The sequence below is a fragment of the Spea bombifrons genome, chromosome 4 (assembly GCF_027358695.1).
Source record: "Spea bombifrons isolate aSpeBom1 chromosome 4, aSpeBom1.2.pri, whole genome shotgun sequence".
Classification (NCBI taxonomy): Eukaryota; Metazoa; Chordata; class Amphibia; order Anura; family Pelobatidae; genus Spea; species Spea bombifrons.
In genome coordinates, this window is record NC_071090.1 from 33,495,454 (window position 1) to 33,614,344 (window position 118,891).

Sequence of the window (118,891 nt, forward strand, 5' to 3'; positions counted from 1 at the left end):
TGGTGTTTTTGCTATGTCTTTCTTCAACTGTAAATTCCCTCTTCTGAAGTATTGCACCCACACAAATCATATATTGTTTTTTTTTTTCAGCACAAGTAGGGCTTTCTTTTGAAATAATAATTATATACATATATAAACCATCATTAAGTATGAAAAATATCTAGAAATGTGGGGGAAATTAGGAAAAAAAAGGAAATATTTTCACAGTTTCACCTATAAAAAAACTATATATAACCAGTGCAAACCAGTGCAAAAAAAAAAAAAAAAAAAAAAGTATATTTAGGTATTTGTCCTGTTTTGGGAAACACCTCATATGCCTGGCATTTTCATTTATGTTGGCACTTACAGGGTTAAATATGAATGACGCGCATTGCTATTTGTAAACAAGATTTTTTTTAAATGTGGTATGCTGAGAGTTGCGCCCCAAAAGCGGGTAGAAAAAGAAAAACTGCGCAACAAAAGTATATATTTTTTGATAGATGACATTCCAAAGTATTTTACTTGGGGCATTTTAACACTTTTTATTTAACCATTTTATTGCCAGTCTGTCCTAAACATTGCAGTAAAAAATGTTTTTTTTTTCATTTTTAACAAAGCCATTCTATCCAAACACAGTATTTCAGTATTTTTCCCCGAGGTACATGAAATTATTGAAAAACACTTGTGATTTGTGTTCAGTAACAGCCCCTGAGTACAGCGATACCCCACAAGCATTGATAAGTCATGTTTCTCAGATATTGTGGAACCCAAACTGGAAAGTACGCATTTCAATTGGAAAGTTTTTTCAAATATTCTTTTATCAGATCACTTGTAAGTGACAAGTTTAGGCGACTGACATCGATCAGGAAGACCGATCAATAATCAGTGACTTCAAATGTCACTGACAAGTGATCAGGTAATAATTATGTATTTTTCATTAATAATATGCGGGTTTTTCATACTTACCCTAGATGACCTCTCTCTCTTTCTAGGGCAGGGTTATCCAGGGGCTGCTATAATTATCAGATCATTCCTATTGGCCAGGAGTGATCTGATCATCTTCAGCCCACCTTTGATTGGTTCTACAGCAGTTTTTAACTGCTGCAGTTACCAGACTTACAGCATTTGACCTGGAAGCACCCTGGACTTTCAGGTCAGTGCTGTTAGCTTTTAAATGATTATTTTTTTAATTATATTTTTAAACTCTTTCAATGCTGATGCTCCATTGGAGCACAGCATTGACTGATATTTAGTCCCCACTGTACTTTTAACAGAGCAACCGGGCAGCAGGGGAGGCTGGGGGCTCCTCCCTGTCCCTGCCTCTGGCAGCTGGGACACAATTGCCGGTAGATCAGCGATTGCAGGGAGGAGTCTCTTTGATCACTCCTGTAATCCCCAAAAATGCAGACGCTGCACTGTAGCTCTTATGGAGCGATCAGGCAGGGGGGAATGTTGTGACAGGTCCCCACACTTGTCCCGGTCCACAGGCACCATGTGACCATGAAGTACCAGGTACGTCCCAGTCGCGAAGGGGTTAATGTCTACCTATCTATGATATATATGTCCTGGAGCTCCCTGCATTACATATAAGCCTATCTGAGCACTTGAGAAAGGGCTGACATTTTTCATGCTGAACAAAGAGAGAAGGGTTTTTCTGTGGCCCTTCTAACTCCTACCATAATATACCATTTTTGAATTCGTGGCAACTATTATAAAGATTGTCATACCATGTATTTCTTATGTGTTGTTTCTTTTCAATGACTTTACCGTATCTCCCAAGTGCCTGTCTTTATGAAGAGTAGTCCCTCTTTAAGACCCTCTGCCCCTTTTTCTGTACCTCTTTTCTAGTTGTTCAGAATGCTTAGCTGGTACTAGTGTATCACAACAGTCCTGGACACTCCAATAATGTGTAAAGAAATAGCAAAAACTTGGATTGTGAATAAAATTATGAAAATAAATCTGCTGTCAACAAAGTGTCACAGTAAAGCCTCATCCCTAAACGTGCCTCTAACTACATCCTCTAAAACTAAAATATCTCTTTAGCCATTTAAAATGTTGGGAAGTATGGTCTGGGGTAAATGGGCACCAGTGGTTTTTGTGCTATCTTGTGACGCACTGCGTAGGTGGAGACACTGATATCAGACAGGACCATAAATAAGGGTTCAAGGTCAGACAAGCCGAGGTCAGGGTGCCAGAGAGCAGGAATGTCGTAGAGCTAGCAGAGGTCAGGGTACCAGAAAACAGGAATAACGAATAAACAAGCGGATGCTGCTTTGACAGAGGAGCCAGACCCGCCTCTTGTCTGCAGTGGCTGCTGCACGGTGGCGGAAGGTCTCCCCCTTCATCGCAGCGGCTGAAGCTGCTGTGGTTTATAGAGGGGGATCTCCCCTTCTTCCCAGCGGCTGAGGCTGCTGTGGTTTAGAGGCGGGGGGGGTCTCCCCCTTCTTCGAAGGTAAGTGATCACACTTAAGTCCTACAAAGTAAAACTTTGAATCCCTGCCCAATCCTACTTAAATGGTTCATTGTGTTCATTTTGCGGTTTAGGATATAACTAGCATTGCTATTATTTTTATTATTTTTTCCAAGATGCATAACTTTTGCCCAATTGTATTATCCAAATGCTCTTCTACATTAAATTTCTGTCACGAAAAAGAGTAATTTATTTCAATGTTCTCTTCAATACCATTAATAACCAACTTAAATAAATGCGTCTAAGACGGCACCATGAATAACTCCAATTAAACATTGTGCCAAGCTCCATTTATAATGAACTGTATAATCTCTTCCTCATTTAGTAGTTTCTTTGAGGTTTCTTCCAGTTGTACATACTAAACTGTTCTGCAGTGGCACCTTGAAAGCTTTAGCAAATTAGAACAATACCACATCCTATGAATCTTCCTCCTGTGAGTTTTTCTATAACTTTTTAAGGATGATAAATATTTGTTGAACACAATAAATTAATATAATGCTAACTTCTGTAATTAATATTTTGGGCCAAAATGTATTCTCCTGATAAAACATCATTGTTTCTATTTACGTATAAAAGATTACTGGTTTGCTGGCAAAAATGACTTTGCTGGCAAACCTTGATGCTTGTTGTGATGCAACAACAACAAGAGCATTTTCATAGTAAATGGAATAAAAATAGAAAATAAATGGGGTCATCAGTGGTTTTTGCGAGAACCAGAGCTAAGCCAGAGCCGAAACTCACTGGTGGTAAGTATATCACATGCAACAAGAAGGTCAGTGCTTTGATGTGAAAAAAAGGGTGAAGAGTTGCAAAAAACAATATGTCCCTCGTAGGAGAGACAGATTTTCTTTGCAGGGCTGGCCCAAGCCATTGTGCTGTCTGAGTCTAAGGATGAAATGCTGCTTCAACACCAAAACCAAGCTCACATCCATTATGTTATACCATGATTAATAAACTCACTCTCTCACCCTCTCTTACATTGTCGCTTAAACTCTCTTACACTCTCATTCACGCTTTCTCTCAATCTCTTGTAACCTCCTCTGCTTACTGTGGGTTTCTGTCTCCTTTCCTGCAGCTCTGTTTCTTCTTTTGCCTCTTCTTGTTCATCTGGCTTCTTTCTTTGTTCACTTCTCTACGTGTCTTCTTTCTTTGTCTGGTTCTCCGGTTCTCCTGGTGCACTTCTGCAAAAAGGTGGAACTTCTGGGCACACCCTCTCCCTTATTGAAGGAAAGCATAGAGACCAGAATAATGCAGATTCGCTGAGAAAGAGAGATGTAGAAATGCTTTTCTTCCTCCATGAATCTGTCCTAAAAGAATAGGCCTGGTCAAAGTGCCTCCTAGGTCCTACAGACCCACCAGGACCCAAAAGGCCAAGAAATGATAGCCATGATTATACTGAAACAAATTGGATTCAAAATCCTATTCAAAATCAGATATAGAAATCTGATTGGTTAATATAATAATATAAGTAGCTTGTATTACTATTCTAAACAACATCCCCTATGGATCATTTTAAGGGTTTAGGCACAAATGTTATTATATAGATGTGTTTGTTCTCCATTTAATACAAAGGGCAGTGCTTACTTAAAAGGTATGATAGACATACAACTAGGTATTACCTAGTTTTCTTTTCAATTTTCTATTAATGTTTTTTCAAATGGCTAATACTGTTAATATAGGGGCTTTCAATATGGTATAACCATTTGATTCAAAGGGTTTCGGGATTGACATTTTACCTTGTAAAGGATTGGCAAAAAGACAGAAACGAACACACAAATAGATGATTTACTTTTTATTAATTAAGTCATATCATATGTGTACAGTCCTATATTGTATTTGTATTAATTCGCAATTGCCTTTGTATTGTTCATTCAGGCAGCTGACATATTTGCAAATTTGCATATAATTATCCAGTTACTGATCACTGCTTTTAATTAATGAAGCATTCTTATTGTTAAGAGTAGTGAAGTGATTACAAGGAACGCTGTAGCTATTTAACCCCTTCATGACCAATGATATCTAATAACCTAAAGATGGGATATATGGGGGGGCAGTTTGCTGCAAAATCTGAGGGTGACACCTCACATTGTTCAAGTAAAAAGACACCCTAGAAGAAAAAAAAAAGTTGTAATTGTGGCTTTGCTTCTCATGTAAAAAGCGAGTTCAGATATCTTTCTAAATACCATACAGATTCAGAGGGGAAAAAATAGACAACAGAAACACCTAATGTTTTTCATAAATAACCCACTATAAGCGATTGACAAGTGTGCCAACAAATCTTAGTAAACGCTTCAAAAGGTATCAACACAACATGTCAAAGGAACTGATTGCCCTTCCTTGAGGATTGAGAGACAAGACAGGTGGTCAGATTAAGTAGTTAAAAGGTCACAGAAAAAAAAGAGAAGTAAAATAACTAAGACATGTCTTGGAAATGCCTGGATATTGGATGCAACAAACACTAAATGTTTTCAGTTGGAAACGCCTAACCCCAACCTGCTTTTCTGCACCAGTTAGTGAACTTATCATATAACCTGTTCTTGTGATACTTCTCTGTAATCATTACTCAAGACACAACACAAGCAATGGTTCAGAATGTCTGTGGGCCTTTGAACAAGTTACCCCCTGCTGTGTTAAACGGTTACTAAAGCTGTGTGTTGTTGCCTTTGTCATGCTGTCAAGCAGAACAGGTTCTACCATATCTACTGCCAGAAACACCCAATAGATGGTGACCGGTAAATGTAACGGTCACATATTACAGACAACACAGCCATTATCATACCGACCAACTGTGCTAACGGAATAAAGTTCGAGGAAGAAGCCAGCGTCTAAATGTTTGTTAGGATTCTTTTTGTAGAGATTGTAGCATATATAGCCCTGTTGTGTATATTAGAAGGTTTCAATTATTTCCATTGTGTGCAATCCAAGAAACCTCTGAAACAGACCGAACAAAAGAAAATATTAGCGTGATGATTACTTAATCCTGCCGTCCATTAGGGTATCCTTTAATAGTAGCATTATTTCTAGTAGGCAAGTGATAAAACATACATAAAAATAGATCATATACATTATGCATACCTGGATGCGTAATAAAGGTTTTATATGAGAGATACAGCAAAAGAGACATTTAATGAAAGAGAACGTTTAGTGATATCTCTCCCCAGCCAGCAATGGCCCCAATACCCGACACTCTTCTGCAATACTGGGGTGCACCCATGCTTAAAAAATTCCTTATGCATCCTACGACTTCATTAGTGGAATGGTGTGCTTGTGGGTTAAACATTTTCTTGAACCTTGATTGCTGTAATGTAATAAGATATTGACCTGTTTAATTTATGTACCAATTTAATGCAAGTTGAGAGTGCTATACAGTACTCAGATAAAACAAGCATTTATGAGTCCAAATCAATGTGTTTTATGAACATTAGCATTATGTCATTAAGTGAAATAATATATCAAATTATTATATGCAATATTTAACATGATAAAAACAATAAATAAAACTCCCCCCTCCAGGGCACATATGTACACATCTTTTATTGTAGCTTGCTGTCTGCAAGTTACTTAAAGACTCTGTCTTGAAGGTGCATTATCAGGAAACCTTTCATTATTCTGCTTAGCTTTAAGCATGTGGTTCAGCCTCACAATAGGCGCCAGGATTGTATATAGTGGAAGTTCTTCACTGTTTGCTTTTGTTTGAAATTACCTATTTTGTTTTGCTAAGAGAACCGTTTTCAAATTGTATTATACCCCTCTACTACAAAAAACAGATTATCAGGACAAATCATTTATAGAAACAGACCTAAACCCATACAAGAATACTGAGGACTAAGAAGAATGCCATCCATGAAGTTAAACCATGCTACGTTTCTAAATAAGGAGGAAGCTGATGTGCCGAAATATCTAATATTACTGCGGCCACCATTGGCTGAAACCATGTAACATAAATCACAGTAAATTGTATATATTCTTGTAAAAAGGCGTTTTCCTGGTTTGGGGGTAAACAAATCAGAATCCAGAATAAGGCCAACAATTACTATGTTATGATGTCACATTGAAGACATGGAAACGCCTAAAAATACATATGCACCTGTATTTACCTATTTTAATATGAGACTTCTATTTTTGATATTCGGTCTTATATTAGGCAGCTTTCCGTATTACAGAAAATATGGTACATACTGTTTTCTTTAGAGATTGTATAATGGCCAATGATCATCTCTATGTTTTTGTGCTATATCTGAGACATAAGGCATTTGACTGGACGGCTTACATTCTCCTTCACACTAATACGCACATGACACTGGCACATTGTAATTCCAGTGATAGCTTCTGGGCTGTCTATGTCTTTGGGGGTTTCCTCTGACAACAAATATATAAATATAAAACACATATATATCCTTATTTTCTCCTTAGTTTTAGAATAAACGTTATTGGCTCTCCTGGGAGAGAAGATTATGCATCCTGTGAAAGAATTAAATCCATCAAATTGTATACCCCAAGACAAACTACCAGTTAATGCTTGAATAGGTGGACATGCTGTGGAAAAGCCAAAAACTATGATGGTCAACATCGTGATGTGAAAAATAACTCCTACAAGGGCTGAGATATCTTTTATATTCTGTAAAACATACAAAATACAGCTTATGTGACCTTGTTCTAACATGGAATTATTTACAATAGCTGTGTTCTTATCAAAATACTGATACTTGTCTCTGAAGTACCTCTTCAGGAAGAAGGAATTCCTGATTTACCGGTGCAATGACCTTACCATATAGAACAAGAAGCAACAAATATTTTCCTGTTCATCCACTTTAGCCGGTTCTTTTCTATAGTATATCGATATACTGATAGATTTCATCCTTTAACCCCTTAATGACAAAGCCCGTACATGTACGGGCTCAAAATGCATTGTTTTCAATGGGTTAAGGGACCGCCCATTGTCATTAAGGGGTTAAGATAATGGGTAACTGTATCTGCTGCATTATTAACCATTATCGCATGGCTCAGTGAAGTTGGACCCCTAACTTTCCACAGCAGCTGGGTTCTTCTCAGCATCATGGTTCACTTCTCGTTCCTCAAATCCCTTGGGTGAGTGGGTTAATGGGCCTTTCTAACACACGAAGTGCGAACGTGAGCTGGCTGTGGTCACGGCCTAGTATCTATACCACTAAAAATCTTACCCTCCAGTTAAAAATGTGTCACTACCAGGTCTGCTCTGTATTCTGTTACAGGACTTGGCAGACATGGACTCCATTGGTTTATAATACAACCAGGCCAGAAAGTCATAGGGGGTGTTGGACTCTGTCCCAATGGCTTATAAGGAACAATTTTATAGGGTTTAGACAACATTCTTAAATATATAAAATTAAGTCAGCAGACTGGCAGCTGCCCACATTTTGTAATGTGCTCACTATAAGATACGTCCATAATAAATGTATGGGTTGTGAAGATTTTATAACCCGTCTCTGGAAGGCGAGGTATGCATTTCAGGAGGTTCTCAGCAAGATTTCCTGAGTGAGATCATGCGCTCTGCATGGGAGCCCACAGGACACACTTGCTCCTCTTAAATTCTGCTCGACAGAGGCATAAATAGCTTCCTTTCTGCATGTGCCCAAGTCAATTTTACCTGTTACGCCCATAACGCATTATGTGTAGGGGTAAGGGTGAATAGGTGGTGGTCTCCTGTAATATTTGTCCAACAAATATCTCAATCTCACACACCGGCCTAATCTTACATGACTCTACATCACCTTGAAACATTTTTATGTTATGCCCTCATCTGAAGCGTTATGGCTATTTTGTAATTCCACATAAAGCCACTAGGGCCATAAGGAATATACTCATTGACTCAATCCTTTCTGTCTTATTATGCACTCCCTTTCACTTAGTATGTCTGGAACTTGACTGGACATTGAGCATGTTGTCTCTCATATTTCCTTTTGAGTATTACCCGGCCACCTTTCAGGAATTGCCCCTTTGTTGAATGTTGCCAGTCCTCCACTGTTGCCCAGTCAGGCTTTGGCTATTTTTGCCACTCCAGCCACCCTGAACTGCAGCTTCCAGCATGCACAGATGGTCTTGGATAAGCCTACTGGCAGGTGCTGTCCTCAACACCCTTAATGCTAGAGGTAGCATGTTCCTGGTCAAAGCGCCGTTAAGCATGCGGCTACTGTCAGGGCTGATTTCCAGCACATTCGTGCCGGGTTGAGTCTCTTACAAGAGTCTCTCTTGTCAAGTGTCGCAGTTGTAGGACATCAGAGTATTTTTCCAGGCAACTCAGAAATTGACTTGCGCTCCTCAGCACATACTTTACGGAGCAAAGGAGAGACCTGGGCTGAGGAAATGCTGGCTGATGCCCCAAATATCTTAATTTTAGAGCCCTGATGTATTCCATCCTGAATGGGAACCCAAGCGCAGGTACAGTTGCTACTTGCTAGGTGTCCAGTACTTGAAACATGATTGCAGATCACTGCCCTGAACTGGGCGTTCTGCACTCACTCTTATAACCCCAAGAAACAGGTGGCAAGCTGTTGTTTTTAGTCAAAGCCATTTGGTAGCCCTAGGAGCACAGAGCGCGCCTCTCTACACCCGGAGCACGACTGGGCTTCCTTGCAGTGCTGTCAGTGAGTCCCCGCCTCTCCTGAGCCGGCTGCTCTGCCCTCCTCCCCTTTGCCGGCTCTCCTCCTTCTCCACCTCCTCACTGTGCTCACTGCCTCTCGGGCTCTGAGCTGCACTAGCTGGAAGATGGCGGACTGCAGCACACTGCTGGATGAAGATCTTGAGTCTTTCGTCTTTAACTACCTGACCGACAGCCCGGTAAGGATCAGCCTTCCCAGGATTTGGGGCGGGAGGGATGTTTTGGATAGTTGGCGATCACCTGGCAGTGGGCGCTGCACCGGTTTGGATTGACAGCTTGTGCATCTGCAGTGACAGACCGGCTGCACCCCCTTTTCTTGTACACCCCCCTTTTTTATGTGCACCCTATTTCTATGCCTGAGACTTGAAAGTAAATGCACTCGTAAGTGCTTGCTGTTCTTCACGAGGTACCCGGATCCCCCTATTCCCTCTGTACTACCCCCTGCACCCCTGATTACACACGTGCTGCCCACTCTGCAGACCTAGCCATATGGGGTACACCCCAGATCTCATGCTTTTACCCCCCCCGAGTGCTCCCATGGTAATAAACTCCCCGTGATCTCCACTGCAGGGTCACATCCTCATCACTCACGTGCCTTACATCCGATTTGGGGCTTCGAATGCTCAAGCTTTGCAGTGCACCCCCACAACCCCCATTTTACGCTAGTGGCTATATGGTCTATAGGTGACAATAGGTGTGATGATGAGGCGCCACTTTGCTCCCGGACACTCTTCTTCACCGGTGTATCGCCCATAACTTTCCCGGTTGCGTCTTCTGCCACTTTCAGCACCATTTCACGTGGACTTGATACGCCGCTCGCTAGATCCGTTCACTTGTGGACCTCGTGGGTCTTGGCCCTCTTATTCTCATGCCCTGATCCCCGTTCACCCTGCAGCAGTGTGCGAGTTCCATTCATTTCTACCCTTTGCACCCTTACCCCGCGCTTCCTATCTGACACGTGGAGACATCAAGAGGGGTGGGCAGCCGGGATCTGCTCTTGAACTTGATCACCAGGGACTACGGAAGATCCTTATGTAGAGCAGGATTGGGGGTTGGGGGGTCCCTGTGTATATCGGTGTGTGTGTGTGGGGGGGTGATCTAATGTAGGGGTGGTGGCAGTGGGTGATCAAGTGATGCCCACTGATCCCTGCTGTGCCCGGCACTCTGCACAGGATGTTACACGCTGTTCTCGGTTAAGGGGCGTGGAGCTGCCTATTCTATCTCTACCTATGGGAGAGAGGAATTACTGGAACGGATTTCGCTTTAAAAACTGTGATCAGCAAATGCAGCTGCTTTACACCCTCCAGCCACAGTGCAACTCCCATCACCTCCAGCCAGCTGGATGAGGGTGATTATTGCTTTTATCCCAACAACAGCTGCTGGTCCCCAGACTACCCCCTTCCCCTACAGTGAGTGCTGGGGGGGGGGCGTTTGTTACACAACTGAATTAACCCATTCTATTCCTGATCACATGTTTTCTGGTAGCCAAAGGATTGTGATTCCTTTTGTGAGATCTAAATGTGTGTTTTTTGTGTGTGTGATGGAAATTCTGTATGTGTTATTTATTATTCCGTATGTGAATTATTTAGGTAGGGTTTGTGACCTGACATAGTAGGGTAAGAAACTTGAGTGGATCAGAAGGCGGAGGAGTGGATTGTTATTCCTGTACACAAGGCAGATCCCTATGATCAAAAATTTGTATGCAAGATGCATGTGTCGGTCACCATCGTGGTGCTATACAAATATGTGTAAATATTGTTTACATACGGTGCTTCGGTCTAAGCATCATGTTCCCGGAAACCTTGTTAATCTATTCCCAGCACCCCCATTTATCATTCCTCTAGATTCTGTTATATTCCTTACAGGCGCTTGTATACGTAACTTTGAACCTAGACCGTGGGTCCACACAATTGTCCTCCTTGTAGAAGACATGTAGATATACAGGTGTGCAGTAGAGAGGAACCGTGCGTGATTCCAAAGGAGCTCAGCTATCTCTGGATCTGCAGTAAGACACCTTTGACTGTGATGATGTCGCATACCGAGCCATTCATATACTCGTGGATGCCTTGCTGTCAGTTTCATAACTACACACTAGTGGTTACAAAACAGGAGTATTCTGGGCTTGTGTAACACGCAGGATTGTTGAGGACAAAACATGGGAGAAAACCTTGTGTTTATGGATGTTTTGTTTTGTTCTTTCTGCATGAAATGCCACCATCAAGTTCTTAAGGGCAGCATCCGGATAAAATCCAGTGCTGGATTGTTCTGATCTGTACATTTTATGAAAGCTATCCAAATACATAACAGGCGTTGTGTAAGAACTCTTACACAAGCGTAGCTTAAGCTGGTTATTCTTGATCTCATGGGATAGGTGTCCAGCGAAGCCAACACAAATGGAAGATGAAAGGTTTCCCCTATTATTAAATCGAATCTCTCAGTTTAGAAACGGTCAATAATATCTCCTACTTCTGGATCATCACTGATCATCACTGCATGCGAACATTCTATCTCCATGGTCTTCCAACAGCCTTCCCCATGCATATACAAAGAGAGCCATTTGGCATCAGCGTGGTTAATATAGTTCTATATTAAGCCGGATCGTTACACAGTAAAAAAGTCAGCTGCTATGCCATTGTAGAACTATCACTGCGTGACTGCTGAACAGCCATTTGGTTTGTTATAGGCTTGTCTCCATGGATTTAGCCAACACACGTTTTCCTCCCCTGGGTCTCTTGGCACACAGAGGGACTTACAGCAATAATTAACAAAGATCATTTAATAATGTCGTGCCAACAGATTTGTGAACGAGAAGGTTTAATACCTCTTAATATGGTCCAGATTTATACCCCGTAGTTTATATGCTATTAGCCTGCTAGGTGCCTGGTAGGGTATAGACCACTTGTGACGCTGAATGCGTGACAGCTTTTGGAGTTTTTGGGGCTCCTTGACATTCCTTTAAACCTTGACCAGTGTGCGCTGTGTTACAGGTACGAGTTGTTTGCTATAGATTAACTACAGCAGCCTCGTGTGGTTTGTGTAGGATATCCAAAAGCAGTAGTAGCATGGCTTCTAGGCTGGACAGTGTTTGGAGGAACTGTTGCCCCAGGAACCAGGGCACGGGTGAACATAACTTATTTTTGACTTGAATACATTGTTGGAAGGCTGCCTTGTGTTGCTTGGGGAGATGCTGACGAGGAACTGGTTAGGAACGATGCATTGTCTTGCTGAGATCTTGCTGTATAAATGGCATTGTAGCCTCCAAAAAGTTAATGTTGATTTGTTAATCCAGACAAGCAAAATACTGTAGTCGTCCACTATGCCTATGCTAGGGTGACTTGGTGGTCTGTTTAGGGGAGATGCTTATTTTGGTAACTTTTGTCATGGCATCAATGGACATCTTGTTAAGGTCCACTATGCTTGGAAGTCTGCATTTGTCAATAGGGATTAGTGCGTTAAACAGCTGTCCCTTACAAGTAGTGTAGGTTAAAGGTCACATTAACAGTTTGATTACCAGGGGATCCTCTCTTTACACATCCCCTGGGACTCTGCTATTCCACCTGTTTGCAAGAAAAACGACAAACACCTTCAGTTATTCTATGAGAAATGCGTTTACCATACTTAAGTAATAATGTCAGGAATACTGTATGCATTACATACACATGCACTTGCCTAGTAACTGGGCTCAGAAAGTGAACCCAGTGGGCACCCTAGACTGTTACTACAGGAAAGAGTATGTCGAGGACAGGACCTCAGCTTCCATTTGGCATAATAACATGCCACAGCAATTATCCAAGAATTGTTACTCGAGGTTCTATATGTAAAGTTGCTTGTTTTTTTTTCAAAGAGAAGAAATCCAGTTTATTCACCCAACACCAGCCTAGGTCCTTAGAGATAATATTAAATGAAGGTCATAGAGCACACTGTGAAGTGATAAATTCCAGGCTGGTAACTCATAAACATCAATGTCATGAAGAAATGGATTAGATTACTCCAGGGTTGTGATCACGATTGTGTAAAGGAGAGTTATTCAACTTATGTTGAAGGCTTACAGAACCTCTTGTACAGTACGTGAGAATGCAAGGGAAAGGGCCCTCCCTTTGGAGAACCCCGGTAGTTATTTACCAATATTTTTTTTGTGATAAATAATTACAATTATCCAGTTTGCTTTTGATTGACAGTACCGGAGGATACTTTTTCTAAATACTTTTGAAATACTGTCCAACATGCGAACAGTTGACATCTCCCTTTATTAAAGGTTTCTTTAGTTTGTTTCATTGTTGGTCTCACGGCCAAGTTTAGAACAGAGTGTAGACTATATGTTACTGATTTAATCCCTTCCGTGTGGTGTATGGAGGTTAGGAGGTGATTAGAGAGTTTAAGCCCCCTCATAAAATGTTATCTGGGATTTGCGTTTGATTAGGACCCCTGTTTGAGAACATTTAGATGAGGGCAGTTGTAAGAGAGCATGCTTGCCGGCATTGCATGTGGCCATATGGACTTTAAGCCCTGATGCAACTGCGTGAAAGGCTTCCAAGTGCAGTCACATGCTTTGCTGTTGTAAATTCTAAATGGGAGGCGTATCTCATGACTGCTGCTGACGTCTTCAGTTACTACATAACCAGCCCACTTCACTCCCCCTGCCGCTTACAACCGGCTCTGATATCTGAATGGAGACACCAGGCTGTTGGAGCAAAGTCTGCTTGGCTCATATGATCACTCAGAGACTTGAAGGACATAATGCGGCTCTGAGCAGCCACTTTCTGCAATCTAATCCCTGAAGTCTCTTCCTCTCCCACCCACTTCCTCCACCTCACACTTTTCTTCTTGCAGGCAGCATTGCAGGAGATTTACAGAATGAAATAACTGCTTCACAATATGATTTATTGCTAGGTTGGCCCTAGATTAGCCATCTGAACGCTAATTCACTCATCATTATATGGATCAGTACAGTTTTTATACTGATATCTTGAGTTACCATACCATTAACGTCATGGTGGCTGTTGCTTGCATTCAGAAGCTGGTCCCATCTTATACCAAGATTCACTCTCGAGTTGGATTAGTTTTACTGACTGGACATATAACTTATTGTATGTAAAACTACCCATAAATATTCAAAATCATATAAGGGAACATTATTAGGTTATGGAAGTTGCCTAAAATAGATTTACAGTCATAGATGGGAACTGCTGCGCCTTTAAACTTTATGCATGGGGCTATATCTTGATTAAATTGATACAGTCCGTTTCATTATAAATGCACTTACAAAAAACGCCCCGTGCGGTATTACATTTCGTGCCTGGCTTTGTATTGTACTACAGATCTTTAGCTTGCTGGTTCAAATTTATTTGCTTTCAGTAAATTACCTTGACTGTTGCTATGAGTTGCAGAAATCAACATTTTCTTTATTGAACCGTCTACTGCATGTTTTGTTTGTGAAAAAGAAAATTGGTTGTGATTCCTCTCATCTATACTTTTCAATATTTGTCATGTACCTACACAGCCTGGTGCCTGGGTGGTCAATGTGTACCCCCTCTACCCGTTTTTTGACTGCAATTAGGAATTTGAGTCTCGTAAGTGGTATGCTGTCAACCAAGTGGGCTGCTGAATTTGTCACTCCAGGGACAATTTTGGTTGGGTTGTAGGAGCCAGCCAAAGAATGTAGGAGCCATTTTTGTTCCAACACGCATACCAACATACTTAACACACACATTAACACAAACAGACATACTAACACATAGTAACACAGTAAGACACACACACTTTTTGTAACCTCTACGTTAGTTGGCTCAGGACAGCTTAATGGTGGTCCTCACACGCCTATTGTGTTTGAGTGGTGGGAAATTACATCATATCCCCGCGCTCAGACTCAGGGAGCTAGGACTAATGGAGCGTGGCCCACCAGCCCAGTGGTGTATCAGACTCAGGGGTGGGGTGAGAGGGCTGGCGGTGCTGCCCCGGGGGCCCCCACTTGATAGGAATTACAAGGCGCACCTTAGCTTTGTACTTTTATAGTGTTAACCCACTGCTCCTTTGGAAAACGCTATGCACCAGGAAGTAATTTCCTGTTGCCATGGAGACCTGGCACAAAGGCTTTGTTGAGCCCTCAAAAAGAAAAAAAGTTTTGTTGAGCCAGAAAATTTTTAAAAAAAAATGGATAGCACTGCTTTTGAGTAACAGAGTTCATTAAGAACTGATTAACTAGTGCTAATAAAGCAATACAGATAGCAAAAAGAAAGACTTATCTATAGAATGATAGCATGGCGCTGGACATTATCTCAAGCCTTAACATTGCTTGTCTAAGTTAACACGAGTGCTAAGGGTTATAACTCTAATCTGTTAGCTCAAGTTATCCAGAGATGGATATAATTGATATTTTATAAGAAACACAAATTTGAAAAAAAATCTGTATAAGACCGTAACAATCTTTAGTATATTACATATTTGGCACTTACGTTTACTGTACTGCTCTTAAACTTACACAGAACACAGAAGTGATGGGAACAAGGAAGATTTATAGGTAAAAAAAAGTTATTTTGGTGCAAATTTTGGTTGCTAAAGTGACAAGATCATGTCGGACTTCTATACCTTTCCCACAGGATGTCTGTGTATATCCTCATTTTAGGAAAAGTCATTTTTCGTTTGAGGTACATCTTAACATCTGAACTTGAATTGTTCTGTTAATGTATATAAGAGTGCTCTGACTCTTATGCGTCTGTTATTCTTCCGTGTTCTTCTTTTAAGAATCGCACAGTGCTACGCCCTTCAGTAATATCGAGCTGTCTTCTAGCCTGCAGGCTTTCAGGCAGTGAACACCCACGTCTTTGCGGAAGGTGGGTTACCGCGCTGACACCTGTATCCATTAAGGAAATAAGGGAGGGCTCCATTATGTCTTTGGAGAAAAACAATAATGCAATGGATACATCTGCTAATGTGGGCAAAGTTCTTCCCGTAAGATAAACCTTCCCAGTTAGTGTGCTATTCCATGCAGCTAGAGACTAGAGAGGGCCTCTATTAAGAGCGGAGACTAAGTTAAGCAAAAACATCCGGCTTCCCTTGGCCAACTCTTTGATGTCTTTGTTTTTTTGCTGTAACTCTGTTCAACAGAACGGTTTGGTGTTTTATTGGTGAATAATAATGTGATTGATGATGTACATTCTGGCCTTTATTCAACTGATTTTTTGCATCCAGCATTATCTTAACCTAGACCGGAGAAGAACTGATTGCTTCCTAAATGATAGCACTGTTGTCTCAGCATGATAAATGTCTAGATGAACCACTACTTTTGGCATTTGAACCTATGCATATCTGCTATTCCATATCTGCCATGCAGAACATATTTGCCCACGCGTCTTAAATAAAGGCATGGAAGGCACTTTTACTGTAATTCTAGGTGGACAAGAAGAAATGTTAGCATTTAGCAATACCCATTCAAGAGGAACAAAAGATGATATATTATAGGGTGTTACAATTGCACGTGTTTCCCAGCCCTTTTTTGGTATGTATCTGCATGTATGTGCCGTGAAAAGACTTAAAGGGACACTTCAGCCATCTTATGCACTTTAATGCATGTGATAGCTGCGTGGGGCCTTTATATTCTCATTTGGTATGTTTTGCAACTGCATTGATGGATTCTACTGAGTTCCCCCTAATGTATTTGTTGCCCCTTTCTACCCCGCCCAGTTCTGCCTTGGAGAATGCTTGGAGTAGTGTTCTGTTCAGACCCCTATCTGTAGAAAGTGCTGTCTTTGATTTGCATGGAAGCACTTTGATATCGCACAACGGAGTGAGGTGCTTTTGTTTTATTTTTGTGTTGTGCATATTAAATATACATTCTTCAACAGTGGGTGCCAGGAACACTGCTCAATCAGCATCTGCACAGCAGATCTTCCCTGTAATCGTCCCGTGGTGCTGCTGGAAATCTGCTCCCCCGTTTGGCAGCAGGGAGACTGTGGTCCCAGCCCTAGTCATGGTTGTCCTTTGGGAAATGTTTTTGAATGAAGATCTAGAGTAAAGATCTTAAAGGACAAATAAAGTCTGGATCGGAGCCTTGCCCCCAATAAAATTGACTTTTGTAAGGTTGTAAGAACCATAATATATGAACTCTGCTCTGTATTCCAAACCAGGAACTACAAGATCAAAAAATATTTTAACTACAGCAATTAGACGTGTACTACAGACATAAACATGTTTGGTTTCATTTTATATTTAATCGTATTGCCTTGATTATGTTCATGCATATGTCTTATCTTATCATATTGGTAGGAATGAGTCCGTTGATCTAAGATGTAGGACCATTTTATAGCATTATGGGGAGACTCGGTGTACATCTTGTAATCAAGCATCATCAAAAAAGAGACATTGTTAGATATTTTTGTTGAGGATAGTGGAACGTTTCCCCCAGGTTTTTAGACCAAATGCATAAAAAATAAAAGTGGCCTTCAATATTTAAATACCATGTGTGCTCTCTCTTTCATTGGGTTATAGGTGATAGCAGATTTCCAATGTACTCACGTTTAAGCGGCCACATTACGAAGGAGTGGAACACTACAAGTGGTATGGGTACCAACGGGGTGTTGTTATGCTTCAGCCGAAGTTCAGCACCTACTTGCTAACCTAGAACTTGGCGGGGTATCCACCACGTGCTCAGGTGCTGAGGCTGGTGCCCAGGTCACCTATATAGTAACACAGTGGGATTCCTGCAACATCTGGCCTTTTTTAAAATACAGAACTCATTGCTCTTAAAGGGGGACCCCCAAACGATGAATTACTTTGTAGGTACGTCCATAGGCATTCATTGAACCTGTAAAAAGTGAAGCAGCTGCAGTAGAATGCCTCCTCCTTGGTTTGTTGATTCGCTCAAGTGATTGGCTGCTTAATGCAGCCAATCAGTATCAGGAACGTGCTTTGATATAAACCGGAGTCTTTTCTGCACATGTGCAGGTGGGTCTTGATAGAGCCCCTATCCGCATCAATTGCCAAGCCGTTGCTGAACTCACAGGCGGTGATGAAGCAAGGAGATGTGTTTGGCCAATCACTTCTCCTGCATGGAAAATAATTGGAGGGCAGCAAATGCCTATGGGGGATTGCTTACCACACATGCACATGGGGGGTGACCCTCATGCAAGTCACTGCATGAGCTGACTGGCAATAAGTTTATGACATTTCAGAAGACATTTTTGGGTGAACACACCTAGTGCACAGCATATAGCCAGGGAAAGGGAGAAGGTCAAATTTATATTGGGAAATTCTGTAGAATCCCCCCATAATTTGCAAGGAGGCACCTCAAAAATCTAAAGGGGCCTCTCCACAATTGTATGTATTAAAGTGGGACATGATGGCTTGAGTGTCCCTTTAAGGATCATTTTGATGTCATTTTCAGGATAGAAAAATGTACTGTATATAAAATGTTTCCGCTAATTGCCCAAAAGATACCTTCCCGGCAGTTGCATGCGATTGCCGAGTATGATGACCCCTTTTAAGATTTTAGCTGAACAAAAGGACTAGTTCTCACAAGTCTTTAAACTAACATAAATTCTTAAGAGAAAATTGCAGGATTTGCACACCAACGATGACTGCACGCTTAGGATCTGTACTGTTGCAAAACGTTCTCCACCCGTAAAGCATTGCCGGGGGGAAGTTCCACCTGTGACAATGAATATGATTCTTTCACCAAGGGCCAAAATGTTTTTTTTTCTTTAGTGAGGGGGCGGTTGATAAGCGGAACAGAAGTAGTAGAGACTAATACAATGACGGAATATGGCTATCCTGAATGCAGCACGAGACCAGGAAATTATTAGTTGTGAGTTGTGAGATTTGTGTTCATGACAATTTCGATATTGTATTTGATGACTGAGATGATTGTATATTTCCAACTTCAGCCCTTGTGCGTGTTTCTGCCTTGTAATTAATTGTGTATTCTTTTGGGAACTGCTGCTTATCCGTATAGTTTAGTCTTGCCCCTCAATAGTCTCTGGCATGTCACGGAGGAAATATACCACAGGATGAAGCCATTTCTGCAGAATGTTACTTTATAAACACTGTGGAATGGAGAGACAGCAGGAGGCTGCCGTTCTAAATGTTGCTATAGCAGATAGCGCAGAAACACTAACATGTCTGAGATTCTTCCCGGAGAATTACTTTTTTTTTTTTTTAATACTTTATGGAAACATCATGCAAAACAGCAGTATATTTTTTTAATTCATATTTTATAGGCTTTCCTGTGCTGTCCAACATAAGTCATTGTAATGGCACTGCAGAATCTGACCATGCTCTACAAATAAACATTATTGTTATTATTAAATAATAATAATATTTTCAGCCTTTTGTTATAACTGAAAATGAGAAATTAGTTATTGAATTTTAATTCGTTGTTATCTAATGGTGGAAATCTTATGGAAATCCTAATGGTACTGGCAGCCATATTGGAACTAAGTCATAGTTTGGGTTTCTGTTTAAGCAGAAAAGCTGTGGCCTATTTTAATATAAAGTATATGTTATATATATATATATATTTTGTAATCAAAGACTTGCTCAGGGCTAGATCTCACCCATGTGAATGAATCATTCATGTTTATAAAAGTGTCTTCTCACATAGAGCAATAAAAACTCTAAGGTGCCTCCAAACTCAGAACTTCTCTTGGGTTTGGTTAAACATTTATTTTGGGTGGCTGAGCAAGAGAAGGAGGTCAGAACTTCTCTTGGGTTGGGTTGAACCATTTCTTTTGTGTGGCTGGGCAAGAGAAGGAGGTCAGAACTTCTTTTAAGTTGGATTGAATGTTTCTTTTGGGCGGCTGGGCAAGAGAATGAGGTCAGAACTTCTCTTGAGTTGGGTTGAACCATTTCTTTTGGGTGGCTGGGCAAGAGAAGGAGGTCAGAACTTCTCTTACGTTGGGTTGAACCATTTCTTTTGGGTGGCTGGGCAAGAGAAGGAGGTCAGAACTTCTCTTAAGTTGGGTTGAATGTTTCTTTTGGGTGGCTGGGCAAGAGAAGGAGGTCAGGACTGCTCTTGAGTTGGGTTGAATGTTTCTTTTGGGTGGCTGAGCAAGAAACGGAGGTTTGTTTGCTCATTTATTCAGTTGGTATATACTGTAGAAAGGAAGACTATCTGAAAACCTTTAAGTAGTCTGCATTGCAAGGTTCCTAGGTAGCTGAATTTCGAAATCATTTTTTAACATTTTGATTAGGATGTGTTTTGACTCCACCATGGGTGACGAGGCCACGTAACAACACTATCATTGGGAAATAGTAAAAAACAGGCAAGTATTAATGGAACTTTTGAGAACAGCATGTGCTGCAGGCTTGAGATAACTAGATAACGTGGAGTGATGGGAATCACTGAGTTACAACAATAGAAAATGATATTTAAAGAAACATATGTTCTGACGGGAATGTTAATTCCACATACATGAGATTTATAGCTGCTGTGGTGTCTGTTCTGTTTGATAATGTATCCAATTTGACTAACGGAGAACAAAGTGCAAAATAATATTTATACGCCATTTTTCTTTGTTTATGTTTCATGGTTTAGTTAGGAGGGCTATTGTATTCTGCAAAGCTGTGTGTTATGCATCATAAACCGCTGCCAGATATCAACGCATGCATTTGTTACATTTTGATTTCAATTGGTGTAGGCTGCACGTGAGATGGCTGGCTAAGAGTGGTGGGAGCTGCTGAGCACATCAACTGGAATATTAGAGGTTATAGGTGTTATCCCTAAATCGCAATTAAACCAGCTTTATCACCTTCCAGTGTTATTGTTCTGGGAACTGGTTGAAATAGCAGGCATGAGAAATGAAAGGGGTCTTCTTAGCGCTAAGGGATACAAGGTGAAACTCTTGTAACATACCAGTTATCTATAACTAGATCTCATAAAAGCCAGGCCCAACTTGTTTCTCTGGCATATAAATCTCATATCAGTCTTCTATATGATGTGAACAAGGTCGCAGGCCACCAGAGCTAATAATCTATTGCTTTTCATCCCTTAACTCCTACCCCCTAAATGGCTATCGGCAATGGAAACAACCTTGCTTAAATAAAATGTAGGTTATTCATTGAAAGCACAAGGGCGGCCATGCGATTAACCCGCCTGGTTCCCTTACCTCCCCCCTGAGACCCTGTTCTTCTTTAATTTCCTGGAGATCATTAACACTGAGAAGGCAGGACTTCATAGGTGAACACACAGGCATTAATTGACTATGTGCACAGAGTTAGGCAGGTAGCTTCGCCTGCAGGGAGGATTTACTAAAATATAAAGGAATAGACTGTATGCAAAGCAGACTTCCTCATAGACTGCGGATTTCATCAGTGCTCATGAGGAAGTTCTTCAGCACGTATAAGGCTTTCTTTTCTTTTAAGTGTAACATATACTTCATAATGAAACCACACAGAGTTTCTACAGTACACTTTAAAGATCAGTTCAGTCTTGTTCTTGTGCGAGTATGTTTGGCTCTTCAGATTTCTTCCTTCCTACACACAGTCTGAGAATGGCAGCTTATGATCAAAACAGAGATTTTTTTTAAAGATTTTCTGCTTAATGTATTATTTTCAATCAGGCTCTTTTTGGAAGACCAGAGTGGGCCTGATCTCTTTCTGTAACCTGTTATATGCTGTTTTAAGGGCCGCCATTGGAAATATGTTGGCCTGGTATTGACTAAGAGCCCCCCACCACTTCAATGTGCATCGAAGGGTGCCATGTAAGATCTCATGCCCTCTTACCCCAGTTTCCCAGTGTTTAAAAAGGCCAACCAAACATCACCTGGAGACACAAGGGCCTCATAGTTGGAAAAACTCACCTCCCAAGAAGATCTCCCATGCTAACTAGTATAGCTTCTCTGAGCCCCAATGAAGCAATGCATTACAGTATTTTGTAGGACCCTGGGGGATCCAGCCCCCTCCGGAGGCTGAGCTGTACCCCATGACGGTGTCACAAGGAGAGCCTCTAACGCCTTCTTTATCGTATGTACTGTTAGGCCATTTCTATATAGGATCATTCCCCTTGTGCATGATTTTGTAGACTTGTAGGATTAGCCACCAGGTTGAACTGTCCCTACATCAAATAGCAACTCAAATAATTCTCACTATGGTCAAAAAATAACAGAGAATCACGCGAGTTGTCCAGCAACCGTAGCGAGCTTCTCCTTTATGAAGACTTTATGACATGAAAAGTAATGTTTTTAAGCGATCCTCTGATTTAGAGAAGAAACAAAAAGTCTTGCAAGATTAACTGAAGCATAACTTGTACGTTTTGGCTCCATGTACATGTTGTTGATCTCTGCAGCTTAAATCGGATCTTGTAAAAGCTGGTCGGTGCAAGTTGTACTAACTGTGTGTGTATGAGGCATTAGTAAAGTTTAACGCCTGGTGAATCCCTGGAATGAAAATAGAATTACTATAGGCCTTGAATTTCAATTGGCTTTACTGCATTTGGCACCAAATCAGGTGTTTGCAGGTTTAGCGCTTTGTTCCTCTGTGACCACGTGGTCTTTCTGATTGCACATCCGAATGAATCATGTTTTATTCAGAAGAAGGAACAGATCGCTGGAAAATATTTTTAATACCCGTACAAGTAAAGAAAGAAAAAAAAACGAGCAGGAATCTCCGTAAATTGAGGGGTGTGAGCGATTGTTTCCTTGTATGTGGTTTCCAAGAGAGCAGAGCCTGGGTTCCAGAATTAGCTTGCGTTCCATCGCTGGTTAAAGTGCTGTGTGACAAGTCTTGTGACTCGGTATCAGACTGGAATGCATGAGAGGGCTGAGAGGCAGTGCCTTGATTTTCCTCTCTGCAGCTCTGTTCTGCTGGGAGACTCATCTTTTCTCTTTTATTTCCTTTTAAAGTCATGATTCCAAACAAAACCTCCTGATGTTCCCAAGGGGGGGGGGGATAAGGGACACCACTTGCAGCTCCGTTAGTTCTTTTTACAATGTGACTGCGATTTAACCTCTTCAGATCTCCAAAGCATGCTTCGGATGTGATGTGAAATAGTGCTTTGGAGGTGCAGTCAGTTGACTCCAGAGGCTGGAAGGTGCAGTCGACTGCAGAAGCATGACATGTGAGCTATGCGGGGCTGCATTGACGTCACCAAGAGCCTGTAACGTGCAGCAGTGTGGTGCATGGTAATAGACACATCGGCGTCACGCTTGCAGCATTATGCAGTCGAGTGATTTCATGCGTATTGGAAGATCATAATGCCTAACCATCTATATGGTTGAAATCCAGTCTGCCTTTGGATTATAGTAAAAAAAAGCTCGTCTAGAAGCACAACCAAGTTTGTTGCAGAACGGTACCTCGTTGGTTTCCTCCAAGCAACGTAAACCTTTTCATGTATTAAAATATTGATTCTTGGCCCATCGTAGTGCAATATATTGCTTGAAAATGTTTTCTTGTGAAGATACATGTTGCAAATGAGATTGGATCCTACGCAGCGTAGTACGATGAGATGGTTTGTAAACATTCCTGTGAAAATGGGATTGTGACCTACGTCAGCAAACCTTCCGGACTTTTTCTTTGAAGTCCCCCATTAGATTTAGTTATGTCCAGGAAAGTGTATAATTACCTGGAAGTTAACTGGTTAAATCTGTTAAAACGTTAAAAGGTGTGTATTGTCCTATGCCCTCTCCTGTTCCAAGAGGGTGCAGATTCTGAAAGTCTGTGAGGGCAAATGTGACTTTAAGATAATTATTAACATGGCCTGTCTCCTTAGTGGTATATATATATATATATAGAGAGAGAAAGGTAGGGAAAAGTCCAAGGGTCCTAAAATTATCAGCATGATTTTGTTTTCCTCCACTGTATGATAATGGCGAGAATGGATGATTATTAGCATTGATCATGGGCTTAAACAAATTCATATAACCCTGGGTATTGCTTTTTATATGGCCAGACAGATAAGTGAATGTCTTGGGGTTAGTTAATCCTGCTGAAAAGGGGTAAAGGTAGGTAAGTCACAAAGTCTGTTGGCCATTGGCATGTTGGTTATTGCTCTACTTGAGTCACCCGTTTATACCAGAACTGGTCTTTATACATCTTTTAGACATAGACAACTCATCCCACCTTACATCGGTCAGTTTATGTTCCATCCAGCTGATGTGATCATCCCTCCAGCCCTGTATATGGGTATTCATTACTGTAGATTTGCACAGGATCTTGATAGCTCCGGCACTTCAATATGCAAAATTGAAAAGTATGTTTCCTGGAAAGAATTCTGTATATAGGTATATATATTTTTAACTTTATTGATTATCACTTTCACACCAACTGAATCCTGACAGTTTTATTACTAATGCGAACGCTGACTTCCTTTAATGTGGAAAGCTATGGGTGAATCAAAGCCTCTGCTTCACCGGTCTGTAAAATGGATTGGGAATTCAATTCCATGAGGAAGTGCATCAGCTCCAGGAAGCCTTATTTTCAGCTTCCGTGGATGTTAGTGTGCAGGATGCTTTTTCCTGATCTCGCTGCAGCATGACGGTGACAAACTTTGGAAGGCAGTAAGAGATTCATGATGTAATTGGACAAGAAGAAGCAAAATAAACAGGGTTTTTCAAGTAGTTTGGATTGTTTGAGGATGTCATCAGTGGAGCTGGATGGATTAGTGAGTCATTTAGTCATCTTCAGAAATGTCAGATGTCTGCCTTGAGGACATTGTATATCTCCACAAGCCACCCCGTTGCTTTTGGACCAACCTAGTTAAAAACATAAATCCCTGTAGGTTCATAATGTCTTATATAGTTAAGGGCACAATAAAATACTAAGTTATAAAAACACACAAACTGATATTTTTCCATGATTACAGGGCAGGATTTTAAAAAGTACCACTCTAAACATGGCGCACAGTGAAGCACTTCATTATTCCAGTTTCCATCTTGTCCCATGGTGTGTGTGTCAAACGGCAGGTGTTTTAGTGAAGGTGGAACTCTACATCGGATGAGTTTGGAAATGCAGTGTTACTATATGTAGGTAACATCCGTATAAACAGCTCATGAACCTTAATGTCAGATGCACCAGTCGTTGAATAAGCGAATGCTGGCCAGAAGTCTTTTGTGAGTATCACTTTTTGATGGCTTAGTTCCCACCAGTCCTTTCACAGCACTGCAGAGAAGTTCTCCCCCTTGAGGTGGACACCTAGAACTGCTCGCTCGGTTACAAAACCATTTTGTGTTGTATAACCGGAGCAGTTTGCGTTAAAAAATTGGTGTTGTATGTTTATTTTTATATCAGCGGTTGGCGACTGAGTACAAAGCTAAGCTATTAAGCAAGGCTGTTAACATATCCCGAATTCTGAAGGGAGCAGAGGAACGTTTTCTGCCGGACTAATGACTTGCTTGGAATCTTTGTCATTCTAACCCAATCACGGCAAGTCCTTCCAGGGTTTGGTATAAAGAAAGTCACATTCCGTTACCCAACCCGCTGAAGAAGTTTCCATTGAATTTTTGTGATATTATTTTCTCCATTCTCCTTCTTTTTTTATTCCTGAATGTGTGGAACCGATACGTCAGAGGTGACTTTCCTAATGTCAAGGTGACACGCATCCATGGTCTCTTGCGCCCATGGTGCCGTGCATTAACCGCTAAAGTGTCGAAATCAGCATTTTCGAGGCAAGAATTTATTAATAATGGACCTTGGTACAAAGCAGTAGGGAAGCCAAGAATTAATGTTACTTCCAATTCAATGACTTTGTGAAACTCTGAATCAGCCAGTATATCTTAACGTGTTCCCTGTGAGGTGTGTAACTCAGTGTGAAAAGAAATGAATGTGCAGATATACATTATTACTGCACAATGCATTTTTTAGAAACCGTTCCCTTTTAACACTTTCCATGCTGGGTTGCTCACTTTCAATACAACGCTGGATATATAACACAGGAACGCTTTTCTGACTTTGCGTTTATGCTTAGGATATGGGCTTCTAGTCTCTCTTGGATCTCTTGCGAATCTTTGTTTTGTTGTGTAATCTGCCCTTGGGCATTGTTATCTATATACAATCTGCATTTCTAATAACCAGGAAGTACACCTACCTTTATAATTCAGTAAGTATTCTGGGTCCAAGAAAAGGAATGAGTACATTATTATGAAACCTAATGTCTAGAAGTCCATGGTTTTAGAATAATAACAAGGAGTTGTAGGACTACAACCCTTAAGTAACACTTAGATTGGGAGCAGCTAGAGGGTTGAAATGATTCATGGTACCACTAGTAAGACCCACTGATGGAATAGACTCTTGGCTAGTACCCAACCACTGTTTCCTTCTTGGTGTGATCCATAATACCATGCAGGGCTTCAAGGTGCACATGACTTTCAAAAAATATGATAATCCACATGTGAAACATGCAGACCCTTTTCCCTTAGTAGGCTACATAGATTATGAGGTTGCTGTTTTCAATCAGATTATCCATCATAGACATCTCTGTTCTCATGGTGGTTGTTTATTTCGAACCTCAGCCAAACTGCATGTTTAAAGCTCTGTGGGAAGGCTCCAGGCTGGTAGGGTCAGGACAGTGTTTTATTGGGATTGCCTGTACCTTTTAAGTGGTTATGGGTGATTAGATTACAGTATGATCTATTTGTCATTGGAACAACTGTCCTTGAATGTCGCTAATGTGATATAATCTTAGCCTTTCATCATTTGGATATGCAGCAAAGTCTGGTACTTTTCTGATGTTCCTCACTGTCACATGGTAAGAATGATTTTCACAAGGCAGGTGACAGAGCCTCTCTGGGGTGTTTTTAGAAGTGGCACAGAACAAGGCTAGTAGGCTTTGTACTCGCATTTCATTTGTATTACAGCTATAATCAGTGGGATATTATAAAGCATAGGCTGTACTATATACATTGTTAATATATTGATAATTGCAATGACCACATATTAAACAGTAAAGTGTTAGGGCAGCATTTTTATATTTTTGTTTCGTGGAACCATTAAACCAGTGTTTGGGATAGCGATCCTTAAGGAACCATCTACAAGTAGACTTATGAAATGGTACCTCTTGTTTGCCAGCCTAGAGATAATAAACATCATTACTTACTCACTTGCATTGTTATGCAAATTTTGCTTCCGTTGAGATTTATGTACAGCGCCCCCTGCTGTTGAGTTGGTGCATTGTGAGCCTAATAATACAGCATCATTAATCAGACTTATAGATTACTATGAAGCCGTTCAGGTGTGCTTTTTGCTACAAACCAGTGAGATAGAGCTAATTTATCCTCGTAACTATACAATTGATTGGAGTCATTATATATTATGTAGGCTGAAGCCAAAACTGTACTATATTGGTTATAAACCAATAAAGATAGAAATACTGCATACTGGTGCATGGATTTAATCAGCAGCTACAGCATGATAGGTTGACTAACCCCAAGCCTATACCCAACTGATGGATCTTATACCATATATTAAAATATATAATTTTTTCCGTTGGAATTTTCCAGTATGTATATGTCTTTCACATTTTCTCATCATAGGTCACACAATATTATATTATAAGTAGCTAGTAGCATAATACTGCTCATTACAACTATAATTATTGTTACTCAAATACCAGCCGGCAATCTGTGTCACGTGTATAGGAAAGTGGTGTGCCAAGAATACAGGGGAGACATTGGCAATGAAGCTGGCTGCATATTGGCAGAGAAGTTAGTCTATTCTTCTTTACTTCTAAGATATCTTGGCATTATCCTTGCATTTATCCACCTGTCTGTCCTATATCTGCTGCCAACAGAAGTAGATACAAGATGGCACTGGAGTGGGATGAAATATAGGTAGATCACAAAAAAGACTTAAGCGTAGTGCAGTATATGTAGAGCTTTTGCTACACACAATCTCTGAAGAAGAATCTCTTTCCACCAATACCAAGTCCAAGTCAGGACGACAAATTATCCCTGTGGTGCAAACAGGCTACATTCTACTATATGTTCATAGTGAAGGTATAAAAATGAATAAAATTGTTGGCATGAGAAGTGCCTATGAAGTCTTGTTAAACAATAAACACACATCCACACATACACACACATACACCCCCAAAAATAAGGCTTAAAGTATATGGGAAAAAATCACATTTATATTTTTTATGCAAAGCAGATCTGTCACTGGAGGACAGACTGGTTGCATGATTTTTATATTCTGTGTGCTTAAACATGTGTTGCCAAGGTGGCACACATAAACTTTTTGTAGTAGTTTCGTAGTTCTCAGATTGATGAAACAGGATGAATCTGGAACGCTAACCCAGGCTCTCCTGCCAAACACAAACGTGATTTCGGCAACCTTTGCCTAGAAGCACGCACTCAGCAGACCTGTGATACAGGTTCTGCCAGAGAAGCAGAACAAACCTTCCATGGGTGGATCCTTTCTCTGTGCCGTTGGTATCTTGGCTCCAAGAGATACAAAGAAAGGCATGGCTTGAATTGGCGCAGATGATATTTCATATGTTCTTGAAGCATGTAGAAACTTGTTTTTTTTTTTTTCTTCCAACTTGTGTATAGTGCGCACAATAGTATATTTTGGTATACCCTATTCATGGATACCATGGATATATATAATATATGATTCTTATTTAATTGATGAGACTGGCATCCCTTAAACCCCTGCAGGTTACATATTTTGTCATCATGGTCAGGGATCCCCTTTTTAACACCAACCATTTAATATTTGCTGTATTCATTTTTATAAATATTCCTATTAAAAGTGGGAATCTGACCTCTATTTAAGCAATAATTCACCTAAACATTATTTAACCCTACACTATACCTGATTGTTTTTTTGGAATTCACAGAAACTCCTCTGTGCCGTTTTCATTATCAATTAGAAGTCCTTAAAAAATGACACATATGAAAACCTGAATTTCAGCCCCGTTTAGTGTGTTTTGAGGACAAAGCCAATAATTCTAATTTTGCAGTGCTTTTGATTTACCCAGCATGTGACTTGGCCGCAGCCAAAAACTTTTGACCTCGGCAGTCAAAAGGTACAACTGACTCAGCCAAATCTAAGCATGCAGTACTGAGAGCTATTTCGGAACAGCACATGTGAGGTTCACAGAATACTTTGAAAACAGGCCATGGTCTGCACCTTTCTATCTGCCCTTTCTGGAGAAACATCTTTCGCCGGATCTCTAAATAGATTTAAACAATACAGGAAAGTAAACAAGTCCATAATTCAGGCCACTTCAGGTTCCTTTTCCCCTTAATCTTTTACTTCTGTATTTGTTATCCTTAGATTAGTTCTAAAAGTCACCACTGAAAATGGTTACGTTAGGACATGGAGTACGCATGCAGAAGCACTTAGTTCTTGATTTCTTTTTATTTTCTCAGAAATATGGTAGTTTTTATGCAACACTGTAAATTCCTTTCTCAGATGAGGCAATGCATGTACACGTCAGAATGTCGGGATACGTTCCTTATTTATTTAATAGGGAAGGAATGGGTGAAAGGGTAACTAAGTTGGAGACTTGGTATGTGTTCTGTATTGCCTAACGTGCAAAATGTTAATAGATTTGTTAAAATCCACATTAATAGGTTACTGACAGAGGTCAGAGTGTAGATAGTTGCAGATGAATGGGATCTCTTTAGACATTTCCATTGGTTGCTTTGGTGGTAAGACCTCACATTTCGTTTTTTTTTCTGCCGGAATCATTTTAATTTATAACCCCCCCCATTGTCCACATTAGGATTCTTTATAGAATATAGGTACACAGACGCATAATGTGACATATGTACATTGTTTATACAATTTAATATATCCTTATGAACGGTACTTATGTGATTTATATGCCTATATATAAACAGTGGCAAGAAAAAGTAAATGAAGCCTTTGGCTGTACCAGCATTTATCTATAAAATTGGTCTTAAAAATTGATATGATCGTCATCTGACTTACAATAATGAACAAACACTAAAATCTGTTTTAACTAATAACACACAATTTATTGTATTGTATACCCACAAATGTGCTATAGGCATCATACAAAATTCTATGTTGCCCATCCATATCTACTGGATTTGAGGAGAACAGACACATTTTCTTTTTTTTGCCCAATGCCTGCCTTTTAATCGGCTGCTTGTTTGCTTTGAACATTGTTGCTATATTTAGCTCTCATCGCCTCCCTTTTTTCTTTGTGTGTGTTTACTGGATTGAGTAGAAAAAAAACTATGAATAATTTGTGTCGTGTTAGAGTATACTATGATCTACTAGGGCTCATTCGCAGAAATTAATTATATAATAATAAAAAAAAGATGATTAGGTGGAAAAAATACTAAAAAAAAAAAAAAGATTTGTTGACACATTTTAGCTTTTAATGAATTCTTTGCTTATTCAAAGGCAAAACTGACTGGCATTTCACATAATATCATTTGCATTGCAACATAAAAAGTGTCATTTTTATTTACTCTGAATTCTCTGAAGATCATTCGAAGACTTTCTGCTATTCCCAAGCCCAAAGGATGCTGGGAGCTACTAGTTGGCTCATCGCTGGGTTAATCTGCTTTTGCTCCATCTGCCCTCGCAGTCGTTTTACTACTGATAATAGGCAACGTTATTCCTCGTTTCCTTTTACAGTATGGATTGGTTGCTGTTGGCTAGGGGAGCAGAGAGATCTTTGCATTCCTTCTCTTTCCCTTGTTTGGTTCTCTTCCTTCATTCAAACTGCTTACACGTTCTCGATTTGCTTCATCTTGCTAGAGCCTACCTAAGGGATTAAAGGCAATTTTTTGGTGTGAAAATTCACACTTGTATATGTGAGAGAACCGGCAATATACGTTGTTTACTTTCTCTTGTATTGTACGGATGATAAGAGCTTTAGCTTCTCAGTTCCAAAAAAGAAAAATGAATCTACACTCCCCACGCTCACGTGTAACTGTGATGGTCTGCTCCTATTGTGTTTCATTACAGTTCTTTATAATGTGAAGGTCAGAACAACTTGCTTATTTGAAGAATAGGCTATTAAACAGGTACCCAGTTTGGCCAGAATCTAATGATAAGACATTTCCGAAGAACATAACTTGGTTATGGTATAGGAGGTAGGATAAGAAAAACAGGTCAAGTGACCCAGTGTGGCATGATTTCCATTTTGGTATTTTGGGCTGCCATTTCATCTAGAAATGGCACTTCAAAATTCCACAGCTCCAGAATTATTTTAAATTGTGCAGGATAATCAGTCTACTTTTCTAATGCCACCCCGTGGGGCGCATGTAGCATATACCATTTATGCTTACCAGTGGTCTTCTGAATTAAACTGAAATCTTATTTTTGATTAGGTGCAAAGTCAAAGAAGACGGGTTGATTAACCACAACTTATTTATATAAACACACAATCTGATAATCAATATCTCATCTCAGCTAAATATGAAGTCATGTTCTCTTTCCATATATGTGATCTCTTATGGGGTTCCCAATTACATACAGGACCAGAGGCTACTTTACTCTTGTGTCTTCTTCAATGTAGCCCAGTTCTGTTATCATTTGGGGATTATCAGCAATACAGTAAATGTAGTTAGTGAGAAAATGTGACCTGTTACCTAAATACCAGAGACAGTACACGAAGTACTTGCAATACCATGAAACAGTTCTAGGTTAAACGTCTCTCTCCAGGTTGTTCATACAAATCTTACCCCTTACAAGTAAATCAGGCTGAGACAGACACAGCAGCTGACTTGTAGAAAGTGATGTGTCATTGTGTGTCAGTAGATCCATGTGCCTTTAAATCGCCACAATCTAACACTATATGTCTGCAGCTTTGTGAACCTTACAAAATTATTAAGTAGTGGTTGTATCTAAATGTCCGCCTCTACCATATTCAATTTTGGGAAGACTCTTCGTATTCATTTTCCATTTCAATGCTTACAAAAGTCATTTTATTGGCTGTATGACTTAATTCTGAGTTCTTCTGCTATTTCATTATTATATATATTATTTTTTAATTGGAATAGGGAGGAGGAGGAGTTAGTAGGAAAACACAGTATTAAATACAAAAGACAATTCCTAAGACAAATAGATTTACAATATCAATGTAAATCAGGATAACACAATTTCAAAATGTGTTAAAGGTACAAATAGTAACTTTGCTGGCTTAGCTACCACAGGTTGAGTATCCCTTATCTGAAATGCTTGGGACCAAAAGTATTTCGATAAGGGATAATATCAGATAAGAGATATGTCTTCTTAGTTGTGCCCGCACCGTTGTTCAGGCTTCTCCCTGCGATCACAGAGAACTTTCAGTTTGTAGTCCAGGCTTCCCCAGAGCACTTCTGGTTCGGAAAAAAAGGAGAAGTGCTGGGACCGCCAGGAGAAGCCTGAACAATGGAGCGGACAGCAGGGAGAAGCCATAAAGGAGGCAAGAGAAATCTACTGATTACAGGAGTCATGCACCTCTTTCCAGTCCATCTCAGTTGTGAGTATCCCTTATCTAAACTTACATTATTTGTGAAATACCAAATTGGATTTTGGATGATTTTGGATTTTGGATAAGGGATACTCTTAGCCGCACCAAAGCCTACAACTAACCAACCAAAACCAAAAAGCTTCCAAACTCTAGATCCAGAACAGTATTCTGGATTCTAGTGTGGACACAAGCTATGTTCTTATGCCCATCCTTGTGTCTACATTTCATTGTGTCCACATTTCCTTTCTCCCAAGTGTAGGCACATATTTCTCCATACATAAGTACACATTCTATTCCTCACATACGTAGATAAGTACACATTCTAGTCTTATACATCAAATGCTCAAGTTTTCTATCATATGTCTACTAGAATGTCTTGGCTGGTGGCCCAATGGAGCCTCTCTGGCCACACTTGAGAAACACTGATCTAAGAATATGATAATCAGGGTCAGAATGCTGAAGGTTTGCTCTTAAGACACTGGAATAATTTCTGTTATTAAAACGTACCCTGATCGACCGGCTCAAACTGAATATTACCAGCTTTGTGTAGTGCGTAAACAGTACTATGTGTGTATAGTAAACAGACCTTGTGTGTTCGGCATGTGTTACTTTGTATATAATATACACAAATACCTGTATGTGCAGGTACGGTGTCCGTTTGTTGTAGATACTGTCTACAGGCAAGCCATTCATTACTTAAAAATAAATACACAAACAGCAATCAGACAGACCAAGTTCAATAAACGTACAATAAGTTACAGTAAAGGTTATAAAGCAAGATGTATATGTGGTAGAGGCAGTTGGAAGTGGCTACATAATGAGTTAACCCTCGGTGGTGAGTACCTATATAGCCTGCTTTAAGCGTTTGCATTTTTGTTTTCATGTAAAATACAACTGCTTTTCATTGTAATTATATAAAATCTCCCCACAGACATTGTACAGCACTGTAGAATATGATGGCGCTATATAAAACAATAAACGATACTAATAATCACCTTTCCTAGTCCCTGTTCTGCAATACTTATACTGGCGTGGCTGATCAATCCCTCTAGATTGTAAACTCTTTTGAGCAGGTGCCTCCTCACCTGTTGTTTCTTTATGTCACGGATTAGGTCTCATATAATAATACGTTTGATACCCATTGATTTGAGTGGGGGGCTGATCTTACGCTTGAATTTCAGAGCTTTGGTAACACTGCTTTTCCTCATAGGCCTTGAAGAAAAGCAGTCTACAGCAATGCAGGTTTTCTTGGAGGAGGTGGCAGAAGCATTCTCCGTGGCAGGGATAATAAATGAGGAGCCTATATTTAGACACTCACTCTGTAGTATTGTCACGTGGCTGTCAGCACATTTTACTACGGAATACATAGAGTCACCTCTGTGCACTGTCCTGGCCCTCGCTCTTCTGGAAGGCATTTAGTACTCTGTCCGTAGGAAGTAATGCCAGAGACAATGGTCTGCAAGAAAGTAAATGAATGACAAACATTTCTCTCCTCAGCAAGCTCGGCCCTATTGGAGTATAACAGAGCAAAGCTATAACCCATCGAGCACCAAAAGGCTTTAGGCAGGGACAGTAATAGACTGATCTTTATATATATATATATATATATATATATATATATATATATATACACACATACATATAAATATATATTCTAATTAGTATAATATTCTAGATGCATTGAAAAATTCCGTAGTAGTTGAAATGCTTATGCTGCAGTTCAAAAACCATCCCCCTTTATTGCTACGTCGGGGTTAATCAGAAATGCCTTCCTCCATTAATCATGCTGTCATGGAGAGGTGTTTTATGTTTAAAGATACCGCAGCTGCACACGGTGATTGGATTGGGGGTTCACATGCACACTGTTGTGCTAGGCAGTATTTAGTGGGCTACCCACAGGACAGTTTTATCTCACAAACATTTAAATGTTACATCTGGTATCCTGTGATTAACACATTGTTTCACAGAACGACTCCTTATTGTCTCGGTGGTTATATTTTTCTTCCCAAGCCTTTGAATGTGACCATCATGTGTTCCATCAACTGGACTAAGGTTACCATTTATTGGAAGCCGCATCAGGTATCGAAATATCAGCAGTAATCTGAAACCTAAGATCTGTTACAGTGACCCATTTGTTCAATGAGATGTCCCATCTAGGCGCTTAAATGTGGGTTTCCATGGAAGCACTCAGTATATATATATATATATATATACATACAGAAGAATAGAGCTAGTTGGACTACAATGCTCAACATGAACGGATTGCGTTTGCCTGGCTAAGTGTACTTGGAGTTGTAGTTAAACAACAGATGGAGGATATGTTTTTAGTGCCTTTCTCTTTGTCCATTTACAGCTGGTTTATGCTGTACTCACCAAATTGAATGGTGATGCAAGTTAAGGGTTAATTAGACCAGAAGGCTCATTGCAAAAACACTTGCAAAATAAATGCAAAACCATAAAATAAAAAATGGAAAAGTAATTAGAACTTCGTACCGGAACACAGAAATGGCGGTCAGATGTTTCAGTTAAAACACGAGATGCACTAAGATCTGGGAAGAAAGGACTTATAGGGTCGGAAAATGCACCGTAGTACTGCGGTAACTTAGTGCCTCCTTGTATCGTTTTTTATGTGTTTTTATGTTAGATACCGCTGTTGGGCTGGACTTGCAGTAACCCATATTGCTTGAAGGTTTACGCACCTTAGACATATGAGACAGTTATAGGAACAGACGTATGTACTCACTAGGTTGGCATTTTTCCTTTACAAATCCTTTTTATGTAGCCTGACATCCCGCAAGCACGGAGTCCTGCGAATATATACTAACCAACCAAAGTGCTCTCATTGGCGGCAATTCTTTTATTGCTATAGTAAGCTTTCTATCAATATACAGACATAAGCACCGCCAGAGACCCAAGCTGGAAGATTTTGCAAGATGTGCTGATTTTCCTGACACGTCTTTTTCCCTTAGGGATAACTGACTGGTGTACATAGAGGAGACCTCTCTTTCCACAATTCAAATTTTTTTGATAAATAGGCAGCATGTATTTTACTATAGACACGTTCTTAAAGGGGAAATAATATGGGGGGAGTATTTTGGCTTTTAATACAGTGTGGTGTAGCATAGTCTAGTATTACAATGTTACGTTCATTTATCTGTATATCCTTGGGCCGCCATTGGACGGGGACCCCAGTTTTGGATAAAGTTGGATCAGTGAGTTTGGGAGCTGCCAGTTCTCTCCAGATATCTACAAGTTAGACACTTTAAACAAAGTACATATTGCGCTCATCTGAAATGATGGCAGGGCATGGAATCTTTCGTCAGAACTCTTTAAATTGCCACATGGATATTCAGTAATCCTTCAGTAATTCTGGAAATTTCTGGAAAGTATTATCTGTTTCTCTCAAAAACGAACCTTAAAGTGCTCACTGATCTAAAGACGGCTATATTGAATGACCCAGGAAACGGTGCTTAATGTTCAGCATTCCGTGGAAATGTAAATTTGAGAATACAAAAATACTTATGAGGTCAAGTGATTTCAAAGGATAACATTTCCCGAACTACAGAGGTTGCTTACTAGTCGTAGAAATATATTTTTAACCCTTTCTCTTTGGTAAAGCAGACATTCTCTCGATTCATTGTGTTAATGTATGTTATTGTCTATCAAGAAAGGGCATTCAGCCAGTTGCCCTGTGACCTCCATAGAACCTAAGGCCAACACAATCCTGGATTTGCTTCAAGGACCAAGGATCAGCCTCCCTTTAGGGTCCCATCAAAACAAATTGTTTCTAAGGAAGACTCAGGGGAGAATGATGATGTGAATTTACTGTGACTTACTATCGTGTCCAGCAGGCATCGACTATATAAAGAAATCCTCCATTCTGCATGCTTCCTATCCTCTCGTTTGGTTTTGATGTAAGTGATTGTGAAATGTTTTGCAGCCTCCAATTCATTGGGTTTATGGGAATCTCTGGGGAAAAGGAAAGGAGGCAGCCATTCCTGGCCTAATGCAATTATTATCTAATAACTTTTACCACTGAGGGGAACGCAGAAATCTAATTTCTGTAGCTGGTAGAGCAGTTAATTTATGTGAGTACTAATACATAGATGGAGGTAGCATGAACACTTTGAGATGCCGTTTCCGCAGATATGACAAGGTCTGTGAATAAGAAAAAAGAGAACTTAAAAGATCATTTTCATCAGCATATAAATACGTTTTTTTTTTAATCTCAAATACTTTGATTTTTCGAGTATTACAGCGTAAAACAATTTTCAAGTTTAGTATATTGGACACCAGATATTCAAGCTTCTAAATCATTTTACCTGTTATTATTCTATATTAGGCCTATAATCTTTTTTTTTATATCACCCTGTCATTCTGAAATATTCTCAACTTCCACGTTATGAATTGCAGTAATGGTACCCATTAAGGGTTAATAATTGTTATCTGCAACCACCATAACAAGGTGATATTTTTACCGGAAAAGATGAAGAGCATAAAAAAATGTCATCCCTTTCAGGCTGCTCTTTTAATGTATATTCTGGCGTTTATTTTAAAGTAATTACAAAACTAAATAACGAAATAATGATATTTTTTTATATGTTCAATAGTTCTATGTATGCTTTTTTTGAGTCGGGCCAGATTACATTATCACGTCACATGCACACAGCTCTTTTTTATGAAGTGAACCGTTGTATTAATAAACCGAGCTAATAAACTAACACCATAAACTAAAAATACAAACTGTTCCACAATCCTGTCCTTACACATCGATAAAATAAAAATACATATCGATCCCCCGAGGGAACAATTTGCCACTATTATATTACTATTATATATTTTTTTACCAATCTTTAATAAGAACTAGACAGCGATGAAATTTCAACATAGCTAAAACTATTCTGATTTTGAAACGGTCGTAACCTTTCCATGCAAGTAACGTTCACATAAGCATAGCTTACAAAACTAGTGTTGTGCGGTGGGATGAGGCCATAGCGTCTACTATGACATACTAAATCTCACGTCCCATGTGTGTTGTGTGATATTGAGTTATTCGACCAGCACGGCTAAGGTCATCGTATTGATTTTCCTTGACGGTGAATGTGCATTGCAATCTAAAGTTCTGAGATGTCATCTTCTTTTGGGAAAACAGTAGCTAAGCAATAATGTGTCTTTTCAGTGTTTCCCAAAACACACAAATTACTTTTTTTGTGGGTTTTCAAACAATGTTTGCCCAATAAAAGAAGAAATCTATTCATGTAAATCCTAGTTATCCATTAAGGTAAAAGCATTTCTTTTTAGTTACTGGCAATAAACATGCTTTCTGGACTCAACATGAATAGTAGTTGTCCAGCAACCTTAAGGCACCCATTGATCAGAAAAAAAAATTGTGCTGTCACTTAGAGGGGAAACTGGCATATTTTGATGTTTCAACCCTGCTGTGAATGCATGGGACGCCAACAAGCAATTATCACTGCGCTGTACAAACACACTCGCTCACCCGCATTTGTGTGACAGGTCAGTGCTGCGTTTCTTCTCATGCTGGCCCCGACATCAAAAGAGAAGGAGCAGGTTCGGTGAATTTCAAACTTGGTTTACCCCCCCCAAAAAAAGCAAAAACTAAATTTACAGCGCGTCAGTAAAATACTCAAGTCAGCTAGTTCTTCCCAGTTGCTGTTGGTTCATAAACCAGGAGACTGGTTTAGCAGGGAGGATCTAGAACGAACTGGTTGGCCATACATAATATGATTAGTATAAAGTGCAGCATTGCTATGGTGCGGCATATCTCAAAACCAGCAACAATCAAAGGTTTTAACCCCTTAAGGACAATGGGCGGTCCCAAAACCCATTGAAAACAATGCATTTTGAGCCCATGCACGGGCTTTGTCATTAAGGGGTTAAAGGGAATATCACTTAATCATAGAGTAATCCTGGAGTGATATTTCTCTAATATTACTCCATCCTTTTCTAAATGTATCTAAGTGGAACACAACCAAGACACATTTAAGGTGTAGGAGAGATGCATAATGACAATGCTCCCCTTTACAGCAAAGTACACATGGGTTGGACCCTAAAATGAGATGAAAAGGCTGATTTCTGTATTTTGTTCTGCTAGACAACATGTAGCAACAAGAACACAGCAGTAGATGGTTTTAATTGGCTTTGGCAGTTTCAGACCCATGATTTGTTTCTGTGGGTTTTCATGTTGCAATGTACCTCTCTCTCTCTAGGTGATCTAACCCTTTAAGTTCCACGTTGTTGTGTTTTTCACGTTGTTAAAGCAATCAAGACTTTCCTGCCTTACCATTGCTGTGATCAGAAGCGTTGCGTCCAACCGAACAGATTTCTGCTTATAACCTTTCCCCTGCATCCATAGGGAAAATGGAATTCTGGTTTACTAAAGACGTTGTCGCAGTTTTATAATTCTTCCTGCACGTATTTGCCTCCTGGGAACGGGAGGGGATCTCAGCTGCGTAAACCAGCAATTTAGCATTTCTGCAATCCCTGAGAAAAAGGTGGCGCTTAATATAAAGCACACCCACAACTTCAGGGACATTGGACATTTTGGGATACTTGGAGGAGGTAGACTGATTCGCTAACTGTTACGTTTCTAAGCATTCCCTACGTCTAGATTCCTTTTTTCACATTATTCTAATCAGTGCATCCTTATTGGGTCCTTGTTATGATTTAATGCAAAGGTCCTGTTTGATTTGAAGGTTTTAAACAAAAAAAAAAACATTCCATACACAACCATTCCAACTTTCTATATGGATAGGAATTTTATCGCTAGCAAGTACTACTTTCTCCTCTTAGCAGCCTTAGACACATGGATGGAATATCTGCATGCCATGCTATTTACAGAAGTAGACAAATTTAGCCTTCTTCTGCTGACCACATTTGACTAACCGTGGTCTAGAGCAGTATATCCAAATATATTATTGGTCCTTGTATGGACTATGAAGATAAATTATTGGGCAGATCCCGTAGAAAAATGGCGCCATGTCTGTTAGAATAAAATTCTAAAACCGTTGAATGAAAAAAAAATCACTTCTGACTCTGGGCTAATGTATGCGAAATATATATTTAAAAGAAAAAATAAATCGGAAAAGTTGTGTTTTGCACAGTTTAGCATGTCCACAAAGCTAACCTTTAGGGACTGAACATATAATGATACTGTCAATGACACGGTGTTCCGTTCAAGGACTCTTTCACTGCATTAAGAGGTGGGCCTAGAGCTGCAGACAATAAAATAGGTTTCTCCTCCTTACCATGCCATTGACGGCTATAAACCAAGAGTATATATGATAATCAAAAATTGATCAGTTAGTCACAGGTTTTTAGGATTTGCGGCATTTAATTAAAACAATAATAATAATAATAATACTCAGCGTTAACCAGGTCCTTTTGTTTTTTTATACACCAATACGTTATTTGACCCAGATTTGTGAATCACATTGGAGAATGAAGTAATTGATTCAGAATCGCCGTTATCTTCAATAATGGACCTTTCCTATTAAGTGGTTTATAAGACATTAGGAGGAGAGTGGAATTTAATACAATGCCAAAAGCTCTGTTTATATGAAATAGCAGGGTACAGTGATGTATAATATTTACTGGGATAGTGTTTCATGCACACACACCAGCCTCACCCACACTCTCTTGGTCTGAATCTCTTTTTTTACAACCAAACATAATGAGAGATATGGTTGTTATATATATAAGCGTTTTCCAACTTTGTGTTAAATGATTTCGTTAGAAAGCCGCTCCTGTTTCCCCGTGCTCTGTGGGAGAAGGGCTTACTGTTTCCTACTAAACATTAAATATTTAGATATTGGAGCACTCCCTCCTCTGTCTCCCCTAGAGAAAGCCTCTGTCTCTGTTCATAATTATAATTCAAAGGTTCATGGCATTCAGACAAAGGACCCAAAATATTCCTATTCACTGTGACATTTTATCCAATACCATAGTAGGAGGTCCCTTTGCATTCTGCCGGTGTTTGCATTTGACATTAAAAGCTGACAAATGCCATTCTTCCGCTCTGAATGTATTTTTTTCCTGGGGCTCCATTAACAATTATTTGCAATAAGTGTTAACTAGACAGGTAAACCCGGCTGAAAAACCCGGCCTGTACAGTATAAAGAAGGGGCAGATAGGGACTGTCACCCAAGTGCAAATGATATAGGCATAGCCTGGCCAGCATTTACACCCTGACTGGATTCTTTCTGTGTATCTTTTATGGGCTTTCCATTGTTCAGTGTGAGTTTGCTAATCTTTAATGTCATGTCTGCTAAATGTGATTATTATAACTATTATATTTAATTTTTTGAAGTTTATTTCATTCATTTGTGTAACCTGTTACTCATTTGCCTTTAGTGTTTGCCAATGATTGTCAGACCCGATCTGTGATTAGATCAGCCTGGTTGATAACGGAAGAACTGTTTTTTTTTTTTTTATTTATATATTTTTATTATTTACACTATAAACCTTAAGACTACAAACCACACAGCAGTCTATTCTGGATGACCGGTGTAGGTATTTTCATATATAGTTATTGTTGTGTTTTGGCCTCTCCTAAGTTCAGAGTCCAACAAATTCAAGCTGAATTTCTTAAGAAACGGCGGAGGCCAAGTGCAGAATGATGTGTCATACCAATTGGATTATACGTTGGCCGATCCCAATGGCAGAATGGGCTTTGTCTACAATGATTCAATGATTGTTTTCTTACTATGTATGAGGCTAAAGTGTAGAAGTTCTAACCACGCACACATGAAATGTTTTAAGCCTATGTTTGTTTGGGTGGATTTAGATGAAAGAGATGCCTATAATGGTAATTTTTATATGACATAGGGGTGAAGGGGAGCACTTCCACCTCAGCCATGCTTTGACCAGACATCTGCCATTTTTCGCTCATGCTCTATACATCTTTTTAATGTATTCTTCACCAGAGAAAGCCTTTATTCACTTTTTGTGTACTAGGGGCACCTGCAATGTAAATCTGGCCCTAAATTTTATTTGCTGCTGGTAAACTCGTCTGCTTCTCAATTACATTTACGAGATGGCATACAGGGTCGCCTTAAAAGTATAATCAGCAGAGTGACTACAACCATCTAAAGCAGAAAAATGTTTCTCTCTACTGTTCTTGACCCTGTTCATATACTGAAGGGCTGCACCGCAGCCATAACTGTCCTTAAGATCATCTTTTAAGATTAAATCTGGTTATGCCATTTCATAATAATAATAATGCTTTGATCATTCCATAGAAAAATGATCTGATCATAGACCATGGTCTGCAGTGTGAAACATCAGTCTCAGACTGCAGGGGGTTCCATCTTGGGGGTAGGGTGCCAACACTTGCTCTACAGAAGATAGAGCCAATACAACCAAAATTTGATGTCGCTGGTTAAAGGGGTAGTTAGCTGTCTTCACTGCGCAACCAAATATATGTTTTCTTCCATTTCCTATGTGTTTATCAATTCTAAACCCTGAAAGAACTGCGCCTCCTTGCCCTGATTCTGAGGACTATCATCATTTACGATATGTTTGGAGAGTGGTCTTTACAATGTCAGATGTTGTATGGATGCTTTCTTCCTTCTGAAATGGAGCTTGTTTATAATCATTTGGAGACTGCAGCATTGCAATTTCTTTAAAAGCCCCATGCTTTATGGAAATTATTTCGGGGATTGAGACGTTTGCATTGAACCCGTTCAATGCTGGAAAGGGTTATTTCTCGACATGCCAAAGGAGGCGAGTGCATTTCCCTTGTTCACTGGATCTTAAGGGGTTAAATGCATTACAGCCTTACTAATAGTTGAGCTGCTATAGCAAAAGCTTGTATATAGACTGCTAGCCAGCAAGAAACTGCTAATAATGTGGCAGACCAAATGGTTGCATTAGGAATCACTATAATACTGTTCGCATCCCTCATTCTTTTAATGAGAGCCCTGGCTGGGTAATATGGGCATTTGATAAGCTTTAAAACCAAGCAGATGGTTTGTAGGCAGCATTAACAAAGCTTTTCTGAAAGCCTTCCCTGAGACATCTCTGCACAGCTATAGATCATACTTATACTGATGAGCTGACCTTTTTTATTTTACTCTTTAACAAGCGTTGTCTCCAAACTATGCATACAACGAAAGGCTACTTAAGAATAACGCCCCTTGCCATGAATACGTCCACTGTAGTCAAGCACCAATTACACTGACACTTGATAAGCTGATTTGGATCAACTACTTTTGACCTAGACCGGGTCACATTATCTCGTTGTGCCTTATAGAAGAGGTGCTTAAAAGTAAGGAGGCGTTTAAATAATTGAGTGGAAGAAGGATACAGCCATCTGCTTTACACTCATAAAGAAGTAACACACCTATTTTTTTATTTATTTAAAGTATCTCACCCAATGGAGACTCCTTAACTATGTTAATGTTGGTTTGTCATCCCTTACACCCTGAGGTTTGTATATCCACCTATGACGACTCTTATCCTTATATCTGTACATCCACCTTGGACATTGTCTAAATACTATGTACACTTTACTTCTAAGGGATCTTCCATCTTTCCATCTTCAGGAGCTGGTGGCGTGGTTCCATAGCAAATTCTAAGAAGTTATTAAGAATTATATCTTAACTTTACAAAGAGAACCCATTTTTTTAGTACATTAACCTGAGCGGGATGTCCAGGTAGATGTTATTTAACTAGTTTTACAAGCATTCGACTATGTATTATAACATATATTGATCAGATCTTGGGCTTAGGAGACTTCCTAGGTCTGAAAAAGCCATTTCCACCCCAACACTGTTATTTATCATAAGGTCGTTGTTTTCGTTCATCTTAATAGATTGTTTCAGCTTAACCTTCATCCAGCTTTGTTTTACAGGAAGGGATGCGATATTGCAATCGATGCCTTATTGGCAAACATTGTTAGATCAGAGGATTATGAGATATTGGAGGAACAAGACGTGAGCGTCACTCGTGTTTTTGCTGGTTACAGTTGTTATCTGTTTCTTCATAGCAAACTTTAAAAAGACTTATAATGGACTCGGGCATTAAATATTTATTGAAATGAGAAGACGTAAAAAGTGATGACTTGTGCGTTAAAAAAAAATAGATACGTATTTGCTTATGAAGTGGGGTCATGGTAGATGCTTAAGTAAGTTAATATGCGTTTTGTTAATGCTGCATTTTTATATTTATGTTTTGTGATGCATGATTTAAATTGGACTTATTAGTGTTAATATCGAAAGAGCAAATGTGGTGCAAACTGGTGAATGTAAAGCAATCAGCTGGAACATTTGGTTGGTTTCTATAGTGGTTACTTCACTTCAACCACTTGCACCAGAACTACACTTTGTACATAACCTCTATTATATATTACCGTATTTGCTCGATTATAAGACGACCCTGATTATAAGACGACCCCCCAAAATCAAAATATTAATTTAGGAAAAAAACAAAAAGCCTGAATATAAGACTACCCTATAAGAAAAAAGTTTTACTAGTAAATATTAATTCATGTAAACTAATTTTCATATTTAATAAAAGCTATGATTGAGAAAAATATATATTTTTATTTCCTTTTATTTGCCAACATGCCCCCCCCAGTTATGCACATCTGCCCCCAGGCTTGCCACTCTGCCCCCAGAAATGCCTTATACCCCCTATTTGCCACTCTGCCCCATGATGTGCCTTTTAACCCTCTATATGCCACTCTGCCTCCAGAAATGTCTTATACCCTCCTATATGCCACTGTGCCCCATGATATGCCTTTTAACCCCCTATATGCCCCTCTGCCCTATGATATGCCTTATACCCCTATATGCCACTCTGGCATATAGGGGGTTAAAAGGCATATCATGGGGCAGAGGGGCATATAGGGGTTAAAAGGCATATCATGGGGCACAGTGGCATATAGGGGGTTAAAATGCATTTCTGGAGATATATATATATATATATACTGCTAACAGCAATCACACTCCTATCAAGCCAAGGCAGCCAGTACATGCTGGAACCTGGGGATGTTAGAAGTGTGATTACAGCCTCCCTATGCCATGCTACCACCCCTTACACACCCATGCTATCACACACACTCATTCACAAACATTTAAATACTCATTCATTCCATTAATCACACATACACACACACACACACGCTCAAACCCTCCACCCCCCCACCCCCTTACCCCCTTACCTGAACTGCAGATCTCCCACTCGCAGACTTCTGCAGGGGTCCGGCTGTGCGAGCAACTTCTCTGGGCCCCGCCCCCAGAGGAAGGAGGGGGGAGGTAGATTATGTGAGGACTGTGCTAGCTTCCTGTTTCCTGCTGCTAATAGCAGAGACGCTGCTCGCGATCAAAGCCCGGTAAGCAGCACGGACGAAGCAGAATGAGGTCTGATTAGAAGACGACCTCGATTATAAGACGAGGGGTATTTTTCAGAGCATTTGCTCTGGAAAAAACCTTGTCTTATAATCGAGCAAATACGGTACATTAAACGTATGCATTAGCTCAAGACTTTTTTGAGCTTTCAAAACAAAAACTAATCAATAGATCAATTTTCCACGTGCTATGTTGAAATCCCTTTGTATTTCTGGCCCTCAATGACCTGAGTTGTTCACCCACCTTTTTGAGGAGGGTAGCCAAATAGTTTTAGGTCTCCTTTTTGTACCAGTTTGTTCTTGTAAATCTATAAATCTGTCTGGTGTTACCCCCTTTAAGGAAGATGAGTATGCCACAGAAATAACCAAAAAGAATGTTAGGAAGGGTTGTCGGAGATATAATAATTGGCAGATCTACATCTAAAAGTAGACACTTGGCTAAGTGTAATTAGAGTCTTAGTGGACACCATCTGGGGAGGGTAATGGGAACTCTCGCACCGTTGGCTTAGCCTGTTCCTAATCAGTATTGCTTCATACCCTTATTTAAATGGTGTCTGAAGAAACTGGGACAAAGTTCAGCTGCACTGTAAGAGACCGACTTTCCAAAGGGTTGCAAAGGAGAATGAAAATGTCTGCCTTAAAGAATACAGGATTTCTTGAATTTATGTCCTGAAGGTATCGGTGGAAATGTACTGTGGTTGGATTGCTTCGATGAGAAGAATCTTCTCCAGCTCCTGTGTTATTATTTTCAGGGTGTTCTCTAACAAGGATAAAGTTATGTACACAGTGGCTTTATTTAAAATCAGGACAGCTGGCCATCGAGACTGTCTTTACTGTATCTGGGCTTTTAGTTATGAGTTTAGTATAAAAGATAGTGTGGCTGGCATTTGTTTAACTTTAGTATACACTAGTGAGAATGTACTTCAAACTCCTTTGATGTACTAGGCTTGCTTTAATGGCTTATCTTGACTTGTAATATCCCACTGGGCTTTCTGAATTTATACCTGTAGAGTATAACTAAGCTACAAAGCAGACCTTCACGTACATGGCTAAGTGAAACAGTGGTAGATTTAGCTAATCAATTTATTAGGGCCTCACAGTGTCTGCTGGTATGTTAAATTAAATGCGTAATTTAATTCAGTCGAATCAAGTACACCACTTACGAGTTAAAAATGTGCAAAGCAACGCTCTTTCGTGTTCTCTTGGTATTCAAAGTCCAAGGAGACGGCTAAATGTTCAACCGTCGGGTTTCGGCTAAGAATTAACTCTTTTGTGATGACAACGCACTCAGCAACCCAGTATTTATGTACATGCAGAATGAATGACTGTCTGCACCCATGTATTTGCAGTTGGTGAATAGCCATGTATTTCTCGGATTCATACATAAGCTTAATAAACAGAATACGCATGTTTGGTGATTCTATTATGGCTTCTATAAGCAAGACACAAAAAGTGGTGTTGGCAAACTCCAATCATTGTTCAAAAAGTAGGTAACCATAGATCAACAGATCCATGAACAAAGTAGTCTTCTTCATCCAGAAGTAACTCTAGTTGGTGTTCTACAGTATATATCATATTCCCACTACCACTCCTAGAGGTGCTTTTAAATGAGACAGGTTTACTGTCTGGTCGGCTTCTTTAGTCTACCCTAGGATTGCCAGCTACTTTGGAAAAAAATACCAGCTGTGTTGTTGGTTCTGTAGAGTAACAATTAAGCCTACCAGTTTAATACCGGCTAGAAGAAGACCTCAATGGTGTTCCGTGAATTTATACATATGTTTTTTAAGCCTTAGCATTAACGTTAATAGCATAAATTACGCAATAATAGGGCCTAAGTGCTGGTTCCCTTTAAATTGTAAGTGAATGCTTTTAAGTCACGTTTTTCATAAGACCGGAAACAATGCTATGTTTTTAAAACTATTTCTGGGGCATAATTGATCTGAGTGGGTGAAGAATGTTTTAAAAAGAGAAAACGTATGCTATTTCTCTGGTACAAGATGGATATTTCCGTATGCCGTGTATTTGCAAAATAAATGCTTGCATGTGAATGTAACTAGGAACATACTTGACATTGAGTGAACGAGTAAAGTTCACCATTGAATAGTTAATGTCTGGTGGTCAGGTTACAGCACCTGTGCTTTCTGCATGTGACATGGTTAGTTGCCTATTTTTGCTTTAACTGTAAATGTCAAATTCTGTAAGAGTAAAAATTATTCCCAAAACGGCACATATCATGTCAGCTACCAGAAAGCCTTTAGCTTTTTTTTTTTTTTTTTTTTTCTTCCTTTTTAACTGAAGCTATCACATTTTTAAAGTCCACTCACGTTGGTGGAAGAATAAGAAGCAATTACTTGAATTGTTTGTCAATAAAGATTTGTCTTTGGCGTCTGCGATGTATAGTAAAACAATCACATCAGCGAACAAATGAAAATCAAAGTGAGGAGGAAAGGACTAATAGACTCATACACATGGACACTGAGCATTGACACTGATACACACCTGATCGCACACAAACACATAATCCAATACTGGAGTTCCAGGATGCCTCTATCAATCACTTTGTTGTGTTCTTCTCTCCTCTTACATCAAAGGGTTACACAACATTAAAATGTCAGTGGAATAAAGAATAAACCACAAAGTAATTTACCCTTACTTTCATGATAATACTCCAGAGACTACGAGAGAATAATCCCTGCTCAAATATTATAAGCATGTACAATTTTGCTTTTTGTTCCATTATTGGAACAATAATTATGTTACGTTATAATAATGTTACAATTATAACAATTTAGAAATGTGTTGTATTATCCTGTACTGTCCATCCTTGTATATAAGAAAAAAGTGCACCAGTAGCAATGTTTGTTACACTTGTCGGTAGCTTCTTCATGGCTGGTCAGCCAATCAATGGCCGTGTTACATTTTAGCTCAATCTAAAAAAAATAATAATTTTGAAATTAAATTCCTCACAGGTTTCATTACTATAGAGATGCATGAGTAGATAATTACCATCTGTTGAACCGAAACATTCCTTTGTGTGAGTCACAAATACAACTTGATACACACACATATTCTGTAATCATAATACCAAGGATGCAGCACGGTGTGGAATTTTCACTCATGTCTCTCAAGCAACACATGCCTCAAAGAATATGTAAATTTTTCTTGTGATGTTAACCCGGTTATAGTTAACTCAAATTCTATGACCGAATAAAAAATAGCATTATAAAGAGGGTTACTTTTCAGTAGGGTCATGCCAGATCGACTGGTCTGGCCCTGTAATGGACAGCACAGCAAGGGTTGTGTTTGAAGTACGTCACTGTCACTGACAAAGCCAGAGGTTCATGAGTTCTCCTCAACACACATGAGACCTTAGTGTACATAGGACCTCATTGAGCCCGCACGGAACCTAGTTCTAGACAATGCCAGGGTGACAACCAAAATCTGAGTGGCCTTAGAAGGTCACATTGCTTTTCTAAATTTGATACATGGTGGGTTTTTTTGGCAGGATGGCAAACAAAAAGCAATTTTTTGTTTTGTTTCTCACATTTCTTTTTTTTGTCTATTGGTAGACATCACCTCACTGCCCTAGGTCATGTACTCCCGAAAGTGTGAAGCATCAACCATTTCAGTTTTACACATGTATCTCCTTTACGTAATGCAAACAGTTAGTGACAGTGAAGAGGAAGCAGCCACTGTAGGTACCAGCTGCTTTCGGTAATTAGAGAGATATATTTAGCCGTGTTCCCAGAGCAGAGAGCTGAGTCCTACGCACTCCATCCATCTCCTCAGCAAATCTCAAACAGGGAGGGAGGAGGGATGTGGTACACAAAACACAGCACAAACATCATCCTAGTTCTGTGAATGGTCGAACTCTGTGTAACCCATTATCTTCTAGTTCATTACGCACAACACTACTTACTACCAAGATCTTTTCTTGGGCTCCATCAACCCTGGGTACCTAGAGGTCTAGCTTTGTATCTCATAATTGTATTGCAACTTACAATTAAAAACATTTTAGCCTTTTTATTAGTTTCCTCATGTAAAAAAGGCTACATTTGCCTTTATACATTTTAGCACACTTTCGTAAGACACCCACGTTCCCCTCTGTTAATATATGTAAAGTGTCAAAATCTACATATAATTATCATGTCATTTTGTATCAAAACCAGACAGTTGACCAGTTAAATCTTAGAGGGAGCCACTTTTGTTCTCCTAATGTGTTTTACATAGGTAACAAAATTATTAATACTATTTAGCTACCTCTCGTTGATGCCAAAGGAGAGGACACACTGCATAATCCAGTTTTTAGTACGCAGATTGTGATTTAATTTTAGATTAAAAAAAGAATTATTCCATTTCATTTTATTCATTACGATATGGCTTAAAGTAGTAACCGTAATTCTCCCTCGTGTATGGTTTTGAATATAGGCTTTTGTCGCTTTAAGTGTGTGTGGAGCATGGCCTGTTCATTAAGTCTTTGGGTTCAGATCAGAGGACTTAATTGGACTTCTTTGTGTATTCTCACGGGTAGGTATAGTATTAACCTTTTCCATGAGAACATAGTGGGTTCCATTCAGTTCCCTTCCAGGGTTAAGTATCCCCGAGCCTTAAAGAGGATTAAGAAGGTGCAGTTTGGTTGATTGTTATACTGTAACTGTTGGTTCGCTGGAAGAATTGGTTCACCAATCTTGTAATTGGTCATACCATCCAACATTTCAAATGGCCAAAAACGGGCACACCACACATTTGTCTTATGGGTTATGGTTAGAAGTGTAACCTCATATAACAAATAGAGACATGTTATATGACTTTGTGACCTATTTACAGCTAAGGATATAGAAAAATCTATACTCATACCTAGCAAATATTCTGAGGGACGACAACAAAAAGGGGAGAAGGGATTGAGGGCCCAAAAAAAGAACTGCCCCTTATAAGTAGGCACACTTTCCATGGATGAGCAGTGGAAAGTTTTCCCTGTTAGGGTGTAGTTTAGTTGACTCCAGGGAAAACAGTCATGGTTACCGCCAGCTGACTCAGAGGAAGGTATGGCAGGCTCTTACATGTCGTACATTAATGTATACAAACTGTATGGTTGGGTACATTACAAAAGTGTACTTGATCACATCATCACCTTACTCTAATTAAAGCTTTTATCTGTCAGTTAACCGGCTCATGTATATTTAAAACCTTGGGTTTTGTCATAATATATATATCTTAATTACTTGAGATTTACTTAACTGTAAAGAAAAAAAAACAGTTCAGAAACATGCATATCTCTGTTTAACCTGCTATAAGGTCCTGCATTTATCTGTAATGTTTTAGTCACTAGGTATAGGTTCAATATACAGTAGAAACACATATGTGTTTGGTTAAATGTGTGACTGATGTCAAACTTATTTCAGCTAATGTACTTGAGATTATGTATTTTCTGGTAGGGTAAGTGAGATGATAAAATGTCTTACCAAAGCTTATAGGTCCAGCAATCAAAACGATTTTCTAAAACTAAGTAGACCACCACCTGCTCCCTTGTTTGGCATTGCAAGCAAACATAGCACTTCAAAAAAGGCTCTTCCGGGATGACTTCAGTTGGGGTCTTTGGGTTTTTATTGTGAGAAGCTGTGTAGTTTCCTTCCAATGGTGCACATCATGCCTAAGCCTATATATTGTCTATTCCTCTCCTTTCATTTTCAAGTGGTTTAGTTTATTTATATTTACATAACTCTGATCATAAGACCTCTGTTGGTTTCTAAGCACAACGCAGGACTTCATTCTTTCCTGAAACATATGTAACACACTTAAATAGATGATAGAGTTAAATACTTGGTCCAAAATCTCATAGATGATGTTAACTTTATTGAGGATTGAAACTGCAACACAGAGATACAGAGGAAGTCATATTTTCCCCATTAAACATTCTTCGTGGGACATTTTATTTATTTACTTTTGTATTTTTCTGTTTTCCAGGAGCCTGGAGAGGAGCCTCTTTCACTGGATTTCCCCGAGATCGATTTGTCCCAGTTGGACGCAAGTGATTTTGACTCTAACAGCTGTTTTAATGAGTTGCAATGGTGTAATAATCACTCAGAGAACGATTCCAGCCAGTACAGCACTGATGACTCCGAGCTGCTTCAGGTATCACCAAGCTTCTTTACCGCTTTTTTACCACTTCCAAAGTTTTTCTGACTGGCTCATTTTGCGTCTCATGCTCAGACAGCCCTAAATCAGCCAGAGACTGATAAGTAATTTTTCTGAATTAAGTTCAACAAATAAGGAAGACTTACCACTTTATTCTTTAATTCCACTGATGACGCAAGTGCTTCAGTGACATTCCCAGCTTTCATCCTCAATGTATTCAATCATTAGAGCAGTGTTTCTCAACATCTTTTAACCCAAATGTCAATGACAAGAGTTATATCCCCTTGCCAACCTTTCTGTAATACACAAATCTGACTTTTAGGCTGTAACATGCCACCCAACTGTCACTGGACAAATCTGGAAGAGAAAACCCAACATTTGTAGGAGAAATATTTATATGTTGACATAGTTCTTAAGTGCTTACATTGCCCGTTTCAGCTACAAACATATTTTTCCCCACTGATACCACTTTCGATTACCTCAGGTGACCCAGAGTCATAAAGCTACTCATAATAGAGCCAAAGGAGCGGGCACCCATATTGATATCAGGCAATAAAACTGTAGCAGTTGCTTTTTATTTTCTATAATAAGAACAATACTATACTACGCAACATTTAAACATTTACTATTTTATGAACTCAATTTTTTATGAATATCACTAAAGCATTTCTTTTGACACCAGCATAATACTTGTCTACTCCAATGGCTTATTGTGTATTTTTTATTTTATAAACATGAAGTTAGTTTTGAAGCATAGATACTCTACCACACCTTTGTAATTTTCTATCACAGGTCCACATTAACCACAAGCCGCTATTCTGTATTTGATTTTCATATTGCAAAGAATTGTCCTTTCTCTGTAGCTTTCTTTGTGCAGCTGAATATTTTCGGTGTGATGGTATTATAGATTGGCCACTGAGCCATTTATTACACCACATGCTCTGGGGATCTACAGAAAGTAGATGACAGCATTTTGAGCGTCTTTTATTTAACACCTCCGATATCTGGAAGACTCTAGCAAATGTCTGTGATAAGTCTACAGGGAGTTTGGAGCCCGGTTACCCCTAGGTTACACCAGAGATTGGCAGTAACTCAGCTCTCGAATGAAATTGCACCAGAGGCCGACTGAAGGCCTTTCCTTTTCATGTAATAATCAATCAATTACACTTTGATGGTCTCCTAACCCCAGAGTCAACTTTCACCGTTTAGTCCAGTTGAGGATTGGGGAAACATAAACATGAAGGATTTGGGAAGTAAATGTAAAAGATTGTCTCGCAGTTTATGTGTCTTGCAGTTTTAAGTGATAATATTTCATGATCGGATACAGTGTTGTACAAAATGTCTTCTGTCAGCAGCTAATAAACCTGTCATTGACCTTACCCAAGTTCTCCCTATGAATAATTTTATACCACCCTGTATGAAGTTATTTGCACAGAGCTGCAATTGCTTTGATTGCATGTATGTGCCTATTATTTTTGGGTTTCTCAGTTTTTTGTATAAATCAGTACTTAAGTACGATATTTAAAAAAACAGGGATACATTATATCTCAAACCCTGGTTACTAGGGGCAGCAATGATATAAAATTTATTTAAGAAACTACTATACTTTTTGTGTGCCCATATCATTTACATAATTTACATGTGTTGACTGTACAGCAAAAATGACATCACACACACATCTTTTTTCATTGGCTAATTAAACCACATTAGCATTAAGAGGCAGTTTAAAGTTCCACCTATTCAGCTACATGTAACGCCTTAACAGCTAATACTGGATTGGAAACATATTCCCTAGTACTGCCGAATGCCTTCCCAGAAATTATTTTATCGGTAATAATTTATCAGGGAATGGTAAATTGCAATGTAATGTAAAATATTTTTGCCTTGGAAACTGAAAAATGCTCCGTAAAAGTTCATCATGTTTTCCTGTTAATAAACTTTAGAATAAATGAATACGTTGATTTGATTTCGGTAAGGTTTATCCGCTTCGTCTGCTGCAGAGGTAAGCGAGGTTGCGGTAAGTGAAGTACACAGGTCATCTTTTTAAGTGTTGATGGATAACTTCTTGAGGGATGCATTCATTGCTTCACAATGGTAACAACATGTTGTTTCTCTTCAGATTATAGACAGTGAAAATGAGGCGTTACTGGCAGCCCTCACACAGACACTGGATGATATACAGGAGGATGACATCAGCCTGTCTGCCTTCATATCCTCGGGAGACGGGGACTTCTGCCCCTTACCTGCCCTCTTGGCCAAACCCAGCTTCCCATGTGATTCCCCTAAGAGCCCAGAAACTGAAGATGAGCTGTCTATAGTAAGAACCACTTCCTACTGTTTAAAGTGGAAATGGATGAGACCCTGAATAGACGCCTGCATGGGTATGATAGGCAACAAAGGTCTGAATTTTTTCATTTAAGGCTTTAAACAAATAATACGAAACTCATCCATGTTATTTGTGTAAATGTGTATGTATATTTATCCCACACACAGCATTTATTTAATGAGGCTTTTTCCTCAGCTGCTGCGCGTGCCCAAGAGGCTTCACGCTTTATGTGGCTGGTGGTCGAGGTTCCAACTCTTACAGAAATAATGAACCCTTAAGCACTTTGCTAATATATGGAGGATGTACCTGTCATGTCTCTGGCTACCTTCAGGCTACCAGTGGTGTTGCATTTAAGTCCGCCATTTTGTTTTTAACACGCCTCCATTTCCTAGCACTTTGCTTTCACTTTATGGAAAAAAGCACTCTGTTGTGGGATTGCATGCAGGTGTGAGATCAATAGAAGCCTTTACAGTTATGGATCCCAAAATAGAGGCACACTTTATTATAGAAATCTTTCCTAGAAATCAGGGTCTGAAACACATTTATTCGATTTTATGTTTGCAATTTCTTACTGTACTACATATCTTGACAGTCTCTATGGTGATATGGTCATTGTCGTATATTTTTTGGAAAATTTTGTATTACATACAGAATTGCTTTATCACCATAATTTACATGATTCATTATGTCACGGGTTACCATATCATATCATTCATGTGAATGTACTGTAAACATTCACATGGACAACTAAATACAAGATCTTTTTTTGTCAAAACATAAGAGATTGAAACGCTTATTTCATGCATTTCACTTATTAGAGATGTTAACTTTCTGTTACTATTCACGTGATAAATCTAGTAAAGATTTGGTAAACAGTAGACCAATTGCTGTGAATAGACTACAACTTCTATAATTTAGGCAAATTGTGTTGGCTAAAGGTCACCAAACCGTGCAGGTGTATGGGAGAACATGGGACATATTGATCTTTATTCAGATTATTTGAAGACAGAAAAGAATAGGAGAATTATATTTTTTGTATTTCTATTACTTCGGATTCTTAATTTGGAATTGTAATAGATCATTCGGCAAACATCATTAATTGTGTGCTTAATAATCAAGTCATTTGGCCACATTATGTTTGCTAAATATAATTATACGCAAGTGATATATTTTGCCTGTTTCTGCAACTCTACTGAAAAACACTTTGCTGATGGGATCCTTTGCATGACTGAGTAATTCTATGACCCTTAAATAATTTATATGACAAGATGAGCTAAGCGGTAACTTATTATAGCACTTCACAGAGTTGTACCTTCAATAACTACTGGTTTTAATAATGCACTCTGTTTAAAATGGTTCAATAAAAAAATATAAAGCGGAAAACTCCCTCTCTTCCTCCAAGGTTGCTACTTAAAATATAACATGATCGTTACTTTAATGATGAAATGTTACAAATACATTTCTGAAAGTTATGAGGATGGTTGGGAAGACACATTTCATGGCTTGAATGTATACCATTCATAATGTCAGTCATAAGATATTTAGTACTTGTAACCTTAGTAGATGGAAGCGTGGAAAAAGACTTACTGATTGTATCTATACAATTATTGGGCAATTAGCTTTTAAATAATTTCCAGCACCAAACTAAACTATGAAGATACATGAGATGTTAGACCTTATTTAATAAATAGCATAAGTGGATTTACGCCTTTGTATGTAAATAGACGTGCTTTGTTTACTGTCTATCTTATATGGACTCTGATGTGTCTTCACCGTGTGTTTTTACAGCTGAAGAAGTTGCTGCTTTCTCCAGCTCAGACGCCATTGAACAGTGATATTCCCAATGATGGCAATATACGGCGTCAGGGAACAACTAAATTCCGTCCTCTTCGAGTATGTTCAAAGGTAATCTTTTTCAACGCTAAATATAGTAAAGGTTCTTGAAATAGGTCCAGTTCTCCTTAAATCCTACTCTGTCAAGAGTCATTGATCAATTTGATTAAAAATAGTTTTTAGTGGGCAACTTTTACTTTCACCATATCCACTTAGTATAGGTAGATGAGGTTGATAGGCTGTGAATATGTTTAGCTCACTGACTATGTGTTATAAAGGGCTAAGCCCAGCAAATTTCCCTTCATGTAAGGCCAGGTTGGCCCCGCATAATCTGCAGTTAATAATCTGTCAATTAAGTATTTGCTCAACATTCTGTACAAAAACAACTGGGGTGTTTTGTTTTAACCAATGTTATTGAGTTTATCTTTACTTCGTAACTAATTAAATTCTGGGGAAAAAAACTGAAAATTGTTTGTTTATCAAAATAAATGTACTCATTGTCCAGGTGGAAGTGAATTGGCCATATGTAAGATTGGTCTGGACAATTTCAGTCCCCAAGGGCCATAATCAGGCCACAGTTTTTAGATATCGCATCCTGAGTGCCGTTTAAACATTGTTTTTTAGGGACTGATACTCAACATTCCTGGCCTTTCTGTAGCCCTTCGAGACTTTTGTTCTGCAGTCCTGAGATATTTAGAGAAGATTTACAATGTGAAGTAAAATGTAGACTGCCATCACATTAATACATTGCGATTGTTTTCATGCAGACAATTTCATGGCTGTGTTAACTAAAAATTAACAATTTGTTACAGGTGGAAAGCCCGACAGATAGACAGGCTGGACTTTTCCAAACACAGAGTCGAAGCTGTACAGAGCTACACAGGCATTTAGTATCTACCGTTCCTCAGACTGCTGTCTCATCTTCAAAAGAGGAAAATCAGGACAGCTCCAAGGAAGAAGACAGTGACTCAAATGATGATGAAAATAATGAGGATAGCTCTGTGAACTCCTCATCGTCCCCCAATTTAGAAAATCACAAACCACAATTTACCTGTGAGCGAGAGAAACGTGCAGTGGTGGACCTCATTCGATATATGCACACCTACTGCCTTCCTATAAAGAAGCAGCCCTCTAATGAGAAGCACCAGCATTGTAATACCATCTTAAAAAGACCCAAATTGGAATCTACTCGGCAAACATCACCTTGTTCTAATGAAGCCAGTAAGATGGGTCCTAAAAAGCGAAACTGCCCTTCGTTTAGTAAATGTAAGTGGACGGGTTCAGGTTTTTCTATCCTGAAAGAACTACTAGCAAAGGACATTTCGGGGGATGTAAGCAAGCCATACAGATTAGCTCAACCAGTATATGCATCTCTCTCCGATTCCTGCGTCAGCTCTCTGTCTCACGGTAAAGAAGGGTTGAAATTAGGGTTGGGTGCAAGTATTAAAACTGAATTTGAGAAAGTCCATAAGTCATGTCCGGCTCTTAAAAAGGATACCAGACTTGTCGAAGTTGCTCGGAAACCAACAAATGCTTCTCAGGAGCATTTCACTGTTAAAACAGCTCCAAAACAGGAAAGCTCAGTTTATGCAGTTAGGCGATCAAGCAGACTTAATCCAGAATTTAGTGAATTACTTTGGTTCAATGAGGACATGCCTCCACAGACCTGTGGGGAACAGATAGCTGCTGATGTAGAACTTGTCCCAGCAGTGAAAGCTTTTGATGAAGATGAACAGATAGCTGAGGTTGAAGTTGAAGAATTATTGGATCCAACGGATGAAGTGGATATTGCCAGAGCAGAAGTTTTGGGAAATGATTCCCATGAACTGCATGCAAACACTATCACCAAACAGTTCTGTCCGCAAGGTAAGTTGAGGACATTTTAGGCAAGTAAATGTGTGGAGAATACCGTGACAGTGTTGAAAGTCCTGTCTTGGTCACAGTATATAATGTAGCACACATATCCTTTTTTTGTCCTGGTTTACAAAATTGGATGCCCAAGTGTTGTAACCAGATCCTTAATGTGTCATTTGATGCATACTTTGGGCATTGCTTTGATCTGAGGTAATGACAGATTGGTTAAGCATGTTGCTTAATTTGTAAGTCAATATAACCCGTGTTTTAGAGCTTTACAAAACTGAAATCTGATATGTGACTACTGAAAAGTAAATGCTTAATAAAATAAAAAGAGAGATTCCTCCGCATTTAAGCTGAATACTGTGGCACCTTATTGTGGATTTGCATTTCCCATACAGTTTTCTTTTTGTACTGTTTTTTGGATAGCATTTCCTAGTTGAATCTCGTATTGACTTTCTTTGTAACACGGTGTATTAGTTACTGTTAAAAACACATGACATCGTAATAAAGGATATTAGATACGCTTCACTGAAATCAAGGTTCTCCTTGGACAGGACAACTGTGCTTCTCAAGGGCTAATATATAAGATATGTGTGCCTTTAATTAGGGCTGCAACTAACGATTATTTTAATAATCGATTAATCGGCCGATTATTTTTTCGATTAATCGATTAATCGGATAAAAAAAAACAATATGCAAATTTTTCGTTTATTTAAAAGAATTTAATGAACTGGATGTTAAAAAACAACTTAAAATTTACATTAACATTCTTATTTTGTTATGATGTAATAAAAAACAATATTTTCAAAGTACAAGAACCCAAACACAATATTTATGAAACAAAATAACCCCAAACATTCTGAAAAGAGGTGGACTATTACTGTTCAAGAAACTTTGCCCCAGCACTTTGCACTTTGCACCCAGCACTTTGCACCCAGCACTTTGCACCCAGCCCTGGCACTTTGCACCCAGCACTTTGCCCCCAGCACTTTGCCCCAGCCCTGGCACTTTGCATCCAGCACTTTGCACCCAGCATTCAGCACTTTGCACCAGCACTTTGCACCCAGCCCTGGCACTTTGCACCCAGCACTTTGTACCCAGCACTCAGCACCCAGCACTTTGCCCCAGCCCTGGCACTTTGCATCCAGCACTTTGCACCCAGCACTTTGCACCAGCACTTTGCACCCAGCACTTTGTACCCAGCACTCAGCACTTTGCGCCCAGCACTTTGCCCCAGCCCTGGCACTTTGCACCCAGCACTTTGCACCCAGCCCTGGCACTTTGCACCCAGCACTGGCACTTTGCACCCAGCACTTTGCACTGTGCCCCTGCACCCAGTCTCCAACTCTGCCCTGCACCCAGCCCTGCCCCCACATTCTGCCCTGCCCCCACACTCACACTCTGCCCTGCACCCACTCTGCCCTGCACCCACTCTGCCCTGCACCCACACTCACACCCTGCCCTGCATCCCCACCCCCACTCTGCCCTGCACCCAGTCTCCCACTCTGCTCTGCACCCACACTCACACCCTGCATCCCCACCCCCACTCTGCCCTGCACCCAGTCTCCTGCCCTGCACCCCCCACCCCCACTCTGCCCTGCACCCCCACCCCCACTCTGCCCTGCACCCACACTCACACCCTGCCCTGCATCCCCTGAAACCCCACTCCCACCCCGCCGTGGACCCCCACCCCCGCGAATCGCTCTGTGCGAATGGAGCCACTCGCACAGAGCGAACCGCTCTGTGCGAATGGAGCCACTCGCACAGAGCGAACCGCTCTGTGCGAATGGAGCCACTCGCACAGAGCGAACCGCTCTGTGCGAATGGAGCCACTCGCACAGAGCGAACCGCTCTGTGCGAATGGAGCCACTCGCACAGAGCGAACCGCTCTGTGCGAGTGGAGCCACTCGCACAGAGCGAACCGGAACACGTCACATCCGTCACGTAGCTAGAAGAAGGCGGAGACTGCAGAGCGTGTAGCAGAAGCGGGGAACGCTCGCGGAGGTAAGTAAAAGGAGCCGAGTGCTCCAACAACGAATTGATCACTCGATTAATCGATAACGGAAATCGTTATCGATGATTTCCGTTATCGATTATTATCGATTTTATCGATTCGTTGTTTCAGCTCTACCTTTAATTAGCGTAGGTAAATCTGTGAGGACAGCCAGGAGACTGATTGTACAGTCCATGCTGACATGATGAGATACAGAACTGTTCAATGTCCTAAGGCCTTGAACAAGGAGGACCAAAGCCCCTGAATTAACAATCGACAACTTAATTTTCGCTAACACATTCAAGAGTTCAATAGTTTTGTTAGATTGTACCACATAAATTTTATACTTTTTGACCATCAACAGGATACCATCAGCAGATATCAACGTACTTTGAATAAAAAAATACGCTATGGCATCTCTCATCTCTTGTTCCCGTATAACTGCACAATTAAGATGTTTTGTGGTGGTCGCCTATACTGTTTCAAATCTCAGTTACTAGAAAGAATACATTCCCCATGATTTGTTCAATACATTTTGGCAGCATTGGGCCCAAACTGGGCCCAAATAAATAGCCATGTTAGCTGTTAACACCTCCTCATCATGTTCTTAACGTAACATTTAACTGGTTAAAAAATACATACCAAAGTAATGAAATTATTTACTAAAATGATTGTACTTGTTTAAATAAACCCAGCAGGATTTTGGAGTTTTCCAGTAACCCTGTAATCCCACCATTAACACTCTTTGTAGAAACATAGAATTTGACGTCAGATAAGAACTGTTGGGTCCATGTAGTCTGCCCATTTGTCTGATTTAGCATTTACAGCTGCTGGATGGCACATTATTATTATTATACTTTATTTATAAAGCGCCAACAGATTCCGCAGCGCTGTACAAGGTAAAACATTTACAGATAACGACAAGTACAAAATGACAAGCAATTGACATACAGATACAAGAGGAATGGAGGGCCCTGTTCCCGCAGGAACTTACATCCTCTCAGTAAAGTAAAACTTACTTTACATATAGTTTTAGATTATGACCTCTTTCTATATAACATTTCTCCTTCTTTGAAATAAACTCTTGCACTTTGCTAATGCAATATGCTACCGAAGTACAGCTCCGTTACAATTAAGAAAATTTCAGCAGTTTCAACAATCATATAATGGTGATATAAAATATTTATTATATGAACTTCACCGTAATCTACCCATTCTTGCTTGTAGTCTAGTGCTTCAGCTTTGTTATTTCATTATCAAAATTAAAGCTTTTTTCGTTTTACATTTGTAGAAACCCCCAGATGCCAGCCGCTTTCATTACCACAGAGGTACGAGTTGAATGCTTTTATTTGGGAAGGTTTGACTGTAATCTACAGAATTGCATAATATGTAAACCTTTTTTTAAACAAACAATAAATTATAAATGGTTTCTTCTTCTGTGACAGAGTAGAGAGTGATTCTTAGAATGATTCTAATCTACTGTAACCAACTGTGTTATCGAATTTGATCTGTTTTTGGTCTGAAGGGATCACTTACTGCCTTGATCTGATATAGTTTTTTAACCCTCATATCTATTCACCAGGAGGAGGCAAGTTGACCTAGATGTTCTTTAAACTCAATAAAGCCCATAGACTCAATGACCAACACAGCATTTAATATTTAACTTGGTGTCAACTCCACCCAACAGGACTTTGTTGACATTTCAGAAATTGACACGTTTCTGGTAGAGTTGGCTTAGTTGAGTGCTGTCAGGTAGTTTCTGAGTTAAGTTACTTGTGTTACCTCTGTAACTATACTAACAACTCAACCTGGAAGACCAAAAAGTAAAATATTGTTTGTTTAACAAGCCGATAATGTTATCGGCTTACTCTAGCAGAAGAAACCTGCAAGGGTTAGCCATTCGTAATACACAGAGAATTCATTGACTTGAAACCAATATCTTGTGTATCTGCTTTAGTAAATAAACCCCATACTGTGATACAACATAAAGTTGAATGTTTTTTTTATCTAACTGTGTACTCAGTTTAGGCTTTTAAAGAAATGATGTAGCACTGACTATACTAGAGCGCACACATGCCAGAATATATCTTTTACCGACCTCTAGTGGATTGTTTTGTTGGTGTTTGTATTTTTAGTATAAAAATGCCTTTCAGTATTTTTCCTCCTGTTTTGTGATTTACATGTCTCCTTTTCAAATTACTTTGCAGTGATTCTACGTTTGAGAAGAGAAATTACGAGCAAGGCCTTAGTGTGGAGCTCTGTGGAACTGCAGGTAATTGTTATAGTCAACATTTGAAGTATTTTATTCATGGCTATTATATATAGTGAAAACCAAGTATTTGTACAGTATTTATTAATAAGTAGAATAAATCATAGGTAATGAATACTTTTTTGTACTGTAGCATTCTGCATTTTACCAGGGATTCTAAAAAATAATACTAAAAGCAAAGCTAGTAAAAAACTATATAAAATCTAGAAGTTAGCTGGAGAATTTCAATAGTGTGGAAGGATTATATCCATAGATATCATCAAAACAAAGCAAATAATTTTAGGAGCCTTCTGTAAAATATGAGGAGCTCCAGCCCGCCATAACATGAGTTACATGTCAGAAATATCTTTTGTTTGACTTTAAGGACTGACACCACCGACCACCCCACCATACAAGCACACAGAAGAGGATCATTACAAGCCTGAAATTAATCATAATAGTGAACCACTAAGTTCTTCGCCTTCCAATATGGAGGCAGTTGGAGAACCTCTTTCAATAAACAGGAAACATTCTAGAAAACACCCAGAAAGGACTGAGTTATATGCCCACCTGAGTCGGACTAGTGATCCTCCAGGAAACTGTGAATCACAGGGACAAAAAAGACCATTTTCCAGATCTTTTGGAGACCATGATTACTGCCAGGTGAAAAAATCAGATACTGGCTTTCAAAGGAAGATCCTTACGTCTCTAGATCTGCCTAGCTACATGGAAAGGAAGCTTAAGCAGCACGTGATTCCAGCACAGCAGACACATGTTGAAATCAAGAGCAACAGGTCTATTAAAGGGGGCAACAAACTTTTAAAGGACCATGAAATCCGAGCCAGTCTCACCAAGCACTTTGGTTTTCCTGATAATAACCTTAAAGAGGAAAGCAATGGTGGATGTAACAGCCCTAAATATGACTCAGTTTTTGAGTACAGTGACAGTGAATGCAGCTCTCCCACAGAGGACTTATCTTGTCTGACCCCTCACAGAACCAACATATACGCTCAAGGAAGCCCTCCCCCCAAAAACAAGCTGCAGTGCTGTCCCCGCACACGATCCAGCCTTCGATCATCACGGCACAGCTCACCAGAGAGTAGGAGTATTTCCAGGTATATCTGGAGGGATGTATGTAATGATTAAAACGATCTCGCATGTTTCTTTCAGATAAAACATATTCCATACTTTGGAACATTAGTGTATCTCGTGGACTTTCAGAAAAGGTGGTCAGAAATTAGTGGGATGAAAAGGGTGTCCTTTTGACTGATTAGCAGTTAATGCAGTAGTGCAGTTTCTGACCATTTTTTCTTTAAGTTGATGAAAAAAATCTAAATCAACCATCTTTTTGCGCTCCATCTTAGCTGACGGAGTTGAGGTTACTGTTTGTAGCCAGACCAAATACTCAGTAGCCTGTCACAGAACATTATATTGGCCTGGGGTATGTGCGATGAATGCAGTTATGGTTGTAAATTATTCATTTGCTGGTACATTTATTCTTTGTATAATGGACACGGAAGCTTCTCTGTGGGTACTTGTATTGGGTGAATCAATGAATATATACATATCATTTTTGCGTATTTTTACTCACATATGCCATGTATCTTTTCCTGTGCAGATGTGATAGTAATGAAAAGCAGCAACAGACTGAAAACGTAAGCCAAAGGCAGATTAAAAAAAGAAGAGAAAAGGCAATTGTAAGTAGTGTCGTGCAGTGACCTGATGATATTACAAATAACATAGCAACTACGTATGTTTTGAATTCCATGACATAATTACATCATTCCACGAATTCCAAGACATAATTATTCAACTCTCTCTTGGTTGCCTATAATGGATGTTGGGATGTTGCAGATCAGTTGCTGAGGAACCTCGGGTTACCAACTCATGCCAAAGGTGCAGGTGAACAAGCAACCTTTTGTTACAAGCTTGTTCGGTAGAAGTCAAGCCAAACATGTGTTAGAGTCAGGCTGTAATGAAGGTTAGGTGAAAAAAATTCTTGGTAAGAAATGACATGCGCTTGAGGGCATTGAACCTGCTCCAGGTCCAAGTGCAGAATGTGTCACATGTGAGCTGAGTGTGCAATCTACGTACGCACGTGTTACGACCCAGGAGTCACAATGACTGTGTCTAGATGGGGTTTTACACCCTTGGTCTACATGTTCGATATTCCAAACAAAGAAGACATGTGACTGTATATGTGTATGTATATGAGCTCAATTGCTAACCCTAATAAATCCATTTATTGTTCATGCATGTTTGATTGGCTAAGACATATTTGTCAAAACATCTCGCTGATTTAACTAGGCACTAGACAGGGCCAGCAATAAGGAGCTCACCTTTAAAATAAATAGTGATATAGAGTTGAGACTGTAACTTGCCTGCACAGTTTAGTGAATAAGCACTTAGAAAAGTTCAGTCATCTGTGTAGGAAAAAAGTAGACTCCTTCCTGTTACCACAGGGGTTCTACACTCTAACAATCTTTTACGTGGACCATAATGTCCTTTAAAATTACACCGCTACTAGCCAAATATCTTAGAATTTCATTAAAGAGGGTTATAACTGGTCTGATTCATAATGCATGTTTCATTATTCAGCAGATGCTAGTTTCTTTTTCTTCCTTTTCCCCTGAGCCTAAAACAGAGGATCAGATGATATGTTGTGCTTATTACTTAGCCTTGTTGTGGGCCAGCATTATATAAGAACATTATGCTGCATATTATATATGTGCCAGTAGAATTTTATTACAGTGGTTCGATATAATTGTGGGATAATCATGGTTGACGTAAGGTGCCTACAGTGTATGAGCAAAGGAATTTATGCATAAAAAGAAGAGGTTCAGTAGTAGATCACTAATCTGATTATATACTAGCCTGCATTTGATGTAAAAGCACTATAGACCTCGGTCCAGTATTTCCAGTCAGTGTTTTTTTCTTCTTCATATAGAATGAAGGACGCGTGATCTACATTAGAAACCTCTCCAGCAACATGAGCGCAAATGAGCTGAAAAAAAGATTCGAGGTATTTGGAGAGATCACTGAATGCCGTGTCTTGAGCAGAAACAGGTAAGACACGTCTCAGCTTTTAAAGGGGAATTGTGTCCAGCCTTCTTCATATATTGATTACCCTTTAACGGCATGATAAACTCTCATGGAGGACTCATCTGTCATATCTCTGAAAACGATTATTTTGCTTGCCAGTGTTCCAGCAGAAATCAGAGACCTTAACCCCTTCCATGTTAAAGCTTGATGATTTTGTCACTAAATGTTATTAGTTATTATTGCACAATTGTATATATTGGAAATGTGGTACTAATTACAGTATGATATGTTTTGTGAATTTTGGTTTTAGTAAGAACTTAAGGTATACTTAACTTAAAACATGACTTTTGTTTAAATAATGTTCCAATGCAGTGACATTTATATAGATGGTTCAAATATAATGATATTGCACTTGCCACTGGAGCAGAACTAAGTTGCTGGGTACAACCTGTTTAGTTATGTTTTGTTGATTCTGTTTTGTCTAGTTATATGTTAGGAACACCATGACTTTTGGCTAAGTAATTGTGCCTTGTCAGGGTATAAAAATTGGGAATAAAGTATTACTGGAGGTAGTTAGCAAGTAATACCTTTATAAGGTTATAAATTACCTATTGTGCAACTCTGTGGAATTTGATGGGCCTTAATAAATCAATAAGTAAATATAATACATAGAATAATGATCACGCAACTCTGACTTGCTAAAGCTTTAATTGACTTATTCTATTTTTTAGGGGAGAAAAATATGGATTTATAACGTATCGATGTTCGGAGCATGCGGCTTTGTCATTGAAGAAGGGCGCCTCTCTAAGGAAAAAGAGTGAACCCTCCTTTCACTTGAGCTATGGAGGACTCAGGCACTTCTTTTGGACCAAATACACTGATCTAGGTAAAACAGTTGACCATGTAAGTGATGTTTGGGAGTCCTTATAGGGTCACAATACAGGTTACATTTTCATTAAAGGGAAAAGCCTAATTTAATCATCATAGATGAAAATGTGTGGCTATTAAAAGTAATTGTTATATTTTTATGTAGCAAAGTTTTCTTTGGTGCAGATGGGTCTGTTTAAATATGGAAACCACCTATTTACTCCTGAAAACCTTTACGCTCTCACTTAACGTGCGTTTACGTGCTTTGTAGCTGCCACAAATGGTGATCCCAGTCTGGTATTTCTCTATTTAGGCCAACCCTTACAAAAAAATTACTGCAGTTTTTCTGAAGTAATACTGCTGTTTTTTGGACATGAAAAAACTGCAATACTGCACTTTTACTGCAGTATTACTGCACATTTACTGCAGTTTTACTGCATTTGTACTTCACTGTACTGCAGTTTTACTGCACATTTACTGCACTTTTTTTATATTGCAAACCTACAGTTGTACTTCAATGTACTGCAGCTTTATTGCATTTGTACTTCCGTACCAAAATAACTGCAGTACAACTGCAGTACAGTGAAGTACAAATGCAGTAAAAGTGCAGTATTGCAGTTTTTTCTTGGCCAAAAAACTGCAGTATTACTTCAGAAAAACTGCAGTAATTTTTTCGTAAGGGACACATTGCAGAGAGGTAATGAAAATGTCCCTTTGATAAAAGGACAATGTGAACACTGTATGGCTGGAGTATTTCTAGCACTATATTTATTCAAGCTTTGTGTGTATGTGGGAATGTGTTTTCAGATACATGATTTTATATACAGTAGAATCTAAGACATGACCAAGGACTTATTAGTGTTTGAGTCTTTACAGTGGGGAAATGGGCAGACTAGATGGGCCGAATGGAATCCGCCATCAAATTATTTCTATCTCTATATAATTCAGATTTGTATTTTCAGTGTATACCATTCTCAGCATGCGATTTTCCAACAAAACGACTAGATGGACCTTTATGGTTCTTACAAGTTGTTTGCCGTGAATGGCGGGCACAGGTTGCGTGCGTTTTAAACAATGTCCCTATTTCATCTTATCTAGATTCACATGCAGAGTCCTCGCCAGCTTTAACCAAGAGTAAATATGAGTCTATGGATTTTGACAGCTTGCTGAAAGAGGCACAGAGAAGCTTGCATCGATGACAGCCTTAACCAAGGAGGATCACCTCTATACCTCAGTCAAGGCACTTGCAACATGTTTACGTTAAAAAAAAAATGGAATACAGAAACAAAAGACTTTATTCTTTCAAATTGATGTTTACATTGAACAAAGCTGCTTCTGTATGTGATTTTTCCATGGTGTTGCTGTCTCACTGCCATATTTTAGAATCCTTGCTTTTTGGGTGCGTCTGTAGGCGTATGGTCTTCCCCTTTCCTATTGTACTTGCAGCTGTGTTCTCCATAATGTTTTGTCTGTAGTGTGTTAAAAAACTAAAAAAAAAAAGTAGAGAACAAAAAAAGTCATTTGTGAATAGAGTCTAAATGACAAATTGATTTTAACAGGACAAAAAGATGTATATTCTTTAAAAAAAATATGTATTTATGGTTCACATGTACTGTATTTTGGATTGTTGTACGCTTCATTTAAACTATGCACTGTAGTGAGGTGTTTGCAAAAGATCAGAGTTAATCCTCATAAACTGACCATGAACCATCGGTCGATGAATCGGTTTAGAACATATGTCGATTTGTGTTGGCTCATGAAAACAAAATCAATATGTTTCCTGTGCACTATATATTTACACGTGAAACCACTGCTATTTACTGTTTTTTGGCAACTTCACAGATTGGTCTAACCACATTTAAGTACATTTTATGGATCCAAAGTACCTGTAAACTGTTAAGTTTGAGAATTAATTTTTTTTATCCTGATGGGGATGCACTAAGGTGTCGTAATTCTAGGAGAAAGCACCAAATGAGAAAGCTCTCCTATAATTATGTTTCTATACAGCTCATATAACTGGTTTTGGGTGGGATTAGATTAATGGGTCGGTAGATTGTAGATAAGGAGTGGGCAGATGATTGGAGATGGCAACCAGAAATGTTTAAGGTTATTATGTGAGATTCAGCAGAGAATCGGAGAACTTTTTGCTGTGCCGTCTCTTTGATTTAAAACACCTTAGTATAAATCTTCCCCTTTTTTAACACAGAAACCCACTTACATATCCACCATGATCAACCAATAAGCCTGTAGCTTTGTAATGATTACATTCCTCTATCATTGCACCTCTTTTACTGTTAACTTTGTTCAATTAGACATTGAGTCCATTTAACTTCATTAAGCATAAGAGCATTATGTTAGAAGCACTTTGGGTGATTTGTTATTCAGCCAGTATCTTAATTGCATTTCATCAACTTTGACAGTCAACTTTTTGTATCCAACATCAACCATGATACACTCACTTACTGTAAACAAATACGAGCTGGTTATTTGTATCCGTTGCATCAATCCAGTATTTGTAACAGGGTTGAGCAGCTTGCCGCACTTGCTGTTGCTGATCTAGATCTCGGTTCAGCCAATCAATGCGCACATTACCCTTAGCCAGTAGACCTTGTTAATAGAGTTGTTGCTGGCTGAGGGTGATGGATTTATGGCTCGGAGACCCTTGGTGTGCATAATCTGATTTGTGGTTCAGTAAGAACTAGATCTATGCTTGTTGCTCACCCCTGATTTCTAATTAATTCTATTAACAGGAGGTTAATGTCATTTACCTTTTTGTGTTTAATTGACTGAATGCTGTCATGGATAATTTGTGTTTTACTCCAAAGACTACAGAGGAGATGTGTCTCCTTGTCACTTTATCGTAAATAATGAATTGATGAAAATAATCACGTTAACACTTAGCAATATACTTTCTCCAGCTGAAGTACTAAACGCCATTTGGCGGTAGGGACCCGAACGTCTCCTACATTTCAACTTATTTTAAAAGCCATTCTGCCCACTGCCATGAACATGGAAGTGGACCTCTTCATTTACGCTTTGGGTACTGGGACTGCCTATCCACTTAATACTACATGTATGTCTTTGAATATTTACCAGGGTAGCATAGAATGTAGGAATAAGCCATTTTGTGTAGTTTAGGATAAATAGCCTTACTTCTCTAAATAGTTCTCGCTCGGGTTTACCTTTGTTTTGCCAAAGTTTCCAGCAGTTCCCATTAACCCTTTTCTCAGATTCAATGTACCTCTTTGGCAAACACCTTCTAGTAGATCTGCCTTTCTCTGTCATAGTATTCCCACACAACAATGATGTTTACATGTGATTGCTATAGAGTTTACTGTAGATTATATATATATATATATATAAATATATACAAATATTATGACACCTTTATGGTGAATAGTACTGTTCTGTTCCGTGCTAATAGTTTTTAGAACAATACCTGATGTATTTCCTGATCCAGGCTGCTTTGAAAAGTGCCCCCCCCACCCGATGATGAAAGGGTTAAGTTAAACAGGATCAAAATTGACTATTATTAAAACCCCTGAAGGTCCAGCATTTGTTATAGCAGGTTCATGACTCTATATTGGGCAGTGGCGGTTCCTTCTAAAGGTCAACCAAGCTTCTTTATGGTGTCCGGAATCATCTGGAATTCCTCATACATTAGACAGGGTGGGTGATTCATGGATGGACACGTTATTGATGGTATTGGAGAGATTTTAGGAGCAGATCACTTTGTTTTCCCTGAGGCCTTCAGACCGTTGTATAGAAAACTTCTTTTTGTCCAGCACTTATGCAAAGCTTGCATACTTGCACAGACTAATACGCACAGGTCGTTTCGTGGGGAGGTTGATCTACAGTATACCCTCATTATTAGAGCCATGCGTTTATTTTTTTATATTTTTCGGAAAAGTATGTACTTTAACATCTATGAATGTAAACTCAATATGGTGTCTTATGATAACATGTAAGTAACAGCAAATAATCTCAACTTAACACAAAACCACACAACTCGGTCATTTTTCTGTCTGTCTTTCCTAATCTCAATGGTAGCTTGTAATAAAAAAATACAAGTGACGTATAATTTAAATATATAGAAATAGCTGTTTGACATCCATTGACTAAACTCCCTGATGTGTTTCACGCACAAGGAACATTTCATTTTCCCAATGTTTTGGTAAAGTTGGAAACCAACAAAATGATAATGTTGTCCCCAGTTCCGTCCCATTAGTAGAAACGAAAATGTCTGCCTTGAGTATTGATGTATAACAAAAAAAGGGTAACAGTTTATGACGTAAGCTTGTATTTGCAAAAATATTAAGTGCAGGGAGCCTAGAGCTGAAAATAAAGGCTGATTAAAATGACGTCTGATCAGTTTAATGATCAGCTTATGGTGCAAAGTTTTAAAAATGGTCCTATCTCCATAGCAACCACTTGAACGTTCCTGACGATTAGAGAATTCTATTGGCCGCTATAGTGATATGATCACTTTTTCAAACTTTGCTCAAGGAGCTGATCATTAAACTGATTATAAGCCTTTTTGATTAATAACCCCCCTGTTTTTTTGTTTTTTTTAGAAATAGCCTGACAATTTCAGTAGCAATATCCACATCGTTATCTAATTAAATACACAGAAGATGGGATGATATGTTTAATAAAATTTAAAAAAAATCCCCCCTCCCCAGTATTATTTTTCTGTTAATGGTGACAGGATTTAATTTGTGTCTGGCGTGATCTGATTTCTCATTATTGAAAGGTGCTTGTGTCTGTATTGTGGTGGTATTGCAATATTCTCATCAACTATTTTATTGTATTTTATGTACGGACATAAAAGTAAAATCTATCTTTACAAGTAAATAGGTTAACTCGATAAACCCATTAATTAAGATACTTGCACGTTCAGGCTAGGCTTTTATTATTAGACTATCAATGATTATTTAAAATATGTAAAATTAAAGTGAAATATTGTATTTTTTCTTCTTACCCATAAAAACCTTATTGAAGCAGAGGAGTATTGCTAACATGTATTGGGTATTGAATGTTATTATAGAAATGATTCGGTTGGATATTGAATACTATTACATAGTCACCCTGCTTTTTATGCTTCTCCAAATCGTATAAAAAAAACATATTTTGGACTAGAAAATGAAGAACATTATGTACAGTTCCAAGGAGTGATGGTGAAACTACTGATTATATGCTGCATGTATACCTAGATGGTAAAAAAAGGTTACATTTTAAATGCACATTTAATAATAATAATATTTTTTTTATTTAATTGGGCCTTCCATTTGGAACTGGTGTTAGACCAGACATTAAATTGACAGTCCCACTCTAAATCCACATTTTTGGCCACTCAAAACAGGCTGTCTTTTCCAAATGGTCTTGATTGGTTTCATTTTTTTGAACTGTTTGGTTTTAATTATTTCTCCATTCACGTTTTCTTCCATTTATCCGTTTAGATTTATCACATGTACAGACTTGAAATGTACAAAGTCCTTATAGATAGTTTTTGTCTTGCTTGGATTAATCCAGTTCTTGTACATAAGGTCCCTTTGTTGCTTTCTCGCGTTTTCCCATTTTTTTCTTATGTCAAATATGTATACTTTTTTGTTTATTTGTTTTTTTTACTGTCCATCCTAAGCAATGATAAGCAATAGAATGAAAGAACAATCAGTCCTTTGTTTCTTTGCTTTAGCTTGTTCTAGATCACCTAATCTAGAATCTCACATGAAACACAGGAATAATACGTTTTTGCCACTGTGTGGTCTTCGGGTATAATAAACTCTGGAGAACAATAAAGCCCACACATTGTGCAATTTAGACATCCCGGTTCTAGAGCGCAGGATCTAGAATGCTGTACGCTAGATGGCAGTGTTTGGAGCACTATAATCAACTTAATGGTAAATAGGATTTCTAAACGTGACATGTTTGTATGTGATTTCTTTCTTTTCACAAGGAATGTGTAAAAATTTCACCACACTGGGGCACATCAGTTTCATATTTATAATTACCTGGTTAATCAGTTAATTTTTTAAAATAATTATGCTAATAAATCACTTGATGGTTAATATGATTATATTATTTTTTTAACAGTAGAGCCTTTTTTTATATGTCACTTTTTAAATTTTGTTCTATTTTGCCTTTATTTATGTACCATATTGTTAACCTCCAGCGGCATGAAATATTATGCCCTTTTCTTTTTATTTTTTAGTGTGATTTAACTGTCGACCTTATAAAGAAAAAAAAAAGAATGTTTTATTGTATTTTTACATTGTCAAATCCTATAGTTTCTTAGATAATTTAACCAAAATTGCTCAGTATATTATCCAGTGAGTATAAAGTCTATTTTAAATTGTTGTAAATACTTTCTGGACTGGCTTCTTTTATTCAAATTCTATTCCTCTGGATAAGGAGTTTCTTGTTTACATCACAAAAAAAAAACTTGTAGAATCTCTACATTCATGTACTGTAAATAGCAAATGTGTTCAACCTACAAATAAAACTAAACTGTGTATGGTCTAAATGAAATGACAGAAATGTGTTTTCTTTAGTGCTGGAAAAAATATATATATATACACAATAATATTTCACATAATTACCCAGAGTTTCATACAGCTCTAACGTAGACCTGGATTAAGAGTTCATAAGGCCCTGGATACCAAAACATTACCAGACAAAAGGGATCTGCGGTGAAAATGCCCAGTTTTATGGTAATTTACATTCTCCCCTATTATAATACACCATGTAATCTGCGAGTGTTCTTTAAATAAAATGTAATTATTATTATTACTATTATTATTATTCAGCAGCGCTGTACTAATATGAAAATGTTACAGACAATGACAAGTACAATACAGCAATTGACAGAATGAAGGGCCCGGTTCCCGCAGGAACTTACAATCTAGGTGGATGAGGGGTGAGAAACAGGAGGTGAGGACTGCGTGGTAGTGAATGATGTTAATGTAGGGCGAGATAAGGGTTGTAAGTGGGTGAGAGAGAAGTTTTGATGTTTATGTCAGTGGTAGGCTTCCCTGAAGAGAAATATTTTTAGGGAGCGTTTGAAAGAGGGTAGAGTTGGTGAGATTCAGACAGCACGGGGAAGAGAGTTCCAGAGGGTTGGTGCATGCGCAAGAGAAGTCCAATTAATCTTGCACTGTAATAGAATTCAGTTAGGTAATAAAGCTTTTATTCTAATTCATTTCACCAATAAAGCTTGCACTCTAATTCAGCTAATGGCAGCGCTAATGCATACTGGCACCCAAAAGAACATGCCTTGGGGCAGCCAAACACTGAAGGGGACATACCAAGACATTTTGGACAAATCTATTCTTCCAACTTTGTGGGGACAGTTTGAGGAAGGCCCTTTTCTATCCGAGCATGACTGATCCAGTGCACAAAGCAAAATCCACAAAGACATGATTAGATGAGTTTGGTGTGGAAGAGCTTGACTGGCCGGCACAAAGCCCTGACCTCAACCGCATCAATGCAGATGAACTGGAATGGAGATTGCAAACCAGGCCTTCTCGTCCACCATCTGTACTTGACCTCAGAAATGCTCTCCTGGATGAATGGGTAATAATAGAACTGAAAATAGAATAATGAAACCAAAGTAGGGTGAATTCCAATGGATGGAATGACACATTCTGATTCAGTGGGCATGGAAAACGGAGTGACCCCCTTACCATAACTAACGCACAAACACTATCACTTGACTTCAATGAGCCCTTCCTAAGTGAGCAGGCCAGCCAAAACTGGGTCTTGGGATGATACTATATGCCCTCTTGCCACCTGAGCCCAGCCATCCCTGGTGAATTCATATAGTTAAAATACAAGTGTAAATTTCGTTTCTCACTGTATCAAGTGAAAAAAAAAAAAGAAATACAGTGTCTGGTTTTTTTTTCAAGCTTCCAATACTAGGATGAGTCAAGCTCAATTTCTTCATTTTTGTCTGAGGAATGTTTAAGTAGAAAATTCCACATTTGTTTATTTACATAACTAATGTATTTAATTTTGCTTTCATTGATTGATTTATTTTTATTAATTGAAACTACACTTGAAAATATCAACACGAGAACTCTTTATGACCATTGGCCAGTAATGCTTAGCTTACTAATACGTTACAGCTTCCATATGCTGTGAGGGCTTTTCATGTATGTGGAAGCATTCTCACGGGGCCAGTGAACAGATAACACATTCTTTTGTTAAAAATGAGGTCCTTTGGAACAATTCACCTATTCTCATCGGTGATTTATTGTATTTTTTTTTAATTCATTGTTTTTTTGCTTGGTATTGTAGCATCTTGCAGCCATTAGTGAGTTTTCCGTATTTTGTATGTTTGAAGTTAGTGTGACACGTCATAGCAGCTGCCACATGAGGTCACTGTTGATCAGATTATGAAAAGGAATCTCTCAGAACCACATTTTTTGCCAACCAACAAGCTGGGGTGTTGGATATACATATACTGACACAAATACACAAACACAATTACACACTTAAACATACACACTCATTTTATGGATCCACAGATGTTCACTGGACATTTTTTTTGTAAAGAAAATGGTAATGGAAGCAAACGTTTAATACATTTAGCATTACTGTTTTGCTTTAGGACAGCGCGGTTATCCTCCTCACAAACTTCTGACAGTTTGCTTTTACATTTCAAACACAGTAACGGTAATTTAGTTATATATGTATCAATAGCTAACACACAGGCATCCAAACCAGACCCTCACTCAAAAGAGTTAATACTCAATGAGTACAGTCCTGAATGTTTAGCACCCAGAATAGTATAGGGATTTTACCCTGCAAAGTGAGAAAACACACTCACACATACACACTTATACTAATTCACACTTACACATCTACACATACAAACTAGATGCATTCACACGTACTCATTCACACGAATGCACACTCACACACAGGTAACCAAAAGATACTTGCACCCATTTGCATGCACTCCAAATAAAGATGTCCTGTTATTCCTGTTAGAAATTGGTAAGGAAAGTAAATTAAATCAAGTTTCTAGTTTAATGATGGGCAGACTGGATAAGTTATCCGAGTGCTGTCACCCCCCCCCCCCACTATACCACATGTAAAAAGGACCAGATATAGAGACCATGATATAGATAGCGATTCAGGAGACTCACACAATGTACTTAGTTGCAAATTACATTGAAAGGTCCTTTACTACCCAACAGATCCTCTTTCTTTAGGGGAGATGTTTAAAACTTAACTCAATATTTTCTAACAAAGGTGACCAATAGCTTAGTATGTCAGAGTTATTTTATTGTGATTCTTTGGAAAAACAATATCCCATGTTACTATATTTGCTCAAATCACATAACCTTATTAAGCAAAATTACATATTTATATACATTGCAACTAATATACTACATTTCGTTATATTTACGTGAGTAAATTCCAAGGATAAACGAATGAAAGGAAGAAAATGTCAGAATTTTTTTTATTGCTTTGTTCGAAAAAAAATGGATGAATTCATTTAAAATATGCTTCACATATGATTATCGAATCTATAACGTCAGTATTGTATGCTGTTCTATCTGAAAGCCCAATGAAAACCCCCATGTTACAACAAACCGGGGGTTTCATTTATCGGTGGCATGGAGTAAGTGGGCACAACAAAGATGATCGATACGCTACAAAAAAGAAAGAACTAAAAGGATATATGGGTAGAATGTAGAGATGCTAAAAATAAGCAGACAACAGCAATAAGAGTTTAGCAATAAAAACCAAAAGGATGTGGAGAACTACAGAAAGTGTGATGCAAGAAAAAATGAGCATTTACAAAGAGACAACAGAATCTGTACAAAATCAAAAGACATAAATGCTGACCAATACATTGAACCCATATCAGATATTCAGGGTAACTCCTGACCAAAGTGTAATGGCGAAATCAGAAAAATAGTGATGGGTTGAACAATTCTTTATTTCTGTTCCACATCTCTTGTGATGGACCTCCTGCTTACTCCTGAAACACCTGCATCTAAAGGTTCAACCAAAAGATCACTGACATCAGAAGGCATAATTGCAACTATAGGTATATAATGAATAATCATCTATTCTATTATTTATGTTATTTTTCATAACTGTGTTTATCTTCAAATGAAAAATGTGCCACAACTGAGCTCCATTAGATTTGATTGCGAACATCTCGTATATATACGTTACTAATACTATAATTCCAGTAGCAATAAAACCAAATAACAAGATGGATATTCTCTCTCTCACGTCATTTCAGCTTATAAATGTGTTTTTAATTAGTTACAAAAATATTATTATGATACAGATAATTGTGCTGAGCTTATACTTCCAACAGCAAAACCATATGTTAGCAATAGACCAATAATCCTGAAAGCCCAAAAGTTGCATAACACGATGAACCAAGAAAAATACATTCAGTAGACTTCATGAAAAAACTACTATCTCTAATATTAATAACTTGAATGATCGTGTGGTTGCATTAGGTTGAAGTTGGGGATGTAGTAGCACAGTGCTGCATTTAATAAATACTCAGTTCCACGCAGCTATCATAGCATGCTTGAAAACCATACCTGTGTAATATATACATTCCCTATACAGAGTGATATACAGGCAAACAGATAAGGATACATACATACATACATACATACATGCATTTAGCAAAGTGAGCCAGTTGCATAGATAATAAAATCCTGTGTAGCTTGTGTGCTCTCATATTTTCCTCATGATTGGTCATTTACTCTGTATGTGTGTATATATATATATATATATATATATATATATATATATATATATATATATATATATATATACATATATATATAAGTGTGTGTGTGTAAGTTGTGTACCATACATATTATTTTGTTCCATGCATGATGATGTAGAAACATATGTTTTGCATGTTTCCAACTTCATTGATGCATATATTAGTACAGCCCATCATTGTTTACTTTTTGGTAGCAAAAGACATTTTAACTTTAGGGCTTTATTTTCGCCTTCAGTAATGCATAATCATATGTATTAAATACATTTATCTTCTATACTGTATATCTGGCTACAATAGGTGAGGATTGTGCTCTATCACCAGTGACAAATGTCTTCATTTTTACCACTGTTCCCCTAAAGTCTTCTTTCCGTCTCTGAATAAAACTAGAGGTACAGATGGCCTAATTGATTTAGGCATTCGAACCGTCATTAGGTTTCAGTGTGGCGTCTCAAGCAGGGGAGATTTAACTAGGGGAGAAACCAAGCTTGTCTTTCACCAAAGAGTCCGGTTGTTAATAGTTGCTTTGAGTTTCTTCAGAATACAAAATTAAATTATATACATTTCCCCTATGGCAACTATGAATTAAAATTTTCTTTGGGGGCAATCATGTTTCTCTGGGTTTTTCTTTTTTTTACACAGATTGCAAATTGATTTAATTATAGCAAATCACAATACTCCGCTAGATCAGTACAGTATTATCAATTGCCAGCGGTACTCTACCAAGAAAAACGTTAAAAAAAAGAAAAAAAATATTTACAGTCTTATAAGATAGAACAACTTTTTGATTGGGGTGGTTGTTCGCCTATGGGGACACTCCCACCATTTTCCTTTCCCGTCGCTGCTGGAGCTGAAAAATAAGAATACATGTTTTGTTTTCTATAAGGTCAATAAAATAGGGCATCTATAGCACAGTAACATCTTGAAACAACATTTACGACTATTTCTTGCTGCTTTTAATTAATTAAAGTTTCATATTATTTAAAAGTACATGGTTGTTTGTTGCCTTTCCACTAGTCCCTAGTGCTAGCAGTGGGGTGTTCACCTACAACAACTTCCTTTCCCTTTGGTTGAACCTCTGTGTACTCAGCTGCTGCCAGGACTTTGCTGCTTACCATCAGGGGATATCTAGTTTGGACTTACGTGCCACCATGTCAACAGGGACACACTAGTGCTGAATGGACAGAGCAGCAAATCAGATGAGAGAGGATTCACCTTGATTGCCTTGAGACTGCTGCCGCGCACATGCGACTAAGCAGTCAATTATGGTACACCAAGCCAAGCAGTCAAAGAGCTGGTCGCAGTTGCAGCAAAAGCTGCCTGATGGTCAGAGAAAAGAAGGAAGGTGCTCCAATATCCACCTCACAGAAGATTGCATAGATGGGAATGTGAGACCTCTCTTCTTAAACCTATGTTAAAACCTAACTGTTTAAATGTCTTTTTTTGATTTATTGTGTTACCAACCTGGTTTAGGTGCCTGAATGCCCTCTCTCTTTAGTTTTTCCTCTTCCAGGGCTTTAATTTTTGCCTCATGTTCATCAGCCAACGCTTTCCATTCTTTCTTATTGTTTTGAATCCTGTCATACATTGGCTGTATCTCTGGATGAAATCTGGAAAACTCCTGCACAAAGAAAGATAAGGAACATGTTATGAAATAATATGGGGTTTCAGCAAGATACAGGTGTATTAGGGTCACATTCATGTTTACCCTCTGCATGACAAAAATACCCTTGATGACCTGGGATCAGGTAGTTGCACTTGTAAGATACTTTCTACTAGAGGACCAGGTCTTAAAGCACGACATAAGGGGTCTTAGCACAGGCTTACTTTAGAGGCAGCAATTGAGGTTGGTACAGCTGTTGGTACATCCAACTGTCTGCACACCACCTAATGTTGCAGACCTGAGATATGATGACTGGTATCAGGTGATGCAAAGTTCTTTAGTTGAAGAGATCTGTGCCAGTGGCTGCAGTGACCTGCAGCAGGTAGGACTAGGGCTTGGACAAATCCCCATTATTATAAAAGTCAGTCTTGTAGAGGACCTTCTATCTTGATGAGTCAGGGACAGAAGATGACATGGTCAAAGTGAACCATCATGTTAATGGCAAAGTTGGCAAGTAAACAATAATTAGGATTTGCATACCTTATATACAAATGTGCAGACAAAATCAATAAAACCACATTGAAGCTTTGGGAGTTCTTCTGCCTTGTTCCTGTCCATCATCGGCTACAAACCATGAAATAAAATGAGACATGGTCAGCAAAAAATAAGAACGGTTTATTTACTTCATAAAAACTATGCACTTCATGGAAAATGTACCAAACTAGGTTTGTCTTTGTTTACAATGTGTATGGGCGTTTGATCCTAGCATTCACAGTCGCTCTGGCAGAAGAACCCCATGTACCTTTCCTAATTGGAATCAATACATTAAGATGCTGCCTGGTGAAACACCAGGTTTTGATGAACTAATTGAGCTCTCTGATGATCAAAGCTTTTAAGGGACTAAAACATATTGAGTGAACAGAAAATATTTCGTATTCAATTTAATGTCATTATTTACTTACAATTGGATTTTGCTGCAATACAGTCCTTTCCAGGTCACCTTGCTCCCAAAATTCTGCAGCAACCAACAGAGCGACCTGCAATCATAAATTCTTATATTATTTCCCCCTAATGTTAATGCAGTAAAACTGATATAAAACTGACCTAGCTCTAATATACAAATAACTATTTTATGCTAATAAAAAACATTGGGGGGAATTTAAAATATGCAAGATGGGATATTCTTGGTAGATTTACAACCAGATTCTAGTCCTGAAGTCCTTTTGCATCTATAAAGGGTGCCACCATAGGAGAGAAGTTGCTTAAAAAGGGTAGAACTAGAAATTAATGTTTAAAATACAGATTTTTATTGCTTTTTCTCTTCAATAGTGAAGAAAGTAGCCTTGCTCTATTATAGGCGTTCTAATGAAATATTCTTTTACAGATGAGTTATCAATGCTTAGCAAACCATATTTTATAAAGATTATATGTAACTGTTTACTGGGTTTATTTCATCATATAATAACTTCCTGCTTCCATTATTGAATTGTATGTATACCTTGCTTTGTATTTCCCAGGGTTTGGCAATAGCTGACAGATCACATGCTGTCATCATCATCGCCCTGCAAAGAATAATTGATAGTCTGATTAGATGTAATCCATCATATAGATTGCATGGAACAATAATAAAATACCAGCATGGTTTATAGGTGCTCAAGCCAGCGGTTGTGCTGGAAATTGGCATATTCAATGCTCTCCAGTTTATAGCTTCTGTGTTTTAATGATGTGTAGAGGAAAGCTAGTCGTTCCATTCACTGGATGCAATGGAGATTCCTACCAATATTATATTAGGAAATCAGACATAATTCATGAAATGACAAGCATCTTTCAACAAATGACACCAATCCAACCACATTAATTTGATCAGTGAGGTTTGAGTCTCTAAAGCAGAAAAAAATATAAAAGATAGGTCAAATGGTTTTTATCTGCCATCAAATTCTATGTTTTTTCAGTTATATATTTGTAGTTATTGTGTTCAATTAAGAAAGATGCAATTAACTTTTCTAACAATCATATGCACCATATGCGAAGAAGAAGATATGGCTAACATACATGTTACTTCCATAGCGGAGGTTTTATTATATTATTAAAAATGATAGCACTTTTTGTTTAAATGGGAGATTGTTATTATTGATTAGGATGTCTTAAGACCAGTGACGGATGAGCATAGGGCCAAGTTGCTCCCAGGCAAGAATTAAGGTGCCCCTTCATTTTTTCCATTTTAGATAACATCCCAATAGAGCCATCCACTCCTATTAGAGTAGTCCAGCACCTACCGCCACTTAAAACCTGTAGAAAGTATATACCACTGGTATCTCCATGATTCAGGTGCCCCAGGCAACTGCCCGGGATTCCTGATGCTAAGAAGAACCTTACAGAACTTACATGACTATTTCTTTGCGTGTCTGCTCCAGCATCATGTATTCTGTCCACGCTTTCTCATTCTCGTATGTTTTCGACTGGTCTACTATCTTCTGAAACATGGCTCTCTTCCTGGGCAATAGAGAAGAAACTAGAATCAAGTAACAGCAATTACAAAGTTCAAATCAAGGTTCTGCTTGAGGACACCAGTCAGGTATGTATGAACAGGGACACTGTAGACATATTTGCTTTTGATGGAAAATGTTAAACATTAGGCAGTGGTAGAAGAACATTTCATTTGCTTCAATGGTGCTTGTCTAGAAATAAAATTATTCTATAATTGTTTTTATGAAAATCCCATCCTAATAAACCAAAGCAAATATTTGACACAGTGAAAGCATAGATAAGATTTTACCTTTTAAGGTTTTAGCCTAAACAAACATTAGTAAATACATACTATTATAAATACATGTGATTGTCAGAAATGATAAAAAATACTCCAATACTGCAATACCAAATAATTTCAAACAACATATGCCAATTCTATTGTTATTAACCCCTTAATGACAAAGCCTGTACATGTACGGGCTCAAAATGCATTGTTTTCAATGGGTTTAGGGAACGCCCATTGTCCTTAAGGGGTTAATGCTACTGGTAGTCTACAATTGCAGTATCACTCTAATCAAAATATGTAATATTTTACTATGATAACCCCTAAGTGGTTCCCTCTGATTTGTGCAACTCAATATGGTAAGAACTGCAGGAGGGTTCATTTTGAAAAATGTAAAGCTTTGGTGATTGCATTTGTACTGCAGATTTCTTATCTTCTCGATTATTCAAGTTATTTGAACACTCAGGTATGACTCTGTCCTGAAGATGATAGCCCCACAACCTTCTGTCTTTTCTTGAATTGTAATTCTAGGAGTTGTAGTAGTGATGGCATTTAGAAAAAAGCAATTGACATGCTTAATGAATTGGTGTGACTACAGATTACATTCCCAAGCTTTTAAACGTGAACCATTTTAGTAACAATTTCACACATAATTTGTTGAATTTCACGTTACAAAATCCCTCCAAGCATATGTTATTCCATAGGAGTGATTTATTAAAATGTCGGAAAAAAAAATCGATACAATAGCTCAGTGTAACAACTAAAGATTAAGTGGCTTTTCAATTAAAAGCCATACAGCTTCTCAACGTATTCCTCACTTTAGCAATTTATAGTTATTCGAAAGCACTAAAGTAACGTTAGAAACTAAATAAAGGAAAAGAAACATCACTGAATACACAAAAACGTCCGGTGCACAATTATAGTTAGGCTGACTGTTACAAAATTGCTGGAGGCCAATGACTTACTTGAAGTACAAAGCTAAGTCTGTTGCAATGATTGCAATGTCCATCATATGGATTGCATGATCATATTGCCTTCTGTTGAGATTCTGATAGATGTTTATTGACTGTGAAAAAAAGACCAATAGAAAAAAAGGTTAAGCATTCAAAAAAGAGGATTTTCCGTGAACTGAGTATCTGATGGGTAACAATGTACCGTGCTGCATTTATGAAAGCCTAGTCACGTCTACTAGTCTGTAACTAAAGTATTTAATTCTTCCAATCACATTAGCTATACCTAATTTTCTATTAATGGGACCATTAATATTTTCCAACAAATATTAAACAATAGCTTCCCCGTGTACAATATTTGTATAATTGTTAGAAAGCTAGCATGTCAACCCACACAGTGATTTTCTGGCCTTTAAAAAAAGTGGCGAATTCCCCTCATTATACAGCCGTATACAGCTCGCTATAAGCCATGCTAAAGGCATATAATAAGGGTACAATACCTCATCTTTGAGGAGCGTCTTGCTAAATTCCAAATGATGCCTTTCCAAGATCGAAGATCCATGGAGTCTTGCTAATGGGTGTCCTGACCTGTATATAAAAAAGGATAAACAGATCCTCCAGAAACATGGCTACTGGCTTTTTTTGTTCATGAGAAGGCAGAGTTATGTATCCTCTGCAGGTGAGGGGACATAATATAGTTTGCTCACTGCACCCTCTATACCGCTATATAAGAAGATACGCTTACTTCATTTGGTATAAGTTATTGGTTCCTCTGTGGTCAATATCATGGCAAAATGCTGCAGTCACCATAGCCATGGCTTCCAGATCTGTATAATACCTTTTCAGTTTACCAGTCTGGAAAATACAAACACAATATAACTCAGTCAAGGATTTTAAAGTGCTAAGACCAAGAAGACTCACAAATATCCTCATATATTACCTTGGCAAATGAGACAACTAACACACAGTGGAGGTCCTAACAATGACTTATAGCCTATCTTTTCACAAACACATGGTATTCTATTATAGTTTTATATGGTTATAAAAATTATTAATCTTTTCTGAACTGTGATTACTGTGGTTGCATTTTTAAAGTGTTATAGACATATAACATTGTACACGAAGTCCATTAAATAGCCAGTGGAACAAGGAAGGAACTCACTGTGAACTATAAAGTTCTGCTGGGCCCGAATTTCCCCAAGTTTGAAGAGTTTCACCCAGTTGCTAAAGCTTAGGTATCAGTGACAATAAAGTCCTTTAGCTGACAATAGTGTGTAAATGTAACATTCCATGTTTATGCCCCCCAATGCATTTAACAGCAATAATGAATCTAAATACATATGTGCATTGCACTCTTACCATGAGAAGTGTGAACATTGTCTGTCCTACATTAAAGCCATGCCGCCAGTTGTGGTAAGTAATTTTTCGGTATCCTTTGCTCAGAGAGAAAATGAAGCGGACTAATACCTTTATACATGTGCAAACAAGGAAATGATGTTAAATAAACCATGATAGATTAAACAATAATTTATATTATGCAGCCTGTGAAATAGGGTTCTATTATCTTGATGGAAATTTGCAAGAAGAACAAGGATTTTTGGTACAGTAGTTTTTTAATGGATAGACAAGGTTTCTTAGGCTTCTAGGCTTGTTGCATCCACAATCACGGCCAAAACACTTAACATATCTGTACCTCTTGTGGTATATGGAACTTGTCCACCACTTCCAGCTCATAGTACATCTGGATAGCACATTTCACCAAAAACAGTTCTGTCTGAGGCAAATCGCTGAAGTGAAATTCATAAATTTCGGCTGCCCCTGGATCTGGGAGCTCTTCTTGCTGTAAATATTAAAGGTAACAATAAGAGTAGAAGTTGGACATTTGAGGACTACAGTAACAAATTATTTCCATTGTTGTATGTAACAGATTAGACAGATTAGAATTAATCTTGACTGTTCTATTTATTACATGCATTAATTATATTGGTTACCATTGGCCATTAAGGATAAGTATTGAAAATGCATTTTTTTTTCGAAATATTCTAAGCTTGCGAGCAGGGCCCTTTTTACCTAATGTGTCTGTAGACCTTAGTTTGTCAGTGCCAGTGCACTTCCATTGTGAAGATAGCATGGCATTTTACCTTCACCAACTGAACAGGTCAGATACAATCAGTGTTTCATGTAAGAAGATTAAGCAGTTGCTTAGGGCCTCAGTGGTCTAAGGGGCTTCATGGACAATGGAGTGAGGCTTGTTCTGACATAGTTTCCACTCAAGCTTATACGGCTTTAATGTAGCTTTATTTAGGTCATTTTCTTCCTACTCTACCAGATGTAACACTTAAAACACAATTGGTTCTTCCATTCATATTTTCCTCAAATGTGATTTACCTACTCTGTTTGGGAGGGGGTCACTGATGGATTCCTGCGGAGTCTCCTTGTCTGCCTGGCAAGCCCCCTCCTATGTCTAAGTCACCCTGTGCTCATTGGGGGCACAGGGCGACAGGAAAACCCCATCTGGTCTGCCCTAAACAGACTCCCGTGAACTAGGAGGCTATGGGGGCCCTACATGGCCAGAAAAATTTAGGAACTCTAGTTTTATTACCCATCTTTAGGAAGGAGTTTACCCAGCCGCGATTATGTAACTCTGGCCTAGCTACCGCATGGACTATTGCTTTTTGGAACATAGCATCCTCAGACTCTGAGCTCTCCATTGGTACATCGGAATTGACTCAGCCGGCCCATCTCCCCCACGGAAGCAGGAACATCAGGGACGGGATGCAGGCTGCATCACTCCACGACGGCAGATTGAGGTCTTGGGAGATGGCGCAGTCGGCCTAGGGAACCAATTGGGACTGGATGGACTGACTAACTTTGGAGTCAACCTGTCTGGGGTCTCCTCCTGTGTTAGTCTCGTTGTGACTGGGTATAAATATGGACTGACGTTTTTGTCTGTCAATCAATTGAGGTGTCCCCTCCAAAATCCTGCCCCTACGAGTCAGTGATTCTAGACTCACACATGTAGTGGCAGCCTGATAGGCACATGTTTTTAAGTGTGCCATATACACAAGTGTGTTAGTATGTATGAGTGGCTGCCCTGACTGTTGGTTTTGGGAGGGTAATACCTTTTTGCAAATTCTGTACAGGGTGTGTAAAATCTAATTAGCTCACAGTTCTCCTAATTGCCTATTCCATTGCACATCCTTGCAACTATACTGTGGACAATGGCAAAATCTGGTTCTGTATAAACCCACAAAACCTTCCCAAGTGTCTTATACTTAAGACTGGCTATTTTCCCCAAACTATAAGAATTTTAATTGTGCTTAATATGCATAAATGACCTACCAATATTTCATATAATTCATCCTCTTCACATTCTTCTGGCGTTTTATTTAATAATTCCTTTGTTTTCTGGAATTAAAAATGGTTTTATATCAGCATCAAGTAGTATACAATTCAAAACTGATCTGTCTGTTGTGGGGTGGTGGTTTTAGTTTTATCCACCGCATCAGATGACTATGGAGTCATAGCTAACATATGTTGTTTCCTAACTAGGCATATGATATATTCCTATATCAATAGTTGGCAGAATAAAACCATGTGTGACTGAACTTGGTGGAAATTTACTACCAACTCAGTTGCAATAATTTTCCATGTGTATTTGTTTGTGCTGATTCAGATTAGCCAGGAAATCTCTTAGTTGCTAAAAATATAGAAGATTAGCTCAGACCTGAGCTGGAAATTGCTGTAGATGCACATATTTTAGCATCTATAGACTTCTTGTTTTTCCATGCCATATTCCAGTAAGATCAGATGTTTATTTTTGTTAATTTTTTCATCACACAATATGTCAAAGGGATATAAAGTATATCCTATATATTTTCCGACTATTACTACTACAAAAAATAGCCTGCGTACCAGAATTATCTGCAGTTCGTCATTTGAACATTTCACGTGATAGTTGACCATGTCTTGGTAAATATCCTTCCTGTTTTCCAGTTTGTTCATTTTGTCATAGGTGTCAGTATTTAGGACGGACCAGCCAAGGAACTGTGTTAAAGACTGGAGGACAAACACACAGGACATTAATGTGAAAAATGGTCTGTCTTTCAGCTCTGATGTAAGTGAAAAACATCAGATTTTAGTTGTACAACTAATATATAAACAGTCAAATCTAGAGACGTATTACCTGTTTTTTTTTTGTATCTTAACCCCTTGATGACAATGCATTGTTTTCAATGGGTTTAGGGACCGCCCATTGTCCTTAAGGGGTTAAATAACGTATTCACATGGGTAACTGTATGGTTATAGAGGTAATTGTTTTATAGTCAGTACTTTTCCTGAGCTCCAGTCTTTTTTCTTCAATGTTAAGCCACTCGCAATTTTTACAGAGCACACATACAAGTAGCTGAGTTCATAAAGGGTTAATAATATACATTTTTACCACAGAAGGGATTAGGCTTCCAGCTAGGGACACCACTAAGTTTAGCAGGCAATTTTGATGAAATACTAACTTGACAATTTGTATTTTGAAATATTGTCTACCATTGGCTCCTCTAGGCTTGTGAAGGCCCCTATGGTCACATCTTACATAAGGGGAGTTCTGCCTTTTTTCCAGTAGGTGTGCACGTATGTACTTACTTCCATTAGTACTTCATCCATTTCATCAAAGGGCTTTCCATCCTTTCTGTTGTAAAACGTAGCGACACCAACAATTTCTTCTTTCTTGTTAACAATGGGCATGGAAAGAACATTTTTAATCATCCAACCAGATTCATCAACAGGACCTTTCTGGATAGAAATAAGATCATACTTTTAGAAAGTTGCTTGTGGTATACAGTTTATTAGCCTTACCCATGTAACAGAAAAGGTTTACTTTAATGAGATACAAATACAATGAGATGACAGGATTTCATTGTGATTAAGGTCTATATTTTACTAATAGTGCTGTATATCTATTATAAACAAAAACTCAATCTAAGGAAGAAAGTGCCAAGTGGTGTTGGCAAAGATTACTAGATGTTGTCTGTAAACATTATAGGTGGAACAAAAAATGTAAAACTGTGTCTAAGTTGTCAGATTTGTACCCTTTGTGCTACTTAACTAAATTGTAGAATGCAAAACGTATTCATATGTATTGCTGCAAGGTTGTACTCCTAAAGGCAGAATGACAATGTCGTTTTTGAATTTTATCCCAATATCACTAAATTGGATGCTGATGATTAATGGTCTACCTGGAACTCAAAATATTCATCAGCTGGTGTGTTCATGATATTACAAATCTGAAAAAAAAGAGAACATGATTTGTTGATAAAGTACCACCTCCAAAAATGTGATATATACAAAATGTATAGACAGGCTGGAAAACAATGGAAATAAGAGGATAGGTGCCTGATCATTAAAAGATACAATCTGTAACAGTAAAATATATGAAAAGTTTAATTCATAACTGAGACCTAGCAGGGAATATGAATAGAGTTGCAAAACCAGGAAATATCTTCCTTGTAACAAGGCCATTTACATTATGGAAGGACAGAAGCAGCAGAGGAAGACCATGTGGGTGTGCTGGTCTCTGTTGTTGGTAAGGCTATTGGCAGTGACAATTCTAAATACATTAATGCTTAGAACTCATTTTATTTGGATCAGAATTTCAAAAAAATAGCTTCAAGGTTTGCGTTAACCTTTATAATACTTACAAGACCATTTTCAGCAACATATGTGGGCAGTTTGCTTATAAGAGCCCAATGATCAGCTGGTGGGTTCCTGGAAGAAAAGAAAGATTTACAGAAGATATATTTAAATCTTTTGACACCATTTTTTTTAATTATTTCTCAGGAAATCATGTTTTTTGTGTCCTATAAGAACTATTGTTACACACATCACTGCAAGGATATACATTCATGGCTCAGTTATTATGTTATACATATACACAGTAATCTATGTAAACAATCTGGGGTCTATTCACAAAGTAATGAGTTGTGTTGAGTTGTTAGAATTGACAGTCAAATACCCTAAGCCAGTTGGCAAGACAATTTAACTGAGCTGACTGATGAGTTACTACTCTATTTACTAAAGTTAATGGGACTCTCAATTCCACCACAGTTCAAATTAACTTGAATTATGTAAATGTTGCTTTCAACTGACAGCAAGCTGGTATGGAAAGCGTAGCAACAAGTCTAGTCACACAATGTTGACGAAGGGTCGGGTTGGTAGCTGAATTGGAGGTCATATTGAAACCGTGTTTTACTGAGCACAACAAACTTGACTCCTTAAGAGGAGGCAAGGTGACAAAAATATGCCTAGCTTAACTCAGCCTTGGACTTCCTTGACCGTCTCATTTGCAGTCAAGGATTCATAGTGTCCAACTTGGAACTCATTCTTAACAGTAATACGGCTTTTGTGAATAGATAATTTGCCGCTTGAGTTGGCTTTATCAAGTTGTGTTGAGTGAGTTTTGGCTTGAGTCATTTGAGTTGCCTTTGTTTTGTGAACTCTCCCAGTAATTCAGATATCATCTAATTTATACATGCTTTGTACAGCATATGCATACAAATAATAAATTATATAATTCCACTGTAAACTGTGGCTGTTCAGAATTTCAAATAGGAAAATAGATAACGGTAATGAATATTTTAAAGAAAATGTGTTATGAACATGTATTTTTAATTCAACTTACGGTATAACTTTAATTTCTTCTTTTCCGTGTAAAATATAGTCAATCACTTTATAAAAGGATATTTCCTAGGAAAGGTTAAATTATATTATCACTGCAATGCATTATGGCAATAAAGGGGTTCATTAACATATAGCTATCCCCAGACACAATTGGCCTTTTTATAATGGGGCACATTTATGCATGAACATCATTTCTTCTAATGCAGTTAATTGAAGTAGCCCCTATATATCATTAATACCATAACTGATAACTAATAATTTGTTGTTATTCTATCATATGCACATCACTTTAAGAAAAAATTATGTTCTTTTAAGAAAATCTAGTGCATAGAATATCTATTGAGTGACGCTGTATTTTAATATCTGTTACTATGGCTTAGTGGATTTTAGCCACTGGTGCAAGAACTGATAAAATATGTATTCTACATCCCCACCCCCTCTGTAAAATATTATTTTTCATAGTTAAACATAAGCGTAACACACAAGTAAGTGCCTTACTACAAGAAATACCCTCATCCTCAGTTACATACTCTGCCATCCGGGGTCTTCGGTCCTGAATATGGCGGAACTTCACCCATAAGAACTGGCCATTGATCAAAAAATTCCTGCAACAGAGAAACCATAGAACATATATTGATAAAATACATTTTAAAATGTATTGTCATCAATATATCCTTTATATATTTAAACGTAATTATCGTGGTAAATATTAAGAATAAACCTTGAATTCATCATAGACAGGTTTAGTCATTAAAAACTGGGTGTCTGAAGACATTTTGAACATTCCAATCTGGTAAGTTTCTCCTAGCCAAGGGTGGAACTGCATAGTACATAGCCAACGTGAAATGTGTTGAATAATTATGACGTGTACATGGCCAGCTCACCTCTACATACAGTCTAAGCGCATTGGGGTTGGTTCTTTGTAAATCATTGAGGTTACTCCCAGTTTAGCGACCACAACTTACAGAGAACATACCAGCACTTTTAACATAAAGGCATCACATTTATTTTAACAATGATTTATCCCCAGCAAATGATTCATCCACACATTCCGATTGTCTGATAAATTTAAACACAATGACAAACTAATCATAATGAGGAGGTGAGAGGCATACTGTGAAAAAGTATAGGGATAGGGAAATTAACCAGGCAATGTGGCCATGACTGCAAAGCTAGAACACTACACATGCATGTACCAAAGACACTCTTAAAAGGGACATTACATATTTTAGGAAACAACCTTTGTCTTTGTCATGTCTAGAAGTCCCACAGAGTATCTGTCACAGTTAAGAAAGGCGCGGACTGTGTAAAGAGCTTTGTGAAACTGTCTCTCGATGTCTGTAAGTTCTTCAAAGACCTTGTTGGCTGACCATAGAAGTATCTAAACAAGACAAAAAAAATAGTTTAACACAACTGTGATGTCGCAGTCAGACAATTCTAAAAATACAAAATCTTGTCTTTTAGGTTAATATTTGATTTTCTGACTGACTGTTGTCACTCTTCCTACTGGTGAACTTCAGTTAGATTTTGTGGAAAATTAATTCTTACATATTTGTGTACCCTGGCAGAGCTCGACGTAACAGCCAATTCTCGCTTTGTACATAATCATTATGCTTCATGGGGAATGTAACATTGATTTTGTATGTTTATATCCTTGTAGACCCATTTCAATGAACAGTTCCCTAATATTGGTATTTTGTCCTATTGTTCTGACTGTATGCCAGTTCTTCAAGATAGAATTTTAGGTAGTTACCACACCTCTGTCTACTATGAGGGACTCTAATCAATATATTCAATAAAACATTAACAACATTTCATAACAGTTTTGATAACACATTCTCAAAAGTCTACTTGAGCACATTACAGTACATTTAACCAAAACAGAAAAATGTTCCTGATCATTACCTGACCCCTTCTGGTTTCACAGTTGTGAAGATAGGACAGATGAAATACCTTGAGTATCAGATTGGCAAAATTGAGGTACTTAAGGAACATCTGAAAAACAAAAAATAATATACCTGCTAATATTATTTTAAGTTAACAACTAATATCATTTAATTCTTAAGTTTAACCTGTGGTATATTAACACATTTAAGTCCAACAAAAAGCAAGTCTACCTACATACAGTCACGTGCACTGGTGTCATAAATCCAAATTTCTATCATAGTGACCAAAAATTCACTTAGGCAAGCTATCAAAATAAAGATCTGATATAATTAGCATGTTAGAGACTAGTGTAGCAATCTACTGGTATTCCATGGCACATCCTAGCTATCAAAACACGTTGGAAGAGGGGCTATCTTAATACAGTTGAATCTGGCATTTGGTCAGACCACCGTTGGTCTTGTTTGTTTGGCCCATTGGCCTATGTTAACATAAAAAATATTTGCTGAAATGATGTCTTTGTTTTAATGGAATGGTTCATACAAATATACATCATGATTACTAAAGTATCCCCAGGTTGTTTTTTATATCATATGCACATAACAGCGAGAAAAAAAGATGCCCGACCAATAATACAAGGTAAGAAAAGGACACAGCAATTATGGAGACCATAACAGCTTATTTTCCATGTAGGGATCTCCATTATCTACTGAATTGGCTTCATTAGAACCTAAGGTATCCCATTAAATGGAGAATCCATATGAACTGAACAATTTTTATGTCATCTATAGCTCTTCCTGCCAGGTTCTAAGTGGCTTTACTCTACTCCTCTATTTTTTTCTCTTTTAAATAAAATGTTTTAAATTAATTAACCTTTTTCTTACCTTCCTTTCTGCCAATTACAGATTACCATAGCGTGTCTTACCTCTTCATCATATTTGCTGAAGGTAGTGCCATTGACCTTATTAACAGCCATTATCACAGCCACTATGTCCTTCCCGTTCATTACAGGTGCTGCCAGTATGCTTTTTGTTGCATATTCTGTAAGGTTATCTACGAAACCACAGAAATGTGTGTCCTAAATATAAAAAAGAATGAACAATTATGAGTAAGGCGAAGAAATAGATGTTTACTGACACTAATCTGTACAAGCATCTTAATTATTTTGATCTCGAAACATAGTTTGTGGTCAGTTCGAATCAAGAATGGAATAGTGCTGGATCCAATGTAATCCACCATGAAGGAACTCAAACCCAAAGTATACATATGATGCAATCCTTATCTGAATTATAAGGGTGTCCACATTTTCCTAATAATAATGATAATGGTAATTATTATATTAATACAGAACACATAACCTCCCGTACCTTGTCTTTTTTCATAGACATGTCCCAAGAAATAAAGATGGGTTCTTAGGTAAATTCTAGACCTCTTAATTTTAATTTATACGTTAAGTAAAAAAAGTTATTATCTTAAATCAGCATGGGTTTATGAAAGAATAAATTGTCAGATGACTCCATGATTGCATGAAATGCCAAGTAGCAGTTACAAAAGCAAACAAAATATTGTCATGCATAATTGATGCAAGGCCATAAATGTTATTTTGAGTATACAGAAACAAATGTTATATATGTATGTAGTACATGTTTGGGAACCAATCCATACGAAAGAAATTTTGAAATTGGAGAATACAAAAAGGGTTACTAAATTTAGGGAATGAAATGACTGAATTGTGATGAGTGCCTGGCCAAAATAAATTTACTTATCCAGTAAAAAGGAGCCTCAGAGACCATCTCATAACTTTATATAAAAGATCAATACCAAGCATTATGAGCAGTGCTGTTCATCCCATGCCTGAACAAATTACAAAAGGTCATCATCTATAATTCGATGAGCAATGGTTGTGTCTTAATCAGTGGAAGATACCTTTTGCACTGAAGGAAATAAAGCTCTGACTTACCTAAGGAGATGGTGAGCACAAATAAGGTAAATGCTTTTAAGAAAGAGATGGGCTCATTTTTAGCACGGAAGACCATTCATCAGCATATTTTTAATCATGCCTATTGGTGTTTTGAAGGTTTTCTTTCTATGCTCTGGAAGCTTCACCATTTGCCCTAAGGGAACTTTCTCCAAAATTGCTGTGCTTTCTGTGGCATCCTCTCCTTTGACTGCAGGATCAGGGGAGAGGACAACACCAGAAGCACCACTATTATGGTGATTATGTCCATGGAGATGTGACTGAAGATAGAAGATAAAAGAGAGAAGATGAACGAGAGAAGACGGAAGATGAAGAACAAGAAAAGCGGTTGACAGAGAAGGTAGGGAAACATTTAGAGAGCGTCAGAGAGTAAACAAGAGTGTGAGAGAGTGAGGGAGAGTTTGAGAAAAAGGGCCTGTGAATTTTGGACAAAAATTCTGAGCCTTTCATTTCATTTTCGTCCACTTCGTGGGGGGGCTGGTCTCATTTTCGTGGCTTCATACGAATTACCGAATTTGACAAATTTTGGCAAATCCAAATTCACCAGTCTATTAAATAACAGTTTAAAACTTATTGTCAACAAGCTTTCCTAAAACATGATTAGACAATTATTCACTACTCTTTTTTATAGGACGTGTTCTTAATTTTATGTTACAAATGCATAACCTTACATTGATTTTTGTGGTATTTTATCCTAAGATTACTAACTTCTCGCTATACATTGCAAATGCATGTAACTGAAATAAAAGTGCACCCCATCCTGTCAAATATTTATAGAGGACATTGATCCTTTATATTAACAACAGCCCCAAACAGACTGAACTTAACATTTCCTTTACTTATTGCTATTCCTTTCCAAAGTCAAGGTACACAATACCCATTCATTATTCTGGGTCATCCAAAAAAGGACCACCAGCACATATATCTCATTTTCTGGTTATCATACTGTAAATTATGTATATTATGATTTAATAATAATCTGTGACAACATATGGATGCAGTACATTCTCCAATATTTCAGCCAGGGTTATTTCAGGGAATGGTTTGGGCTCCTAACACTACTAAAAATGATAGTTCTAATGCTGCGATCTACAGTGTTCATTTTAGTATCATAGATGTAATATAACCTTAAAAATATACCATTGCTTCATCCTTTCTTTGTAACACATTATTTACTAAGAGCAGCATATACCGTATATATATATATATATATATATATATATATATATATATATATGTATGTATATATAGATAGATAGATAGATAGATAGATAGATAGATAGATAGATAGATAGATAGATAGATAGATATAAAAGTGTTCAGTTGGTATTTTTTCTATGCTTTTAAGGACATGCAATTTATTATAGTATATCAGTGGATTTACACTTGATTTATGTGAGCCATTATGGAGCACATTCAACAAAGAAAAAAATGCAAGTTACTAATTCAAGATGTAAAAAAATCCTAAAAACTTCTACTTAGTGACAAAATGAAAAATAGTTATTCATGGTTTCTTTCTATGTAAAGACATAAAACAGTACTGTCAGGTCAAGATGAAGTTTGAGGTTAATCTAGGACTGTTCTAATTAAATGAAGATTAAAAGATTAACACAGACTCGTTTGTTAGTTCTTTACATAACTGCACCACCGATATATGCAGACTTCATTGTATTGCTTATTAACAAACAACAGAAAATAAATATTGATGAACAATAAATTAAGGCAACAGAAATAACATTTCTAAATGGTTTAAATCTCACATTCACATCTCTAAACAAAAAATATTTTCAATTAAATTAGATTATTTTTTATAGTTTAGAGCGACTGTGATATGCCTATTGTTTAAACTGTGATAATTTGCACTACAGGAACAGACAGTATAAATGTGGGAAAAGTTATCTTGTCTTTAACATCTATGACCAGTTGGTGGCGCTGTTGTCCACATAATAAGTAATTTAGAAAGGGAATGGTTAAGATACAATGTAATGGGATTTTGTTTAATCGTATTACCAGTAAAAAGGGTAAAATGAAGGAATATATGCGAATTTAGGCAAAAAAATCATATTTTTACTTGTTTGGAATACATTTTCTGCTACTTAATCCACCTCAACTGAAACTTTATACAGTATTTTGCTCACACGGCTCTGTAGTTGTAAATATGATGTGGGGAGTAACATGTCCTAATTATAATTAAAAATAATCTGTAGGATTAAACGACCTGTCAATATATTTAAACTTCTGTTTTGGAGTCCAAATATCAAAATGTTCTTACAATCTTATCAGCCTTAATAACACGAATCAGAGAAACTGGTTAATTGATATAATAAACCCAACTACTCAAAGTTCAGTGAATAAAACCCTGTGTTGCAGTAGAAATATAGCAGATCAAGTGGTTAGTGTATTTTATTGTTAGTCATTATAACCTGAAACACTGCAAATTCAATTATAAATCATCAACACACAGCTAATTGTTCAATTCACTGCTGAGGTTTAATACACATGATGCGTATTACATTACAATTTGTCAAATGCCATTTAGAAAAAGAAAATCTGAAAATCAGTTTTGCATACAATTGTGCAACTTCTATGGATTGTTATTGGGCCAACAATGGAGTTGACCTTCGAAAGCAAAGTCAACTCCATTGTTGAAAAGAGTGGTTCATTTTTGAATTTGCTATTCATTATAAAAGACCAACCATGTCAAGTTTATCATGAAACAGGTGCTAAACTGGTCCTGCATATTGCAAAAAACTTCACTGATTTGACAATGCATGGGGTGGTATAATCATTATAAAGATCTTTTTCCTGTACAGCAGAAGAATCAGTCCATCTACAAATGACGTTCATACAAAGTTAGTATGAAAACATGAAATGTTTGCAAAATGCGTAGACTGATAATCCTTCCTCTGTGTTTTGAAAATAAAAGTACGTTTTAACCTGATTGGTAATACACAGATTTTATGTTTTGTGCAAATAGTTTACAATTTATGCTACCATCATTACTGGAATAACTATGACAGATGTCAGAGCGGTAATGTCTGGTTTAATGGACCCTGAAAAAGGGGAAAACACCTTTGGGAGTGCAAATATCTTCAATACTTAGAGAAATACATCAGTAATACTAATTTTTGTTGCCTATATTTCTGTTTTTGTGCATATTTCTATTTTTGTGCATAAAGCAGTACCAGGTGTGCAGTATCATAAGATAAAATATGAATCAATTCCTAATAATGAAACCAACAAATGGATGACACATCCATTTGGAACCCAACAAACTTGGGTTATGATAAATGCCTTTTTTGTTTACTTATTATTATTCACTTACTTATTATTTAAGCTTGGATCTTAACCCTTTAGTTATCAGATTTGAGCAACCACTTTACTATTATTTAAGAATACTGGCAAAGCATTCTGAGAATTATGGTTCACTGGCTGCAGAAATACTTCTTGCACTCAGTGGGTCAACTGATTTGGCACAAGTATTAGAAACAGCAAAGCCAAGTTTTTCAAGAGTAATTATGTCTGATCTATTAAAACACAAGTGTGCCATAAGAAATAGATTGTATTATTAAACTGGACAGTGGGCATTATGGTTTTTTTAAAAAAAGGGGAAATTAGATTTTTTAGGAGGTTTGGATTTGTATATATATATATATATATATATATATATATATATATAGTGTTTTATAATTGTCCCCTACTTTTGTCCCTGTCCCCCTATAGGCACTCCCCACATATGATTGCTGACCACTAATGTGCGTGTCTAAGGATGATGCAAAGCAATTAGCAAGCACTTTGGTGAGGAATAGCAAGCTTGTTGAGTCTTTCGATAATTCATTGGATCTTAATCATATTAGGAAGGGAACAAGAATTACCATGAGACATGTCAAGATGCTCTGGATTTTTTTTTTTGCTAGTGAGGCTGCGTACAACAGCTAAATAGAAATTTGTCTTAGTCTGTGTAACGGTGTTAGTGTAACATTTGTGCCATATCAACATTGAGCGTTATATAGGCAGCCAATATGACAACTACTGCAATGTGCTAGTAGATTCCTTCACATTGTCACCTACGACATGTCCTAATGCTCTTTTCACAAAGGTATATTATGCACCCATGTATAATGCGTGTAATTAATTTATACTGAAGTTGCAGGAAAACTTTGCAGAAAGTCATGTTATTTTGTACCTTTGTATATAATGCATCCAACTAAGTGTCCTAAAATAGGAGTATTAAACACAAGGTTATATTAATGTTTAAAAACAATATTAAATTAGTTAAGGGAGCTAGTACTCATTTTCTGCAATTCTGTTAATTACACAGTATAAAAACTAATAACTTTAGCTAAGTCTTTCTTCTTAAAAGCAATTGTACTTATTATTATACCTGGGAACTTCTGGGCTCTGGCTCCCCGGAGCCTTCCCTTGCGGGACGTGGCCAGGCCTGCCCACTGACGTCAGTGGGCGGTCCCGTGACGTCGGTGGGAGTCCCCACTGATGTCAGTGGGAGGTCCCGCTGACATTGGGGGAGTTCCCCCTGACGTCGGGGGAGTTCCCACTGACGTCAGGGGCGTTTCTGCTGATGGCAGTAGAAAACACCCCCATTTAAAGGGAAATGGATGGGGAGCGGGGCATGTCCGTGGATCCGGAGTATTCGGGTGCTTCACCCAGCAATCTCCGGCCATACCCGGAGAGTTCCCAGGTATGCTTATCACTTGAATTATTATATTGAATCTCTTGTATTTAACATGGTTGAAGAGGGAGTTATAACTACACAATCCTATGACAAGATTGTTATGTTATGCTCGGTCTTTTAAACCATCCAGATTATATTAATTTCAAACCTAGGAGAAAATAAAGTTATACCATACAGAAAATAAAGTCTATACCATACAGAAAATAAAGTCTATACCATACAGAAAAAGGTTTGAGATTAACACACTGAGGACAGACAGGAGTATCTCAAATTTTATGCTACTACAGAGGAAAAATCTCCATCGATATTTCAGTCTGATCCTGCCATAAGGGCAGTCCAGAACCGAAATGTGAGGCCGATTTCCTCTGCGTGAGGGAACTGAAAACCCCAGACGTACTTTTCGGCCTTCATGGGCCTTGTCAATGAGGTACAGCTGATACCCCTCTAGGTACAAGAGAGCAAAGAGATTACTGTCTGGACTCATCTTTCCACTTGGGGTGGGCTCCAAGAAATACCCTAATGGGCAAAATACCATACAAGGTAGGTTTGAGTTTAACTCTATGAGAATGGACTTTTTGTAGTAAAGTCACGTGTGTGTAATTTTTATACATACTATCAATTTGCAATGAATAAAATGTGATTTATGTCTATTACAGAATTAGACATTCACTTTAATGAACGATGCATTCAAAACTGTTCATTATGTCTGTATGATTCTCATAAAATTTACAATGCATTAAAAAAGTACAGACTGCAGAATTTATAAGGAAGAGGAAGTAAGGTGGGTCACGAGGTTATTTTGTAAACACAAAATATGCACAGCAGTTATTAATGTAAATTATATTTAAATGACAGGTCGACTTTAATAATAAACTTTAACGACTATCGCAATTCAGCCCCAATTATATAAACACATTTTTTTTTAAACTTGTTCTATATTCTCTCTTTGCACGCAGCCAAAATCCCAGGTGGCTTGTGTACACCAGGAATCATTTTGATTGAGAAGTAAATAGTTAACAAGGCTTCTAATGTATGCCCCCAAGTAGAACTGTTTTTAAATTAAAAAAAGAAAAATCTACAGATCAGTTGCAACATGGACCTGAATGACCATATGACCCAATAAAACTATACAGCAGGATATGATGTCACATCCTGGAGCTCTGTTCTGTTACCATTGCCTCTCAAAAGCCTAAACGCAAGAACGTATACTGTATGCAGACACACACTTGACATTATTTGTCCCATGGAAAAGTCCATTATCCTTGCCCTAGTTAAATATGTACTATACTATTAATAACGTAATGCTACTACTCTGTGCCTCTGGCTGAAAGAACGTTCATCATAAGGATGTGCTACAGCTTTGTTTAAAAATTAATATATGTGCTAATGCATTATATTACATTTAGTATATAGTCAGGGATGCACTAAGGCATGACACCCAGCCTCCCAGTAACCATGGCACCCAGCAGGTCACGTAACATATATTGTGTGACCATGTGGTGGTAGGGGAACAGCAGCACAGCAGCTCGCACAGAGGGAGATATAGGAAAGATGGGGCACAGTGCATGGTAAGGTTGGGGGGAGCTGTGCAAGCTACCCTGATGATGGGAGAGTTCCACCATACAGTAACACACACTCACCCCAACACTCCAAAACCATATACTTACACATAACTTCACACATTCTCTCACTCTAGCATGTGTTAGTATATGGAGTCAGCATGTGTGAGTGTATGATGTTAGCATGTGTGAACATAAAGTACATGTATGCATTAGCAAGAGTGTATGCAGAAGCATATGGTATTAGAGTGTCAGGGTAAAAGTTAGTGGGTGATTGAGCAAGTTTGCATGTTACTCTTGCATGTGTTTCAGTTATGGGGGATGCCAAAAGAACAATGCATCCAGGTGACACTTGTATACTTGCGCTACAGAAACAAATAATAAATTGGATTACATGTGATCATAGGCTCATGTTATAAAATATGATATATAAAATAAAATGAATAAGTAAACCCATGATCAATAAATAGTAAAACCTTTATGGATTAACTCATATATCAAAACAGTATGATTTAACTTAGAGTGGATGTATGGGTTTCAAACCATATAATGTTCCAATTACCAAGGAGAGACAGCTCCATAGCATCACCCCACTATCTATCTATCTATTTGTAAAGCTTGTTCCTTCTAGGCAAAACAACAGTAGTGTTTGACATCACATGTGATGTCATGCTTGATGCCTTCATGCAGAGATATGTGGAGCAGAGAAGCAGATGTGTCACTACTCAATCACACTGGACCCCATGAAATGTATCTTCATATCCTCCAGGAAATGTGACTGGAATAGTTAAGGTGGCCACACATGATGATTATTATTGTTAGTATTATTTCCTTAAAAACAATAATATTAATAGGTATTATTTATATAACATATGATGCTTACATATGAATGAATCAAGAATTCTGAGGATTCTTAGAGGATACATTTAAAAAGGAAGATAGATGGAACAGTATCTCTGTTTTGTAATGCAATATTTAGGTTGCTACAGCTGTATATTCTTTTTTATCGAAATATTCTGAATAGCCCCAAAATCTCTACTACTTTATTTGCGTATTATAGTTATGCTGTTCTACAGGACATCAGGGCCATTGCTCATCTTGCTGTTTAAGGCAACCATGCATGTTTTTAGTAAGAATATTTTTCTGGGGTCTAAGAGAAATGGGATGGTGGAATATTGGACATGGGTCGCAGATTGGGTCTGTTCTGCCAGATCTTGAACATTTGCATAATTATATTTTTATTAAATCTTTCCTAACTGGGACTTCAGTTTGTGTATCAAAGAACCCCCACCACTCTGCATGAGACAAAATATGATAACGTTTCTACCCAACCAGAGCAGATGTTACCTTTCAATCCTAGTACATGATGGAGACAAGAAGGAACAAAGCACCAGAATTACAAAATCCTGAAAAAATACCCATGGTATTCTCATATTTTCCTGGTTCCATGTATTTTGCTTACCAAACCAAAGATATAAGATTTATGTACAGTAATCTAATAAAAATGCAAATTCACAATGTTGTCAATATTTGGTTATGGTGTCAGTGTCAGACAGTGTGCGAACTGTCCAAGACAGCCCAGGGCACGAAGACAACTGTTGCCCCCAGAAGCCCCCCATAACCGTTTTCTTCCAGTGCATATATCATTTTAACATGACTACTTTTACAAACAAACAGAAAGGGATACATTATTTGATTATGTTAATTAATTGATTCTGTTAGGTGAGTTTATACATCTCACATTCTACAATGTGGCCCTTTATGGTTGATATAGCAATTCTAGCCTCTTTCAGAAAAATCGAAAACATTTTAAGGACTAGAAGGGAAATAGGTAGAACTTAAGCCAAACAAGGGAAACACCCTTAAAATCAATCAAGCTAAAAAAAAATTCATATTATAGTGTCTGAGTTTTTAACTACCTGACCTCAGATACTTAAAGGGTTAAAAGAATAAGTGCAAAAGCACCCATAATGCGCAGTGACAGAATTATTTGAGAACATTAACATCCACCAGATAATGTTGCCTTTTGTTTGAACATTCTTTTGCTTCCTCAGAATTAATGATTCATTTCTAAAGATAGAATTTTCTTTTTAGAAGACTAGATTGAGCTTTGTTGCACAAGAACAGGAATAATGCACATTCCTTCATCTTAGGTGACACGGAGCTCTATGTGTGGCAGCTTATCTTCTAGAAGTACACCAGCTTTTGAAAGGCCTAGTATAATCCCAGATTAGATATTGATTTGTATTGTACATTCCCTGTTTGAACTCGTGCATCGCATTATTACTGCATCTGGTACGACAATTGAGAAAGAGAAATACAAACTACCAACATACCCACACACACAAAAATATTACACCAAAACTATGCAGCAGATTGTGTAGCACCTCTATAACTCACCTGCATGACATCCCCAACGTTCACTATTTTCTTAGTCTGTGCCACATATCCCAGTACACCGGTGTCTAAAGGAAAAACTATTTCAGAGTCTGGTACCACCAAACATTCCTCCATGGTGGCATCCTTGTGAACATTAAACAACCTGGTAGCAAGCTCAGCAGTGCCGTTCCTCATACGATACATGAACAGACTCATACGATCTGCCTGGATCATAAAAGACATCCTCTTGAGAACATTGAAGACACATCTTTCAACGTTGAGGTTCTCCTGAAATCCTCTAACGAGGTCAAAGACTATCTCACTCTCTTCCACACTGCTCAAAGTGTGATAACTGGAGAAATCCACATTGGTCTTATTGGAGCTAAGCAGGTCGCTTATGATCCCAGATCTGAAATTAATGTCATAGTACTCTTTGGCAAAGGTAGGGTTGGAGTCTAGAAATTTCTCCACTTCCTTTTCTGTCAGCCCACTCATGATGAGAACAGCTCCTTTAACTCAGAGGAAATCAGACTGCACCTTAACCAGGGATGCCTCTGAAATCAACTGAAACAGGAAAATGGTGGGGAGGAAAAAGTACAAATTCCCAGGGAAATCCGGGAATCCCCTGGGTTTTCTCCTTCAGGGGACAGAAGGAGAAATCGGTCTCATGCCATCTTCCTTCCCTGAGCTGTAAGCCTGATTTGGAAGTATACGTGTAAGATGATTCTTAGCAAGGCAAGCATTATTCCTCTAATAGTGAAGGTGAAATGAGGATTACCCTGATCATTTTAAATGGTCACATGACATGCATTTAATCCACTACCCAATCACGTTAAAGGCTGCAGACCATTGCCAATGATCCTAGATCCAGTGCAGATGGCAGATTAAGGAAGAATGAAGGAGGAAAACATTGTATCTATAAGATAAGACATTTCACATACATAATTATTTGGCGCAATAGCCTCACTCTAACACTCTCTATGCATGCTTACTTTTGAAGCTTCCATTTCTGGCTCTGCGTGGGCCATTGAGATAACTATTTTTTTTTAGAAAGCTAATTTTTGAAAGGCACCTGGCTAGCCCCTAAGGGATTGAATGGACATTAAGATCCTTGAAATAATTAATCATATATTAGATGAATTCTTGGCTCATATTTGTTCTCTAATTAACAAACTAAATAGGAAATCATCCATATACGAGCAAGGTGTTCTCCGATTTTACCTAATCCACTTCACACAAGTATGTTTAGAGGTTAAGAGGTGGTTACATAGAAGTCTGTTTTAGCACAGCATAAACTGAGCTGAAGCTGAGCTGGATCCTGGCCTTCTTTCTCAGAGACTGCACACAAACCAAGATGACCCACCCTTTGCACACACAGTTCCTTGCGTATGTCTGAAAAGGAGAATGAAGTCTCACTGTCGGATGGGAACAGTGATTTCATGTTGGCTTTCCTTCACCTGATGCTGTGCCATTTGCTGACACATACTGGCCCAGCCAAATTAGAAATAACTTCCATAGGATAACAGTTTTGCAGAACCTTCTAAGCTTTAGCTCAAACATTGTTGCACACCGTGCTGTTTAGGAATACACTAACACAATATATATATTTTTAAATATATTTTTTCATTGTAAAAAAAAAGGTATTTGTAATACACTTACACAAACTCACACTAACATACACGTACCCTTACTCAACACACTCAGCGACCCAAAATCGGGACAGTTGGGGGGCATGCTCTCATTCTAACTAACATACATACTGCATCTTTCTCAAAGTAAAATGATGGACTTCAAATTGTTTGGAAATGTATGGCCGTATAAATCTTCCCATCATTGCTGATGTCTTTCCTCCTTGGTATTGTGTTAACACACCGCCAAATGCTCCAGCTCCAGCAACCTGCTACAACTTCAGCTTTTATAGACGTGGCCACACTTGCTGAAGATCAATTAATCAGGGACATTTGATAAGCAGCACCTGTCTGCTCTTTAGCATTCCTATGGAAGCAGTAAGGGGTTTTCACACATGGCTTCATTTTTGTGTATTAGATTATGAATCTGTATAATACATCACGTGTTGTTGTTCATCTGAGGTTGTATTTGCCTTAATTTTTAGACCTACCAAGGAACAGATGATTGTTATTATGCGCTGATATATAAAATTATAGAATTCAAAGAGGGTGTACTTTCTTTTTCACACGACTGTACATTCATTCATAAATAGTCACTCCCATCATCATCCCTTACTTCAGTCACAGTTTTTCTTTTGGTGCTCGCACTTTGTGCGAACAGCCTTACTTTTACTGCGGGATCACACCTATTTTTTTTTTACTATGAACTTTTGTCATAGTCCATTACTCCTTCTTCGAAACATATTTCCCTCTTGTACTTAATGAATCCCTGTATGCTGTTGAAATGTTTCTATCGCATTCCATCTCTCTTCTCTCTTCCAAACCAGACATGTTGAGAACCTTTAGTAGCCCTTCTCTGAACTCTCTCCGGAATATATATCCATCTGGAGATGGGTCTTCTAGATTGCAAGCTCATTGAGCAGGGCTCATCACCTATGTTTCTGTAAATTAAAATTATTATGGGATACACTCCAAAAACTGGCATAGCATCCTCCCTTTTCATCCATGTGATTTTTAAATAATGTATTTTTTGGTGTGTTGTTCATATATATTCTTAATCTCAGCAGAATCCCAAAACCTGCATTTATATCATTTTCTTTCTATCTTTTCTGTCTATCTCTCTCTAACAAATACCCACACAAATGTACAAGTACGGATCACAAATGTGTCTAGGTAAACATTACAGAGGGTAATCCAATAAAAAAGTCACCAGACATAATATAATGCAGGCAGTGCAATAATCATGTAAATGGCATAGTAATTGGCATAGTATAACCGAGAGCCCAAAGATAGATTTTGTAATCTCTGTTCTTTCGGTGTGGTAAACTACTAACGCATTTCCAGCCCAGGGTATACTGGTGGCGCTGAATGCAGGTAATTCTGTACTGCAGGTCACTGGCCAGTCTCCAGCAGCGGTCTACAGTTATCACTCCTCATTATGGTAATGCTTCTTGCAAGAGAGAGGATTATGTGACTCATCTGTTCCTATCAATTATTGTAACGACAGAAGACGTTACAAGGTGAACACTACAGAGACTTTTTAGCTGCTACCACAGAAGTAACATCAATATATTCAGAAGCTGATGCCTTTTCTTCTAAGATTGTATCTTTAAGATTGTTTAAGAATGAATTTCCTATGATCACATATATACATTTCCATAGTTTCATTTTATTATTTAATAGCAAAAATGTATAGCATGCAGTATTTAATAAACATGGTTTGTATGCTCTATTCACATCCTGAGCCTTGAGAAAAATATACGATCTTTTAAAACAGATTTTTCATTTGAATTACTATAAAGGCCTGGAGTACTATTTACTAGACTTGTGCATTCATATTCTGGAGGACATTAAAAGAGACAGGAATGTTGCATTTTCATTGTTCAAACCGAATATTCAATATTCGGTGACCAGTAAACGTACACAAAGATGAAGAGCACACCATGAAGAATCCCTTCCCTCCATACAAGTCACTGCCTCTAGCCTAACTTGTCTACGTAGCATCGCAGAGGTTAACAGAAATGGGAATCCGTAGGATCGCACCAGGAGTTAAAGGACCATAAGAGTGACTCTATTGGTCGCTGCCATCGGCCTCCTCTGGCATCAACCAATAAAGAGTGGCTGCCCTTCAATGATTGATGCTAGAGGAGGCCCCTGCCAATAGAGTCACTCTTACAAAGTGACTCTATTGGCAGGGCGCCCAAAGCCAATCATCTCCCCAGGCCAAGTTTCGTCGTCGGGGGTTGAATGTCCATAAGAGCGACTCTATTGGTCGATGGCAGGGAGCTCCCCTGGCATCAACCAATGAAGGGCATCTTATCAAAATTCATACAGCATGGCAAGACTGAGCACAGCAACAAGACACAAGGTAGTTATACTGCATCAGCAAGGTCTCCCCTGCAAGACAGACAGGGGTTACCAGATGTTCTGTACAAGCTCTTTTGAAGAAGCACAAAGAAATGGGCATTGTTAAGGACATTGTCAAGAATAATAGTGGTTGTCAGAAGGTGCAGCAGGTGAAAGACACAAAATACTTAGTTCCCTTTGCAAATTGGAAGATGTCCAGCAGTGCCATCAACAAGGCTAAGCGATTCACAAAAACCCAGGAACTGGGGCAGCAGGTGCCCTGGATTGATGAGTCAAAGTTTGAAAATTAGCAGAAGACAGTGCTGAAGGGCTGGAGAGCAGTACAAGAATGAGTGTTTGTAAGCAACAGTGAAGCATGGTGGAGGTTCCTTGCAAGTTGGGGGCTGCTTTTCTTCAAATGTAGTTGGGAATTTGGCTAGAGTTAATGGTCTCCTCGACACTGTGACATACAGGCAGATACTTATCCATCATGCGATACCATCTGGTTTTATATTTATTCTGCCGCATGACCCCAAACATACATCCAAAGTCATTAAGTACTATATTCAGCGAAAATAAGAACAAGGAGTCTTGGAAGTGATGCATGCTCTGTTTTGGAATAAACTCAAATACATCTGCCACCTTGGTGGCTTTTTAAACTGGACACACAGATGCATAATTCTGCAATCCATACAAGTAACGTATACGTGTGCAATATAAATCCAGATCAATGATCACTTGTGCAACACATAAAAGCACATGAACATAGGCAACACATATTTTGTTTTAAATCATGTGTTTAAAATTACATATACACACATAATTATTTAAAATATTCTTAGCTGCCATCTCTGAGGGGATGTACCTGCTGGCTGTCTTCACAGCCTCTGCCATCCAAATACTTCCCTGCTTTCCTGTTTTGGGATATACTCCTTCAAGTGGAACAAAACGAGATGATCCAGTGCTGGCACATCTTGTAGGCCCGCACTATGCATTCTTCCTAGGCAAACCCTACAGATGTCCTGTAAACCTGTAGGTTCTATTCTAGGTGTCTTGGCCTTATGCTTTCCATTGCCAACCTTTTGCCGCTTTCCTACGGCTTGTTCTCCTCTCTGCTCTGTTCATGACAGAGCCTCTATCGCAACTTGTTTTAAGTATCTACCACTGATACAATTTCTTAGTGTTTTTAGGTAAATGGATCATAGACAGGGCCTTGCTGAACACCTGTTTTGAGCCCTAATTGGTTTTACATTGGCATCTGGTTTTCATAAAAACCAACTTGCAGGCACTTGCATGGTGACTTGGTAGCACTCACATGTTGACGTGAAAGCTCTTGACAGCAGTTGAGAGCCATGAACAAGCACTTGCATGGAAACATGCACACATGGTTGCTTACAAGCATTTGACAGCAATTGAGAGCTATGCACAAGCACTCCCACGATGACTAGCAAGTTCTTGCTCCAAATCAAATACAAGTCTTTCTTGCTTTTTTAAGTCATAGGACTTGAAAGCATTTGAATCCACTTGCATCTTTTTTCTTTGTGAATTTGAGGGTTGCCACACAAATTGGATTTTGCAAGTGCTTAAATCACAATAACCCTTAACTCGAGCGAAATTTATTTTTGTTAATAAGCCCCTTTCTTCTGAGAAAGGACATGACATTCTTTTGATCTTCGGTTATAGATTTAGTTACTCTGAACCTCAGAACTGTTGCATTCTGTATTGCAATAATATGACTATAACAAGACCAAATCCTGATTAATGCAGTTTCCTGAGATAAATGAGATATGTTTCATAAATAATTGAGACGACAAACTAAAGAAAGCAAAGTTTTAAGAAGAATATTAATAATTGAACTGTATAAACTAATGACAGTTTAATGTATCAATAATGGTGACATTGATGTCATGAGGTTGCATGCTCTGTCAGTAATGTTCCGGGTTTAAGCTGATCACAAGACTCAGATGGCAAACGGTCAGACAGACGCAAATCATCTATGTTCACAAAAATGTAGACATGTCCAGAAATATGTAAAATTTGTATGCATTTTTCACGTATGTCACCCAGATGGTTGTTTTCAAAACATAAGTTCCCGTGATCATTATTTACGAAACAATTATCTAATCTGTTTTGAATTTAAACGAAATTGATTCAGTGTAAAATAAATTAATAAAATAATAGTGCACAGAGAAACCATTCCCCTTGACCTGACCGTAGCATGCATTCGTTTTTTTATCGTTGCCATGCCTGGTAACAAATTCTTTAAAAAAGTAACTGTCCCTTACAAAGCTTTTAGTGCCATTACTTAAAAATTGGAAGCAACAGTATGTCCTATAGCAAAGAACGCAGCATGCTTTTGTGTGCACCACAACCAACTGATCCTATGGGATCCAATAAGCATCCATAAGAGAGGTGATCGTTGTGATCACCAATCACCACAGTTTTACATTGGATTTGTTATCTTGCTTTGGGTCTCTGTCCCTTCATTTTGATCTGAAGTGAGAGAGGCAGAAAATAGCATGGCAACACTTTTACAGCCATACCTGGCGATAAACAAATTTAACATGTTAGAGAAAGGTGGTGTTCTATTTGAAGAGAATCGGTACTCCTACCTACATGATCGCATAATCCAGCAAATAAGAAGAGAAAAGGCATGGCACTCAGAATTCACTCAAAATAAGTATTAGTTTATAGTTTAAAAATCTTTATTAAGCCATCTGCAAATCATGCTCTGCTAAGGACCTTAGTGTTGGTAGACTCTTTACCTACTCATGTAGCCACCTGGAGGCTTGCTGGACAGGGGACCCCTACTTGAAGCTACCTGTTATTTGGTACCAGTGATCAGCTTACAGTTTACCTGCCTTCTGTCCCGACTTGGCCTTTGTGTGTGCTTGCCTGGACCCTCAGCACAACTATGAGTTCCTATACTTCAAAAGAAAGCCCTTGTGTTGTTGGTACAAACAATATGAAACGTTTGTGTACATTTATCGTCAAGAGGGGAAAATATTGTAAAAATGGCAAAAATCTCTGGTCTTTCAGGTGTGAAAAGTGTCCACAACAGAATAATGTTAATTATCTCCGTTTCTCCTCCTACCACCATTAGAAAGACTGCTTGAACCAATACAAATGCTTAACATAGGTCAATATGCTGGTTTTTGCCCTAAGAAACCTATAATGAAGGTTCTAATAAATATCTATTGTTTATCAAGCATAAATGATTTGATTTGGCAAAACTGAAACATAAAAACCACAAAAACCGTAATAAGATGACCAGACAACTACTTACTAAATGCTGCAGTTAGAAATTAAAAGCAATTTGATAGACATAAACTCGAGAGATACTTATTAGCTTACTTATTAGGAAGCACTGCTATTATATATTTTTCTTGTGCTTTTTGCAATGCTGTAAATTCCAGAAATCCCTTATAAATTAAGGAATGTTTGAGTAATTTTTTCCAAGCACTCGAGTAAAATTATTGATTAATATGGGCACCCTATTTGTTTTTTTTAAAATATGTTTTACGCCTCTGATGGAAAGGCTTTGTTATGCGTGTGTATAATTTGGAAAAAGAAAGTAGAAGACTTGAAGGAAATGTCCCATTTTTTTCATGGTCTTCTTCACTCATACCTGTTAGAGTACGCACTGGATTGTGTTTCACTTGGAAACACTACTTAGTTAATTACCCGGAGGCTGCTTCCTGATATCAGTTAAGAAGCGCAGCATGGTTACTCCAATTGGGTGTAGGAGGTGTATAGGATGGGTGTATAAATTCCCCCAAAAATACAAGGCCCAACCCAGTAGGGTATTCCTACCTTTTCCTGGAGGGAGGTCTCATCTTTCTTTAGTAGGTGAGGTGGAGTACACCATATCTTTAGTTACATTGACACAGAGGAGGCCAGACAGAGGAAAACTCTCTGGGATATGCCATCATATCTCACTATCCGAGTTCTCTATCCGAGGAAACTACGTAATGTACAGCAAGAGAAATACGTATTAGTGAAGCCACTGGTCTCTAATCCTTATCACTAACCAACAGTTAAGACTTCCCTTCAGAGACGTAGGAAAATTGTAGATGAACTCATAGTTGTAGGAAGGTAAAGACTGTGGGAGAACAGAGATCAAATAAACGAATCTTGTAGGTTTATATAGTTAAATAACATTAATATATTATTGATTATTATCCAGAGACATATTTCATTTAAACTATTCAAGTTAGAAACTTGCTATCAATTAAATATTGATGTTTCTTTCCAGTGTTGGAAGAGAAGTTATTTAATCCGTGATATCTGTGATTTTTATATTTCCATTCCCTGTCATTTAATATGTTTGTTGAAGGTGGATTGTTTTTTTTTTTCTTGATATACTTACATAACCCTTTTCAAGACGTACTCCAGGTGGCTAGCTCTGCAGATAAAGCAATATGTGGAATTAAAGGTCACCACACTAAATCAATCTTGACCATTAAAAGCTGATTTTACAACTGCGCACCTTTAAATTTCAATTTCAATTTTCTGTCACTTTCAGCAAACAGCACTTTTGTAAAAAAATATTGGCAATGAAGTTCTTATTAGAAGATATATAAGTCTGTGACGTCATCTTAAAGGACATGCATGATTCTTACAGTAATTTACTACAAAGGTATTTGTGAAACTATTTAGTGGACCAGCACTTATACAGTAAGACACACTCTCAAGACCTCAAAAGACCCCAGATGTCAGTTTTACATCTTGGCAGATTAAATGGCATTACAAACATGTTTGGACTGTCTTCTCTGGGACCATTGTCACAATGTCCACATTTAGGTTGCAGGCACTTAGGAAAGCATTCTGTGTAAAATGCTCAAATGTATTATTTTTTTTATACCCAATTTAAAGCTCATATTCACAAAATTTAAATATTCAAATATTAGACAGTCGCATGTTTTAATGTACTCAGTTTTATATTGTGATTGCAGCGCAATGCACAAGGCAGAATATGTGTGTTTGCTTATAAGGATCAATGACTGTAATACCCAAGGCTGATGATGCACGGAACAGCAAAGAGGTCATTTCTGAACGTTAACTTGTTTTCTTCGTAAATGCTGAACATGAATCAATTTACAGAAATCCCTCCATTATTAAAGTTTCCATGTAAAAGGTCCCACGTAAAAGATTATCGGCCATTGGCCCACTGGGCATTTGCCTGGTGTGCCAGATGGCCTGTTAAGCCCTAATCAAGACACATGAATTTATATTTTGTGAAGTATTTTTTATCAACTAATCTGATAAGTAACAACAGACAAATACATTACAAAACATTTCTTTTTCAAATGTTCTATGATCTTTCATATATAATTTGGGCAAATTAATATAAATGGTGTGGGTGTATTTATATGTACAGTGTTTGGAAAAATGTGTACATGTGGATGTTTACCTGTACTGTGCACGGGCGTATCGTATACGAATATGTGTGTAATGTGTATATGTGTACTGTGTGTCTATGCATGCTGAGCATGTATATGTACTGTTTGTGCATGTACCGTGTGTATGTAAACAGTGTGTGTGTATGTACTATGTGTGTATCTGTACAATGTGTAGGTGTGCTCTGTGTTTGTATATGTGTACTGTATGTCTACTGTGTTTTTATATTTTGCTAGTTTATATGTAATGTGTCAATGTACGTTTATGTGAGTGAATTTACACACACTCCACACTCAGCCACAGAAATCATTCTCAGATACACATATCACACACACATACCAAATGTACCGAAGATTATACGCTGTTACAGTTAAAATAGTGAAGTCCATGGTGTATTTTGGCCTAGGCCAGCAGGTCCCGAGGCAGCAGTCCCGTTGTCACATAACAGGGAGCCAATCACCCTTTTGGCTTCTTTTAGCACAATTGCTTGATGGGATGGTTAAAAGGAAGATCGCTGATCCCCCTTACTGGCCCATTTCCTCTATGGAGGACACTACCGTTCCAGAACAGCCCCCATAGTTCATTTCTGCCTGGCATAGTGTGTGATATCCTGGGATGACTGGGAATAAGGGTTAGACGTAGGGCAATACCGAAGGTAACTCTCAATATACTTTCTGCATTTCCATCATATAAATCCTTTTTATTAGTTATTATACTATGTATTTTTACCCAGTGCTCTGCAAACCTCCAGGAAATAACTGTTAAAGCAATCATAATAATTATAACTATATATAGGGTTTTTTTCTGTTTTGTCATTAAGCTGAATTACTGGGTGTATAATTTATACGTTTTTAAGTAAACAATCCAAGGGATGAAATTAACTAATCTCTCTATAATAAATCTTGCTTGTGACTACACCCAGTTCTTAAACCTGTAAAATAAATCATCATTTATATTTATGCGCATAAACAAAATTTTATTGGCAGTGGCCTAATACTGACATACGAATTTGCAAAACTGTCCCAATCATCCAGCACTAAAGCAATATAATGCTTTTTTTTGCCCCTGCAATTTGTAACAGTGATGGCCTTGAAGGCATTTCTTTTTCATGAATGAGTGAAGCAGGCTTTTGTTTTAGCGATAAAAGCTGCTTGGTTCCTCGTCAAATAGCTACTTTCTGACTCCTTGTCTGTCAGGAGCTCCCTGAGAACCCATAGATGATCCGCAGGCAAATTGGAGAATATTCCCAATGCAGCTGTGTCCGACATTGATCCCAGTGGAAACTTTTTGTCCTAACAGCACAGTTCCAAACCTTCCATATGTTTTGATTTTTTGTAGCTGCCCCACCGTCTTGCTTTTGTGGGCAGTAGGGCCAGCAGATAGGATCTTCTGAATTATCTTCTTACAAACACATAATCTACATACAAACCCTCAGCCTTATATATGTTACCGTGAAAGACCAAAATTGGTGAATGTCGACTTTCACCGGTGAATGTCAACACATACCAAATACGTCGGTGAAAGATGGAATATTTCATTTCATTATATTACATTCGGACCCTCACCGGTGTATGTCGACAATCACAGATATGCTCTGGTGGAGGTCAAAAAGAGAGGAGCCGAGGGCTGAGAGAAGCAGCTGCAGCTAATTCGAGAAGCGGCGGGCAAGGCTATACACGCTGTCATTGCAAAAGGAAGTGTTCCACAAATAAATGCAGTTGCAAAAGCAAGGGACTTCTGTGTAATTCAAAATGTCATAATAGTTTAAGTTGTTGCAATAAATAAGTTTCTAATCACATAATTGAATCCTTTTATTATTAATATTATATTTTCTTTTCTTATTGGAAATGTGCTGTTTGTTTTAAGTTCTTGGTCACTCCTCTCGGAAAGAGAGGCGAAAAAGTTACGTCACCCTTGTGATATTTGATCGCCGCTGAAATACGGAGAAGAAAATATAAATCTCCGACATTCACCATTAGTACTTGGTGAATGTCGACATTGGCCGGTGTAAGTAAGAAATAAGGGTATTTAGCAAATATTTCGGACATACACCAAGCGACTATGTGAATGTTGACATTCACCGGTGAATGTCAACATTCTCCAGATTTCGGTCTTTCACTGTAACATATACATATCTGGGAATATATCTTCAGGTTTTGCCACATCTGACTTATGCTTATATATAAAACTAAATATAATCTTTGTTAGGAAACAGATACATGACTGCCATTGGGAACACTGATTTATGCAGACATGTACAGTCTGGAAATATTTGGACACTGATGATTTTCAAAATTTTGGCTCTGTATGCCACCGCAATGGATTTGAAATGTAACAACTCAGATGCAATTGAAGTGCATACTTTCAGCTTTAACTCAAGGGGTTAAACAAAAGTATTGTATGAAACATTTAGGAATGTCAATCATTTTCATACACAGTCCCCTTATTTTGTAATTGGACAAATCAACACAATCATAAATAAAATCCTTTGCAGGCAATGACTGCTTGAAGTCTGGAACTCATGGAAACTCATGGAAATCACTCACGGGCTTCCTCCTTTGTGATGCTTTGCCAGGCTTTTACTGCAGCTGTCTTCAGTTGTTTGTTTGTGGGTCTTTCAACCTTAAGTTTTGTCTTCAGCATGTGAAATGCATGCTCGATCGGGTTGAGATCAGGTGATGGACTCGGCCATTGCAGAATGTTCCACTTTGCCTTTAAAAACTCCTGGGTTGCTTTTGCAGTATGCTTTGGGCCATTGTCATACTGTAAAGTATCGTCCAATCATCTTTGCTGAATTAGGCTAAATCTGAATATATCCCTATTCACTTCATAGTTCATCCAGCTGCTTCTGTCACATCATCAATGAACACTAGTGACCCAGTGCCATGGGAAGCCATGCATGCCCATGCCATCACACTGGCTCCATTGTGTTTTACAGATGATGTAGTATGCGTGTCATGCGGTCCAACACCGCTGTAGGCAGCCTCATGCCTCGCTGGTGCCCGCTGCTTCACTGCTGAGCGCCGAAACACGATGTCATATTACCGCGCTCAGCAGTGAAACAGGGGCACCGCAGCAGTGCAGGAAGACAGAAGCCTCGTGCTCCCGTCGCTGGACCTCAAGGTGAGAGAACTACAAAGGGGGAGAGGGGTTAGAAAGTGATAAGGGAGGGAGAGGGGTTAGAAAGTGATAAGGGAGGGAGAGGGGTAAGAAAGGGATAAGGGAAGGAGAGGGGTTAGAAAGAGATAAGGGAAGGAGAGGGGGTAGATATAAGTAAATTGTGTGAATTAATGTGTGGATGCATTGAGTGAATGAGGGAGAGCATGAGTTAATATGTGAAAGTATTGTCTGAATGAGGGAGAGCATGAGTTGCCTGAATGAAGGAGAGCATGAGTTAATATGTGGATGAGTTGTCTGAATGAGTGAGAGCATGAGTTGATATGTGGATGAATTGTCTGAATGAGGGAGAGCATGAGTTGTCTGAATGAGGGAGAGCATGAGTTAATATGGGGATGAGTTATCTGAATGAGGGAGAGCATGAGCTAATATGTGGATGAATTTTATGAATGAGGGAGAGCATGAGTTAATGTGTGGATGAATTGTCCGAATGAGGGAGATCATGAGTTAATGTGTGGATGAATTGTCTGAATGAGGGAGAGCATGAGTAAATGTGTGGATGAGTTGTCTGAATGAGGGAGAGCATGAGTTAATATGGGGATGAGTTGTCTGAATGAGGGAGAGCATGAGTTAATGTGTGGATGAGTTGTCTGAGTGAACGTATGAATTAGTGAGTGACTGTAAAAGTGTTTGTGTGTATCATAGATGTATAATTGTGGAAGGGCAAAGATGGCACTAGCAGGAGGTTTGAGCCTTGGGGACCAAGAAGGCAGAGGCAGGGTGTATATGGGACAAAGATGGCACAGGCCGGACTGTTTGGGGACAAAGTTGACTTGTGCTGGGCTATTTGGGGACAAAGATTGCAAATCTTATGTGTGTTATCTGGGTGCTGGCCAGGTTCTATGTGGACAGTGAGGACGCCAGGGCTGACTTTGGGGTGTGCAACCTGTGATCTATGCCAGTAATTTAGGGGGTTTTATATATACCTTTAATGCCGTGTTTTTATGTGAATTCCAATTGATCTTTACCTGCAAAGCTGGGTTTTTGTGTTATTCTGTAGATCCATATCTGCTATGCTATGTTTCCATACATTATTTATGTATACCTGCAAATACAGGGTTAATATGTCTTATTCAGTTGATTAATACCTGCAATGCTGTTTCCATGTATTTATTTGATCTATACCTGCGATGCTACGTTTCATATATTATTGTATACCTGCAATTACAGGATTTGTATGTCTGATTCTGTTTATTTGATATATACCTTCAGTGCTGAGATCACAAGTGAATTTCAATTGATCTGGGTTTGTGTGTTGATCTATACCTGCTATCGGCAGCAGGGGCTAATATTTATATATATATGGGCAGCAGGGGCTAGTTAATGGGTTTTAGATATTTGGACAGGGGCGCAATTTCAGTGCTTGCCATAGGCGCTATTTTCAGTAGATACGCCTCTGACTACTGTACATAATCCTGTGTGTAGTTTCAATCAAATTAAATACAAATCAAATGGTCCAGCCTGGAAAACTGCCACTCAATGCTGTTACATCCTCCCTACTGCAGCCTCCCTACTGCAAACTAATACACAGGACTGTTAGATGAATTAACAACATTAACAGCAGTAAATTATTGCCCATTGTGAAAAGCAGTAGAGCCATAGTAACATGTATTGTTCTCCCTTGTGGAGGTCATGGGAACCTACATTTAGGTTAAATTAAGTATGCATTTAGTGTCCCATTGTTTCGTTCAGATATAAAAAATACAATTTATGTGTATGCGCGAAAGGCCAGCCTCTAGTGAGGATGTTTGGATGCATTCAAGGCCAAAAAAGTTCTCACAAAGACGAGTAATATAAGCCATGTTCATATACTGTATATTTAATGCAGAAACTTAGAAGTCTTTGAAATTACCAAAAAAAACACAACATTGGGCCAATCTGCCACCAATTATTTAACATGTTAATCAACTATATAAAAAAAGAGAACTTGAGGGTTTTAGACACCACTTAAATCCTGTACTTTATTGTCGGTACCGTTCCTTTTGTTGAATCTGTATGCAGATAGGACTGGGTACTGTTCACGGTGTCTGCCACATGCATTTTGGGACACAGCTTATCAGCCCTTCCTTGCCATTGCGCACCTGTGTTTAATGCATAGTTGAATGCATATGCTATACAGTATTTTTAAAAAAGGAGAAGCCTACAGTTTTAAATGAGCTGTATATTCACACATCCCAACTGCTCGATAATACCTATAAGAAGATGATCCACAGATTAAGGTGACTCAGTTAAGCTTCTTTGTGAGTTCTCGCTATAATTAGACAGCTCCTGTTTGCAAATGTATTAAAGAGATTGTTCATTAGCGCACTACAGAGGAAGTTAAATTATATGCTCTATACCCATAGCATTTCAAACACAATCAGTTAACTCAAGTTGTTCCGAGTTCAAGTTGGTCTTGAATCCATCTAGCCCATTAAAACACTGAATCAGTGCTGCTAAAAAAAAGATAACATTAATAAAGTAACAAGCCAAAAAACAAATCAGACAACTGAGTATTTTGACTCTATATGATCAGCATATTTTCCTTTAAAACATATTTTGACTTGTTTTGTAGTAGCAACCATGAGCTTGACGATAAGCCAACTAATAATGAAATCAATCTTGAATATCATTATTATTCATCTGGAGTGTTTCCAAGCTTCACGGTTTGACCAGGAAACAAAGATATTGTAGATGACCCCAAGATGTCTCTTGAGATTAGAAAAAAATAAATAGTTACAGTATATCACGGAAGGACTATTTGCTGCCACCTAATGGAGATACATATATATGCACTGTACATGGACTAAATGTTTAAACAGTCAACACTGGACTTAATCTGAAAATAACAATTAAGTTCAACTCAAGTAACCAACCTGTGTCCAAGGTCATTCTTTCTTGGCAATCTTTATGTTTGTGAAATATTTCTTATACAGCCTTTTAAATCTTTTTTCTATGTTTTTGTTTTATATTTAAACAAGCTAATATCCTACTACAATACGCTTGAATCTGTGTGTGTGCCACAAATCTTTCTGTTTGGGGTAAAGAATGTTATTTTGACTGAAAATATCCACCATGGAACGCAAGACTCAAGAGGTGCCTCTCTTTTGTACATTTTTACAGAATACTGTAAGAATGCCTTGCATTTATATTACACTTTAGGTATAAGTGAAACATGAGTGACAGCCACGTGTGTTTTAACCTCTATGGATGACTGGTATGAGGCAATGGTAAAGTATATAAGCTATGACCTTGCCATAAAAGGTAAACCCTTCATTCAGACTATTTTAGAAAAAAGGGTATAATAACGTGTAAGAGGACATAGGACGCTGGACCTTTACCTCTATGCCTACTCACACTCTCCTTCTCAAGAAGAAACTACAGTACTCAAGCACTTCATCAAGTCATGTCATGTTTGTATAATAAAGTAACTTAGTTAAGAAGACAGAGCTGTGGTTTCCAGTGCTCTTTGGACACGGAAAGGTTAAGATATTTACAATAAACATATATCTAACACATACCTTTTGGTAAATTACTCTTATTGTATCAGAATGTGATATACAGATGGATTTGAGTCATGGATATCATGCTTGTGATTTTATGAGTTGGTTATAAGAGGAAAAGAGAATCAGGACATTACATAGATAGTCTGGCGTGTGTGGTATATTTGGTGGGGAACATGCTATGGTATTGTCAGCTGAAAGGAAATCAGTAAGCTGGAAGAGGAAGATTGCATGAAAATAATTTCCTGCTTTTCGATGCACTTTCACACTTCCTTTCACCAACTTCCTTTCAGCTGACACCATGACACATTGTTAAATTGATGCTCTGCATACTACATTACATGAAGCATGGTAAGATATCTCACATTAATGGGCAAAGGGAATGTGCGCCTCAATGCCATTCAAACTGTAAATCTTTTATTTTTAATGTTATTGTTAAATTTGTATTTTCCCTTCACCGTGATACGGTTATAGAATCTGATGGCAATTTATAAATAAAATGTAATAATATTTATGTGAATCTGATAATTTATACAGTGTAGGTAGAAACAATGATGTTTAATATGAGAGTGGTAGGCTGTATAGAGTGAGGGCTCCTGCAGTCAAGTGTCACCTTAACCCCCCATATATCCCCCTTGTTCAATACTAGGCACCTACCAGATAGCATTAGAAATGCTAATGAATTAATTAGAAATACACATTTTTTTAACTGTTTTCAATAAACAAATCACTGTTCCTCTAATTGAAGGACATAGAGGGCTTGTGGTTGAGAGCTTAGAGTTAAAGACTCTCACATATTACCCAATAATTACTTCTTAAAATCAAGTCATTTAATACTTTATTATATCTAGTGCTGGATTTATATATCAGGAGACAAAAACACAAACATCACTGTAAGCCAAGTAGACCGGAGGGTCCCTGGCTGTCGTTGCCATACTCTAGAAGCCGACACAGATTAGGGTTCTGCAGACCACCCCAGGAGCATCAGTTAGACGTTCAACACCCAGACACATCAAGTCACTTATACCAGGCAATATTCATTGAGAGATCATCCTTCACCCTAGTTCATTAAAAATAAGGATTCATTTACATGTATCTTACTCATCTCTGATGAAGCTGCAAGGTGTAACATGTTAAGTCATCTATTACCACTGTACACATCCTTAAGTTGAAGAACTCCTGTAGATAACAATCAACTATTTGTATTATTTGTATATGAAATAAACTGTGATTTGTATTCAAAACTATAACAAAAACCTCTAACTATCCTTGGTGCAAACACCTACCACACTCATTACTGAATTACGTCATTGCCACCTTGCCTTGAACTCTGAGACACCTACAGTTGTAGATTATAGCTCCTCTGGAAAAAGCTTAAAAGAAGCAAGGTCACAAAGAATGGCACAACCTCCCAGTCAACAGAATAGAAATGTATTTTATTGGGAAAAAACAGGGCATGAGGAATGGGCAGTGAGAACAATGTTATCAGGTGAAACAAACACGGAAAACAAATTGAATTGCCCATCAGTATGTTTAGCCAATGGGTATCGAGTACCTGGGGTGTGGTGACCAATCAGATTGAACAAATACACAATTAGAAAGAGGCAGCACACTGTGAGGCGATGGAGACATTTAATAAAAAACAGATACACAGTTGGGGGACTTAATGTAGGAGTGACAATCAATGAAAGGGTCTACATTTTGAATGTAACGGCTAGAGATATTTAATCAATCAATTAATACATAGTTGAGGTATTTTCTTATACCAATTGGGAAAAGAGTCCGTATTTTGAATGTAGCCGCTGGGCATAGGAACCAACTGGGCTCTGGGACGTGGAAAAAAACATTACTCTCTGACAATGCTATGTATACCGGAGTGCTGGCACGATGTGGAAACAAATTGTTAAGCTTCTTCGTTTTTGCTGCCCATTGTGCCTCTAAAACATGGTGCTCTGTACAAATACTAATAAATCCTGCTCTATTAATACCACCAACTGCATCCACAGGTGGGTGTTAAATTAGATGGGATAGATAGAGATATAGATATATATATATATATATATATATACATATATATATATATATAATCTTTTGCATTGATTGTGACATTTATACATATATGGAAAGGTTTTCTTCAAATTAGGTAATTGTAAATGTTAACCCTGCAGGTTGTTCCGCAGCCCAAAACATAGAAAATGTGTGGCTAGTGTTTTTATGATTTTACTGGTTGGACCAGGAGTGATATTTAACCACGACCCATTACAGAATACAAGAGAAAAGAATGATTCTGACTTCCTCTGCAAACCTGCTTCCATGCCTTAAATAGTGTGCTCTCCAGACTCATTATAACAGGGGATGAAAAATAATTGCAAATCTTGCTCTGGAGCCCAGTAATTATCAAGGGATTTCCTGCGTCCAATATAATAAAACTAAAAAACCTTAAAACAATATGCAACAGATAAACAAAATTGTAACCTAATGTTGATTTCCCAGATTTTAAGCAT

At 38.2% G+C, this 118,891-nt stretch overlaps 2 protein-coding genes and 2 long non-coding RNA genes across 5 annotated transcripts; 3 read left to right on the plus strand and 1 right to left on the minus strand.

The window, feature by feature from the left end:
* Positions 1 to 9,176: 9,176 nt before the first annotated feature.
* PPARGC1B (PPARG coactivator 1 beta) lies at positions 9,177 to 66,843 on the plus strand. 2 transcript variants are annotated; one of them, XM_053461849.1, is made up of 12 exons: positions 9,177 to 9,265; positions 50,783 to 50,950; positions 53,073 to 53,270; positions 55,068 to 55,184; positions 55,925 to 56,978; positions 60,254 to 60,290; positions 61,170 to 61,234; positions 61,596 to 62,325; positions 62,829 to 62,907; positions 64,158 to 64,276; positions 64,984 to 65,155; positions 66,218 to 66,843. In XM_053461849.1, exons 1-12 carry the CDS (start codon positions 9,194 to 9,196, stop codon positions 66,245 to 66,247), a joined length of 2,841 nt encoding a protein of 946 aa, XP_053317824.1. In that variant the 5' UTR covers positions 9,177 to 9,193; the 3' UTR covers positions 66,248 to 66,843. The 2 variants fall into 2 exon arrangements, with proteins under 2 accessions (XP_053317824.1, XP_053317823.1); XM_053461848.1 differs by having other exon boundaries at positions 64,984 to 65,138.
* On the plus strand, positions 14,688 to 15,476 carry LOC128490113 (uncharacterized). Its single transcript, XR_008353915.1, has 2 exons — positions 14,688 to 15,204; positions 15,245 to 15,476. It is a non-coding gene; the product is annotated as an uncharacterized LOC128490113 (long non-coding RNA).
* LOC128490114 (uncharacterized) lies at positions 19,926 to 20,441 on the plus strand. Its single transcript, XR_008353916.1, has 2 exons — positions 19,926 to 20,017; positions 20,140 to 20,441. It is a non-coding gene; the product is annotated as an uncharacterized LOC128490114 (long non-coding RNA).
* A 9,714-nt stretch (positions 66,844 to 76,557) lies between the features above and the next one.
* PDE6A (phosphodiesterase 6A) lies at positions 76,558 to 101,089 on the minus strand. Its single transcript, XM_053463506.1, has 22 exons — positions 100,376 to 101,089; positions 90,671 to 90,823; positions 89,767 to 89,856; positions 89,102 to 89,242; positions 88,392 to 88,466; positions 87,863 to 87,927; positions 86,883 to 86,949; positions 86,421 to 86,468; positions 85,828 to 85,977; positions 85,105 to 85,248; positions 84,532 to 84,597; positions 82,883 to 83,029; positions 82,549 to 82,656; positions 81,935 to 82,044; positions 81,690 to 81,777; positions 81,205 to 81,305; positions 79,873 to 79,980; positions 78,986 to 79,049; positions 78,450 to 78,524; positions 78,028 to 78,111; positions 77,349 to 77,505; positions 76,558 to 76,734 (listed from the first exon to the last, which is right to left on the minus strand). The coding sequence occupies exons 1-22, from the start codon at positions 100,847 to 100,849 to the stop codon at positions 76,649 to 76,651; spliced, it is 2,601 nt and encodes an 866-aa protein (XP_053319481.1). The 5' UTR covers positions 100,850 to 101,089; the 3' UTR covers positions 76,558 to 76,648.
* Between the last annotated feature and the right edge of the window lie 17,802 nt (positions 101,090 to 118,891).

Coding starts and splice junctions, on each gene's coding strand:
- PPARGC1B (XM_053461848.1), top strand. CDS start 9,194: ATGGCGGACTGCAGCACACTGCTGGATGAAGATCTTGAGTCTTTCGTC. Junction 61,235..61,595: donor GGAGCTCTGTGGAACTGCAG/GTAATTGTTATA, acceptor TTTGACTTTAAG/GACTGACACCACCGACCACC. Junction 64,277..64,983: donor CGTGTCTTGAGCAGAAACAG/GTAAGACACGTC, acceptor TCTATTTTTTAG/GGGAGAAAAATATGGATTTA.
- PDE6A (XM_053463506.1), bottom strand. CDS start 100,849: ATGAGTGGGCTGACAGAAAAGGAAGTGGAGAAATTTCTAGACTCCAAC. Junction 82,657..82,882: donor AGTTCCATATACCACAAGAG/GTACAGATATGT, acceptor ACATGTATAAAG/GTATTAGTCCGCTTCATTTT. Junction 82,045..82,548: donor CAATGTTCACACTTCTCATG/GTAAGAGTGCAA, acceptor TGTATTTTCCAG/ACTGGTAAACTGAAAAGGTA.